Below are 112,048 nucleotides of genomic sequence, written 5' to 3' on the forward strand. Positions count from 1 at the left end.
AGGCGCTACAAAGTGTAGGACAGTCATGTAGAAGGGAGGCCATTCCAGAGTAAAAGCTGAAAACACTCATATAAACTCATGATTCTTAGTCACGCTCAAGAGGACGTTCTGGAATTCCTCAGACAGAAGGATGAAATGATGTAGGACATGCCCTGGGAAAAGGAGGACAAACCGGTCATGCTGCCCTCATCTCATGCCCTCCTTGGTGGGGCATCCACTGGGTGACTTTGGGCAAGAAGTCACACTCTCTCAGCCTCCTCAGGGGAAGGCAATGGCAAACCTCCTCTGAACAAATCTTGCCAAGGAAACCCCATGATAGGGTTGCCATGAGTCAGAAATGACTTGGCTGAATCCACACTGCAAAATTAATCCCGTTTGACACTCCTGTGCGATGGGAGTTGTAGTTTTGTGAGGCGCCACGACAATACTCCCAAAATCCCAGGAATCCATAGCTTTCAGCCATGGCAGATAAAGTGGTGTGAAACTGGATTGATTTCTGCAGTGTGGACGCAGCCTTGAAGGCACAGAGCAACCAAAACAAAGCAGTGTATTGGTGTGAGTGTTGGCTATTAGACTTTGGGGACCAGAGTTCGAATCCCTGCTCCACTTTGACAACCCACTGGGAGACCTTTGGGCAAGTCACAATTTCTCTGCCTCAGAGGGAGCCACAGAGGAAGAAAAACCTTGCCAAGAAAGCCCAGTGAGAGGTTCCCATTTGACCCTAATTGCGCATGCGCAGAGCTGAGGCAAAAGGGCCCTCAGTAAAGACGGCGGAAGGGGCTTCAGTGCTGGCGGGCGTCGCGAGGCCAGGGAGCCGCTCCCATTGGCCAGGCGACCGCTATAACACCCACCCCTCCCGCCTCATGAATGGACCCAGGGGAAGGGTCCTCCGCCAACCTGGTCCAATCCTCCGCCGCCTGCGTCTCGGGGAGTGACGGCCGCGGGAGCCAATGGCAACGTCGCCGCCTTGCGCGGGTTGGCGGCCAATAGCAGCAGCAGCCGCAGCAGCAGCAGCAGCAGCTCCTCTCGTGTGTCCCCCCTCCCTTGCCCTCCCTTCCCCTCCTTCTTCTTCTTGGGTAACCAGCAGCAGCAGCAGCAGCAGCAGCAGGAGCGGAAGGCGGCAAGTAAGGAAGGGACAGAGGAAAAGGGGTTCGGGGGATTTGGGGAGTTCTGAGCGGGCGGGGCCAGCGCGAGGGGGGTCCGTGCGTCGGTTGGGTTGAAGGGAAGGTCAGCGCGCGCAGGCAGGCAGAGGCAACCGCCGCCAGGAAAGAGAGCGAGCGAGGGAGGGAGGAGGCTGGCGCGCGCAACGGTAGAGGCACCGCTGGCCGTTAAGGGAGGGGGGCTTCCTGGATGGAAAAGGGAGGGAGGGAGGGAGGGACTCAGAGCGGGGCTTTCTCCTCCTGAGGGGAACAGTGTGTGTGTGTGTAGGGGGGGTTATATGTATACACACAGACATATATACTAGCATATACACACACACACCAATACATATGTGTGTCTATATATGTGTGTATATACACACATAGACACTTACGTACAGTATATACATATGTATACGCACATTAATACATATATGTGTGTGCATACACACACACACATATGCATATTTATACACACAGAGAATACGTGTGTGTGTGTGTATTATACACATACACACATCCAAGGTGATTCAGGGAAGATGGTACAAAACCCCCAATAGGAACAGCTGTATTTTGGCACATCCATTGCGTGGCTAGGATTCCTGGTTTTAAAGGCATATAAATCCCCCCAAAGCAAACCTTTGCCACTTTATATAAGGGGCACCATTTTGCTGTGCCCCATTGTGTATAATGGGACTTGAGCATCCAGGGAGTTTGGCATCCATGGCAGGCGGCTGGAACCAAACCCTAGTGGCTGTCAAGGGCCCACTGTGTGTATATATACGTGTGTGTGTGCGTAGATATACAGTATAGATATGTATATATGTGTGTATAGTTTAATGGTGTGTGTATGTAGATAGATGTCTGTGTGTCTATAATAAAATCATGTGTTCATGTGTGTGTGTGTGTGTATACACAGAGAGACATATTCACACACACCATTTTACTATAGACACACACACACACGTATATGTCTGTCCATCTGTCTCTGTCTCTATCTATATATACACACACAAGCATCATCCATATACACAGAAGCACACGTTGTTGGAGTGGGGGGGGGGGATGAGGCCTTGGGTGGGCCTTCCTCTGGCCAGGGCTGAGGAGAAAGCATTGTGGGATGGAGGCACTCAAGGGGGGACATGAGCTGGCGGGTGGGTGGCATATGGTGTGTGTGTGTGTGTGTGTGTCCCAGTTCTGGGGCATCTTTTCCTTCTCTTCCTGCCTCCCCCCCCCTTTTTTTTTGAATGGAGAGATGGGGAGAGAATTGCTGAAGGATGGGAATTGGTTATATATACGTGTGTGTTCCTTCTGAAGAGAGTGTTTCCTCTATGGAAGGTGAGAGATGAAATTGTGGACTGCGCCGAGGACCAGTGAAACACTTCTGTCTGTGGAGCTTGAGTGCATGGTGGGGCAGAGGAGTGGAGTTTAGGGCTGCATCTGCACTGCTGAAATAACCCAGTTTTACACCGCTTTAATTGCCACGGTTCAGTGCTATGGACTTCTCAGAAATGTAGTAGCAAAGCTCCAGTGCCACAGCAAAGCACATTTCCCAGAATGGTATAGCACTGAGCCATGGTAGTAAAAGATGTGTAAACTGGATTGTTTCTGCAGTGTGGATGTGGCCTAGGTGAGAACCCACTCCTCCACCGCTGTCTGAGGTTTGGGGAGGAAGTTTATGTGGCTGCTAAAAGCATCATTTGAGTTTGAAACTGCTCTAATACCATAGAGCTCTCCCCCTTCGGGAATAATGGGGACAACGCTAAACCTCTTCTCAGAGATGACAAAATATCCCTCTCCCTGCTGCTGCCCTTTATGGGAATATAAAACTTGCAGTTGCAAACCAGGGCTGTCTTCAGCACACCTAGGCAGATGCAAGACACTGATTGGGCTCCCCCCCTTTTTTTTTTTTTAGTACAGTACTGTTGCTCAGGCAAATTATATGGCTTTTAGGCAAAACATTTCTGGAGAGGATCTCATTTCCAACACAATTTGTTCTTGGATATGGGCCATTTACCCAAGGATACTGGAGTGCAGTGAAGCTTGCTCCACCCTGGGAGGTTACCTTGCCCTTGTTCTCTGAAGGTGTTGGTTTTGGAGGGTGGGGCTCTGCACTGGGAATTTAAAAAAATGCTGCCATTCTTATGCAGATTAACCTGTCCCCTCCTGTCAGCTTCCCACACTCCCATAACGTTTCATAAATAGTGACTTCTTGTGTGCCTTCAAGTCATTTCCAACTTAGAATGATTAGAGTTGGAAGAGATAACAAGGGTCGTGGAGACCAACTCCTTGCTATGCAGGAATACACAATACTTATGGGGACTCTATTATGGTTTTCGAGACAAGATTTGTTCAGAGGACGTTTTTTCTGAGCCTGAGAGAGTGACTTGTCCAAGGACACTGAGTGGGTTTCCATGGCTGAGTGAGGATTCAAACCCATTCCTCCCCCCCCCCCCCGGCCCCCTTCTGGGCCTTCAGCTGCTTCTGGGACTGTCGGGGAAAAGGATGAACAGGTGTGTGCCTGCTCCTCTTCTTTCCCGTCTTCCATGTGCCAGAAAAAATGACTTAGCGTGCTTTCTCTGGCACACATGCCATAGGTTCGCCACCACGGATATAAGATTATAGGTGGATCTTAGGAACAGTCAGCCACCCAAAACTGTGTTGCTGCAGCAGTTTTAATTTTCTGAAGTACTTTAAGAATGTGTCTCTAATATATCCCAACTTGTGCATTAAGATCTTGTAGGGAGGCCCTGCTGGTATTCCTGATGATGGGCAAATCAGTAATGTTAGGGCCTTCTTGATAGCTCATAGTTTGTGAAACTCTCTCCTGGCTGAGATGGATTGGCCTCGATGCTAGTGAGTTTGCTTTGTGTCATCTTAACATGTTTTGGTTTTGTCCAGTCCTGGGAAGTTAAAATGGCTGATAGAGGATGTGGTGGTCATTTTCTGCTGTGGTCAATATATAGTGTTGAGAGCCTCCTGGCCTCTGGTCAGAATGAAGGACACAATATAAATAAATTGTGAATCACAAGTTGGGCAAATTTGTGGCCAGTTTTCTGCCTCAGGATTCTACCATGGGCCACATGGATGGCCAAAATTGTTCCCAAAAAAGAAAACAAATCTCTGTTTCCCAAAATCCACTTTTTTCTTTGAAAAATTGTGGGTATTTGGGGGAAAGGGTATTTTTAAAATGTTAAAATGAGTGTGTGCTCTTAATCCATGTAGAAGGTGAATTTACTTTCCTGGGCATTTGTGGGAGGCAGTTCAGGCTTTCTTGGGCCCACAAAGAATGATCCCCAGGGAGTCTGGATGGAATGTGGACCACAAAGACTGCCTTGTGGGGAGCACTTTGCTCCCGCCATCTTAGCACCAGTTTTTGGGATCTGTCTTGGAAGGATCAGAAGCAGTAGGTAGTACCTTTACCCCTTTCTGCCAAGTTGACCCAGAAGAAAACCTTGGTTAGTAGCTCTGAAAGTTTTCAAGTGAATCAGTGGCGATTAGCACTCTTGTCCATATTCCAGTAAAGGTTGTCTTCTAGTGTGGTTGAGATAGTGGAGCACAATCTGGATAAAACCAGTTTGGAAAAGATGTATATGTGAGCAGTAAATCGTGTGCTGTGTTTGAAATATAAACAAAGCTCAGACTTTGAAACTTCAGATTGGTTGTATGGAAAGTAAATAATGTCTGCAGCAATGGGAAAGGTATTGCTAACCTAGTTGAATGCAAAAGCCACTTTGTTTTGCAGTGACAGTATCTGAATATTCTACAGTTCTTTTTGGTTTGGCATAATCCTATTGTGTGGGTGTCTTTTTTAAAAACAGATGTGGCATTCTGGCAATTACTATATAAAAGAATTAACATTGCACAAAATATAAATCTATAAAATAGTAGACCACCTTTGAGAACTTTAAAAAGAATGTTTAAACATTTGTTTCTTTCCTGCACATTTTAAATTGCTTTCACTATTATCTGTATCATTCTTCATTCCTCTCAAGAATACAGGATTGCCTATATATGTACTTCATTCTTTTGGAACTGTTGCACTCTTATTTTTCCCCACCAGTATAAAGCCTCTAGCATTTGTCCTCATTGGCACCAGTTGAGTTTGGAGTTACAACAGGAGGGAAGGAGGTGTATGTGTGTATAACCTTTCAGAAACACTTTATATCTATGTGGTTCCATTTCGTTCATAATAAGTTCTACTTGTTATTCATTGCTGAGTGGAGGATGTATCTGTTTCTTGCTTGCAACTTTGGGTCTGTAGGTGTTTCCACCTTACAACTCCCATCAGGTTTAGCCAGCATAGTGAATGGTAAAGGATTATGGACATTGTCACCTGAGCAGATTGTCTTAGGTCTAAGATTCATTCATCAGCTGCCTGTTGGAGAATATTGACATTGCTGTTCTTATAGCTAGTTATGGTGCTCAAAAGTACGTGGTGTCTTTATGAGCATTGTATGTTCTGTTGTAACAAGGATAAGTTGTTTCCTTTATGAAAATATTTTCAGTGGAACACTTACCCTTTCTTTATTTGTCATCATATTCTATCTACATGTGGATAATTCAGGATGCAAAGGTGTGCATGTATTTTATATTCAGTTTTTTCTCTTCATATGAGAGAGCCCATAGATAGTGTACACCACACCCACCTATCGATTGACTGGAAAGGCCTTCAACAGTGTTTTCCACATGGAATCTAGGACTGGTCTACATGTAACTGTGTTATGCAAATTGGCGCACATTTTCACAGATTCACATTGATGGTTTATTGCCTTCCTTTTCCTGCACAGATTTGTATCTATTTGCATCTGTTTACCCTCTCTCTGCTGAAAATGCAAAGCCATTTGAATGTGTACGGTTATCCAAAGAAAGGTGTAAGGGGGGAGGTCCACACTAAATATTACAGGGCTGCTTCATTTGTTAGGCAAATTAGCTTTTGCAAGAGGTTGATAACCTTAGGACCATTTGGACCTGTTTATACCAATTCTAACTGAGGAGAACCCCAAGTTTGGAGTGAATTAAGAGAGTTTTATTTAGAAAAATATCATACACAATTAGCGATTCACAGACATAGCATTCATAACTAACCTAAATAGAACTACAGAAAGGTGATAGCAGAATCTTAGGAGTTTGCTGTGGGGTGATAATCACTTGTCTGATGAGTAGACCATGGGAAGCTGGAGTGAAGTGGCTCAGGCTTGGAGGTCTGAAGGCGGCACAGTTGCATACAAGGAGGACAACCTGGGACAACTGAGTATGCAGAGGCTAGGTTTTTGGAACAAATATTTATACCCGAAATATAGCCCCAAGAGATAGGCTATCTCACCAGGTAGCAATGTCTGGATGTCCTTTCCCAGGAATCAACAGCAGGATTCCAGACTGATTGATGATTTTAACTTTAGTGTGACAAAAACAGTGATTACAGTGATTGTATCAGGATATTCCCATGATGGATGGACAGGGAAGGTTGACTGGGAACACAACATAGTGGCTTACTGCTCTGAGTGCTTTGTTTCAAGTTGCAAGAGCAAATGCAGATGACTTGGCAGGAGGGAAGGAGCACTTAATACACCCATCTGAATTTGATAGTCTTGTTTACCTGGATCTGTACATGTCGCGGGATACACTCTTTTTTGTTCCCCTGAGAACTTAACCTAGTGTTTTTGAAAAGATCATCAGTCTCCCAAAAACATGCTATCTCCAGATAAGAAATATGAAATTATGAGGACCTCAAAAACATGGGGTATGCATGGGAGTGCTAACAGTATGAAGTGGACAAACAGCCACTTGTGCGGTAATGCAGATTTCAGCGGATACTCTGGTAAAAACGGCAACGCCTGTTTCTGCCGAGTTCAAGGAATTCAGTGTGTGTGTGCTTTGACTGGAATGAGGATATTTTAAACATGTAGACTAGCCCCTAGTCATCAAATGGGAAGGATAGATGCAACTGATAGTCTTCTGGCCTTAAGGGAAATACTTCTTAAACTTTTCTTAAACCAAGTCCAAATCCAAGTCTTCTGCTAGTCTGAGTTCATACCAATCCTCACTGATCACTACTAGGGCTGCAGTTTTATTAAACCTTTGCTCAGTATTCCTCCTGGGGCAGGAGAGAGAAGCTGACTTTAAAATGGAAATTTGTGCCATGCTGCCTTTATGAAATCTCAACATATTCTGCTGCTTTAAATTTAGGCCAAAGTGTGCTATTTGAAATATATTTACACAAAGAGCAATCTTTTGCTATTATTAGGATAGATATAGTTTTGTTGTCACAGCATTAAGGACTAACAGCATATTTGGATATCAGATTAAATTTGACAACAATATTGAAAGCATTAAACTCTTCATCATTTTTTATTCTGTGATGATCTGTATTAGCTAAAAATCTTCATATTCCTAAATAAGTTAAACAGTGATAGAAATCAATTGTTAGTCTTAATTAGAATAGACCCATTGAAAGAATAGTAACTTGGTAAGTCATCACTTAAGTTCCATTGATTAAGTGGGTCTATGTAGTTGGGAATAACAACTGGATTTTAATACTTAGCTTAAAAAAAATTTCAGTTTTTCCAAAATATTTAAATGTTTTATGTAAATATTGTCACCATTCCCCCAACATCTTAGATTATTATTCATTGGAAAAAGACCTTTTTGTAAAAAGTTTAATTTATTCTCTGCTTGTAAAACCACCATATTTCAGGATTCCTCTACTTCTTTTTGTGGTGAAGAAGGAAGAATGTGATAATCAAATGGGGATTAAGGGACAGTATTATTCTTGCCTTGTCTTCAACCCCAGACTACCTTCTTCATCGTGATTTGTCAGAATTCAAAGATGTAGCCATGGAGAGAGATCTTGTAGCACCTTTGAGGATAACTGAAAGAAAGAAGTTGGCAACAAGAGCTTCCGTAATGATAATATTTCTTTCTTTAGTTACCTCACCCCATGGATCAGGTAAACTTGAAGTATGAGCTTACCTAAACATGGTGTCAGTAAGTTGCTGAAAGGGACTGACTCCCCCTTGGCATATATCTATAATGCTCAGGTTAGCTCTGCCAAATTGCTTTTGTTGTCTTGCTAGTTACTAGTGCTGAAGGCCAGGGAGGCAATCCTTTCTTTAACAGATGCCTTGTGTTGGATGATACTTTAAAAATAAAAATGAAACATATATTTCAGTTCTATGTGGCTCTGATTCTCTTTTTGCTTGAAGTGTTTCACATCAAGCTAGGAGGACATTTTCAACTTAGTTGACCATGTTCATCTTTTTAGTTAAGGGAAGGAAATAGTAAACAGAGTGTATCATGGCAGTTTGAGATAAATAAAGCCAGTTTCTTAAATGGCTGGAAATGTTATCTGTTTTTGGTGAACATGTGCTGTACTGTTGCTGTAGTGCGGCAGTATGGTTAGTTTCTTGGTCTCAGCTGGAATCTCTAGATTCTTCACATTTTTCATGTTAATCAAGAAAGACCTTGAAACATTTTGAAATCTGATCATTTTCTTAATTTCTCAGTGATTTTAGTTTTCCTGATACAGCCAGTATATCAATGAAGTATATGATAATTGCTGTAGTAATATGCTGTAGTAAGAAGATGAGCCCTCCCTCTCTGCCGTCTAATACCATCCGGCCTCAGAGGGAGAGAAGGCTGGCTGGTTCCATCAGACCTGGCCTAAAAGTAAGAAGAAGAGCCCTCCCTTCAGTCCATCTGCCATGGTTTAGGCCTTGGAGGAAGAGAAGAACTGCTGGACTTAATTCCCCTTCCCACTGCCATTCCCTTCTCCTTTTGTGTCATATCTTTTTTAGATTGTAAGCCTGTGGGCAGGGAAATGTCTAATTAACTATCTGTATGCCGCTGTGAGAGCCTTTCAGGCTGAAAAGTGGGGTATAAATACAATAAATAAATAAACAAATAGTATTATATTTAGTATACTTTTGAAAAACAAAAATAAGATCATGTAATATTCACTGGCATATGCTTATGTTTTCTAGTTCAGAAGAGGAAGCAGTGTCTCATTCCAAACTGATCTTCTCTGGGAAATGGCTAAATTTGTTCCAACTTTTAAGAAAATTTGTAGAAAAGGAGATATACATGTGTAACATGCTTTCTATTAGGTGCAAGCAAGAGGAAAGCTAATATTAAGCACATATGGAACAGGTAGGATAAAAACAAATTAAAAAACCACCTTGTCTAGCTTTAGAATTAAGTTAGTTAAGTTAAATTTGAGAAAGCCATCCTAAATCAATCTTAATTTTCAGCAAAATACTTGGGCGTTGAGACATTTGTGCAAGCTGCCAGGGATGGGATAGCAGGAATATAACCATTACTGTACTTAGATCCTTTAATTACAGTGGTCCTCTACTGCTTGAATTTGGAGACACTGAAGAATTGGGCAGTAGTTCCACTAACCAGAATAAGTGCAAGTATGTGGAATACTACTTAGTCTTTCAAATGTTAAATTGATCATCTATTGGTTTCCCCTGTAGTAATCATGTCTTTGTTAATGTGGGATTTTTGCTGCAAACACAATTTAAAAATTAACTCCATATGTTTAGTGTGTCCTTTGTTATTTCAATATATTTGCACTGCTGCAAAGCTCAAAGTTCTAGCTCCTTTAATATTCTTTAACTAGAAAAGCTTAGTTTAGGTAGAAGTCCACATTTTATCTACAACATTTATCTCTTCCTTATGTTTTCTACCTCTTCCTATTTCCAAAACCTGACTTTTAAAGAAAAGTGAATTGATAAAGCTTGCACTTCAACAAAACAGCGATGTTGTGGTGTGTGTGTGTGTGTGTGTGTGTGTGTGGAGGGGGGGCGGAGAGAAACACAGCAGCTATTGTGTACTCAACAATGGTGCCTATAGCGCTTTAGACACTAGAATCTTTTATTGAGAGAAAATACAGGCCAGAATGCTGGAGCTGTTGGTCCCTGGTTGTTTGTTTTTGTTTTTTAAAAGTGCCTTCCCTTAGATGTTTGGTCATATCTGTCAAAACTACAGTACAGCTCAGTTCATTATTATCCAAATTAAAAGCATTGATCTTAAATATTGAATTTATGCATACATGTTTAATATAACAGTTAATATATTCTCTTCTGCAATAGTATGTGTGTTTTGTACCATCAAGTCATTTCCGACATATGGTGACCCTATCATGGTGTTTTCTTGGTAAGTTTTATTCAGGGGAGGTCTGCCATTGCCATGGTTAAACATATTTTGGTTGTTTTTTCCACTTGTTTTGTGAGTAGGTGAGCAGAAAATTAAGTACGACAGAGATACATCAAGTAAACTCTTGATCTTAAAATTTATCCTTGACTCTGCATAAAGTTTCTTACTATAATAGCACCTGTCCAAATCACTGAAGCAGATGGCATAGATATAGGATTTCTGTTTTTTCTTTGAGTTGAAAAGTTTTCTCTCTAGAATTAAGCAACTAATTGTCATTTTGTAACAACCATCAGTAAATATTGTACACAGTAAGACTATATGAATATGTTTATATACATATTGCCTAGCAGTTTGGAAATCAGTATGTCTTGATTGATAAATCAGAGCACATTCATTTATTGATAGTTTGAATTTGAGGAAGAACAATTCAAAGCCTCCTGCAATGGAGATGGTTGCATGTTGCAGAGAAGAACTGTCCTGTTTCTCCAATTTGATACATGAATGCCATGTCTCTCCCTTTATTATTTTCTGCTACTTAATCATGCTGGCAAATTTAACAAAGTAGTAGTCTTTCTTGTGGCACACTCAAGTACTAAGTAGAGACAGGTGATCTTTACATCTTAAAATGTTTGGTTAGGCTCTATGTCGGAGCTCTCTTCTTGTGACAGTATGTATGCATGAGCAGTGGCCATTAGCTTGAGATACAGAAGTGTCATGCCTTTAAATAGCAAAGGGTGAGCTGTTTGTAACTGCTGAAGTTCTTTTTGGCTGGTTTCAAGTGGAAAGGAGATAGGAGTACAGCCTATAAGCAAGGCATGTGTTACATGCTTTTTATACATGGAGAAAAATCTTATAGGCCAATAGTTATATAGCACCACAGGGTACAGTCTGCTTAAGACTTGCCCATGGATTTCCTAGGGCTACTGTTGCAGACAGAAGCAACAGCTTCAAAGCTCCAGGAAATTGCAAGATAGCAAAGTGACAGATGTTATTGGATTTTTGGTCATTTAGGTATTAGTATCTTCAGTTCGTATCATTAAATAATCTCTCTTTTCTAAAGGGATTCTCATGTCCCACAGATAATTTGTTGTACTTCCATGCTTATAACTGTTGCTATGTTGATTGTTCATAACATAAACTTTAGAGACTATGGGCAGTCTTCAGTCCAATCAACAAGACCAGCAGTTTCCATCATACTGGTGCAGTTTTTGGCATCTCTAAGAATATATTAGGGGCAAAAGAATTTACATTTTTTCCTTTATCATTATAATAGTACCTGGGCCAAGCTATCTGATATTTTAAATAGGTTTTATATTTAAATTCTGGCTTTATTTGGTTTATAAATAGTAGCACTGGAGGTTTAGCCATGGTGTGAACAGAAATGGGTTTACCTCTTTATGTAAGACCTCCTTTACTCCTAAAGCTTATATTTGCCTTGGGAGAGAGAAATTACTCTTATAGTGTCAGCAACTACTTTCTTGCTGGAATAAATGGAAGTTTGTTGGTGGGGGTAATTCATTGGTGGCATAGAAAGACAGGTTTCATTTTGCTCCACTTATCCTGTGACTTTAATTTGGATCAGAGGGACCCATTTGGCATTTTGTTAAAATGTTAAATAAAGTATAAATGCTGAAAGCATTTAACACAATGTGTACTTTGATCCAGGTTGTTTGGACTGGGATGTTTTACAGCATAGTTGGAGAACTAATATCATTCTGAAATAAGACTTGGGCTGAAGTATATTTCCTACAACAACAACAATATTTATTCTATGGATCAATACCGGGGACAACAACAATTAGCAAACAACATCAGTTAAAATACACATCAATTTAAAAATACAAATAAGATATATGCATATTAAAACATTAGTTTTAATGCTCTTTTAAACTCAGGTCCTAAACACCCTGCAGAAATCATCCAGTCTGAGATCACTTTAACTGCCCTGGCTCAATTCTAGGGAATTGCGGGAACTACAGTTTTGTGAGACATTTAGCCTTCTCTGTCAGAGAGCTCTGGTGCTACAATAAACTACATTTCCCAAGATTCCCTAGCACTGAGCCAAGGCAGTTAAAGCAGCTTCAAACTGGATTATTACTGCAGGGTGTTTTGGACCCCATACAGCATATTCAGCTGTTGAATCTCTTCCAGCAGGTTATTCTACAGTGCAGGGGTGGCTGAAGAAAAAGTCCTCTGGCTGACAGTTGCCAATGTATGTATTTTATATTTTACAAACTTTACATTTATATTTAAATTATATTTTATATTTTAAAATCAGGGTCTTTGCTAGCATATTTTAGATCTTTCCCCCCACTTGGCTGCTAGCCATATAATAATAGCATTTTGCCCTCAAGAACTGATACATAAAATAAGATATGATACATCTCTGTAAGTACAATCAGCCCTCCTCATAGGCGGACTTGCCTTCCATGGCTTTGAGCTTACACGGAAGGCAAGCCCCATTAGAAGTAATGAGGTGCATACCCATGCCATGTGCCCATGTGTCGTCACGTGCACGTGCCTAATTTTTTCCTATGAGGCTTGAGCATACACTATTTTTCCCATACGCGGTGGAGTCGCATATAGAGAGGGCGGACTGTAACTGGTTTTAGAAGACTGGGTTCATTTTAAAGTGGCGAGAAAGTAGTGATTTAATCAATAAGTAGTAAATGACTTAGGGAGTTGGGTATATTTCGCCTGGAGAAGAGACGGTTAAGAGGTGATATGGTAGCCTGGTTTAAGTATTTGAGGGGATGTCATATTGAGGGTGAGGCAAGCTTGTTTTCTGCTGCTCCAAAGAATAGGACCTGGAACAGTGGATGCAAACTACAGGAAAAGAGTTCCTCAACATTAGGAGGCACTTCCTGACAGCGAGAGCTGTTGGGCAGTGGAACGCACTGCCTTGGAGAGTGGTAGAGCCTCTTTCTTGGGAGATATTTTAAACAGAGGCTGGATGGCCATCTGTCGGGGATGCTTTGAACATGAGTTCCTGCATGTGGTTGGGCTTGATGGCCTTGTGGTCTCTTCAAACTCTATGATTCTATGTGTTGGCTGGCAGTAACTTTTTTTTAAAAGCAAAACTAGATTTACTGTATGCATTCTGGAGACCAGGGCTTGAATTCTTGCTTGGCCATGAAAACCCACTTTCCATATGGATGACCTTGGGCAAGTCACACTTTCAACCTCAGAGGGTGGCAGCAGTAAACCCCTTCTGAAGAAATGTGCCAAGAAAACCCCATGGTAGGTTTGCCTTAGGGTCACCATAAGTTGGAAATGACTTTAGGACACACAACAGCAACTACAAATGAAAAATCTTCTCAGTTGCATTATCTTTCTGGTTATATTGATTTGATAGCCATTAATAACTGTACAGGTTGGGGTGATATTTTACAACTGTAGGTACTGTTGTAGTATACATGAGCTATGTTGAGGAGCCCTGGTAGTGCAGTGGTTAAATGCCAGTACTGCAGCCACTCACTCACAAACCACAAGGTTGTGAGTTCAGTCCCAGCCAGGGGCTCATGGTCGACTCAGCCTGGCATCATTCTGAGGTCACTAAAATGAGTACCCAGCTTCTTGGGGGCAATTAGATTACAGTTCTAAACCACTTAGAGACTGCTTTGTGTGGTATGAAATGGTATATAAAGGAAGCTGCTATTGCTATGTTTTATAGCTCCTGCAAACATGAGAGTTAGTTTTAATATGAGAAACAAATGGCTAATTTTAAAAATCTTTTCATATATAGAACACATATCTAGAATCACAATCTTCAGGGTAATCTTTAGAAGAAAAATATTCCCAAATCACCCTTTTGTCAACTGAAAACATGTCAACTGTCTGTTGGGCATCCTGTAAGCGATACAATACTAGTTCTTCCCCACCACAGTCTTTACCTTACCTGTGAAGCAGGATTGGCAAAACAATAGAGAATTTTCCGCATTTAAAAACATTTCTATTTATAATCAGTAATTTGAATTAATGAGTTTTTTTAATTTCTGGACAGTTGGTTTTATTTTGAAATATATGTGTGTTCCCTATTTGAAATGACACCAGTATATAGAATACTTTGTAGGTCTTTGATTGCAGTGTGATAGGTAAAATGTGATGCCATCTGTTGATTAATACATTCATACCCTTTGTAATGGTGGGTTAAATGTGGTTGCATAAGGGTCACTGGTACTTTGTTAGTTCAGTTTGTGACAGAGATCAGTACAATTGGAATCAGTTAACTCTAGACTTACTCATTGTACAGCTTTTTAAGTTGCTTGGAGATTGTGTATTCTCTTGTCAGGTTTCCTGATGCAATTTCAATATTTTATGTAGTCCCTTGTACAGATATTAGATGTGCTTCTAATTCTAAATTATTTAGAGTGTTAATGTATACTTCCAAATTCCCAGTTTAGTATTCTTCTCTGAGTAGCTGTGTAGAATACATGCAGAACTTCATTTAGGCTCAATACTTTGTACATTTGCACTTGTGTACAGTATTTGTGCTTTAGGGGAACAAAGCAAAAACTGGAGAGGAGTCAAGGAAATTCATGATGAAATTGGAGACATGTGTCATGATATGAAAAAGATAGTCTTTATTTGCTACGTTTTTGTTTGCTATAGCTTGCTGTGTTTCAACTTGTAGATGCTTTTAAGGCCTTTTTCAGAGGGATGTATAAAAATATCACAATAGAAGAATACATAAATGAATGATAAAAGTGGATTCTGCACCATCATTATCCAAAGATGGGGAAGAACTCAAACGACCAAGTAGATCTTTACAGTAGATCATTTCCCTGCTTCACCCATTCCATCTTGTTGCTTCTGCCTCCTGGTTTCTCTGCTATACTGGTTTTGGGTTTGCTATATATTTCATGATCTTTATTATAGCAGTCTTTATTCTATTCTACACTTTTTTCTGGTTACTTTTTTAAAAACCCTTTTTTGTTTCTCCTGATCTCTTCTCTATATTTGTGATTAATATGGAACAGGGAAAGAGTTTAATCTGCAGTCGAACTTGAAGAAAAATAAAATTTCGTCTGATCAAACTTCATCAAAACCTCCTGATTTGCCACAATTACTTGATTAGCCAGGTCAGACTGCGGTGTGCAAAGAGCCTCTCCAATGTTCAGTAAAGACAATAACTATTTTGCTAACTTGGGAATTGCAGCTCCAGTCTATGTAGGAAGTAGTTTAACCCTCCTGAACTGTAACAGATACTTGGCTCTTACTAGGCCAGGCCAGTGATGAAGGGGGCAAATGAAGAAGAAAATTGAAGCAAGTTTGGCTTTTGATGGGGAAGGGTACAGACCTGCTATTTTCTGATCTTTTTTACCCACTAGCATTGCCCTTGCCTTTTGTTTATTATAAGAACAGAGGTACAACAACAGGAGCAATTTGTTCTCCTTAGAGAACTACCTTTTCCTCTACAAGTCCTGATAGGCTTACTGGTGTTTCCAAGCTCAACAGCAAGAGTATCTGCTGCCTCCTTCAAGTGGCTATAATTCTTAAGTAAATAATTTAAACAAGAATTACTTCACAACAGGTTTCCTGAATGGTTGGGTTGTATTGTGGTTCCAGAATTGTGAATTAAACTCAAGCTTGGCCTATTAAAATGATATTGTCATCCAATCTACAGTTGCCTCTCCATTTGCACGGACATCATATTTGCACCCCTTGCTTACTCATGAGGAGCAGAGGGGATTAAAATGGGGTGCGTGCTTGTAGCAGCTTGCAGGCATGCACCCCCATTGAAACCTATGGAGCTTGAATATGTGTGAGTTTCTCTTTTTGCGGGGGGGGGGGGGCGGGGCAGGGCGGAACGGATCCCCTGTAAAAATGGAGAGCTGACTGTATTACTTTTTTCAGGCACATGGCTAAAAACAGCAACACCCCCACCCCCGAAACCTTCACCTCCTTTAAGATATGGGCAGGTTAACTGCTATCTGTCCTCTAATTATGGGTATGGTGTATTTTTCTGTCTGCTTTCTGGCAGCAGATACCATCAAATTAATGTTGCACTTGTAATATAGTGGGTGGGCTTTCTAAATAAGAGGAAGAAGAGACTTTCAGGTCCTTTCTTATAGAACAGTTTTTAAACAGCAAGAAGCAATTTATGGTGTGCTTCCTGAAAAAACGGAGGTGCCACTAGTAACTGCTGTTAATGCAAAGTTTTCCATGCTTCACATTTGACTCACTGGTATCTATAGGTAATGCTCGTTAATCTAACCATTGCATTAGTTTTAGTACAGGCTGTGTTTATCATTCTTGTTAAAATATGTGTTGGATCCATATTGATTTTAATGGTTTTAATGTTTAATATATTTTAATGGAGTATTAATATGTAACAAACTATTAACACATGCAAGAGTAGATCTTACATAATTTAACTTGAAAATGTGTCGGTTTGCAAAGCCACTGTCATCATTTGGATCAGTATACATTTGTGAATCTAAGTTGTTCAGACAACCTGATGTGTTGTTTCTTTTCATTTAGTATTGTGCTGATACATGTCTAAAGGGCCCAAACAAACTTTAAGTAATGTATCAACATGGCTTTAGGGCCCGAACAGACAGGCCAAAATAAAGCTGGTTTGGTTCACTTTGGAGGTATGCTGTTTAAATGATGCATGAGTCCTAAGAGGCTGGAAGCCGTGCTAAAGTCGTGCTCCAGTCCCAAGAACTGGAGCACGGCTTTGGTGCAGCTTCTGGCCGCTTAAGATGCGTGTGTCATTTAAACAGCATACCTCCAAAGTGAGCCAAAGCAGCTTTATTTTGGCCTGTCTGTTTGGGCCCTAAAGCCATGTTGATACATTACTTAAAGTTTGCATCATCATGGCATAGTCCAAAGTTCCAAGGTTACACATACTACAACACATTCTATTTGCATCATGGCCACATCCGTAACTTTTTCCACTAGTGCCTGTTTGCAGGAAATCTGCAGAAATGCAGTGAGAAACAATATTGTCCTACATTCAGCACTACGAATTGGATACATTTTAGTCTGCCAAGGCTGCCTGCCTGCCTGCCTTCAGTAGTGAGACATTTCAAAGTGTACTCTTTTGTTAGAGACCAATCACACCCACCTTTAAGATCTGCTTGACTTCAGTATTTCCCATATTGTGTTGATTCCTCCTCTCCACCAGCCAGAAAATTGAATGTTGGTTGCTTATGTTCATTCTAGGAAGATGTTGTGGCTGCTTCCCTTTATTTTCTGTTGGAGCCTCTGGAAGATGGCCAAATGGATCTTCAAAATCACTCTTGAGTCATTTGTGTGTGTATGTAGGAATCAAAAAGAATAATCGTATGATTTTCAGCCATTCTGGTATGAGGATAGACACAGATTTGATTATGAATTTGGATATCCAGAGGAAGTCATTTACATCCCATTTTCTCCTTGACAGCCCATGGCTAGAATATGTGAATTACCTGGAAAGCCTTCACTGGATGGTGTATATTCCATTCTGAACTACTTGAATAACACAATACTAGATACAGTTTTATTTCTACAAAGCAGACTAGTTATGGGCTTCAAGCCAGCACCTTAAAAAATCCTGTCTCCACTCTTTCTTCAGTGCCCACAGGACAAATTTTCACTCCTTTGTTTTCATGTTTACACCTGAAGTGTTTCCTGAAGGGCTGCACTCCATTGTCCCATGACAACTCACAGATTTCAAACATGGAATTTGAACTTCAATTTTCTGCACCTTATTGAGAGCAAACTTTGAAGTGATCTAGAAGATCTCTCTTCAGCCATTCTCCATAAAAGTCATATTCTTGGTTGAACATGAAGAGTCTCTCAGCTGCCAGCACTCTCAGTGAGGGATCATATGGGTGCCTTCAATTATGAGCAAGTTACATTTGTACTACCTACAATTCTGCCTAACTTTCATGTGTCTCAACATTTTGTTACCATTTTTATGTGTGAGACTTTCTCATTGCTCCAAAAGATTATGGCATTCTTTGCACTTGTATATGCCCCTTAAAGTGCAGATCCATTAGACAGTTGGATGTGTTGCTTCATTTCTCTGCCTCTATCACCTACAGTATGTCCAAGTTCACTGAATAAAGATTTGTGGTGTCCAAGTGTATAGTGTCTCAAGTCCCTACTCCTGATGTCAGTACATGCCGTTTAATCTATGGCCGTATCTGTGACTTTTTTCCATGGATATATCACTGTAAGAGTTCTTTACAGCTGTGGCCTGGAGTATTTCTTCATTTTCATTCAGTATTCAAAATAAATTTCAATCTACTGGAGCTGTATTTGGCAGGGAAGTGCTTCAGAGTGTGTTTTTCTACATAAGCAATAGCCTCTCCCACCCTTAAAGATGGGTCCTATTTGGCATGAGTACCTCTTCTGTACCTGTTAAGAGAATGGAACTTTAGTTACTGTGGAGATTCATTTTGGGAACTTGCAGAGGAAGAATCGACATCCTGTCAGGCTGTGGGTGCCTCTCCTCATCCTGATTATTTTGTTCAGGTGTTTCCTGAGCAGATCCAGAAGATCTGGCCTCTTTAATGTTGTTTTTGTATTTCTTCCTGCCAGCTTTTTTGTTTCTCTCACATTAGGTAGTGGATGTTATCTCTGTCTCTTGGTTCTTTGTGTAGCTTCTTTCTGCTGTACAAAGAAATGAAGGGGGGCAGGAGGAGTCAGCTGTAAAAGGGTATGCTTGGTCACCTGATTCCTTGCCTGTGTCTGGCCAGTGATAGTACAAGAGCCACTTTATGTGGATTCCCCTCTGCATCTTCCCAGGATGGACTTTTTCAGTAAGTAATTGATGCTCTATTTTATTTATGCTAGATCAAATGTTGCATTTTTTAAATAAATGTAATTTGGAATATATTCCTATGAGCAGATATTTATGTTTAAGTGATGCTGAGAATCAGAGACTTAATACACTTTTAAATTCTCTTTAAGATCACAATGGTATCCATCCCAGAATATTACGAAGGCAAGAATGTCCTCCTCACTGGAGCTACTGGCTTCATGGGAAAAGTTCTACTGGAAAAGCTGCTACGGTCCTGTCCAAAGGTGAAAGCGGTTTATGTGTTGGTGAGGCACAAAGCAGGGAAGGCACCTCAAGAACGAGTGGAAGAAATGATCAACTGCAAGGTATGATTAAAAATAAATAAATCTTACTGTTGTTTTTGATAGAAGAGCCAGTTGAAAATTCTTATCAAAGATGTTTTTGTCTAACAGTGTGATAATACATGTGGAAGTAGTGCCTTCCTATTACAGAGCCATGTGATTATCATAGATCACAGCTAAATTAATCTGATAGAAGGAAATCACAAAGACTTGATTTGGTGAAATTAGAGTTACCAAATTGGACACACTGAATAAATTGTGAATAACCAGCCATTTGATTGCATTCTGCTACTTGTGAATTATAGGGTAATACTGATTGTAATCCAATATAATGCATTGTAGTTTGGAGGATGAAAGGTAAAATCATTCTTTGTCCCAAACTTGAATTTTGACTGAGTGACAGTGCTGTATTACACTTAATTGACATTTTGATTTCCCTACCCCGGCTACAGCCTTGTAGCCCAAGGGTGGGGAAGTGTGGACTGCATGCATCCCCACTCTCTTTTTTGTGACTCCCCAAAGCCCCTAGACCACTTCCATTCATTTTTTTTCCCCAGGCAACCCCCCAATCAAAGTAGGAAAAGGCGGTTACTCTCTAGATGTTCCTTCCTGTCCCCTTCCCCACAGTGATTGAAAATCAGCTGCAAACTCTGATGTTTGAAACCAGAAAAAGACCCGCAGTCATTTTCTGGTGCTGTTCATGCTGACTTAGAGCAAAAAATGTAGCAGTATGACATGCCACATGTCTGCAAGGGCAAAAATTGACCTTGGCAGTTGCCACAGTTGTCTACCCATGAAGCACAGGGACAAACCATTTGTATAACAGAACCCTCTAAAACTCTAGCAGTGAGCGCAGTCTGAGGAGCACACGCAGTTGATGACCCGGGTCTTAAAATTGCTTTGGTTGATATATTTTCACAATTGGCTTGTGCAGCATAGTTTAGCAATTATGACTATTTCTTCAGAAGAAACTAAATTTCTTTAGACAACATATTAAATGGTCATTATGCTTTGCTTGTTCTATTTTGTTCTCTGAGGCAAATTATATTCAATTTTCAACACTTCCCTTTAACACTAACTGTGTTTTTACAGTGAATAGAGTAGTAGAGTTCCTTGTGTTTATCAGGTAGTTCTTTGTTAACTGGTTGAATATGTTTTGGGAAACATTGAAAAGTCTTCTGCTTAATCAGTGTAACACTGGTAATCAGAGGTTAAAGGATGGTGGAGAGTGAATAAGGGCACTCATTGTGAAAGTGGTAGGATTCTGTAGTGTAGGATTCAAATATCAGGTGTTTTTATTACTTGATCTTGTGAAGAGGATGAGTTTGAGCCATTCTGCATAGAATAATACTGCATAGAATAATATAGTCAGACCGCCGCGGTATCGGCAGACTTTTCATCCATGGATTTGAGCATCTGCGGATAGCAAGCCCCCTTTCCCCAGTAGGGGCAACCACCTGAAGGGCAAGAGCCAGGAAGGGCACTCCTGCCACTGCTGGCAGGTAACCCTTCCTTCCCACCCTGGAATGGACAGGCAGGTGGGTGAGAGGCTCCACTAACTCTCACTGCTGCCGCCACTGCCAACAGCTCCTACTAGCACCCAGGAAGGAGGCTGAATCTTTCCTGTCACCCAGGTCTCCTCAGTCTCCTTGGGTGGGGCACCACCACCTCAGAGGAGCCTCTTTTTCGGGGGGGGGGCACCCTAACTCCAATGCGGTAAGAGGGAAGTAAGAGGGAGGCTTCAGCTCTCACCTGGGAAAGAGCCATTCCCGGCAGAAGCTGCCAGTGGCCGCTCCCAACAGCACCACAAGACACACACACACAGAGCTCAGGATCCCTCCACACCTCAGTGTGCCTCTGAGAGCACAGGGTCCCTACCTGTCCCTCTGGCTCCCCACTCAGGGAGCATGGCTGGGGCCTCCTGTCCCCAGTCAGGAAGGTAACGGGCTAGGCTGGTGGGAGAGGCTGCCTCTCCCTGCCCCTCCCCAGCTGAGGCAGCTGCTTCCCTGCCCCTGAGGTGCACCTGGCAGAGCCAACAGGAGTTATCTCTACTGAGAACCATCTTGCCCCAATCTGGTGCCCCCCAGACTTTGTAAGCCCAACCGATCTCGGTGCGGTGCTGGCAGTCAGGGCCATGGAGAGACCTTGGCTGAGTACTGCGCGGAGCCGGTGGCGGAACTGGCAGGCAGGGAACTTGAGCATCCATGGATTTTGGGATCTGCGGTGGGGGGATGTCCAGAACAGATTCCCTTGTGGATACCTAGGGCCCACTATGCCCTTTGTGGATGTTTGAATGGAATGTATTCTGGGAGATTAGAGCTAATACTTCAATATATCCCACCATTTACAGAGTCTTAAGCCTATGGGCCTCGTGTCAGAACTGATAGGAACTTGATTCCCCACTGCACATCATTATGTATCCTATCAATGAAATTCAAGCTTCCATGTCTACCACATATTGAACATCCATCCCAAATCCAAAATGCCCCAAAAAATGAACCTTTGAGTGCTGATATGATGCCTCAAGTGGAAGATTCCACACTTGACCTCAGGTGATGCGTTGTGGGAAATAACATAGGGCAGCAGTGGGGGCAGTAGTAAGCCCTGGCTACCTGGCATGCATTGCTTGCCCCGCTCTCACCTCTAGGAGCCTACCAGCTGCCTGCTTCCACCTTCAAGGCTGCAGCAGTGAAACTTTTTTTCATTTGTTCACAAGGCAGAAGCAGATGGCTGGCAGGCTAGGGGAGGCAGGGAAGTTTGAAGAATATGCGCCTGGTGGCACATGTTTACCACAGCCCCCACTGATGTCCTGGAACTATTGTCCTGGTCACACTAAATCTCCTGGGATTTTTTTTGGGGGGAGGGGTAGGGGGTGGGGTGGGGAGGTGAGTGTTATTTTAATACTGTCAGCCCTCGGTATCTATTAATCTTTTACCCATGGATTCAAGCATCCACAACTTTAAAAAATTATATATACACACACGCGCACACACACACACACACACACATTCTAAAAGCAAACCTTGTTTTTGCCATTTCGTATAAGGGACACCATTGCTTTATGCCGTTGTATTTAATGGAAACTCAGCGGCTAGCAAGGGCCCACTGTATTACTGCATTTTCAGTTCCTGCTTGGTTTAATCCAATATTTAATGTTGATGAAAATGTGGTGGTAAGATATTGTTGAAAATGTCAAAAAGGCTTGTAGATACATTTATGTCACTTTATCTTTTCACTATTAATGGTATGTCATATTGCTTACTGCTCAGTAGTTATGTGTGAATAAATGTAAGAACATGATTTCTTATCAGGAACAATGGCAAACAACCATAGATTGTCCACATGTGTGGCTGACATAATGGCACCTTAGCTGTCTCATGGTACAGTGTACACAAACTTTGTTTCATACACATTATTAAAAATATTATATAAAATTACATTCAGGCTATTTGTATAAGGAGTATATGAAAAATAAAATGTATTTTTCATATACTCCTTATACAAATAGCCTGAATGTAATTTTGTATAATTGGGTCCCATCTCCAAGTTTTCTCATTATGTATATGCAAATATTCCAAAACCTGAAAAAAATTCAAAACACTTCCAGTCCCAAGCATTTTGGATAAGGGAGAGTCAACCTTTATTTTATACCCAAAATGGCATCTTCCACACACAAGAGGGAAGATAGAGTCAGTGTTAGGGGAGACTCCAGTATTCTTAAACCCCCACCGCCAAAGAACAGTTGTGTAAAAAAATTAATGCAGAACACTGAGAGTTTAAGTGGAAATGAATAGGAGAGGAGATGGAATAAAATAGAATCATAGAGTTGGAAGAGACCACAAGGGCCATCCAGTCCAATCCACTGCTGTGCAGGAAATCACAATCAAAGCATCCTCGACAGATGGCCATCCAGACTCCGTTTTAAAACCTCCAAAGAAGGAGATTCTACCATACTCCGAGGGAGTGTGTTCCACTGTCGAACAGCTGTTACTGTCAGGAAGTTCCTCCTAATAGCGAGGTGGATTCTCTTTTTCTGACAGCTTTGTGTATCCGTAGATTCTGTATCCACAGATTCAATCATCCATGGCTTGGAAATATTTCTTTAAAGCTCCAAAAGCAAATTCTCATTTTGCCATTTTATATCAGGGACCACATTTTATTATACCACTGTATATAATGGGACTCAAGCATCCATAGATGTTAGTATCCACATAGGCTCTTGGAACCAAATCCCAGTGGATACCAAGGGCCCACTGTAGTTAGAAAGAGCGAATATAGGAAAGAGATACAGAGATACAATCTTAACTTGGATAGACCACTTCTTGTATAATTTAGTTCCCAAATAGTTAATTTTCTAGTTCATATTTAAAATAGCTATAGAGGTGCAAGTCAGATTTGCTCATTAAAATAATTGTATCACTTTACTGATTTTTATATAGCACAGAGCAAGCACCAGTATGTTCACCTCCCACAGCTTTGAAAAAGCTAAAGTAAAGAGACTCATTTTCACTCGTTCTAATTCATTTCTTTGATAAACTGAAACATTTTTAATAATATAATAATAATAGCGATTTATTTGTAGCCTGCCCAATCACGTAGAATCAGGGCGGGTTACAACAGTGAAAGAATACAACACAAGTCAAATAAATATAAAAATTAAATACAAAGTATACTCCTATAATAATTATACAAAATAAATATAAAAATACTAGAATAAATAAAATACAAACATAGCAATGCAAAATACAAAATCCAAGATATATAACTTAATAATAATTAGGCATAACATAACATATTCATCTAACTGACAATATCCAACACTTCCCTGGCAGCAAAAAATTACAGTGCAATACGAGTAATAAAACAGCAATAATACAATAGCAACATGAGATTAGTCCCTTATACTCCCACAAGCATTAACTAATAATAACATTCCTCTCAATTTTAAAATAAAGAAAACAATTGCAATAGTTCAAAACCCAATCAGATTCCACAACCTGTCTCTGCATCAGCCTCCCTCTCAGTAAATGTTGCAGCTGAACATTTCTATAGAAATGCATTTTTTGTTGTTTTGTATTTCAGCTTGGAAAGGTCTGTTACAATTGGTCCTCAACCTTTTGCTGGTTACAGTGCAACCCCCACCCACCCCACGCCGAAAGTGGAAAAACCACAAATATAGGCTCACCAATTTTTTTTAACCTGAAAGAACACTTTTTTAGGCATGTGTAGGTCATCCAGCATGACTCTGTGGTCAGTGTCTTGCAGACATTAGCCAAAGAATCATGCTGGAGGACCTATAGATGCCCAGAGAGAACACTTTTTTTTTTTGGTGACAGGCAAATACAGTAATGATTGTGGGTAGAATTGAGTGTGTTGTGACAGCCCTGTGGAGTCTTAGATCTGAAAGTTAGGCTCTAGTTTATTTAGAAACATCCCTTCAGTGTTGTCTATGTATACAATGGGCCTCTGGTATCTGCTGGGGTTTGGTTCCAGGACTCCCTGTGGTTACCAAAATCCATGGATGCTCAAGTCCATTAAATACAATGGAATAGTAAAACTGTGTCTATAAAATGGTAAGATCAATGTTTGCTTTTGGGGCATCTGTGTGAAATACACACACACACACGTCATGGATGGTTGAATCTCTGGATAAAGAATTTGTGGATACAAATAATCAATTGTATTAGGATTCCTATTGTAGATTGGATTGAAGCTGAGAGAATACAGCTTATCTGCAACAGCGTAAACTCTTTCATCTTCATTTATAGGTTAGACTAAGGCCTAAAACAGACAGGCCAAATAAAGCGGCTTCCAGACACTTGGGGGCATGGCGCGCAGATGACGCACACCCCCTGTGTGGCTGGAAGCTGTTCTGAGGCCAACTAATGGGGACCAAAGCCTCTGGATAAAGGAGTGGTGAAAGTCCACTCCTTCCCAGCGACTTGTTTGAGACCTCAGCGGTGGCCCACTATTATAACAGTGTGTGAGGTCACTGCAGTCCCCGGCTGATTGCGGGGCGATCGCAGGCAGAAAAGTCAGAGGCCGCTTTATCATGCCTGTCTGCTTCGCTCATAAGAGAGAATAGTGTGTAACCACTTTACAGTGTGGTATATTGCTGTACTCCTAAGAGAAGTTGGAAAGCTGTGCTGGGAATAGCTTACAGCAGTCCTGCAAGGTAGACCATCGTTAATATTACTTTTGAGTGATACCAATGACTATGTAACACATACAGTGGCTCTTTTTGCCATGGCTGCAAAAAAGATTAGAAAGAGAGTTAAACAAAATTGCCATAAATTGCCATGGAGACGCCAAATATTAATTAGAATTTATGATTTTATTGTATATGTTTACTATTATTCAGGAAAGATGTCTCTTTTTCCTTTTGTCCTTTTAAACAGATAACTATTTTAACTGCACACATTTTTATCCTCTGTATTTGGTGCCTTTTGTTTTAAATGTTTTATGCTTTTTGATAAGCTCTTTTTGTCATGGCCTTTGGCTAGTACAATAAGTGTTAACTTGAAAAAAAAATATTGGAGGCCTAAGATGAGGCTGAGGCTGGTTTGGATTCCCAGTCAAAAGTACTTCTTGGGTTGTAGGAAATAACCAGTGCTCAGTACTTAAATTGTCCCTTTAGTTCTTCTGAGGCCAAATAGAGGACTCTGTTGCATATAGAAGCCTTGTGCTCTATTGATTTCATGCAGACTGATTAAACTTTCATATGTTCAAACCAACATATACACAGTTGGCATATAAAGTAAGCTCACTTAGGTACTCTTATGTTTCAGGCTAAATTTTGCTGCTTCTTTGTGGTCTCTGTGACTCATGTAAATTAGTCTTGTGTCTGGGCATGGCCTCAGATGGAATTTTGTAGAATGGGACAGAGTTTTAGTGGGGAGCTCACTCCCATCCCTGACAAAACATGCCTCAGGCCCTATACATACCGGCACTTTGGGCCGGCTTGGGAGCGGAGTCAGAGCGTGTTTGGGGTGTTTTATTTAAACTATGCAATATTTGCAGATGGAAAACCACCATCTCAGACACTCTTGAATGATTTTAAGGGAGTTGTCTGGGTGAAGGCCACAATTGCAAGGCTTTCATCTATAAAGGTATAAATAGAAAAGGCCTTGTAACCAACAGTTACAACTATCTTATTTGACTATGTGCATAAAGTCTTTGGGTATGGCAGAGAAATTGCCAATAAGGTATGGCCACTTTATACTGTCAGATACACTCACCAGCAGAGTCTTCACAGATCCATACTCTGTTCTTCAAGTGACCACCCATGAACTCATATAACTGATCTTTTATATTTTCCTGTTCATTATTCTGAGAACTGGGAACTTTCCCACTTTTGAGGGGGATGCCCCCAAAATATTCCATGCAGACAAGATATGTTCAGTGTCCATGAAATAGTAATTATTTATGGGAAGAAATGTGGATGGGAAATGGAATGGAATACCTGGAATCCTCAACAGAGAGCATTGCATTTGGCAATATTTATTTTAGGTCCCACTTGTATAGTCCATGTGTTTAATGGGATATACAGATCTTGGATTACACACACCTTTCAGGTGTCAGCATACTTGTAATCAATGATGCAGGTTGAAGATAAAGTTAACAAGTATGAGGTAATGATTTCTGTTGCTCTTCAATGGGTTGTTTGCATTAATGCACAAGTAGCATGTTGTCAAAAGCATGAATAGAAATTGGTATGGAAAATAATTTATTAATTTTTCTTATATATTTAAAATTATTGCTGTTTACAACCAAACAATAAATTTGAGGAGATTCCAGTTATGATTTTTCAGTGTTAAAATCAGTTGTCTATTCTATTTTAAAAACTAAGTCTAAAGAGATAAAGTGCCAGTGATGGGCTGCTTAAAAATTTGGATTATCTGTAGTTATCTCATGGGTTGTAAACAGTATACTTTTTAGGAGCATAAATTTTCATATATAAGCAAAATGCTGCTCCCGGATGTAGTAACAATAGGTGTCAGGGAATTTCTGCCTTGAATATGGGATGTGTTTCATATATTCAAGGAGTTTGCAAATTGCAAACTTGCACTAGAAAGTTTTATGCTGGATTATAATTTTTTGTAACAGATGTGAGGTGAAAACATGATAAAAACATGAAATCATGAGGATATTGTATAAGATACCTTCAAACTGTTTTGACTCCTTAATTTTTAAAACGTATTGTTTACAGCTCTTTGACAGACTGAGAGATGAACAGCCAGAATTTAAAGAAAAAATTATAGCAGTTGCCAGTGACCTTACAGAACTAGAAATGGCACTCAGTGAGGAAGATAAGGAGAACCTCCTAAACTGCATTAACATTATATTCCACTGTGCTGCTACTATAAGATTCAATGAAATTCTGAGGTGAGTATACATTGCATTTTTTGCTTTTGTATTTTTATGTGTGAAAATCCTGGGGGGGGGGGGGGGGGGTTGTACAAAAAAGAGCATTGTTTCCAGATAGCTATGTGGATTTGTGTGTATGTATTGCTTGTATCTGTGTGTGTGGGGGGGGGGGTGTATTTATGTGAGTAAAACATGTTTTTCATGAAAAAATTTCCAGAAACCCTGATGATGTTCGTTGCAAAATTAATGCTATGTGGGAAACACTAAGAGCTGTTTTATATTCTGAGTAGTTTTGATGAGCTTCTTGCACACAAATTTTAAACTCTGATTCCTCTCCCTCTCCCCCATTGGCCTCCATTGATCCATACACAACCTGGGTAGAGGAGGCTGCAGAATAGTGGTGGAAGGCACTAGAAATATAATATACTGTACTACAGTGGTTCTCAAACCATGGTATGGGACCCCCAGGCAGGGTGCAACACTTGCTCAAAGGGAGTGCAAGACTTGAAGGCCCCGACCCCCCCCCCCCTTCCTTTTTCTCTGCTTCCCAAACCTTTTCTGTCCTGGAGTGGAAGAGAAAGAAGGGTGCTTGGAGCCTCTGCCTGGGGGAGGAGAGATATATTCCTTATAAGATGTTAAGATATCGATATACATGAATATGTGAATGAAAATATGCACAGTAAACAAATTATTTTTATTCCTATACTGTGTCAAGTGGTGGTGGGTGCAGCATCTGGATGTAGATGTAAAGAGGGTCACAAGGCTAAAAAGTTTGAGAATCACTGCTGTATTATATTAGAGGCTATATTAAGGTGTTGCAAGCATGTAGTTTAAAAAGAATGAGAGATTCCAGATAGTTACCAACCTTCCCAAATCCCAACCAATCTAAAATATTTTTGCTGTTGGCTCTGCCACTCTTATTATTTCTATACCTGCCTTCAGTTCTGGCAGAAGTCCTGGCTCAATCCTGATATTTTCTTTGCCAGAAGAAAATAAATAGAGCTAGGAGATAGAGAAGTAGAAGAAGGAAGAAGAGGGTTGGATCCCAGCTTGAAGATGAGATAATTTTATTCTTTAATAATATAGCTATAAAGGTTCTTTATTTTTGGGACTATAAGAAGAATACCCGAAAAACTAACTTATATTAGTGACTTTTAATCTAACTCCAGATTTCATGTCTCATGAAATCCTTTCTACTAAATACAGTGTTGTCAAGTTGGTAGGGAAAAATAGAATTGTGTCTAATCTGAATAAGCTACTGAAAGAATCTACTCAAAGAGAAGTACTGCATATTAACATTGGAATCACTTGCACTGATTAATGGTTCTTTTCCTGTTGCTGCTGAATTCCAGTCGGGCAAATATCGGCGCAGGATCAGAAGTGTTTCAGAACATTATTATTGACTCTACTATTTAAATAGGAATCTATTATGAACCCCATAGGCCAGCTATTCCCGACTGCCACATAGTGTCTTAATATTCTAATACCTAAATTCCTACTGAGCTTACATTTCAGGAGGCTAAAATTAGAATTATAAATACTGTATAAAGAATTTTGACTTGGCTCTGCAGTAAATAAGATCACTTTAATCTTTCATCCAGGCAAAATTCTGTTACAGTATTATTGATACTTGTCTAGTAGATATTATGTCCAGTTTTCAGGAAAAGGTCCCCCAAATGCCTGAAAATTGGTTGGTTGACATCTATCCCTTTAATTGTCCCAGGAACCAGGGGTTTTCTGTGATGATATTCCTGTTCAGAAACTTTTAAAAAGATACGGTGCATTTAGGTTCCCTGATAGACTAGTTTGTTCTAGATGCTCCTCTTAATCCGTTTTAACTCCTGGCTTCACAATCAAATGCAGATGTATTTAAGGCATAATTTTACAAGAGGATACTGATATTATCCTACAAGACACATTCTGTGGGATTTCTTAAAGCTTGGTTCAGCAAATGCTTTGCTGAGTGGGATCCTCTGCATAAGGCAAATTCCGCCTATGCTCAAGCCCCATTGGAAACAATGGGGCTCATGCACAGTGGCGCGCAGGCGCCACAGGCGCACATGCCCATTCAATTGAATGGGACGCGCCGCCCCTTCTGCCTCCGCGGCTTGAGCGTGTAAGCTCAAGTCCACATAAGGTGCGCCCACGTATGACGCGGGCGTGCTGCACTAAATAAATAATAATAAAACTTTTATTTATATCCCGCTTTTCTGTGACAGGACAATCAAAGCGGCTTACAACACGTTAAAATCCACATTTACAAATTTATATCCCAAATCCCCCCCCCCCCCCCGCTTAAAACAGGATTAAACAAGTTACAATTAAAATATCTGTTAAAAACACAATAAAAATACAGCGAGGACAGAGCGGTGGGCTGATACATGATGTGAGGGGCAGTCATTCTGTGGCCGGGCACTTTTATTCAGGAAAGGCCTGCCAGAAGAGATCCGTCTTGACAGCTTTTTTAAAGCTGTCTAAGCTGACAATTTGATGGATCTCGTCTGGCAGACCGTTCCATAGTTTGGGAGCAATTGCAGAGAAGGCCCTCTGGGAGGTAGCAGTTAGTCTGGTTTTTAAAGGCTGCAATAGATTCCTCCCAGAGGACCTGAGGGTGCGGGGCGGATTATATGGAAGCAGGCGATCCCTCAAATAGGTTGGACCCAAGCCATGTAGGGTTTTAAAGGTTATAACCAACACCTTGTACTGTGCCCGGAAACTAATAGGCAGCCAGTGAAGAGATTTTAAGATAGGTGTGTTATTCGGTCACTCCTAATTTTTCCGGCGACCAGCCTGGCTGCCATATTTTGCACTAGTTGAAGTTTCCGGACTAGGCACAAGGGTAGCCCCATGTAGAGCGCATTACAGAAATCAAGTCGTGAAGTTACCAGTGAATGTACAACAGTTTCTAGGGCCTTTACTTCCAGGAAAGGGCGCAGCTGGCGTATTAGCTGAAGCTGATAACAGGTGCTCCTGATTTACTGTAATAAATATGCTCTTGTTTCATAGATGGTCTGTCTTTTGGTAATGAAAGAATTGTGTTTGGTTTAGTCTGTTTACCCAGTAATGGACAAATTGACTACTTACAAAATGCTGTCTTTTTTTAAAAGAGGCGGTGCTCCCAGGAAGAAACTTTAATTAGTATGCTTCAGACTTTAGTTAATAAGCCTCATAACCATTTCTCATCCTTTTCTAAAAAAGTGCAAGTTAACTGATCCTTGGCACGAGAGAGACCACACACTATTCAGAAATATTTGATACCTGTAGCCCATATTTCAGCCATCAGTAAATAAATTCAATAAACAAATAAAATAAAAAATAAGTAGTTTGAACTGGCTGGAAAGATTGCGTGAAGAACACTGAACTTGTAACCATCACTACACTTGACCATGCCCCAATTCAGATTGTTCTTCTGTTATGTGACCCCTCTCCTAGACCGTTTATATAATGATGGACCTCTCAGGTTTTCTATTCCATTAACCAAGGTATCCATCTGGGGTGCATATCTGAAATGGGACTTGGAGACACTGTTATGTAGTGGTACTGGTCTTTCTTGGAGGGACAAACTCAGAAGGGGGTGTTGGGAAACCCTGTTTGACTCTGGCCACTGGTCTGTGTAGTCCCACATGGTTCTGTTTTGTTCCCCTATGCTATTTAACATCTATGAGAAACTGCTGGGAGAGCTTATTCAGAGTTTTGGGATGCAATGTAACCAGTATGGGGATGACACACATCTCTCTCTCTCCTTTCTACCCAACTCCAAGGAAACTGTCTCTGTACTGAACCAATGTCTGCTGTCAGTAATGGACTGGATTTGTTCTAGATGTCAGTCTGCATCAAAAATCAGTGAATTTTTTGTAAATGCAATTCTACAAAAATGCTTCTTTTAAATCCATTGAGCCCAGTGAGCTTTTAACTGATAACTTGTAGACAATATTCTGTTACCTCAATTAGCTAATAGAGGTAAAATTTTCCTTAATAGAGCAATAACTCTGGGAAAATGGCTATTAAGAAGCATCAGTCACTTAAGATCCCAGGTCTGGACAAATTCAGTGATAAATCTTGTAAAGAAACAAGACCCGACCAACAGAATCAACAGGAAAATGAATACCTTGATCAAGAACTCCTCAGTTGAGCCAACCACATCCCAAAGTTTATGCAATTCCGAGGCTTTTCCACCAAGACTGTATGGACTTCCCAAGATCCACAAGGATTCCATTCCACTCCGACCCCAGAGTGAGCGCCGTTGGATCCCCTACATATGACTTGGCCAAATTTTTGGCCACAGAGTTACAAACCCATATAGGGCAAACCCTCCACTACATCAAGAACTCATCAAGCTCACTTCATAGAAAAAATCAACAACCTCAAACTCAAACATTGAGACATACTAATCAGCTTTGTTGTGGTCTGCCTGTTCTCCAGAGTCCCCATAATGGACACTATGGCACTCATCTGACAAATTTTTCCGTAAGACATCACAGTCCTGTTTGAACATTGCCTAACCACAAGCTACTTCCAGGGGGGCAATGGATTCTACAAGCAGAGAGATGGGGTAGCCATGGGATGCCCTGTGAGCCCTGTGATAGTAAACATTTACATGGAACACCTTGAAAGGCAAGCCCTGGAAACAGCACCAAAAAACCCACAGCATGATTCTGATATGTGGATGACTCACCATTTGGAGCCATGGAGAAGAAGATCTGACCGGGTTTCTGACTATCCAATTCAGGATGGAAAAAGAAAAGAAAGGAGCATTGCCATTTTTGGATGTCCTGATCATCCGTAAACCAAACAAACATTTGGGCCACACAGTGCAGTGTGCCCTCCCCTTACGTGGGGATCCGTTCTGGATCCCTCAGCGTAAGGGGAAATCAGCGTATGCTAAAGCCCTATAGGAACTAATGGGGCACACAACAGACTCTTCCGGCGCAGCTTTCAGCGTATGCGTTGTATACAGAAAACCAACACACACAGACAGATACCTACACAAGAACTACAACCATCATCACACCACAAAAAATAAGCACAATAAAAACACTGGTAGACCAGGCAAAAAGGATCTGTGAACCTCACTTCCTGGAAGGTGAATTGAAGCACCTAGACTGGGCTCTACAGGCTAATGGTTACTCCAGCTCAGACACCAGAAGGGTTGCCAGACCCAGAAAAACCCATAAGAGTGAAGGCAAAAAACCTCCCAAAGGGAAGATATTTTTACCATTCATCAAATGAGTCACAGACCGAGTAGGGAAATTGGTGAGGAAACACAACCTCCAGATGATCTACAAACCAACCAAGAAAAACCAGCAAATGCTGCACTCAGCAAAAGACAGGAGAGACTCTGTCACGGCCACAGGTGTTTACAGCATACCATGCTGGTGTGGGCAAGTGTACACCAAACACAGTGTTCAAACACGAATCAAGGATCAAGGAACATGAGACACTGCAGACTGGGTCAGCCAGAAAAAAATCAGCAGTAGCAGAACATGTTATAAACCACCCTAGGCATAAAATGGTATTTGAAAACACTGAAATTCTGGACCATTCCAACAATTATCAGGTTAGAATGCATGGGGAAGCCATTGAAATCCTCAAACATCTAGACATCATTTAAACAGTATACCTGCAAAGTGACCCTCTCTCAAAAATCTACAGTAGGTTTTTCTGGTTGTCAGTGTTCAGAATCCTATTGGTGTACCACTCTAGTAGTTGCACTATTTCCAGCTTCACACAGCAGTGGTAAGGGAAGTTGGGGAAAAAATTGCCAGTGCCAAACAGCCCGTTTGTGCATTGTACTCATGGTCTTACTCCTCCTGCCACCACTAGCATTACACTGGTGTAGTGCATCAACAGGATTCTGGCCAGAGTTAAATGCTGAAATGTAACCACTCTGTCCCCAGCTCCCCACCTCCACCCCATATGGGTCCAAGACACTATTGCTCAAAGATGAAGGACTTTCCTGCCTTTTCCCTGTTACAAGTAGGTTTGTTAGAGTTAACACATGGTGGTCATGTAGATGGCGGAAAAGTGGTAAGCTCTATTCTAAAGTCCTTGAAGACACTTATTTATTTATTTATTTATTTATTTATTTATTTATTTATTCTTTCAACAGAGATGCTGTTCAGCTCAATGTAATTGCAACTCAGCAGCTTCTCTTCTTGGCCCAGAAAATGAAGAATCTAGATGTATTTATCCATGTTTCAACAGCATATGCATACTGCAATCAGAAGCACATTGAGGAAGTTGTCTATCCGCCACCTGTCGATCCTAAGAAGTTGATAGATTCTTTATCGTATGTACCAAATTCTCATTTCTTCATTCTTTCAAAATAAAAATATTGGAAAATGTTTTGATAAAAAAGAAACAAATGGACATCTTAGGGTTTTTTCTGAATGTGTTCATATATGCTAAAAAATTGAAATGATTATCATTTATTTTGTTTATTTCTTCTTCCTTGATTTAGACAGATGGGTTATCTCGCCAGTGCAGGACATTGTTCAGAACCTTCTAGAGCTCTTACACAAGTGTTCTCAACAGCAGCCCTGCCCACTTTTCGCACACCATACCAGCATGCTGTCCACCTAAACTATCAGTTGTTTTTTGTTCTCTGCAGCAGTAGTAGACTTTGGATAGTGTTTTTAGTGGTGTTGAACTTTGGACTCCTTTGTGGCTCGGAAGATTATGGCCTCCTCGGGGACTTTTAAAAAGTGTACTGTATTTACTGATAAGCTTCTGGAGAAAGATGGCCAACTTTCCAGTATTCCTGACATTGAATCTATGCAGAAACATAACAGAATGAAAGCGTTGTTTACTCTTGAGTTCTGAATGTTTAAGTTGCAGTCCTTGTGAATGAAAAATAAAGAATACTACTATACTGATTGAACGTAATGATCTGAAGAACATCTATCAGATCGAAATGTCCATTTCAAGATCTTAGGAACAGATGTCATCATCACCTTGTTTAAGTCATTATATTGTTATTATCTTTTGAGAAACCCAAGTGGTCATTTTGAAATTTTATAAATAGTCTTGATTATTGCACAAATGCACTTTTGTATCTTTATATTTTCATAGTACTTTCTTTGATCCATTTGGAGATTATTGTGTTCTTACTGTAGAGCTGTGAGTGCTGGTGCTTCTCCCTGATTATTGTATTTCACTGTGACTTGTGGCAGCCAGGAGCTGCATTTCCTAATAAAAACCACAAGCAAATTAGAAGGGCAACAAACAGCTACTTTGTGCTTTGACGAGGTACTCTTTGCTGTTTCTGCCAAAAATGTCCAACTGTGTTAGGATTCATGGCCTCAACTGTGTCTGTCACTCCCCTTGCCAGGCTTCTGCTGAGGCCTCTTCAGGCTTGGTTCCTGACCTGCTTTGACCCGTTGACAGATTCTCCATGAAAAAGATTCATGATATCTTGTGTAGTGGCACATTCCTCCCCCCACCCCCATATTTAAAAAGGGATGCTGTTTTTCTTCCCCAGCATACTGTGACAGTCACTACTGACGCATCCCTAGAAGGGCAGGGAGGCCATTCTGTAAGTCTTATTGTCAGAAGTCGTTGGAGGAGCAGGTTCTCCATATCAATGCACTTGAATTTAACAGGGCAAGATACACGATCAGACATCCTTCTCCATTTCTTGGTGGAGTGATGAGATTGGTCTCATTTACCTGTCAGGAAGAATACTCTCACGCATGCCTTGAGCTGAGCACTAGTGTTCTGTAATGAACAGAACCTACACATGGGCACCTTTCAGGCTGTCTTCTGGAGTTGGGGAGTGCCAGCTGTTGATGTTTGTGCATCACTTCAGAACAGGCATTGCAACATCTGTTCAAGCAGTCCAGGGCAGAGGGGCTCTGTCAGAGACACGTTCCTGTTCAGTTGCATTTTCCTACCATTCTCTCTAGTCACCAGGGTAATAATGAAAATTTGACAGGCTAGACATATTGAGCCACCCCATGGTGGCCTAGACAACCATGGTTTACTTCTCTACTGCCCCTCTCCAAGAATCAGAATCTCAGGCTTTCACTACATCCAGACCTGTTGACTCTCCATGGTGGCAAGGTGAGGTACTCAAACGTTCAAACGACAAAATCCACAGTTTAGAGAATCCTAGTCTGATTACTTGGACAGGCCCAATGCCATTGGGCCTGAAGAGGAAGAGCCCTCCCCTTTCTCCTTCCAACTGTCATCTTCTGGCCTTAGAGGGAGCGAAAGGACAGGCCCAATGCCATTGGGCCTGAAGAGGAAGAGCCCTCTCCTCCCTCTTTCCAACAGTCATCTTCTGGCCTAGAGGCAGCAAAAGGACAAGCTCAACGCCATCAGGCCTGGAGAGGAAGAGCCCTCCCTCCTTCCAACTGTCATCTTCTGGCCTGGGAAGGAGTGAAAGGAGAGGCCCAACACCATTGGGCCGGGCCTCGATTAAGAAAAAGAGCCCTCCCTCCAGTCCATCTGCCTTGGTCCAGTCCTCAGAGGGAGAGAAGAATGCTGGACCTGATCCCCTCCCCCCCATTCCCTTCTCCTTTTGTGTCGTGTCTTTTTAGATTGTAAGCCTGAGGGCAGGGAACTGTCTATTATCCCCTCTGTTGTAAGCCGCCTGGATTCCCAGTGATTGGGTGGCATATAAATAGATCCTATTATTATTATTATTGTTGTTGTTGTTGTTATTATTATTATTATTATTATTATTATTATTATTACTTTGCCTGGCTCACACACATTATGATGCAGGCTGTCTACTCAGAGCTTATACACTATGAGTGGGCTAAGTTTTCTGAATTTCTTCATCTGCAGGGGGTCTCTTTTTTTTTGGTTGCCTGTTTTATTGAACCATTTCCTGTATTGCTATGTATTTTATATGTATTATCCTACTATTTCTTAGATTGTACACCATAGGCAGGTTTACTCTTATATATTTATTGTTTTTATGTACAGCGCTGTGCAAATCTACAGCACTATATAAATAAATAAATAAATAAATAAATAAATAAATAATAAGTGGGCGTATCTGGGCAAACAGCTTCCTATGCAACTGACAAGTCATTCCACAATAGCGATGGCAGCCTCTATTGCTTTCCAGAAAGGAGTCCCTCTAAATAACAACTGTAGAACTGCTGCCTGCTCCAGACTGCTCACTTTCATATCCCACTATAGATTGGGCTCGAGGTCCCAAATGAAGATTGTGTTTGGGAGAGCTGAGTAAAAGCCCTCTTCTGTGGCATAATATTCTCTCCTCCTGTGGTTATTTGCTTGCTAGTCTTTCATTTGTGTGAGCTGTGGAAACTACGAAGGAGGAGGTTAGATTGCTTACCTGTAACAGTGGTTCTTTGAATGGTCATCTCTTTTTAAAGTTTTAATCTTTATTGAATTATATTAATACATTCAAATTAAACACATACAGTAATAATAATAATAATAATAATAATAATAATAATAATAATAATAATAATTTATTTCTAGCCTGCCCAATCACGAAGAATCCGGGCGGGTTACAACAATAAAATACATCAGATTACAATAGAGTTAAAAAATCAGACCCTAGACCTACCCCCCCCCCCATTCCCAGTACTAAAACAGAATTAAACAGTAATAGTATAAAAACATTAAAAAACAACAAAAAATAGGCAGAAACATAGGCAGGGAAAAATAGACAGGTGAGGGGACAAATATCTCTATATCTGGGGAGGGTAACTAAGTTGGAAAGGCCTGCTGGAAGAGATCCGTCTTGAGTGTTTTCTTAAAAGCTGTCAGAATGGGAATGTGACGGATCTCCTCCGGCAGGTTGTTCCATAGTTTTGGAGTAGTAGTTAATTTCTGTATCATCCTTCATTGGGTTATCTTTTATCATATCTATCACTTCTATTATTTCCATAATATCATATAGTTTAAACATCCATTCCTTTAACACAGGCGTATTTTCCAATCTCCATTTTTGTACAAAAAGTAATCCAGCTGTTGTGGTCAAATAAAATATGATTTTACCATATTTTTTCTCTATCTCATCTTCAGATATTCCCAGCAACATATATTCTGGTTTCATTACCAAACTTATGTTTAATACAGTTGGCCCTTCCCCTATGCAGGGGATCTGTTCCGGACCCCGCTGCATAAGGGAAATACCATGTAAACCCAAGCCCCATTAGAAACAATGGGGCTCGTTCCCGCAGCGCACACCTGGCGCGCCCCATTGTTTCTTCCAGGGCGCGGGAGAAGCCTTTCCGGCACGGCTTCCATTGTATGCTGGAAGCCGTGTATGACGCGGGCGCACTGTATTTTGTTAATTGTTTGGGTCATTATATTCTAACATTTGGCCCTTTTGCACATTCACCAGCAGTGGAAATAAGTACCTGGTGTACCTCTTATAAATATCAAAAAGCACAAATTTGTATTAATGAGAACAAAACTCAATTCATAAATATAGGTAGGGGAATGAGGCAACGATGCCCGCTATCACCACTTCTATTTTGAACGGCGATTGAAACATTGATAATAAGAATAAAAAGAGATGAGTTTTTGAAAGGTATTAAGATTTTAAAATTTAATTACACAATAAGGGCATCTTTAGTAACTCAGTCATTTAACCTTTTCTCTGAAGATGCCAGCCACAGATGCTGGTGAAACGTCAGGAAGAAACTTTTCTGGAACATAGCCACATACCCCGAAAAACCCACAAAAAACCATCTAACCTTTTCTTTTGGGCTTTGTCTAATTTAATAATTCCATCTTCTTTTATCCATTATTCAAAACTCCCACCATATATATGTTTTATAGCATATAGCTCTTCATAATAAATTTGAAAAAGCTCTCTTAATGTCCTCATTTTTCATCACAACTTGTTCTCCATCCTTAATGTTTAAAATTTGTTTTTTCTCACTTTCTTTTCTGAGTCCATATGCTAGCCATTTATCTTCCTTATTTTAGTGTCCAAATTCATTTTGCTTAAATCTTTTTTAACTTCCCTCCTATTTCATGAACCAATTCTACTGAAATCTGTTTTTGCACTATTTTAATCCTTTCCTTTGCCTCATTGTTCTTGAGATTTAATACCAATTTCTCTTCCTGTTCTTTTAGTAATTTATTTAACTGTACTATTCTTTGTTTCCTACATTTTATGCTATTTCGTTGGATAAAAAGTCCTCTTAACACAATTTTAGCGGTATCCCATACAATATCCATATCTACACCCTTATTCATATTTTCTTTTAAAAAGCTACTTATTTCTAATCTCGCTTTTTAAAAAAACTATTACTGGATCTCTTAACTCATCATTTAACTTCCAATTATATTTTCTTTTTCATTTAAGTCCAGAATTTGCATACTATGATTTGATAAAGATCTGGGTAGTACCTCCATTTCCTTAATGTCCCCTGCTGTTATTGAAATGAACACCAAATAATTCTGGCCGTTGAGTCATGACTGTCAAATCTAAAAGTGTATTCTTTTGTTGAATCGTATACAGTGGGCCCTTGCTTTACGCAGGGGAATCTGTTCTGTACCCCCTCCCATAAAGCAAAGTGCGACTATGTTCGAGCCCCCGTTTGCATCATTCGTGAGCCCCATTGGATATATTGGGGCTTGTTCTTGCCGCATGGTCATGCACGCATGCTGCACATTCTCCCATTTTCCAGGTGGCTTCAGCCTATAACAAGCCCACGTATGGCGCGAGATTACTGCATATACCTCCATGCATCCACTAAATTCAGTGATACCCTATCTATTTTTTGTTCACATACTCCACTGAAATCTCCAATTATTATTAAATGTTCATAATCACCTTCCGATACTTTGTTCTGTAGATTCGAGTAGAATTTTCCTTTATTTAGCAAAGGGCCATAAACACCCACAATCAAAATTTTGCGTATTATTTCAACCCTGATAAAATACCCCTCTTTATCATTAAAGATTTCTTTGGATTCCAAATTATTATTCACATAAATAATACACCCCTTTTCCTCTTAGATGTAGATGAGATATTTTCCTTCTCCAAACCCTTCCTGAAAATTAATCTCCTATCCCTCGTATTTATGTGTGATTGCTGAATACATGCTAAATCTGGTTTATATTTATTAATATATGCAAATACTTTTTTCCCTTTTCCATGGTGAATTCACTCCCCTAACATTCCAAGAAATGATTTTCATGTTTAGATCCTTTTTTGATTAGATGTCCAATTACTGATTAAATATCCAATTACTTTTAAAAAATTTTATTAATTAAAACAAGTAGCACACATATAGTCCATAATATTTTTCAGTCATACAAGACATGCAATCAAGTTATATAAATAAAGCATATGAGTTCAATAGATATTAGATATGTTTACATAAGGGTAAGGATATTCTTCTTTTATCAACAATGTTGCATTTCTTTCTTCTAGGACAGGAGTAGGCAACCTTTTTCAGCCGGGGGCCAGGTTGTTGTCCCTCAGACAACTGGAGGGCCAAAGCGGGGGGGGGGGGGGAGCTTCCTCCCACCTCCTCCTCCTCTTCCCCTGCGGACCCCCGCCTCCTTCTCCCCAGGCCCGCGGCTGTGGAGCAACCGCGGGCTTGGGGAGAAGGACGAGGGGGACCCTGCCTCCTCCTCCCCAGGCCCACGGCCCCACTGCCTCTCCCCGCCCTGTGGGAGGGCCAAGGCTTCCCCACAGGGCGGGGGGAAGGAGCGCGCCACCGGCCCCAGCGCTTTCCCCCGCCCCTCTGGGAGGGCAGAGGCTGTCCCAGAGGCCAGGGGAAGGGGAGCGCCGCCAGCCCCAGGGCTTTCCCCTGCCCCTCTGGGAGGGCAGAGGCCGTCCCAGAGGCCGGGGGAAGGGGAGTGCTGCCGGCCCCAGCGCTTTCCCCCGCCCCTCTGGGAGGGCAGAGGCTGTCCCAGAGGGCGGGGGGAAGGAGCACGCCGCCGGCCCCAGCGCTTTCCCCCACCCCTCTGGGAGGGCCAAGGCTTCCCCACAGGGCGGGGGGAAGGAGCGCACCGCCGGCCCCAGTGCTTTCCCCCACCTCTCTGGGAGGGCAGAGGCCGTCCCAGAGGGCAGGGGAAGGAGCGCACCGCCGGCCCCAGCGCTTCCCCCGCCCCTCTGGGAGGGCAGATGCCGTCCCAGAGGGTGGGGGAAGGAGCGCGCCGGCGGCAGCAATCGGCAGCAGGGCCGGCCTGTTCTAGGAGGTCCCTTCTCTTCTCTCCTTCCCCATACCTTCTCTTTACATAACTCAACCTTCCTTAATCTTTCTCCTGTCCACTCAGTTCAACTTTCTTTCCATTCCTTATCTATCAATCAACCTTCTCTTCTATCCCACCTTCTACATAACTTACTTACACCTTCAATCACCTCTCCTCACATACTGGCTTCTTCCTCAACTCTTAGCAGTTTTTTCTCACCCTGCTCTCTTGGATTTCCCATAATATCCTTTCTTGTATAACTTGCTTTTATGAGTTCATATTTGTTGTTTCGATAATCTCTTTGCTACTATTTCTTCCGATTATACTTCTTACAAGATCTTCAAAGCTTCTGGGGTATTAGTCATTCTTAAATCTTTTCCAACAATTAGCATAGATAACATAATTAACCTTTATAGTACAACCAGTTTTAAGACTCATACAGTCCATCCTCACCTTACGTTCCGGATCTCTCCGCGTCAGGCGAATTCCACCTATGCTCGAGCCCCATTGGAAACAATGGGGCTCGTGTGTGGCGGCGCGGGTGCGCGCGGGGCGCAACAGGCACGCGCGCCCATTCAATTGAGTGAGACGCGCCGCCCCACGCACGCGCCGCGGCTTGAGCACATACACTCAAGTCCGCGTATGGTGCGCCCGCGTATGGCGCGGGCGCACTGTAAAAGTAATTGTTTCTATCCATAACCTCCAATATAACTATATGGTTAGTGATCTTAATTGTCACATCGTATCTCTTCCTATCTGACTTGTTTTTTCCTTTGTAATTTTCCTCTCATCTAAGTAGGTTAACACCGGTTTCCATTCTGTTTGCACGTCTTCCAGGGGGTTTGATGACAATTTCTGGGATAAAATATCCATTTCTAATGCTTCATGCAGTTTAATCAACCAGTCTCTTTCTAAATATCCAATTACGGATTAGATGGCCAAACAGCCACCCCATTTGGAATAACTCGAATTAGACAATTCCCGTACTAAATGGTCAACTGATTACCCCACAAAAATGTCTTTATTCTATTCCTTCTCCTCCTGTTGCATCCTCTTCTTCTTCCCTGTCTTTCTCTTTCATTCTTTAATACTTTCTCCTTGTTTTCATTCTAGGCAGAGGTCTTCTTCCAAATCTTACTCCCTCCAGGCTGTTTTCTCTATTTTTTCAGTTTCTTTTCTATGGATCATTTGCTCCAATTGCTTGTTCAAAGAAGCGAGATATAAATAAAAGTTTTATTACATTTTGTTTATTTATTATATTTCTGCCAAAAGTCCACTGCTTTTTCTATAGAGTTCAGTCTGTAATTTTTTTGACACCTAGTCACTGACACTCTTTCGATTTCCTCCCATTGGAATGGTACTCCATACGTTTTAAATTGGTCTGTGAGAAAAAAATTGTCCCTTCTAGCTTGAAGAATTTTTGCCGGCACATCTTTAAAGATCTGGATTCTTTTTTCATCAATTATCAATATTTTTTATGACTATATTGGATAATCAAATCATGAATCTGTTTCCTCACACAATACACAATCATGTCCTAATTCCTACTTCTTGCCACCTTTGAATTGAGGTGATATAATCTACCTATTTCTCATGGGAAATCTTGTTCTGATTCCTTGATGTAGTCAGCTAGAATAGTTATCAGTGATTAATACAAATTCTCATCATCCTTTTCTGGAATTCCTCTCAGTTTAAAACATTTCTTGCAGATCTTGATTAAATTTTCCCAACCCTCGTTTCTCTCTAATTACATTCTCCAATTTCACTTCTGAATTTTTAATGTCACATTCTAATTTCTCCACTTTTTCAGTGACTTTCTCCATCTCTTTAGTAACTGACTTCAAGTTTTATTTTATGTCCCTTAGTTCTGATCTCAATTTAAGTTTTATCTCTTCTTTCATTTCATTTTTTATCCTTTCCTTTTCCTCCCTATTTCCTTCACATATATATTTTTTATTTTCTCCATTAGGAATTCATTTTGATCTGGATTTTTAGCAGTTGTTTTCATTGGCTCAGGTTTGTCAGATTTGTGATGAACCACAGCCTTTTTTCCTGAAACCATATTTCACTTCTGTTGAAGAAAGTGGCAGCGACACTAAAGCGACAATAGTCACGACTTCCTGTGGATGTGGCTAGCCCGTCACTCCCTCTGACTCCTTCCAAACGACTCTCAAGCCTTCATTTCTTTATCTTATATTTGTTGTATCTCATAACTCTGGAGTCTATAGGATGCAGTTTGTGGGCCCCTCTGCTTCCCCTTTATTGGAGGGACACAATCACCTCCTCTGACATCACTATCACCAGAGGAAGACTAATCCTCGTGGTAAACTGCCCCCCATCCGAGAGCTTCTCTAGACAGTGACCTCTGTGCTGACCATTCACTGGCAATTGAATGGTAATCTGTGAAGTCACACAACTCTGCCCAACCTCCCCTCATCGTGTCCTGCCTGTCTTTAGAACCTTTGACACCCATGGAACTGGGGGTTTAGATGAAAAGTGCACTGGTATGACACAGGGAGCAAAGTGGGGCTATCTAAAAAAAAACATCTCAAGAGCTCTAGAAGGTTATGAATGATGCACTGTGCAGGAAAAGATAAGTATGTTTTCAAATCTTCAGTGAATAAAAAAAAAATATCACTTTAAATCTTCCAAATAAGAATAGCTGCAGTAATAAAGTAATAGACTTGGCTGAAAGATTGCTAAAGACAAAGCAAAGGAACTTCCATTTTTTTTTGTGGAATCTTTTAATGGTCTTACAGTATACAACTGAGTAGTTGTTGGTACTGGTATATTCTTTTATTTATTTATTTTAATTTTATTTTATTGCCTTGTGTAGTTAAAAGGTCAACATAATATTTGAGCCTTGGACGTTCCTGCCTTCAAAGTTTCAGCTAACTTGAGTTAGCTTGGTTTAAGCTAACTTAAGTTAGCATAAAATAGTATTTCCACTTGTCTTTTGAAAATGACCTGAAAGTGTATATTGGATCTAAGTTACATAAGCAAAAGATACCACTTCCCTTATTTTTAGTAATACATCTCACCCTTTATGACTTAGTCCACATGGTTTGTGAGGATTGTCTAATTTGCCAGAGCCTCTCTAGGGAGATGCACGTGCTAGCAGTGCTAGCAAGGGGATGGGAAACTCAGATTTTAAAAAAACCCAAACAACTTGTCATTTATACAAACTATGGGGCATCTTTCAAGTGTCAATTTTTTAAACTGGTTACATTTTTTAAAAAAAAATCTGTGACATTATCATGCAGTACAGACATTGTGAGATATTGCGTAATTTGGACTAGTATTATAGGGCATGTATTAATAAATATTTTATTTCTTTAGGTGGATGGATGACAGCCTTGTGAATGATATTACACCAAAATTATTAGGGGACAGGCCTAATACTTACACATATACAAAAGCTTTGGCAGAATACATTGTACAACAGGAAGGTGCAAAACTAAATGTAGCCATCATAAGGCCATCAATTGTGGGTGCCAGCTGGAAGGAACCTTTCCCAGTAAGTCAATTTTTTTTTCCTTTTTAAATCAGTCTTCCCTTGTTAGCAGGTATTGCTGGATTTCAAAGTGCCCATATTCCAAGGATATAGGTGAAATATATCTGAAAAACAGTGTAGCATGACATGATTAGCCTATTCTTTCTCCTTTAAAATCTATGTACTAAATGAATTTTAAGTCCACACAAACTATCATAAATAATTTAAAAAGACCAAAACTAGAATTGGCTGGAAGTCCATTCCTAGATTTGGAAAAAAAATTTTTTTTAAATATCAAATAGTACAGCATCATCCAAAAAACTTATTTAAAAAATCAAATTGCTGTTCTTGAAAGCTTCCAAGAAAGACATTTCACCATTCCCCCCCCCCAAAAAAAAAGGAGATCTGGGGAGATTGGGGGTACTAACCAGGATATAAATAAAATAAAATAAAATAAAATAAAATAAAATAAAATAAAATAAAATGGGGAGCCACATGCAAGCCCAGGACTGCAGTTGGATAATGCTAAACAACCTCTTTTTGGTTTAGCCCCTCTTGCTAATGGAAGGAATCAGGAGGAAGAAAACCAGCTTGCTCATGTGAGTAAGCATGGCCTATAGCACCTTAATTTTAATAAATATTTAATTTTTATGTTTTGTTTTCAAATAGGGGTGGATTGATAACTTTAATGGACCCAGTGGCCTTTTTATTGCTGTAAGTAATATGCATTTAAATACTTTTTGTTTTGTTTTTGTCAAACTCAGAAGTGGTCTGAAATGTTATTCTTATTGTATGCCTTATGTTTCAAGGCAGGAAAAGGAATTCTTCGAACGATGCGAGCCTCCAACAGTGCAGTTGCAGATCTTATTCCAGTAGATGTAGTGATCAACACAACAATAGCTGCTGCTTGGTATTCAGGTGTTAATAGGTATAACAGGTGACAATGCAGTTTCTAAATGGATTAAGCAGTGCTTATATGATGTTATACTGTTATACTGTATATTACTAAATTATATTGAAAATTATATTTGACAATTGTGTTTGCTCTCACAACCATAAGAAGTATAAAACCTATTCCTACTGTTCCAGGCTATATTATTATCATAGCTACTGTGCACTGATGCTTAAACAGGTAGTCACACCTTAACCTACCATTCTGAGCCCAAAATTTAGGATAACACTTTGGCATATATAACTTCCAAGAAGAGTGTCCAAAGACTAAGTAGTTTGTTGCCTTTCGTAGAAGGCCCTGCATTGTTAATGAGCCTTGTGAGGTGCAGTGTCATTTCAGACAAGGACAGAGTATTAGATGGATTTACAGGACTGTTAACTGGTCACAACTTTATCCTACTTCATATTTGACATGGAGCACCCCAAAGGCCTAGGGAGCAGCTCCTCTGCCCCATTTCATCCATTTGAGAGCACATGAGTCGAGAAAGGAAAACAAAGCAGGAAAATGTGACAAGCAGAAAGGACAGAATTCTGAAACTAAAACCCGGAACAATTAGGTTAGGGTTCAGGAGAACGGAGCAACCGCACGCACCCGAACCCTAGCATGCTCCAGCAGCGCCATCATGTTGGCCTCTGGTGCACACAGGATCGCCATGATGACGGAAGTGTGGAGCCATGTCCGCACGTCACGACGCCGACCCTGCATTATCAATGCACGACAGTGCTCCAATGGTGCACTCATGGCGACAGTTGCACTCACCAAGAAGAACCTGCTATTACCGGGTTCTTTTTAATGCGGAGGGAGCCTGTGTGGTTTGGTTGCTGCGAGCTCCCTCAGGAGCAAAAATGGGCAGCTCCAGCCCGCCCTTTCAGGGCAGTCTAGCAAACCCCTAAATTGAAATAAATAATAAATAATAAATAAAACTTTTATTTATATACCGCCCTTCCATTGATCAGGGCGGTGAACAACATAATACAAATAATACATACAGTAAAACATTTTAAAAACAATCATAAAACCCCCGGTCAGCTCTCCAAATTGCCGTCAGCAAGAAAGAGAGGCCATCTAGGACTTCATTCGGGGAATGCAGTTCGAAATAGGAGGGTCTTTAACTCCTTCCTAAACTGAGCCAGGGAGGTGGCCGAGCGGAGCTCTGTGGGCAGCGTGTTCCAAAGGGTCGGGGCAACGATGGAATACGTCCTCCTCGATGTCGAGGAGAGTTTAGCCCCAGGTACCCTAAGTAATTGCTGCCCAGAAGTTCTGAGGGTGCGGGGCGGAATGTATGGGGAGAGGCGGTCCTTCAGGTATCCTGGGCCCAAGCCATGTAGGGCTTTATAGGTAATCACCAACACCTTGTACTGTGCCCGGAAGCGAATAGGCAGCCAGTGCAGGTCTTTGAGCACCGGTGTTATGTGGAATGTGCAATGTACTGGATGATTATGAGGAATGGAGAACTAGTAAAGAATGTTGCAATAATCTGTATAAGATATAATTAAAATAAGAATTGTTTTAGATAGAGAAATGTCAATTTGAGAAATACTGCCAAAATGAAAATTCCAGATTTGGGCAGTTTGTTGGAGTGAGAAAAGAAAGTAATTTGTGCTATATCCAGTGCTCTGCAAGTAGAACTGCTTTTCCTCTCCCCTTTCCACTTCAGCTTTCCATGCCATTAAAAACTGCACCTGGGGGTTTCCCAGCTCTGCACAGTTGAACTTTGGAGCACACAGGAGGTTGCAATGGAAAGAAGGAATCACCTTCTTATGGTTTTGCTGGATTCAACTATTCTGCCAACAGTAGTCCATCCTTGGATTCTTTCTTTTAAGAGATAATCCCAGATATTCTAAACTAGCATTAATCATAGAATCATAGAATCATAGAATCGTAGAGTTGGAAGAGACCACTAGGGCCATCCAGTCCAACCCCCTGCCATGCAGGAAATCCAATTCAAAGCATCCCTGACAGATGGCCATCCAGCCTCTGTTTAAAGACCTCCAAGGAAGGAGACTCTATCACCCTCCGAGGGAGTGCATTCCACTGTCGAACAGCCCTTACTGTCAGGAAGTTCCTCCTAATGTTCAGGTGGAATCTCTTTTCCTGTAGCTTGCATCCATTGTTCCGGGTCCTGTTCTCTGGAGCAGCAGAAAACAAGCTTGCTCCCTCTTCAATATGACATCCTTTCAAATATTTAAACAGGGCTATCATATCACCTCTTAACCTTCTTTTCTCCAGGCTAAACATCCCCAGCTCCCTAAGTCGTTCCTCATAGGGCATGGTTTCCAGACCCTTCACCATTTTTGTCGCCCTCCTTTGGACACGCTCCAGTTTCTCAATGTCCTTTCTGAATTGTGGCTCCCAGAACTGGACACAATATTCTAGGTGGGGCCTGACCAGAGCAGAATACAGTGGCACTATACAGTGGCACTATTACATTGACCGAAGAGAAACCACAAGTGACACAGACTTCTTTGACATGAGTGTTCAAGCATTTTCTAAAAAGGGAATAGGAGAATACCCTCTGTATTTCCCCCCTTTCCACTTATTTTGAAATGTCCAAAGCCACTTTTGGATATTTAGGCAAATTATTTCTGTTTTGCCTATCACTTGAGTACTAGAATCATTTTTAAACAGTGCTACTTTATCATTGCTATTTGTACTGTAATTGTTGTCTTGCCTCTTTATTTTGAATATTTTTTAATGCTTGGAGAAAGGGTAATATGGAAAAACATTTATTTTCCAGACCAAGAAATCTTATGGTATACAACTGTACAACAGGTGGCACCAATCCCTTTCATTGGGGTGAAGTTGGTAGGTCTTTTTTTTTTCTTACATGACATAATTATTACAGTTTTTAAAAATATCTCAGTTTACTAAGGTTCAAAACTATGTATCATGTTAGATTCACTTAGAATTAAAAACTGCTTTAAAATAGAACACCAGTTCTTCTCAACTTTGCTGTGTCTTATTGCTTCCTAAAATAATTTTTGAAGCTTTATTTCCATAGACAATTGTCATTATTCTTGAGACCTTTAACGAAGTTACAGAATAGTTGTGCAAGGCAGAAAAATAGTTTACTAAATAAATATTTAACATTTACTGGGGAATTCTAGTATAGCACACTTGAGATGGAGAACAACCTTTAATTATTTAAAGCTATTTATTGTAAATCTTTTAAAGATATATTTTTAACTGCATAAGTAATAAGAAGTACATGATAATACAAAATAGCTTTTAGCTGTGATTATGGGAATTCCACAACAGTGGACAAGACGTACAGGGGCTTTCATTTAAATAATACCACTTTAAAGATGTTCTTCAGTATGAGGCTGATGCAAAACTGATTCTAAGCATTACTAGTGGTCTGAGGCAGACAAGTGTAGGAGAAGGTTCTGTGTAAGGTGCTGAGAGTAGGGATGGGCAAGTTCATCAACCTCTGTTTCCGTTCTTCATATTTTTAATTTTTTATTTATTTTGTCCTGTTTCCACATCAGTTGATTATTTGTTTAATATTGCATGAAAATTTGTATGCATTTGTGTGTGCATTTCTTTGTTACATATGTCTTTTTGCATTCATTTTGCCTAATATACACAGTTTTGCCTCATATAATGTACATTTGTACACATTTTTCTAATTAGAGAACTGAACTGCAGAATTGTGATTGCTCAAGAATAACCATTTCATTTCCCATATTAATTTGGGAAGTGAGAATTAGATAGATTTGCATTAAAATGTAAGACGGATGAATTTCATGCCCATCCATAACCAGTGATCACATTTCTGAGCCAGAAGATTTGCATGCATCACTTATTAGTGAGGAAGCTTTGCAAGATTGGCTTTTTGTAAGCTACCTATTATTGGCAGCATGTGAGTTTATGTTTTTTTCTGAGATTCCAAGGTATCACCAGCATATAAACCCCTAAAATATTTGGGATTGTTTTTTATTTCTAAATATTTTGAAGCACATACTTTTTCCATGTTTATTTTTCCATAAAAAAAATTATGTTACAATGTTCTATATTCATCTTTCCTCTTTTTGCCCCATGAAAATTTAAAAATAATTGCAGACTGTTTGTTGTCAAGTTAATTTTGACTTATGGCAACCCTATGAAGAAGACACCAGAAAGAGCCCTGGTCATCAGTAGCCCTGCTCAGACCTTTCAAGGTTAGGGCTGTGGGTTCATTTATTGAATCAATGTATCATGCACACTGTGTCTATTCAGAATAAGGTTGTTGTTTTTTAACCTTTGTAACTATAAAATGAGTTTATCTTATTTCATTTTAATTATTAGGTCAAGGTTACATTGTCACTAAGTATGGAACTGTGTGTCAGCTAGCTTGGTTTAGGCTATATTACTTTTACAGTAAAAAAAAGTTTATTTTGGCTGATTTGGGAGGGTTTGGGGATAAGGAAGTAGAAGGCCAGTGGTGAAAAGGTTCAAATTGATAATCTAAAATACATTTTAATGAGGAAATTTAACTTGAATGTATGTGATACTAAAAGCTGTAATTCACCATACTGGGTTTTTAATACATTGGTTTGAATGGGTATCTATCTATGGAGATCTGTTTACAGAGTTTTAATAATAAAGCAGAACAAGAAACAAGGAAGAGTAGCTACAGGCACTTTGGAGAACATAAGCTGAAAAAATGTTCACAAATTGACAGTCAGACAGTTCAACAAAATGCATATTTAGAATTAGTTGTTAATGAAAAATATGTCAGAAATACGGGCTGTAATTCAGTGAGTGTTGTAATGTTTGTTGTGATGTCCATGGAAGTCCAATACATGAACATGGTTATTATCAAAGCTGTTCCGCAACTTTTCTTTCTTAGAATACCATGTAATATCCACTTTCAAGAGGAATCCTCTCGAACAGGCCTTCAGACGGCCCAATGTAAATCTAACCTCCAATCACCTTTTATATCACTACTGGATTGCTGTAAGCCATAAGGCCCCAGCATTCCTGTATGATACCTACCTCAGGATTACAGGAAGAAGTCCAAGGTAATGGTGACTAGCTCTGTCTTGTGTCCCTTTGGCTTTTTGCAAACCCATGTTTACACAATTAATACATTGACTAAGGTTTTTGTTTGTTTGTTTGTTTGCAATTGTGGTTGAGTGAACCATTCAATCAAAGGACATGTCTGAATCAAGTATTCTGTGGCAACAGTAAAAATGGTATTGTGCTAAGTCACTAAATTGTCAAGATATCTAAGGCTGACTGAATTTGCTACCTAACTGTGAATTCATTCTTTAAACAAGAGCTACTCAAAACATTTTGACCCTTATTTTTCTGCAGAATGTTACCTAAATTTGATTTTCAAGAAGAATCCTTTAGAACAAGCAGTAAGGCGTCCCAATATTAAATTGCAGTCCAGCCCACTTATACATCATTATTGGACTACAGTCGGTCACATACTTCCTGCGTTGTTGTACGATGTTGTTCTCAGGTTGACAGGTCAGAAACCGTGGTAAGAAAGAAAGGGCTAATTTTTTGCTAGAAAGGTGATGGAAGCTTCTTGGTGATATAGATCAACAGCATGAGCTTTTACTAATAGAAGAATCAACAATAACAGTAAAAGAGCTGGATATTTCTTGGACCTTAGAGGCTGATTAAGCTTCACTTTGTTAAAGTGAATCTAGCAAGTGCAACAAATGACTAAGCTCTCTGAATAATTCTACTCTAGCACTGTTATTGAAATTATAAGCTGAAATGGATGGAGAAGGGAAGGGAATAGAAGAGGTACAATGTTTTTAAATGAATAACACTGGTTACTTACAATGCATTGGATCCCACCGTCATTTGGCTTATAATTCTTCCGGCTAAATTCCTAAGCAGGCAAAAAGTTATATTTAACTGGTCTAAATTGCATAATTATTTTACCCTCCTATATTAAAGCTTTTTATTTTTTAATGCCACAGTTTTTAAGCTTTCTTTTACAGAACTGATGTTCAAACACCCTCCACTACTGACATCCAAGGAGATGGAAGCGATCTCAAGTTCTGTTCTTTCCATAGTTAACATAGCATTGGGGGAGAAGGAGAAGGAAACATTATTCCTCGCTTTTTGATTTTTAAACTATGTTTTTAGAATGTCTTTTGATTTAGGAACTCTTAATCAGACTTGTCCACTGTCGTTGTAGTATCATCATTTATCTTAATAAGTACAGTCGGCTCTCCTTGTCCATGGATTCTTTATCCGTGGATTCAAGCATCGACAGTTTGAAAATAACAAATATATATATATATATATATATATATATATATATAAATTCTAAAAAGCAAATTTTGCTTTGCCATTTTATATAAGGGACACCATTTTACTATCCCTTGTATTTAATGAGACTTAAGCATCCATGGATTTTGGTATCCACTGAAGGTCATGGAACCAAATCCTAGTGGATACCAAGGACCTGCTGTAATACAAGTTAAGTCATTCAGCATGCACAAAAATTACTCAAATGTCAAGCTTGATTTGGTCCGTTTCCTTCATTTCTATGGCATAGATTGGAAGCAAGGACAAATATTTATACTTTTATCTATAATAAAGCTACATCATTCCCAGCTGCTCATACTAGACTTCCCATACTTGTGACCCTCAAAGCAACCATGATATGTATACAGACATGGGGAAACCTGCACTACTTGCTGTTCTGTAGAGAAATTTCTTTATAACCTGTTAACAAAGTTCATACTAACCACCATTCAAATTTAGAAATTTTAACTTCAGTTAGTGTATGCCTGCTGTTTACTGCTGCTACTAAAGCTTCAGTCAATATTGCTATACAGGTAACATTTAAGTTGGTCCAGTCCTAGTGCTACCATTGTTCCTGCTGAACCAAAATAATATGATTGGCCAATAGATTTACCGGGAAGTAAATAGCCAAAGTGGTTGAGGGAAAGGATGTCCAAAACATATGTTTATCTTTATGAGTATAGGAATCATTTTATTGATTTGTCCATGTTGAATCATTATAATTTTTACTAATGCTGAATGTATTCCTGTGATTGACAACAAAGTGGTCCAGTCCAAAATAACCCAGTAGACGTAGGGGATTACCTAGGTATGAAGGATAAAATATCAGCCATCCATTCAAACAGGTGGTAGAATCTAAGTCTTTTTTAAAAGATGTAACGTAGTGTTGATAGGAAGGTCATGATTAGAATTGCAAGTTGAATTATGCAGCTCTGTTCAAGGCCAGTCAAGTTCAAGATGCTTGAAGTGAAACCCAGATTCCTCCTGCCCCCCACTTGGCCATGTTTGCAAAATATGTTTGCAAGTGCCTTTCAGACACTGATTCTTGACAATCTATTTCCATATCCTAATACCTGAAGTAGTTCATTTCAGCTTGTTTTGTGGCATGGCAAATTCTAGAACTAATTTGTTGTTGTGTACCTTCCAGTAGTTTCCAACTTATGGTGACCCTATAATAGGATTTTCTGGCAAGATTTGTTCAGGGGGGTTTGCCATTGTCTTCCCCTGAGGCTGAGAACATGTGACTTGCCCAAGGTCACCTAGTGGGTTTCATGGCTGAGCTGAGAATTGAACCCTGATCTCCAGAGTTATAATCCATCACTCAAACCACTACACCAAACTGGTTCCTCTAGAATTAGTACTTGTTCACATATCTAGAGCAGTGAAGAAAATTTAACTAAGAAAAGGGCAGAGATATCCTTTAGCAAGATATCCAACTGAATCATGTACTGATCCCATGGTATCCAGAAATGTGACACTACATGGGTGCAAGAGTAGTAAGGATAGCATAACAGCTTTGTTTGCAAAGTTCTGGATTGAGTTGCTATAGGAATGCAGTATGTCTGTGTAATGTACAGGTACAGCAGCTGTACCTCTTAGTTCTTCACTAATACTGGGAAGTCTGGAGTGTGTGAGCATAAAACAACTATCTACGACAGATCTGGCTTGCTGAATTCAGTGGCACATATATTGTAGCAGAAATACTCTAACTTAAGTGTTAGTCTTCACTTACTTCCTTTCATATGCTTTTTGGAAAATATAGATATGTTAAACTAAAAATTGCTTATTTAGAAAGGGAGTGACTTTTATTATATGTGCTCCACATTCAGTTGTATTTCAAAAATTTAGTGCCTTCCTCTACTATTAAAAATACCCACATTCAGTATTTTCTTTTTGTGTTCGGCTGAATTTTTGTGCTTTTGAATGTTTGGGAAAAAGAGCTTTGGCTAAGCTCTTCATAATATGGGGAAGTTGTGTGTTTTCCCTTGATGTAGCTCACACGTTGCTCAGTTTCCTCTATAGGTAATGAGTTAAACATCCTCATAGAACAAGTGTTAAAACAGTTTCATTTACCTTGTACTGGCTTTCTGGTGGCTAGTTGTTTTCAGAATGTGTGTCTTCCTTTGAGTATTACTATGCCAACTGTACTTAATTTTCTAAAACTTTTATAAACACACATGCATGTACACATAATAGAATTTGGTCTTGTTAGTATAGTGAAATGGCCATAATCTGTATTTTAAAATTTAACTTTCCAAAACTGTTTTGGGTTGTTGCTGGCTTTGTTTTCCATTCCCCACTTCTCATTTTCCCTGCTCTTTATTATCTGTGCCTTACATCATAAGGATCAGGCTGGAAATGAATGTTTAGCTTAGCTGCTTACTCTGGTCTGTGACAGTATAATCAGATTCTGTTTTGACTGTTTGCAGCAAGACAAATATCTAACAGAACACATTTTCCTGACAAGCTGAACATGTTTGGATATTCAAATTTATGGGATTCAAATTTATACACTGTATTAATATATATTGCTTTCCAGTTTGATCCTAATAATAGACTCCAATGTATTTTGGCAGGTTACTTGTTATTGCCCCAGTTAGGCAATGAACATTTATAGAATATTTCTGCATATTGAATAGTAGGCATCTGTATTCATACAGTGCATTTTATTATTCAGTATAACCAATTATGAACTTGGAAAGAGATAATTGTTTTGTAATGAATGTCCATATATCACTTCCCTTCTTTGTCTGTAGAATAATAAAGGGACATATCTCATTATGTGAGTCTCCTATATATAAACCATGTGAATTACAGTACTGAGCACCCGCCTTTGTAGGGGAATTTCCATTTGATAAAACTGTACCCAGATATGTGTTTTCAGGAGTCGAGTGAAAGAGAGAAGGCATGATGCTTATCACTTTAACAGTTGGTTGTGCTTTGATCTAAACAGTTATGTTAATGGATGGAGGCTCTTAATTCATTTTTTCCATATTTGCATTGAAAAATAAGATGTATCACTCCTCATATTAAATCTCTTTAAATACATATGTAAAATGTAATTTTTATAATGCTGTATAAGCATGTAGTTGAATTTTTCTCAGAATATGGAAATGGTATGCAGAAATATTCTAATTTTGTAGAATCTGTTGGAATCTAGTAGACAAATTAGTGGGACATGCATTGATATAATGTGTCTAGGCAGTTTATTTGAACCTTTTTTCAGTGTGATCTTCCTGAATAACTTCTTTCCCTGGACTATAGGATGATGAAAACAATAACACGTCTTCACAAGGTTATGATGTTACTAGAATATTTCACCAGTAATTCTTGGGACTGGAATACAGACAATGTCAATATGCTTATGAACCAGCTGGGTCCTGAAGACAAAAAGGCAAGTAATGATTGTTACTTTAATTTGTCTTTCATTGTAGTACTTAAATATTAATAAGTAAAAGTTTCAAAGAAAGGAGTAGAATGAAAGCCAGAAAAAAATTGAGAAGGTAAAGCTATAATGCGATCATGCCTTTATTGTTGTAACTCTTAGTTTTTCTCAAGCTGATGTGAAACATGCAAGTGTTGTCTGCACTGGTGATCTTTATATGTGAAATCACATAGGTTTAAGTGGAATTTGGTAAGTCAAGACCCAGGTAAATTCCATTGACTAAAGTGGATATACTGTAATTGGAAAGAAACAGTGAAATTTAGCACCTTATACTAATTCTACATCGTTCTGATTAATCCAGGAAACATATTCAGGTATAGCTGTATTAACCATATAAAAAAATACAATACATCCAGTATCCACAAAACAGTGATACCTTTATTTAGACAAGCAAAATGCACAAAATACATGATGCAAGCTTTTGAAGCTCCACTGGCTTCATCAGGCAAAGGTGTTTAAAAAATCATATAAAAGTAAAAGTAATCAATTGACATGAATGTCTAGTTGTAGCTGACTGTAGGGGGTGGTGCTCATCTCAGTTTCTAAGCCAAAGAGCCAACATTGTCTGAGGACTGCTCTGGTGATCCATGTGGTCAGTATGACTGCACTGAACACTGTTACCTTCCTACTGAGAAGTGTTACCTATTTATCTACATGTATTTGCATACTTTCAAACTGCTAGGTTGGCAGAAGCTGGGACTAGTGATAGGAGCTCACCCCCATCATACAGCACTCGGGCCTTAAACTACCAACCATCGAATTGCCAAATCATCAGAATTAGCGTCTTAACCACTAAGACACTGTTCTTTTAAATTCTGCATATTGTCAGTCCCAAAGGTCTGAGCAGCTTGTCTCTAAAGTGGTACAACTAATTATTAATACTGCTGAGCTGTGAAGGTTAAGTAACTTGTAAACCTGAGTAAGTGATTAACATCTTTGCTAAATAATATACAAATAAAAATGTTCTCAGAGTCCTTTTGTCTGTGTTCTTCTTGAATCCTTTTTAATGAAATCAAACAAAAAAATTCATTATATTTATTATTTTAGGGGACCCTTAGCCATTGTGGAATATTTAATATTATTCTAATTAATTCTTTCTAAAAGTGGGAATTCTTAAGTTGCCTATAACTTTAAATTAGATACCATCAAAGGTCTTATTACTTTAATTCCTTAACTTTCTTTGCAGTTGGTGATTGGGTAAGGAGGTCAAGCCCCATTGTTGCTAGCCTTCTAATGTGTCACAGTTTCTGCTGATATCAGGCCTAGTTGGAGCTGACTGGCATTTCCCTAAGGAAATGGGTTGGGCCTAGGAATTTCCTAAAACTGACTTACAACTACAGTCAGACCTCTGTATCCAGAGGTGATCCATTCTAGATTCCCCCCCCCCCCCCCGCAAATACAAAATATGTGGGACCTCAAGTCGCTTTCTCCCTAACAGCACATGTGGCCATTGGGGACAATGGAGCTTGTCATCTGCAGATGCTCATATCCGCTGATGGCAAGTGCACGGATAGGGAGGTCTGACTATATATATTATAGATCAGTTGTGTTGATTAATGAGATTCTTGTGTGTTAATCATGAAGCAGCCTCCATCCATTAAAATTAAAAGCAACATTTGATTATTTAAATTTATTTTAATATGAACTTTTTTTTAATAACAGGCATTTAATTTTGATGTTCGACAGTTACACTGGGCAGAATATATGGAAAATTACTGCATGGGAACAAAGAAATATGTATTAAATGAGGAAATGTCTGGTCTCCCAGCAGCTCGAAAACACTTGAACAAGTATGTTTATTTAATATTTTTATAGACTAGTACGTATTTAGCTTGACCAGTGCGAAAAACATGTTGGTGTAAATTACACATGCCCCATCAGCAATGAAAAGACACATTCTTGAAACAAGCCAGTATAAAGCTTCCATTAGTAAATCTTTCAGAGAGAAAAAATCTAGTGAACATTCAGATTTGTAATTGATACTCTTATTGTGATCAAATAACTGGGAAAATAAATAGCTTTCATGATACATAGACTAAATTAATGAAGTTCACAAGTAATTTACACAGTAAATTTGAGTGAGGATCCCACACTTTCTTCTGTTTGTTCCTACCTTACTAGGCTAGAAGATTACAAATGAGAGCCAGACCTCATTACGTTTTTCCTTCCTTCCTTCCTTCCTTCCTTCCTTCCTTCCTTCCTTCCTTCCCTTTTTTCCTTACTTGTTTTATACTTTCCAAGGCCTGTGAACTAGAAATTAGGGAGACAATAATGCAGTATGACTATAGCATTTGTGAGCAAATTAACCATCCATTATGAAGCCAAGCCCTCTCTCCAGTCCATCTGCTTTGGTCCAGGCCTCGGAGGTAGAGAGGAACTGCTGGACCTCATCCCCTTTCCCTCCACCACTCCCTTCTCCTTTTGTGTCGTGTCTTTTTAGATTGTAAGCCCGAGGGCAGGGAACCATCTAATTAAAAAGATTATATATACAGCGCTATGTAAATTTACAGCGCTTCATAAATAAAGGTTAATAATAATAATAACTTCACAGTCATCAATGAAGGCCAGAAATCACTGCACAAGTATGTCCACTTATTTGAAGAACCAAGAAACATCCCTCCCCCACACACTTTTTACACTCTTGGTGTTAAGGCAACCCATTCCTTGAGCTACCTTTACTGCCAGTTCAAGTTTGCCCTGGGAAATTTGACTGGGAATCTGGCACTCATCCAAATTATTACTCCTTGAAGCAGTGCAAGAGCTCTGTAGAGATAGCATGCTCTGATACAGGCAGGCTGCTCCTGGCAGCCCTATGAGGTTCACTAGGCAGCAAATGTTTGTCTGCCTCCAGATTACATTACAATTTGTCTGTAACCCCATACTTCGAAAGGAAAAATATACGTTCTTTGTGGTTTCTGTGCCTTGCACATTAGGGTTTTGCACCTGTGCAGAGACTCCATTCAGAAGTTTAAAAGCTAAGCAATTTGGTGGGTAGCCCCGCCCACTCCTGTGTACTGAGCATGCCCAATCCCGCCAATCTCGCTCCACCTTCAATTCTTTTGTCTGCAGCAAGAGTAACATCTACTTTGTAGTTCACTAACTGAAAACACTCTGTGTGCAGTTTGCTCACTGTTTTTCTTCTTTATTCTTGTTCTTCATTTTTTTAAAAAAAGAACAAGAAGTTTTTTTCTTAGCTGTTCCCACCCAGCTGGCCCTTTTCCCCCTACCTCTTATGGCCTCAGCTTCTGCATTTCTTGCTATTGTAAAGTAACACTTATTGACAGCCACTCTCAGTGGTTCTTCTGCTTGGGGGAGAGCCACGTACAATGCTGCTCAGTTTGCCACTCTTATGCTTCTCAGATGCCCTGCAACAGGTCTCAGCCTTAAAAAAATTTGTTGGGTGAAGTCTCTCATTAGTGGTAGAGCATGTATCTGCTTCTAAAGACCCTTTGAATTTGGTTCCCACCTCAAAGCTGCTAAGGATACCAAAGATTTCAAAGGCGTCTCAACCATTGTCATTGACAGTGTCGACACCGATAGCCTCCATACCATCAGCTTCAGTATCACCTACAGTCACTATAGAGCCTACCCCTGCATGGCCTCCGCTTCCGGTCTCCTTACCATCCCAGATCTTGGCTTCACCAGTAAGGGCTTATAGACTTTTGTTTTCTTCACCATGTCCCCCATCTTGACATTCTTCACCAGCCAGATCTCACCATTCTTTGGCTCCATATAGAGATCGCCCTGACCTCTCCCATTCTTCTTCTTAGACCTGAAAGGAGTCAACCATTCCATGCAAGTTCAAAATGGTGACTCTACAGTACATTCTGCCTTTCCTCCATCGAGGACACTGGTTTGCTTCTGTCAGCCTGAAAGATACCTATTTCCACATTGCAATTCGGCCTCAACATCAAAAATACCTCCATTTCACCATCGAAAGAGATCACTATCAATATACTGTCTTGCCCTTCGGCCTTTTCACCACCCTTCATAAAGTTCTTGGCGGTGGCAGTCTCACACTTTTCGTTTTCAGGGGATAAAGATTTTTCCCATACTTAGATGATTATCTTTTAGTGTTGCCCTCTCTCAGTCAACTGTTCAGAGATGTTCATTATACCGTCTCTCCTCATGGACCTTTGTTTTACCATCAACCCTTTGAAGTCCAGATATCTCTTTCCTCCCTAATGTGTTTTTTACCTTCTACCTGTCTCAAGACATTATTATGCCTACTTTTTATCCAGAGCCATCCACTCCTTTGGAAAACACTATGCACACTCTGGATGCTTACCATGCTTTGGCCTTTTATATTCAACGTTCTGCGGAGTTCAGGTTGACCAAGAAGTTGTTTATTTGTTATGGTGGACCCAAAGAGGGCCACCCTGTTTCCTTGCAAAGGTTTGCGAAATGGATTGCACAGACTATTCTCCTGGCCTATGAACTCGCTAAACATCCTCCTCCTGTTGGTGTGTGCCCACACTCAACCAAGGCTATTTCATCATCTGCTGCCTTCCTCTGAGATGTCTCTCTCCCTGACCTCTGCAAGGCTGCTACATGGTCACAACCTTCCACGTTGTCTGATACTACAGGCTTGACTCCTAGTCACTTTGGGATGCCAGCTTTGGTAGTGCTGTTCTTTCATCTACTCTACAGTGACCTGCCCATCATCCATAAATAAGCTTTTTAGTTACCCTAACGTATGAGGCACAGAGATCACAAAGAAGAACTGGTAGCTTACCTGTAACTGTGGTTCTTTGAGTGGTCATCTGTGCCCTCACACATACCCGCCCTACCTCCCCTCTTTCAGGTCCCTATGTTTTTTATGGTAGACTTGAACTGAAGGTGGAGCTAGATTGGCAGGATTGGGCATGCTCAGTACATGGGAATGGGTGGGGCTACCCACCAATCTGCTCGGTTTTTGAACCTCCAAATTGAGTATCTGCGCAGGTGCAAAACTACTATGTGAGGGCACAGATGACCATTTGAAGAACCACAGTTACAGGTAAACAACCTGTTCTTTCCATGCTGGCATCTCTAAAAGCTTTGGATGTTGTATGGTTCTCTATCCTAAAAAGGATAGCCACTTCAGGTCACAGATACTATTTTAGCAGAACTATTCTGAGCAGTGAGGACCCTGTTGGGATCAGTGTTAGATTAGGATTTTATAGGCACTTATAGGAGAAAGTTGCTCATGTTCTCTTAGAAATAGATGTGGCAGTTATTGCAGAGTCTAGGGAGGTGCCCAGTATATCACCTGATCAATTTTCTTGAGATGTGTTCTTGTAGTTTATGATATGGGTATGACACTTGAATAAGTCTGTCCCACCACATGCAAGCTTGACCATTGTCCATGTGGGCTGTTGATTGGGTGATGATAAGTGCTTCACTGTGTCAGGGAAGGGTGCCTGGTGCCTTGAAGGAGGTTGTATTGCACTGTCTGCTGAAGAAGACCCCTTGGACCAATTTGATTCCCGTTTCAGGATACAGTGCCCTGTAACTGATTTGGTAACTTGGTTACCCTGTAACTGAGTTACTCCTTGGGAAAGACCTGCTGATTTTCCTGGATCTCTCAGCAGTTTTTTTTTTAAATAAATTGACCACAGTATCCTACTAGACTAGCTCCATCAGATGGGAATAGGAGGCACTGTGTTACAGTGGTTTAACTCCTATCTATGAAGCTAGTTCCAGAGAATTACACTGGGGAATTCTGTTCATCCCATTGTGCTGTGGAGTGTTTATCTTGTTCCCCATGCTGTTTTATGAAGCTGTTGGGGAAGGTCATTAAGTACCATCAATATGCTGATGACACTCAGCACTACACCTTCATCGGAGTCAACTAAAGCAGTACCTGCAAGCTGTCATGGGCTGGATGAGAGCCGATAAACTGAAGATGAATCCTAGTAAGAAAAACACTATGTGAGTTACTGGTTCTTGGGCCTGGAATTGGGTAAGCTACTTGGCCTTAGTGGGGTTGCACTCTCTCTGAAGGAGCAGGCAAATGATAAGGTCATGCAGCAATTTAAAGTTCTGCTTCATCTTGTTGTAATATTGCCTTATTTGCTGATCAGCATATGTTTTCTATAATTTTTCTCCTCTTTTTGCATTTGATTCCTTTCTAGGCTAAGGAACATACGTTACGGCTTCAATACAGTGCTTGTGATCCTCATCTGGCGTATTTTTATTGCAAGGTCTCAAATGGCAAGGAATATCTGGTATTTTGTTGTGAGCCTTTGTTACAAGTTCCTCTCTTACTTCAGAGCATCCAGCACTATGAGATACTGAAGATGACAAATCTAGCATTAGGACATCTATGCATATGGTGGTCTAATGGCACAAAGCCGTATAATGTACTTACACATCTCGTCTTTTGTAAAAACATGAAATATTAGATCTGGATTGTGAAATACAGTACACGTGATGCTTAATTGTGTATTTCTGTGAAGATTATATGGCTGGTATTGGATCAATCTGTCATAGGCAAATATGTAGGTTTAATATCCAAACAGATGTAATATCTCTGCAAGAAAACACGTTAGGCCACTGACCAGTGTAACTGTGCAATTCTGGAATGCTTTGAATTAAAATCTGCCTTAACATAGTAAACTTTAATTTTTATTTCAAATAAGCGCATTTAGTTAAAGTGAACAAATTATTGGCTTAAATGGTAGATCTATTTATTTGAGACTTTTAAATTGCAATGGGTTTGGTTAATCCTACGAGATACGTCTCTATAAATGATTGCAAGTTGGGCATTCTGCTAGTCTTGTTCTTCATATCTCCTCTGCATTGATGTGAAGGATATGATGAAGATTACTAACAGAAATTAATCTTAATAATTGAAAGCCTTATTGCATCTAATCTTGATAGTGCACCTACTGATTGAGTTTGACTCACAGGAAATGGAAATAATTGTTCACAGTCTAGATGTGCATGCAGGATCAACATATGCACTTGTTCCCCTTTACTGAAATTGAAAAGATAGGGCTCTTCAAGGGGAAAAATTGTAGCTGGTACATAGTATTTTTCTTAACAAGTTTTTTGAATTATGGTTAAAAAAACTATTTGGCCTAGTAAATAAGTGATCTTAATCCCTTAAAAGAAATGGTGAGGCCCTATGAGAGATCTAACTATTCAAGAGTGTTCATGGAAATCAGGTAATTTGAAATTTGTAATTCAGAGCATAAAACTGTTTAAGAAATTTGACACTCTTCCTATATTGCCTGCAATTTTGAAAATCTAAAATGCTTTCTTTTAAAGCAGTGAAGTCAACATATTGATGCTAAATAAGGCTTAGCACAATTTTGGTAAATGGTAGACACAAGAATGGTAGAAAGTGAAAACACTGAATGGCTGTTTGTTGGATAAACATATTTTTCTGCAAGTTTCACTTGTTTTAGCAGGGGGGGAAATACATTTACAGGACTCCTTACAGAAAAGTTTTATTTAAAGCACCCTTTAAACCCCACTTCCATAAAATGTGCTCCCTTCAACACTTTTAAAAAAAGAATCCACCATATCTATCCAATGTGGTGGAAAACTGATCACCATCTGCTGTACCTTTTTTAGCACCATGCCTATGTAAATTGTGAACGAATATCCAATGACTTATACAGGTGTTGCGATGCACATGTGTCCTATACTTAAAATTCCACATATGACTTTTGTTTTGCCACTGTGGGAATCTCCCATGCAAGTTACATCTAATTTTAGAGGGGAAATTTCCTTGTTGACACTTAAATGGTTCTCTTAAGTGCTTAAGTATATGGTTTGTTTGTTTTTTTAAAGAAATTTGTATATAATCTCTCCAGAGATAAAAAAAATGTTACATAGTCAAGGACCACACCATTAAGAAGTGTGTGAGACTGCTGTGACAGTGATGGAAATACAATAAATTGTGGGCTGTGTGATTTAAGGTTTTACAGTTGACTGCAATATTCCTGCTACATCTTGTTACAGCTGCTCCCCTAACTCTCCTCCATCGTTGAACCTGAAAGTTTGCTTAGCATTTTGGCACATTGTGGAGTTACTTGGGTTTTGGACAAGATACTTGGAACCCAACAAACCACCATGGTGTGTGTGTGAGTGAGTGAGTGTGTATGCATGCGTGCATGCATGCATATGTGGTTGAACTTGAATGAAGCAGTTATAAGATGCTTAGGTATTTTAATTGTTCATTTGTATCCACATAACTTGTTTTTAATGGGACAAACTATAGCTAACCTTTTAAACTAATACAACTGAGAAAATGCCACTGACCATAATACTAAAGGAAATCCTATGTTTAACTGATGAAATTGTTGAGGTTTCTGTGTTAGACTTTAATATCCAATAAGACTGCCACTTTGGATCCTAAAGTTTCTATTTAATTTGGGTGGTTATGAAACACTGTCATACAAAGAACACCATGCTATGCAAAAGTAATTTTTACATTCCACTTAAATCTGGATTGTTACAACATTTTCCCATTATCTACATAGTGTTGCCATCCATGCTAATATTGCTCTTTCATTTTTTTTCAATCTCATTAATTTTTTAAAAAATCTAGGTTCCATAATTTTGGGTATTAGTCTGAAAAGAGTCATTTGTTTTTAAGAACAGTAAAATCTTATGTGCGAGAACAGCATTCAGAAACAAATCACTCAGCAGGTATGCCACAATTTAAAATTGGGACCAGATGAAGAATGTTACCCTTTGGTGGAATTTTCTGCTGTAAGAACAGATTCTGAAAGCAAAACTTTAAATCATACAGTTTTATAAAACAGAAATATTGGGTGCCTTTGTTTGTAAACCAAAAATAAACAAATTCCTGAATATGATGTTTGCTTAATTTATCAACTTCTTTTAAGCTGTTTGAAAACTAACTGAAAATATTATGTGCGTTGAAATAGACATTGGAAGGTACTTGAAATGAGATTAGCAGCAAACCACTTTTCTAAATGTTTATAATGTTTATTCCATATAAACAAAAGATGAATTGCTTTCTGCAACACTGTCAAATAGACTTAAAAATATTCTTCCAATCCTCATATAAATGCTCAATATAGCAGGTAAAATTCTGAATTAATACAGGAAATGAAGCATGCTGCATTATTTCTCCACTCAGTAAAGGAAAACATAAACGATGTTTACTCAGAGCAAGTCAGGGCAGCAGAAATCTGAGTGTGGGGATTTATTCATCCCACCGCCACTCTGCCCCCAAACCTGCTCCAGAGGACTAGGAAAGTTTTCAGAGCTCATTTGGGGCTGACAGAAGGGGAAAAACATGTGTCGCCTTAGATTTTGCATAGTGGAACATACTTCCAGGTAAGCATGCATAATATTGATGTCCCTGTTCCCTGTTGAGGGTGTTTAACACATGTTTGAGTTTCTGCCATTTTAAAAAAACGAGTAAAGAACATTTCTGTTCAACAACTTAGTTAACTTTCTGTAAAGAAGGTTAAATAAGTTGTTAAACAGAAATGTGCTTTATTCAACTTTTTAAAAACTGCAGAAACTTTTGTGATAAGATATGTAGGCCTGCATACCTGAAAAGCACCAGATCCTATCTGACGTGGGAAGCTAAGTATGGTCAGCCCTGGTTAGCACTTGAATAGAACACCACCAACAAATACCAGCGGCTGTAGGGCAAGGAACTGGCAAAACCACAACTGAGTATTCCTTGTCTAAGAAAACCCTATGAAATTCATAAGGTTGCAATAAAACGATAGGCAACTTGAAAACACATGCATGATGAAGTCTACATACATAGTCTAGTGTGGAAACAGCTAGTGTTGCCTCCCTTAATTCCTGTGCCACAAGGTGTACAAAAATACAAATATCTCATATATATTTTGCATTTAAGTATTAAAATCATTTTTTAAAACTCGATATCTAACTTGCTTTAGAAATGCAAGTAATTGTTTTGAACACACACTTTGTTTTTCATTAATTGATTTTAAAATATTTTTAAACTTTTACTTATTATTCAGTTACCATACCCCAACCTAGTCTTCTTTTAAAACACTACAGTGGTTTTAGATCTACTAAGGCTGCATATACACTGCAGAAATAAAGTACTCTGACACTGCTTTAACTACCATGGTGCTATCCTCTGGATTCCTGCTATTTGTAGTTTGTTGCAGCACCAGAGCAAGCTCACCATGAAGGCTAAATATTTCACAAAATTACAATTCCCAGAATTCCGTAGCATTGAGCCATGGCAGTTAAAGTGGTGTCAAACTGCATTATTTCTGCAGTGCAGATGCAGCCTTAATGATCTTTTAAGTATGTTGAAAAGGTTATATTAAGGCCTGTGTCTCATCACTCTTAATTGTGAGAACCTATCAACTCATCTGTAGTAAATGAACATGGCAATGTGTAAAATTGAATCTTCAGGTGAGAGCAGAGGAAATCATTTTTTCCCATACTTGTCATTCAAATAACTGTCAGTCAAGATTTTTTTAAAAAAATAGATGGAACCAAAGTATTTTTTTTTTAATCTTAAGAAAATTTGGCATCCTGTAACTCAGTTATTCCTCTTAAACATAGTGCAAAATTACCCAATAATCCTCATTTGAATTGTTAGCTTTTCTTGTAGACCACAAGTTGAATATGAATCAACAGTGTGATGCGGCAGCTAAAAAGGCCGATGCAATTTTAGGCTGCATCAATAGAAGTATAGTGTCTAGATCAAGGGAAGTAGTACTACCACTCTAATTCTAGGTCAGGCCTTTTTCTGAACACCTCAATTCAAGAAGGATGTTAACAAATTGGAGCGTGTCCAGAGGAGGGCCATCAAAATGGTGAAGGGCCTGGAAACCGTGCCTTATGAGGAAAGACTTAGGATGCTGTGGATGTTTAGCCTGGAAAAGAGATGGTTAAGAGGTGATATGATAGTCCTGTTTAAGTATTTGATGGGATGTCACATTGAGGATGGAGCAAGCTTGTGTTTTGCTGCTGCTGAGACTAGAATACCGAACAATGGATGCAAGCTACAGAAAAAGAATCCACCTTAAAATTAGGAGGAACTTCCTGACAGTAAGAGTTGTTCAACAGTGGAACACACTTCCTTGGAGTATGGTGGAATTGCCTTCTTTGGACGTCTTTAAACAGGCTGGATGTCCATCTTTGTTTGTGAGTTCCTGCAAGGCAGTGGTTGGATTGGATGGCCCTTGTGGTCTCTCCCCCAGTGTTGCCAACAAGCCTTAAGCATATATTCCCGGAATGTTTTTCCAAAATCCCCAGAATTCCCCAATATTTACCAGAATATTCAGTCAAAATCCCCGTAAAGAAATTAATTAAATTCCCCAGATTTCAGGGAATTCCCCCAAAATTGGTAATGCTGCTTTTCCCACTCTGATTCACCTGTGTGCTTGATTTAATGCTTCACATTTACTTGAAAATAATTTCCACTCAACTCTATAATATTTAAATCTCAGCAAATGTTTAAAATGCAGTGCTGTTACAGTTATGGGAGTTTCTGAATTTTCATTTTCATTTACTTTTTCTTGGATACTAATTTAGGATGATGTAAACAATTACATCATAGTGCAAGTTGCAGTGCAGCTGGACTCTTCGTCATGGTCTCTATGCATCAGACGTACTGGTCTGCACCTTTGCAGAGATCAGTTCTGTTCTCCATTATGTGCATGCTCATGCTGCCATCTCAGTTGTACTTCATCCATCACATCAGTAGCACTGAAAGAAAGTCATCCTGCTGGGGACAGTTTTTGACAATTTCTTTGTATTTTTTATTTCTGCTGTTCATTGCTCTGTGACCATTGGAGGTATTTCCTCTCCCTGTGAATGTTGTGTTGAACTAATCGTCAGTAATCTTTTTGTCTGACAGCCTGGGACCTCTCGGGCTTTCTGTCATGCTGTGACTCCCTTTTAAGGGCTAAAACAAGCCACAGATTCCTACCAAATTTGCCATGGTTTCATTAGACAGAACCACATGATCCAGTTGAGACTGGCTCTGGTAAAGTACAGGAGATTTTGTTGACCACCCCACCGCTGACTGTAATTGGCAAGTGGCCCAATGTACTAAAGCAGACACCACACTCCTCTGACATCCGCACTGAGGTGATCAGTAGCAAAGATCCTATCCAAGTCTGCTTTTGGAGTCTGACAGGGCCCACCAGCACCCCCACCCTCCCACACATGCTTTTTTTTTTTGCCTAATATGTCCCTCATACCCCCCCCCCTGCAATTCCTCTAAATAGGGTTCTTCTCAGCACTGTGGCTGGCATCAAGGAGACACTGGGTTCAGTAATTTGCTGTTAAGTTGGAGAGAGCAATGTGCAACCCAAGGGTCTGTATCAGGTGTTTTTGTTTGTTTTATTTTGCATTTTGTTTGTTTTTGCACTAAGAGTGGCAATACAAGGGTGTACATAAGGTAGGCAGGCTGGGGCTACAGCCAAAACTTCTCAAGGTTCTGATGTAATCTTTCTAGAGGCACAGATACACATGTGTAAATGCTCAGGTGACCACTTGAAGAACCACTGCTTCAGGGAAACACACTGTCCTTTTTCAGTGAGTCACAATTTTAAAGCAATAATGTCCCCCCCCCCCCCCAAATTTATTGAAATATTTGAATTCTTAAAAGTTTATTTAGTGGTGGTGGTTTTAATACAATTGGCATATTTGGATTCTTAAAAATTATTTATATAGTTGAATTATTTATGAAATAGTTGCTTGTCTCTGAGAACAATTGCTATTACCCTTTCTTCATTGCTTTCCTCAAGTGAAAGTTGTATAGACCTTTTTAGTATGTAAATTATTTAAAAGTAAGTAGAAATATGATAGTTATCAGGGTTCTATTGTGATGGCCCCCTGAGGTCCAGGGGATGGTCAGTAAAATCCCAACACCTGGCAGTCTCCCATTTGTAAAGTGCGGGTCAAATTGGATTGTAGGTGATGTAAGCAAACACAAGAAAAATATTACACATTAATGGGATGGGTTGTATTGCTAGGAGAAGGGGGAAGTGTGAGCAAGTCACTTTTCTCCACATGTGGTTTCCCTTGAGTTGGATAAGATGCATGATTTTTGTTTTACACCAGAACTGGGAAAGAAAAAGAATTGTTAACCTTTCATGGACACCTGAAATCACAGAATGGTTCTAAAATAACACACACTCAATTGACTTACTGGATATTACAGGGGGTTAACAGTGATATAAATGTATAACTGACATTCATGCAGAATGATGTGAAAGTGGCCAATAGAACACAAATTATTTTTTTAAAGGACATCTAATGTCTGGCCCAGCAAAAATTCAAAGAATCATTGACAAGATGGATAAACATATAAAAAACTATAGTGAAGCTTGTATTGTTTAGATGGAGAGAAATCAAGGGATGCACACAGAGATGCAGAACACCTGCATTTTATCTAAATATATAGCTCTCCTTTTTAGTAACCAACACAAAATAGGACATGTTGATTTTGGGGTAGTTGCAATTCTGAACCATGTTAATTGCTGGACAGATATCAGGACATTCTGACTTGGAACCTTTTACCTAATCCCAAGTGTAAAGGGTGCATGGCTGTGGCTTAGTCTTGGGGGCGGAAAGCCCACTGCACAAACTTATGTGAGAACTAGCTTTGGTCTAACTCTGCAGGTGTGTGCATTAGTTACTGGTTATTTTTGGCCAAATGAGTTCTCAGTACAAGGGAAGAGATGATGGGGCACAAGGAGCAGCTATCATATAGGGTAAAGGGAAATGTTTGGAAAGGGTTCAAGACAAACTTTGTTGTTTCCAAACTGTGCTCCTGGACGCCACTCTGAGCCTGGATGCCCAGGTTTCAGCAGTGGCCAGGAGTGCATTTGCATAATTAAAACTTGTGAGCCAGCTGCGCCCATTCCTTGAGACATCAGATCTGGCTACAGTGACACATGCTTTGGTTACTTCCCATTTGGACTACTGTAACATGCTTTACGTGGGACTGCCTTTGGAAACTGTTTGGAAACTTCAGCAAGTCCAAAATGCCACAGCTAGAATGCTGACCGGAGCCAGTTACAGGGAACTTATAACTCCTGTATTGAAACAGCTTCACTGGCTACTGGTTTGTTTCCAAGCGCAATTCAAAGTGCTGGTCATGACCTATAAGGGCGGCCCTATATGGTTAGGTCCAGACTATTTGAGAGACTGTGGCGCGTTACAGAGCGCCAAAAAGCGGCCCTCTCCCTGCGCTGTCATTAGTTGCGCCGAGAAGCCCCAGCAGCCAGACCGCGAGGCTTCCCAGCGCAGCTAAAAAGAAGCACCGAAATGGTGCTTCTTCTTGTGCCCCGGACGTGACACTGCGAGGCGCGAGGCGCGCACTCACAGCGTCATATCTGGGGCGCGACATGCGGACGCTATGCGTCCGGCACGTAATAATAGCGGTGCCCGTGTATATAGGGCGCCGCCATTATTACACCCCGTCACGTGCTAGGGGTGAGGCCAGTGTGGACGCTAGGTCCCCGGCCAACCCCTAGCACGTGACGGGGGCGCCGGAAGGGCCTGCCTGTAACATGCCTGTATCTCCCCATATGAACCACCAAGAGCCCTAAGATCCTCAGGAGAAGGCTTTCTCTCGGTTTCACCACCATCCCAGACTCATTTGGCGAGGAGACGAGAGAGAGTCTTCTCAGTGGCTGCTCCCACCCTCTGGAACGCCCTTCCACGTGAGACTAGGCTGGCCCCCTCTCTGCTGGCCTTTCGCTGGCAAGTGGAGAGGTTTTTATTCCAGAAAGCTTTTTAAAATCATGCAGGCTTGGTTTTAATGGGAAATTAGGGAGTTGGTTTTCGATTATTGTTTTTAACTTTGTATGTTTTAAATTTTATATTTATAATTTTTATAGTTTTTATGATTTTAATTGTACCATTTTAATTGTTGTTTTAATGTGTTTTATATATGTTGTTAGCTGCTTTTGGTCCCACTTTGGGGAAAAGGTGAGATAAAAATCAAATAAAATAAATTGTGTCTTCTAACACCTCATGAAGTTAGGTTGGTAGATGTATCAGGGCTTTCTCTGTAGCAGTGCCTCAACTGTGGAACTCCTTACCCAAGGACGCTAGGCTGGGCCATGAGGAGCCAAAACAGTGCTGTTCCACATGACATTTTTGAAATTGCCATATTAACTATTCAAAACTGCATTCTATGAGTGTTTTTAGACTGCTTTTAGGAGATTTTAAAGAGTATAGTAATGTATTTTTTCTTTGTATTTTAATTTTGTTTAATTTGTTCATCGCTTTGGGCATCCTTGTGGGCTGGGGGATATACTTTAAATAATACTTATCTGAAACGCTCATGACTACTCCTTGGAAGTACAAGGCTGTGGTTTCCAAATACAACAGATCTTTGTGACATTAACACCTGTGGTTTTCCTTCACTTAATATTTCATTTGGAAAGAGAAGCCTGCACAGTTATTTTCATCTTTGTGACTCTCACTTAAAGCCTTGTTCATCAATTTTTAATAGAAACGTACTGCACTTAGCTTATTAAGCTGGTTTCCGGGCACATGCATCTCTCTTTTTTCATGCTGGCCTGAACTTTCTAAAGCAGAAGCGCAATCTGAAGCAACCTTTTCTGGAGGTGAGGGGTGGGGGCAGAGTGCCAGTGACTACAGATTAGAATTGTCAGTTATTTTAAACTGTTTTCATGTTAAAATGTGTGTAATCCAGCACTGTTCCATAGAAGCCTTCCTGGTAAATATCCAATTTTGTGTTTGTTCTGTAAACTGTAGGGGAAAAAACCCTCTGCACTAAAGCTTATCTGCCTTTTAAAAGCAGAGATTTTAGTATTAAGTGTGAGGAATATGTGAAAGGGGAAGCAGTTTCAGCCACCAGCCAGCAAACCTATGTGATCTGCCTCTAAGAAATGTTACCAAGATAAAAATAACCTTTAAGTGGGAGAAAATATAGCCCTTTTTTCTGGGACAAATAGGAATAGGAATAGCTGACATCACTTTTTTCCCTAAAGCTCATGACAACTCCATCAAATAACTATGTCTAATTATATCCTCGCTTTTAACCTTTACCAAAGACGTATTGGGATTCCAGAGTGTATGTGACTTAAAGCCAGTGTAGTGGTTTGAGTGTTAGACTACAACTCTGGAAACTAGGGTTTGAATCCCAAACACCCTTGGAAATCCACTGGGTGACCTTGAGAGCAAGTCACACTCTCTCAGCTTCAGAGAAAGGCAGTGGCAAATCCCTTCTGACAAATCTTGTGAAGAAAACCCTGTGGTAGGGTCGCCATAAGTCAGGAACAACTTGAAGGCATGCAACAACAACAATGCTGGAACAAAAGGTTACTACAGAATTGATATTACTACAAATTAAGCCTTTTAAGTTGGAAGGCAGATAAATCCTGTTGGCTACCCTGCTGCTTCCTAAATCTTATAATAATTTCTGAGAGGTGATACTAGCAGCAATCCTTACATTTTGTCAAAACAGTCTGATTATGGAAGACTTGAATGGTTCAGGATAGCCTCAGGGGTGTTTGGTATCTGCCTTACTTTAGCTGTTCCATGACTATTGCTTAATAAATGGAAACATTACTTCTTCTTCGTGGTCTCTGCAAATCACACAAATGGGTTTATTCTGCGCCTGCGCAGCAATCCTTGGAAACTTCTGGAATCTCCAGGCAGAAAGCAATGTATCTTTCTGCAACTTTTTGGCGGTAGCCCCGCCCACCCATATATAAGGCCCCTGGTGGCCCACTCCTCTTCAGTTCCTTCATTCTGCCGCGCTAAGCAGCTCGAGGAACTTCGCTAGCATTTCGCTTGCTCTTACATTGGAATCTCTTTGTCCATTCGTTTGGACTCTCCTTCGGCTTGACCACTTCTCTGACCTAATGGAGTTCTCTTGCCATGGCCTCCTTTAGGAGGAGCACAAAGTGCGGGGTTAAAATCCCCATGGCCAACGGCAATGTCCACCGGACCCTGAAGCGGGGCCGGACATTGAAGGCTGCACTGTACGAAAAAGCTTTAAGCCAGCCTGGCGGTTCTGGAGCCTCCGGAGAGACAGGTGATACCACCTCTATGTCCTCAAAAGGAAAAGGGACAACTGCTCCGACCGCAACAAGCAGCGGGCTTGCTCATCCTCGCCGCTGCCAAAACCCTGCGTAAAGGGTCTCCGAGCACGGTCTCAGTGCCTCTGCTATAGTCAAGGCCAGTACCTGCTCCGCCTCCTGACATCGGGTCAATCAAGACCCCGATGCCGACGCCAGAACCCGGCGTAAAGGGCCTCCGAGCACGGTCTCAGTGCCTCCGCCACAGTTGAGGCCAGTATCTGCTCCGTCTCCTGACACTGGGTCAATCAAGACCCCGACGCCGACGCCAGAACCCGGCGTAAAGGGCCTCCGAGCACGGTCTCAATGCCTCCGCCATAGTCGAGGCCAGTACCTGCTCCGTCTCCTGACACTGGGTCGATCAAGACCCCGACGCCGACGCCAGAACCCGGCGTAACGGGCCTCTGAGCACGATGTCAGTGCCTCCACCATACTCAAGGCCAGGACCTGCTCCGTCTCCTGATATGGGGTTGATCAAGACCTGGCCTAAAGGGCCTCCAAGCATGGTCTCAGTGCCTCCGCCATAGTCGAGGCCAGTACCTGCTCCGTCTCATGACATTGGGTCAATCAAGACCCCTACGCCGACGCCAAAATCCGGCGTAAAGGACCTCCGACCATGGTCTCAGTGCCTCCGCCAGGATCGAGGCCAGTACCTGCTCCGTCTTCTGACATTACGTCAATTAAGACCCCGACGCTGCCTGTGCCGGCATCTTCCCGGACAGTGCTCTTGGAGCCCAGGGTCCTCCTTGTGAGCCACCTTTCTGTACTGGCAGACAGCCTGCAGATAGTCAGCATGGATTCTGAATCGGAGGGAGAACCCTGAGACTCCGATGCGCCTCTATCCCCACAGAGGTCAAGATCAAAGCCACGCTCTCCCTCTCGGGACAAATGGCACATACAGGGGCGCCCTTGGTACAGAGGCTGATGAGGCTTTGGCCTATGAACGACCAACACGGTCGAGCCAGATCAGGACCCACTCGAGTCGTTCCCAGACCTTGTCTATGACCAGCCCACGGGACAGTACCTACTCCCAGTGGCACCTTCCCATCTGTGTCGTAGCATTCGTGGCCCCACACGGACACGCCTCCCCGCTCAGGCCATGGACATCACCTAGGGGCCCGACGATTTTGACAGAGACAAAGGATCATAGTTCGTTCCTGAGGGCCCTACACTGCCATCGCCCACCGATGATGTCAGGGCCTTTGCTGACAGGGTCATATGGATGGATGGCGCCCTCAAGTTAGAGGTGGCCCACCCTGATGATGACGCCCTCGACCCAGTAGAAAAGACTATCTACAGATCGACAACTTCTACCGGGTCACTCTGTCCACTTCGTCCTGGCTCTCCAACCACCCTCAGCTGAATTCTGATATAGGGGAAGGAGCCCAGGCTACTTTCGCTCCTAGGACGTCTCTTCGCCAGTAGGCAGAGACATCAAGAAGCTGGATAGACTGAAAAAAAAAACCTTTTCTTTTATTTTTTTGCCTCAGCTGCTCTTGACTTTAAGATAGCCAACTATGCAGCCTGTATGGGGCCTATATACAGTTTCTGGTCGAGGGGATGGGCCCTACCATCGCTGATCTCCCAGACGATAGGAGACACATGATGGTCACTCTGCGAAATTAGATCCATCTGATAGCAGGCCAACAGATCATTTCTGTCAAGCACACCATGGACTGTGCATCCAAGTGCTATATGGCCCATAGCCCTTCGCCGTTACGCGTGGCTCCGGGCCTCTGAACTCAACCCCCAGGCAAAGGCGGCGATTGAAGATATGCCCTTTGACAACTCGGGCCTCTTCAGTTAAGACACGTCAAAATTATTCTGGCCGACACCCCTGGTACCCCGGCTCCCAGCAGGAAGAGGTTCTAATGTGCTCCTGCACACCTCTTCGCCTCTTCTCGACGGAGTGCACACTCTTTTAGTCAAGGGCGCTACTAAACCTGTTCCCCCTTGGAGGGTTCAACGGTATTTTTTCTCCAGGTACTTCACTGTACCGAAGAGAAACTCGGGCCTCCGGCCCATAATGGACCTTCAGCCCATGAATGCCTTTATTCTGTGCAAGAAGTTCAGGATGGTGAATCTTGCCTCGATTTTACCACTCCTACAGGAAGATTCCTGGTTTGTGACACTGGATTTAAAGGACGCCTGTTTTTACATTTCAGTATTGAAGGACCACTGGAGGTTCTTCCCCTTGCTGTTACCATAGAGGCTTACCAGTACAAGGCCCTTCCCTTCGGCCTCTCTAAAACTCCACAGGTCTTCACCAAGGGCATGGCGCCCGTGGTGGCCTACCTGCTCAAAAAGGGGGATCACAGTCTTCCCGTACCTGGACGACTGACTCTTCAGGGCGTCCTCCAAAGAGACTCTCCTCGAGGACCTCCATTTGCCCCCTTGCTCCTTCTTGCCCTGGGCCTGCAGGTCAACTTTGACGAGTCTAACCTGCTCCCTACCAAGCTCATCGACTTCACAATCAAGACGTTCCTTCCAAGGTGCTCACCATCCCACGGACCGTACAGAGATCCTAGTGGCTCCAACATGACACTGTCTGCATAGGGATGCCATTCCTGCCTCCACAACTGGTCCTCTCCTTGACCACGGACGCCTCCCTGCAAGGTTGGGGCGCCCACACTCGGACCTTGCTATAAGGGACAAGTGGTCGTCTGCAGAGGCCGCTCTCCACATCAACATCTTGGAGATCCTGGCCGTGGAAAAGTCACTCAGAGCTTTTTGGATGGTTCTTTCCGATAAAGTCGTGCTTCTGCTCACGGACAACACCACCGCCGTACACTACCTCAACAAACAAGGTGGTACGAGATCAGAGACGCTACTAGCTGTCACCATCCTCATTTGGGAAGGTGCATACAGCACGGGACGCTGTTGCAGTGCATTCACCTGCCGGTGATCAAAACAACCTCGCGGACTAACTGAGCACGTCGTTCTCCGCTTGCCACGTATGGCGGCTACACCCAGATGTGGTGAACCAACTTTTCGCCCACTGGGTAACCCCTCGGCTGGACCTGTTTGCTTCCCTGTCAAACGCTCACACACCGAGGTTCTGCTCTCCCACCGGAGAGCCGAGATCAGAAGGAAACGCCTTCCAGCTCAAGTGGACTCAAGGCCTACCGTATGCCCCTCCTCCGTTTCCTCTGATCACAAGAGTGTTCTCGAAGATGTTGGCCGACCGGACGGACTCAATTTTAATAACTTCGTGGTGGCCCACACAACCTTGGTTCACTCGCCCCTTTACTACGACGAGCCCAAGAGTATCTCCGCTTGGAATACCGGCTCAACCTACTCTCGCTTCACGACGAGCAAGTCCACCATCCCGAGATGCAAGCTCTCCCATTGGTGGCATGGAGGATTCAGTACTGAGGGCTCTTCCACCCAGTGTACAACAAATAATTAGGGCAGCGTAGAGACCGTCTACCCAGACGGCCCATGCTTACAATGGATCAAATTCCTTGCCTTCCTACAGACCAAGGACGTTCCACCAACCCGTGTCTCCATCCCAGTGGTTCTGGACTTCTGATGACACTGACTGGAACAGGTTTCTCTTTAAGTTTTATAAAGTGTTACCTGTCTGCCATCTCCTCTCACTATTTGTTTAAGAACAAAGCCCCTTTGCTTAAAGACCCTCACATAGTAAGGTTCTTAAAGGATTCAATAACCTGCATCCACCGGCTGCGGTTCCTCCTCCGCAGTGGAGACTAGACGCCGTCCTGGCGCATCTGGTGTCTAAACCCTTTCAACCCTTAGCTACTACGGATCTGAGACTCCCTACTTTGAAGGCAGCTTTCCTAGTAGCCATTGTCAGGGATGATGGGAGTTGTTGCTCTTCACCTCTGGCTCGAACTCACCACCTTGTTACGCACCGGCGCTGACCAGTTTTGGCCAGTGGTTAAAGCTTTGCTCTAAAGCAGCAGAGTTACAGAGAATAGGCTGAAGACCCTGACAAACTCTCCAAGCCTTCTGACTCTTGCTTCCACAGAAGTCTTCCCACTTCTTCAGGATCCAGCTGGCTCTTGTATCTTCACTCAAGACACCAGACAACTCAGTAGTCTTATATAAAAGATCTACTTTATTCTACTATATACAGCTCCAAAACTATCCAATACAACTCCTCCACTACTACTCAACTACTACTCAACTACTACCCACAAAATACATTGGGATTCATAGCCATTATTATAGTCATTGGAAAATACCACCCACTGTTGTCTGTTTCCACCCAGTGGGCGTGTACATCCACTCTCATTGGTTCTCTTGGTTCAACCCACAATTAATGATTTCATCATTTCACCTTGACCACTTAACAATTCTCAGGGGTGTTCAATTATCCACTTTACATTTCTGTCCTTGGCATTTAGGACTTGCTAATTACATTACCTTATACACCTGTGTGGCTTCTAATTGCTTCTGCTGAGTCATCCTGACTCTCACATACATGTTTTATTTCATTCACTGTATATCCCATGTTGCATTTTCCTTAACAGCCATCACATCAGCCTGCCGGGCTGGTGAACTGTGTCCCCTCAGGGTGGATCAACCCTTTCTCCATTTCACAAGGGCAGGGTTGTTCTCCGTACAGACATCCCCCTCTTACCTAGAGTGTTGTCTGCCTTTCACATCAATCAGGACATTGTTTTGCCGACTCTGGCTCCTAATCCGACCACAGACTCTGAACGTCAGTTTCATGTCCTGGATGTCCAGAGGGTGCTGGTGTCCAACCTGGACAGAACATCTGCTTACAGGCGCTCGGGGAAATTCTTGTTTGCTACTCCGAAGCCAAAAAAGGGCTGCCGGTTTCACCGCAGAGGTTCTTCAAATGGGTCGGCGACACCATCTGCCTCTGCTACGAACTGGCTGGGAAGCCCTTGCCAGGTCGGGTTAGAGCCCATGCAACTAGGGCGGTAGCCGCATCCTCAGCCTTCTTGATGGGTGATTCCCCTTGAGGATGTGTACAAGGCTGCTGTCTGGTCCCAGCCTTTGACATTCTTCAGACGTTAAGGCTGGACGCCAGGGCCAGACAAGACGCAGGCTTTGGGAGGGCAGTGTTACTTTCTGCCATTCACTGAACCCACGGCACTGTTAATAGATACAAGGTGCTGGGTTACACTGTTTACTGATTGTTGATTTCATTGATTATGTTTGACACTCCCTCCTCCACTGACTACAGCTCGCTAGTCTAAACCCATTTGTGTGATTCGCAGAGACCACGAAGAAGAAGAACAGGTTGCTCACCTGTAACTGTGTTTCTTCAAGTGGTCATCTGCGAATTCACACAAACCCGCCCATCCATCCCCTCAGTGTCTGTTCATTTGACAATGCTTGTTGCCGCGCTGTTTGCGGCTCATTCGGAACTGAAGAGGAGCGGGCCACCAGGGGCCTTATATATGGGTGGGCGGGGCTACCGCCAAAAAGTTGCAGAAAGATACATTGCTTTCTGCCTGGAGATTCCAGAAGTTTCCGAGGATTGCTGCGCAGGCGCAGAATAAACCCATTTGTGTGAATTCGCAGATGACCACTCGAAGAAACACAGTTACAGGTGAGCAACCTGTTCTTATCTGAAATGTTTCATAGATCAAGCCTTTCCCAGATTTTAATTACCTGAAGCACATTTCATAAAATTAAAGGTAGGTAAGCAATTGGCTTATACAGTCAAAAGAGTTTTGGCATTTAATACAATCTTATTTGCAGCAAAATGGATGTAGGTTTCCTCTTTTACAGACATTGAATTTTCAGCCCTATCAATAAGGTTCTTAACATATTCAGATCATTAATGTGGATGCTTGAAGGTTTCCTAAGCTCCAGTTTCAAACTTACAGCCATCTAATGCTCCAAAAATTCCTTAACTTTGGGCTAAGTGTATATAAGAAGATCTGTTTAAAACAATAATGTCACTCCAAAAATACTCAGAAAAGAACTGCAAAAGGGATCACAGTTCATAGATTTTATAGGGTGTTTTAATAGTGTGAACTAAAAATGGCTACTGATTGCTAGACTCAAGGGCCATTCAGACTACAATTTAACCCGGTTCCGGATTCGAATTTTGCACGTGAAGTTCATATTGGGCCCGATTCTGTCACAATCCATGTCAAGGCTTGCACAAGGAAATGCCTCTTACCCCGGGGTATCCAGATTCGAGCTAAAATCCGTCTTTTCCCAAAAGATCTGGGTTCCACGAAATATGAACTTGCCCTCGATCATGTTCGGGGCAAATTCAGGAAGGGATTAGGGTTGGGGGGTGGGCTGAGGGCAGAGCATTTCCTCCCCTCATCCGAGGGGAGGGGGAGGAAGAGGAGGAGGAGGAGGAAAGAGCCAAAGGACTGGAGGCTGAGAGGAGGCAAAAGGGGAAATCAGGGTGACTGACAGGGGCTGCAAAGGGCTGTAAGAGGGAAGGGGGAGTGGAGAAAGTGATGGAGGAGGAGGAGGAGGAAGGAGCCCCGGGAATAAGGGAGCCATGGAGGGCATCCTATAATGGAGCAGGAGGAGGATGAAGGAGCCAGGGCAGCTTGGGAGGGGAAGGTCGGAAGAAAAGAGGAGGAGGAGGATCGCCCAGGGAAATAGGGCTGTGGGGCTAAGCTGGGGGATGTAGGGAAATGGATGCAGCAGAAGCAGCCTCTTTTGACAATTTATGCGCATGATTTTTTGGGTGACATGTCTGTGTGCTTGCTTGTGCTTTATTTCCTCTTGCTCCTGGATTATTATTATTATTATTATTATTATTAGTGTTATATATGGATGCTACAGTCAGAATGCCTGCGCTGCATTTCCCTTTAATTCCCAATTGATTCCATGGGTTAGAGCATTCCCTCTGCTCATCGGAGGGGAGGGAGAGGAGGAAAGAGCCCAAGGAAAAAGGGGAATCTGGATGCAAAGGGTGACAGGAGGCAAAAGGGGACTGGGCTGCAAAGGGCTGGCGGGGGGGGGGGGGAGGTGGAGAAAGTGATGATGATGGAGGAGGAGGAGGAGGAGGAGGAGGAGGAGGAGGAGGAGGAGGAGGAGGAGGAGGAGGAGGAGGAGGATTGCCCAGGCTGGGGGATGTAGGGAAATTGATGCAGCAGAAGCAGCCTCTTGACAATTTATGCACATGATTTTTTGGGTGCTTGCTTTCCTCTTGTTCATGTAACTTAAGAGCCATTATTATTATTATTATTATTATTATTATTATTATTAGTGTTATATGCAGATGCTACAGTCAGAATGCCTGTGCTGCATTTCCCTTTTATTCCCAATTGATTCCATGGGTCAGTTGGAACTGACAGGTCACTCTCTCTCAGCCTCAGTGGAAGGCAATGGCAAAGTGTAAGCAGGAGGAAAGGGGTCAGGTCAGGTCAGGTCAAAGGCAGGGCATAAACGGAGCTCCCATCAGGCACTTTCCTCCCTTTTTTATTTTTTTAAAATTAATTTTGACAAAATATGTGCATGTTTTGTTTTGTTTTTTCTTGTGGCAGATATATATATAGATAGAGCATGGCTGGCAGCGGGTTCCCTTTCCCTTTCATTTGCTGGCTTCCAGCAAAGGGGAAATGTTGCAAATGCACTAGCCTTTTTTTTCCTTTGCGAATCAATCCAAAAATGCAAATGTTACATTTGTTGCTCTTGTCAATTAGGCAACTGGCAAAACAATACATGCTTTTGCAAGGAATTCAGGGACAGCCCTGAATTACTTTTAAAAGCAAAAAAGAAGGCAAGGCAATTGCATCTTTTTCTGGCATTTCCAAGGTCAGGAAATTATTATTATTATTATTATTATTACATGTGTAAGAGGCAATCTGGGGTGGCAAGGAATGGGGGATACAGGATGCATTAACTTGCATTTTGGGGTTGAAAATGGGGCCAAGGGCAGATCATACCCTGCACTGACCCAAATGCCCCCCCCCCCACACACACACACAAAAGAGATTTTAAATTGACAAAAGGTGCGCACTTTGGGGCATTGTGCATGGCTCTTTAAAAAAAGGAGGGGGGAGGACATGTCCGATGTCCCTGCAAACGTCACCTATGACGATTGCTTGATTGACAGCAGGCGTCCTCAAGTTAAACCCGATAAGGCATTCGGGTTAAAATGCCCCTCAATTGTAGTGGGCACTCGCTCATGGAGAAATTCGGGTGAGGGGCATCCGGATCTACCCAGTTCCACCCACGTTAACTGGGCCAGTGGGAATGGGGCCGTAGTATACAGTCAAAACCAAGAGGCCAGGAATATCCAGATTGTGTTGGAGAACAGCTTATTTATCCTTTCATAGCTTGCTGTGACCAAGGACTGTCCATCCACATGACACAATTGTAGTGCCATTTTCCACTTTAAATGCCATGGCAACATCCTATGGAATGATAGGATATATGGTTTAGGCAGAGACACTTAGGCCTGTTACAGACTGTCAAAATAAAGCTGCTTCGGGTCTCTTTGGAGGTATGCTGTTTAAATGATGCATGCATCCTAAGAATCCAGAAGCTGCACCAAAGCTGCACTCCAGTGTTTAGGAATGGAGTGTGGCTTTGGCGCGACCTCCGGACTCTTAGGACCCATGCATCATTTAAATAGCATACTTCCAAAGAGACTCGAAGCAGCTTTATTTTGGCAGTCTGTAACAGGCCTTAGAAACCTCAGCCAAAGAACTCCTATAGTGACTCACCAATCCCAGGATTCCATAGGATGTTGCCAGGGCAGTTAAAGTGGAGTTTATCACTATAATTGTGTAGTGTGAATGGCCCTTAGGATGCAATATACCAAGAGCCTTGGGGCCCTCAACATCACTGTTAAGACCACCTCATCAGCTCAGGCAGGGAAACTGTTAAGTACCAGTGTGAAAATTAGAAGAAGGTTTTAGGTGATCCTGTAATAATAATAATAATAATAATAATAATAATAATAATAATAATAATAATAATAATAATTTATTTATTTATAGCCCGCCCAATCACAAGGAATCCAGGCGGGTTACAACAGTAAAAATAAAGATAATAAAATAAAATACAATAAATAAATAAAATACAATAAAATTACAGAGAGCGAAGTGAGTACATTCACAGTTAGGCCTGATGGAAGTTGGGCCTCTCTTTTTCACTCCCTCCCAGGCCTGATGATGATGTCATGGAGGGAGGGCTCTTCTTCTTGAGGCAAGGATTTTATTTTAATTAATTTTAATTTAATTCTTCTCATTAAATTTAAGAGAAGAATTGGTGGACAGAGTGACATAAGTCACAGTAAATGGGGAGTAGAACTAGGTAGGGAAGGCCTGCTGGAAGAGATCCGTCTTAAGAGCCTTCTTAAAGGCTGTAAGAGTAGAAATGTCATGGATCTCCTTCGGCAGGTCATTCCATAGCTTCGGAGCTGCGATGGAAAAGGCCCTCTGGGTGACTGAAGTTAGCCTAGATTTTATTGGCTGAAGTAGATTCTTCCCCGAGGACCTTAGAGTGCGGGACGGACAGTATGGAAGTAGGCGGTCTCTTAAGTATTCTGGACCCAAGCCATGTAGGGCTTTGAAGGTAATCACCAACACCTTGTACCTTGTATCTCTGTGTGTTTACATACAACAGGCAAGGTAAATAGCTGCCTCCAGAATCACTTACTGAGCATGTGTGAAGAACAAAACAAGGGAAAAGGAAACATAGTCTATCCCACCAATTACTCTGGCATGTTGAAAAAGTGCTCAGAGGATGCATATACTACTGCTGAACAGCTTTTGCCATCAGGAAACTCTTCCCATTGTTAAGATGAAATCTCTCTTCCTGTAGTTTGAATCTGTTGCTCTGGCTCCTATTCTCTGGAGCAGTGGAAATCAAGCTTGTTCTAGCTTCAGTATTAACATGTAAACATGGCTGTCATGTCACCTTTTCACCCTCTCTTCTCCAGCCAAAACATACCCAGCCCCCTAAGCCGCTCCTCATAAGGCATACTTCTGTGTTGTTGTTATCATCCTCAGATTGATCTCGACCTATGGCAAGTCTGTAGATGAGACATCTCCAAGACTCCCTCTGCCCCACTACTCTGCTCAGGTCCTGCAAATTCATACCCATGACCACCTCAATAGAATCCATCCATCTAGCATGTGGCCTTTCTCTCTTTCTGCTTCCCTCCACCTTTCCTAGCATTATTGTTTTTTCCAGTGAGTCGTGCCTCCTCATGATGTGGCTAAAGTATGACAGCCTCATTCTAGTCATCTTGGCTTCCAGAGAGATTTCTGGCTTGATCTGCTCTAGGACCCATTTGTTGGTCCTTTTGGCTGTCCATAGGATCCTCAATCAGCACTTTTCTCCAGCACCACATCTCAAATGAACTGATCTTCCTCCTATCCTCTTTCTTAACTGTCCAGCTCTCACATCCATACATGGTAATAGGGAATACAATGGCTTGTATGCTTCTAATTTTCATGCTCAGTTTTATGACTTTACATTTTAGGATATTTTCTAGTTGTCTCATAGCTGCCCTCCCCATTCTTAGTCTTTTTATAATTTCTTGACTGCTGTCCCCACTCTGATCAATATTTGACCCCAGACATGAAAATTCTTTTACTGTTTCTATTTCCTCATTGCCTAGGTTGTATCTGTGTATTATTATTATTATTATTATTATTATTATTATTATTATTAACCTTTATTTATGAAGCGCTGTAAATTTACACAGTGCTGTACATGCAATACATTTTCTATGGTCATTATTTTTGTTTTCTGTATGTTCAGCTAAATGGTGAAAGGTATTTCCATACCTTTCACTATTTTGGTTGCCCTACTCTGTTCCTCATCAAAAGGCACTAATTGCTTAACACTTGACACTTGCACAATTGTAAACTAGTTAAATTAATCATATTATAATACTGTGGTATCTCCAAGTATAATTATGATACAAGCTTTTGTAGCCTGGAGCCATTTAAAGAATATAAAATCTTAAATGAAAAGACATTTTATTGTTTCTTCTGAAATCAAGTAACACTTTGGAACAGGGAAGATAAAATCTGCTAATTGTTGCTTTCTGCATGACCACTCATGCCCAAGATCTAGATACAGTTAATGGAAAGGGAGTTCAATGGAACTTAAATGTGATTGGTTAGATCCACAGCTTGGAAGTGCTCCTGTATTTTAAACAGTTCCCCAAAACCCCAGGTAGCAGGGCATTGGCTAGGGATTCTGGAATTTGTTCAAAAAAGTAACTTTTCCAAGCTCTGTGTGAACCATATTTCCGGTGCTTCAAGTTCAAAGTAAGACAGAGCATGTAGGTTTGGGAAAGGCAGAATGTTTAGAATAAATTGAGCAACTGACCAGTTTTGTTTCCTTAAATGACTCAAGCTCATAGAAAGTGTTTTGTCTATTTACTCCTCCACCCTATGGCCTGATTTCATACTCAGCATTCTTTCTGTTAAGAATACTGTCAAGAATCATTTATGGAAGCTGTTATGTACTTATGCTTTCAACAATACACATAATACTCTGGCAAGGAGCTTGGGCAAATAGGTGAAGGAGAAAAAGAGGGGAGATGTCCTGCAGATACTGGACAGAGAATACTGGAAAGCTCAGAAGAATAATTTCACCTGGCACTGGGGAAAAATTAAGCATTGGTGAAGAAAAGTTCATCCCCCTCCCCCTTGCTCACAAATGCCTTCTCCTCATGCATACTCATGTGTGGCAGGTGCACATCCACAACCACTTCTTTAAAAGAAATGATTGCAGTTGTAGAAAAGCTGTTGATCAGAATGCAATTTCGTATTTCCGCCACATCTGTTCTCTAGCAGAGGGGGAAAGGAGATAATCTCTTCTGTATCCACACAGGATCCAAGGCATATTATGCTACAGATTCTTCTGTACATACAACAAATACATACAAATATGATTTGCTCCAACCTTGTCCCTAGTTACATACACACAAAAAGACTTTGTTGCAATCAAAAGCCACGGACCCTGTGGTTGCATGTGGCTACATTTTGTGGTATGTATTTATAACCAGCCCTTTGTGAGGGCTGAATATAGGAATGTTGAGAGAAGTAAGTAAGTAAGTAAATGAGAAAATAAACAAAAAAGGAGAGCTTGGATCCAGAAAGATTGGTCTGAAAGATGGAGTTTTAAGATCTTCAGTAAAAAGCTTTCTCTTATTTATTTATTTTACTGAATTTATATCCTGATTTTCTCCTGAGATGAAAGAAAGTACAGGCACATTTGGGGAGGACACTAGAGAGAGAGCCTTCCTGGTGGCTGCTCCCAGGCTGTGAAACGTCCCTTCATGGGAGGCTTAATTGGCCCCCTCTCAGCTCTCTTTTCACAATATTGAGACATGTCTTGGAGTGTGAATTAGTTGTGGCCAACATCTTTTAACAGAGTGTGCTATATTCTCTTCTGTGTATTCAATGTGTTTTAAATTATTTTTGTATATGACTGTTTGCTTAATGGCTCTCAAGCCTACTGTTCAATACTCCTTTTCAATTCTTGTCTATTCACCCTGTGCAGGAAGCCCGCAGTCTTGGTTTCATTTTATTATTCCTCCCTGTGATGTATCCCCCAGATTCAAGCTATAGCTAAGACATGTAGATTTTTTCTTTATAACATCACTAAAATTCAACCGTTTCTTTTGGCCTCCACTCCCAAGATTCTAGTCCATGCCTTAGTAGTCTCGCAACTGGATTTCTACAACCTTCTTCTGGTGAGGATTCCTCTTTCTCATCTCCATCCTTTGATTTCTGTCCAGCATTCAGCATTCTGTCCAGCACATATCATTATGTTGGCTCACCATTACGATCATGAGACCTCTTCTCTGAACATGAGACCGCTTCCACAAGGTCTGCAACATCAAAAGGAAATTCAAACCAAGGGTAAAGTTACTACAGTATATGACCACAAAGGGAAAACACTACATGATCAAGAGGAAATAAATAAATAATGAAACAATATACTGAATAACTATACAAAAGAGATGACATATTCATCCTTGGAAGAACCTTTTCATAGAATCATAGAATCAGAGTTGGAAGAGACCACAAGGGCCATCCAGTCCAACCCCCTGCCATGCAGGAAATCCAAATCAAAGCATCCCTGACAGATGGCCATCCAGCCTCCATTTGAAGACCTCCAAGGAGGGAGACCACCACACTCCGAGGGAGTGTGTTCCACTGTCGAACAGTCCTTACTGTCAGGAAGTTCCTCCTAATGTTGAGGTGGAATCTCTTTTCCTGCAGCTTGCATCCATTGCTCCGGGTCCTAGTCTCTGGAGCAGCAGAAAACAAGCTTTCTCCCTCCTCAGTATGATATCCCTTCAAATATTTAAACAGAGCTATCATATCATCTCTTAACTTTCTTTTCTCCAGGCTAAACATCCCCAGCTCCCTAATGCGTTCCTCATAGGGCAAGGTTTCCAGACCCTTCACCATTTTAGTCGCCCTCCTTTGGACACGCTCCAGTTTCTCAATGTCCTTTCTGAATTGTGGTGCCCAGAACTGGACACAGTATTCCAGGTGGGGCCTGACCAGAGCAGAATATAGTGGCACTATTACTTCCCTTGATCTAGACACTATACTTCTATTGATGCAGCCTAAAATCGCATTGGCCTTGTTAGCTGCTGCATCGCACTGTTGACTCATGTTCAACTTGTGGTCTACTTGGACTCCTAGATCCCTTTCACATGTTGTCTCCTTAAGCCAGGTGTCCCCCATCCTATATCTGTGCATTTCATTTTTTCGCCCTAAGTGCAGTACCTTACATTTCTCCGTGTTGAAGTTCATTTTGTTAGCTGTGGCCCAGCTTTCTAGTCTATTCAGGTCATTTTGAATTTTGATCCTGTCCTCTGGAGTATTAGCTATTCCTCCTAATTTGGTGTCATCTGCAAATCTGATAAGTATTTCCCCCAATTTTGTCCTACAGGTAATTGATAAAGATGTTGAACAGTACTGGGCCCAGGACAGAGCCCTGTGGAACACCACTGGTTACTTCTCTCCAGGATGAAAAGGTGCCATTGTTGAGCACCCTTTGGGTTCGGCCGGTCAACCAATTACAAATCCACTTAACAGTTGCCTTGTCTAGCCCACATTTTACAAGCTTGTTTGCAAGAATGTCATGGGGAACCCTGTCAAAGGCCTTACTGAAATCAAGATATACTATATCCATAGCATTCCCTTCATCTACCAAGCTAGTAATTTTATCAAAGAAAGAGATCAGATTTGTCTGGCATGACTTGTTTCTCTGAAACCCATGTTGACCTTTTGTGATTATGGAATTGCTTTCTAGATGTTCACAGACTCTCTGTTTAATTATCTGCTCAAGAATCTTTCCTGGTATTGATGTCAGACTAACTGGCCGATAATTGTTTGGATTCTCTTTCTTCCCCTTTTTGAAGATGGGGACAACGTTTGCCCTCCTCCAGTCTGCTGGGACTTCTCCTGTTCTCCAGGAGTTTTCAAAGATTATTGCCAATGGCTCCGAAATTACATTTGCCAGTTCTTTTAATACCCTTGGATGTAATTCATCTGGTCCTGGAGACTTAAATTCATTTAGATCTCTTTACTATCTCTTTACTTATTTTGTGCTGAAATTCCCCTATTCTGTCCTCTGCTCCTTTATCCTCAAGTTGAGCTCCCTTTGCCTTTTCTGAGAAGACTGAGGCAAAGAAAGTGTTGAGTAATTCTGCCTTTTCTCTGTCTTCTGTTAGCATTTTGCCATCTTCTCCACGCAGTGGTCCTACCGTTTCCTTCTTCTTCCTTTTGCTGCAGACATATCCATAAAAGCCCTTTTTGTTGTTCTTAACCTCTCTAGGAAGTCTGAGTTCATTCTGTGCTTTAGCTTTTCTGACCTTATCTCTACACTTGCTAGCTATTTGTTTGAATTCCTCTTTGGTGATTTCCCCATTTTTCCATTTCTTATACATGTTCCGTTTAAAATTTAGCTGAGCTGAAATAACCTCAGGATCATTGCATTAATCTCCCATGCAAGCAAAATAATGCTCAAATTTTTACAAGAAAGAGGTTTACTATGTACGAAACAGGAAATGCTAGATTTCCAAGCAGCATTCAGAAAAAGGAAGAGGCACTAGGGAATCATATTGCAAACATATATGGGTAATGGAGTACACAAAAGAATTTCAAAAGAAAATCAGTCTGTGCTTTAAAGATTATAGCAAAATCTTTGATTGTCTAGATTGTGAAAAAGCTCTTGAAGAAATGGGTGTGCCCATTATCCTGATTATCCTGATGCATAACCTGTACTCAGGACAAGAGCGTATAATGAGAACAGACTACAAAGAAACAGAATTATTTCCAGTTGGCAAGGGAGTCAAGGAAGGGCTGCATTTTATCATCCTATCTGTTTTACTCAATAATAAATAAAAATAAAATAAAAGCTTTATTTTTACCCCACCTCTCTGTCAGGAACAATCGAGGCGGCTTACAATTAAAATGAGAACATACATATCCCATATCCCAATCATTCTCTTCCTCCCCTGAAACATCAATTAAACAGAATTAAATGTTAAAAACAATACCATTAAAATAATCAGGGATGGGTAGAGGGGTACAAGTACTTATTGGGAGGATGGATTCGGTTGGTGGCTGGGTTTGCTATTCAGGGAAGGCCTGCTGGAAGAGATCCATCTTGACAGCCTTTTTAAAGCTGTCCAAGCGCTGAATGAATTAATTAATGAATTAATAAGAAAAGTTCCCTGGGAGGCCAAAGGCTCCACAGTCTCACAAATAAAGCAGTTTTAAACCAGGGAGCACATAGGTGAGGGAGAAAAAGAAGGCTTGCCAAGGAAGTCAATTCTCTTATCCCAGTCACAGCACTGAGGGGGAAATGGTAGGGTGATGCCAAAGGTACAGGGCATCTTCCTCCTGTATCCTCACCCCATACCACCCATTCCACTCTGCCTTCCTTCTCCCTGCCTCCCTCTCTCTCTGTGTCACTCTCACAAACACACCTTAGTCCTAATTGTCATGTAGACATCCCCATCTCCGGTATATATGCAATCTTCCACCTGTATAGGCTCTCTTTTTCCTCAACAACTTTCTACTTTCTTCAACTCAGGTTCTTTCTTTGATTGCATTACTGGCCTGTCTTTCCCTAGTTGACAGTTACTTGGCAATTCCTGATGGGTAAAGAACCAATGAGACTTTTAGACCAATAAAATAACTTGGCTTTCCATAAGTGGTTTTTAGGGCCATGTTTCACTTCCCAAGTAGAAAGAGTTTTCCTCTGTCAGGTGCTTAACTATTTGGAAGTACACTCCCTAAATATTGCGACAGGATCTACAATTGTATCTTGTAACGTAGTAAAGTACAGGTGCCAAATGGAAACACCCTAGAACATAATCATCATTGTACTCCTGTTTTCCATATAGCATGGCTCAGAGAGGATGAATAATATGAATGAAGAGAATAATTATGCATTCAAGATAAGCATGAAGAAAAACTTAAGGAAACCCTTCCAAATAATGTGTGTAGTCATATTTCTCAGCGAAAGTCTATAATATCTACTTCTAAAATCTTGTGTTCTTAAAACGTTTGAATGTTTATAATTTGAAAGGCCGAAGTGTACTCAGTGTTCTATCACATCTAATTTCTTTCTGACTGGTACAGACACACAAAATGTAGGAATCCAAAGAGACAATCTTAACCAGGAGAGTAACTTTTTAATCCTTTCTTTTCAGTGTTTTTCATTCCTAAGGCCTGGTACAGACTGGCAGAAAGTGCGGGTCTCAGGCCAAAATTAGGGTTCAGGACTGCGCAGCATTTGCACACTCCTGAACCCTAGCGAGTGGTGGTGGCACCATCATGGCAGCCTCTCGTCCATATGGGGGCTGACATAATGAGGTAAGCACAGATCAGCGTCTACACATCATGGCACCGCACTTGCATCATTTATGCACCACAGTGCACCAATGGTGTACTCATGGTGGCGGCCACACACACCAAGAAGAACCTTATTTTAGCAGGTTCTTTTTGGTGTGGAGGGAGCCCACGCGGTTTGGTTTCTGCGGGCTCCCTCAGGAGCAAAAATGGGCAGCTCCAGCCCACCCTTTTGGGGCAGTCTATCGAGCCCCTAAAAGACCCTGTGCTAGGATTGCCAGAGTGAAAACTAGAGAAAGATCCCCTACATCTGATGGTTGTGTAGCCCTGAGAATTTTAGTAGGTGTTGTTTGTTACCTGGTTGCCTGAGGAAAAGCACTTGCTGAAATTCCCTCATGTATTCAACCATTAAAGGGATAGGAGCTGTCTCCATTTTTTAATCTGGCAATTCTGTCCTCTTCCTCCTCCTCCCAGGCAACCCTTTCTTCCAGTGAGAGAGAAAATGGAGGCAATTCTCCATGTGTGTGGCTTTAGTTTTGGTGTGAAGGTTCATAACAGAGATTGTTGCACAGCAAACTGGTTTTGCAAAGGCAAGGTGCTGATGCAACAACTTCTGTATTGTTTTTATTGGAAAAATGGAAAGGAAAATTTAATCCGGAGAGCTGGGTGTAGATAGTAGAAATCAGCATATTTGATAAAGCATTGTTTATTCACTTTAGCAGTTTCAGGAAGGATGAAATTATTTATCTTAAATACTTGCCCCTTTTAGAACAAAGGGTCTTCTTTTCTGCAGAATGCCCTCTGTTCTGCAGCTGCACCAGAACACTTCACTGGCATTACATAATTGTGACTCACACTTCTATTCATGTTCTTAAAGTTTAAGATTTAAACTTCAAGTCTTAAATCAACACTTGTAACCTAATCTTATGTTCAGCCTAAGACTGCATATCTCTGTGTAGTGCAGTTCCTAGCATTGGTACAATATTCCTCTGAATTCAGTGTGTGTGTGTTAATGATAGGTATATTTAATGGTATCCTCTGTCTTTTTCCCGTTAGTGTTTCTGTAGCCACGTCACAAACTCTTCAAAGTTCAAGACACTGATCACTTTTAGTTTGTTTGATTTTTAAGATTTATATACTATCTTTCAGTATAAAAACTGCCCAAGTGGATACAGTCAATCTGTGAATGCAGCAAGGGTCATCGAGCAGGAAAAAACTTCAGGACTGAATATGCGTATGTGACCTTGGGCAGATTGGGTAGCAGGAACTTGTTTGATCAGGAGACTAATTAGCTTGTTTCATTTTTCCTTTCTAAAATTTCTTAGTTCTCAGTGTGGTTTGTAGTAAGTACAAGTTATGTTCATATAACTCATATATGTACCCTTGCTAGCCTAAAGAAGGGAGGGAACCATCTCATGGAAAAATGTTGGCAAGGATCATTTTCCTTTGACAAAATCAGATCTGTGGTTGTAGAAATAAGGCTGATGACAAATGGAAGGAATCTTCACAGGACATCTCAAAAGCTGTGTGATGTGCTTTCAGGGTAGCTTGCTTTTATACTAGAAATGTTAACAAACTGGGCATTCCATATTGTCTGGACATTTAAAATTTCTTATTAAAGATTGTTTTATTTTGTTTTGTTTTTAAGCTTTTGTGAACCACCTTGGGTCCAAGTTGGGGAAAAGGCAGCATACAAACAAACAAGCATACATACATACAAATATCTTATTACAGACAATGTAAATACAGCTAATGTAAAAAACAGATTTGCACTATTAAGCTTAATTGACTAGGAACCAGCTGAACCATGAGTTGAATCCAGGGACATTATCATGGCGGAATTCAGAAAGTTGCTGATTGTAGCAAAAAAGAAAGAATCATAGAATCATAGAGTTGGAAGAGACCACAAGGGCCATCCAGTCCAACCCTCTGCCATGCAGGAACTCTCATTCAAAGCATCCCCAACAGATGGCCATCCAGCCTCTGTTTAAAAACCTCCAGGGAAGGAGACTCCACTACACTCCAAGGGAGTGGGTTCCACTGTTCAACAGCTCTTACTGTCAGGAAGTTCCTCCTCATGTTGAGGTGGAATCTCTTTTCCTGTAGCTTGCACCCACTGTTCCAGGTCCTAGTCTCTAGAGCAGCAGAAAACAAGCTTGCTCCCTCCTCAAGATGACATCCCTTCAAATATTTAAACAGGGCTATCATATCACCTCTTAACCTTCTCTTCTCCAGGCTAAACATCCCCAGCTTCCTAAGACGTTCCTCATAGGGAATGGTTTCCAGGCCCTTCACCATTTTAGTCACCCTCCTTTGGACACGCTTTAGTTTCTCAACATCCTTTTTTAATTGTGGTGCCCAGAACTGAATATTCCAGGTGGAGCTTGACCAAAGCAGAATAGAGTGGCACTATTACATCCCTTGATCTAGACACTATACCTCTGTTGATGCAACCTAAAATTGTATTGGCCTTTTTAGCTGCCACGGTAATGGATGACAGACAAAACTCTCCAAGCAGTAAAGGATAGATAAGAGGCAAATGTTAAAGGTGACAGAAATAGAACTAGAATCATGAATGCAACTGTTCAAAGACTAGTATGCAGGGATAAATAGAACTACTATAATAATCAACTGAGAGAGAGAGAAGTTGAGAACAAAAAAGTAAGAATAAGGGACCTCTTCCACAAGATCAGAAAAATCAAAGGGAAAAGAAAACCAACCTGTGCTTTATAGACTACAGCAAAACCTTTGACTGTATAGATCATGAAAAACTCTTAAATAAATGTGTGTGCCACAACATTTGATGCTCCTGATGTGTAACTTGTACTCAGGACAAGAGGCTACCATCAGGAGAGAATACAGAGAAAAAGAATGGTTTCCAATTGGCAGGGGGATCAGGCAAGGCTGCATTCTGTCACCCTCTCTAGTGAACTTCTGTGCCAAAAGCATCATAAGAAAAGCAGGTTTAGACTCAGAAAAAGGAAGTTTGAAAATCGGAGGAAGGAACATCAACAATTTAAGATATGCAGATGATATCATAGTTCCCCACGAAGAACAAAGCTTGGTGGAGTGGTGGCCTCAATGGTTGGTTTGCAGTGGGGTTGTTGTGCGGCAGCCTATTTTCTTTTCAGCCAGCAGTCCCACCAAAACTCTCAGCAGCATCCCACTCCCAGTAGCAGCTGCCACCAATGAATGACAAAGGGGCTCTGGCTGGCGGAGGGAGGTGGGGGGATGGGATGGACAGGGGTGACCACCTCACTCAATGTTGGCCCTGAGGTGTCACCCACTGCAGTCCACCACCACCCCCGCATGCCCCCAATGACACCCCTACAAACAGCTCCTTCTCCTGTATAGTTTGCCTCCACTCTCCTTCCTTTGCCTCTCTCTTGCTTTTTTAGTTTGCAAGATTTGAGGGCAGATTGGCCATTTTCCTTTATAGGCTTTCAAAGGGATAGCCATATAAATCTGTGGCATCAGAAATGACAATGAATCTGTATACACAAAAGACTGACCAGTTTTATTTTACATCAGCTTTTGTTGACCGCAGTCCACACAGTCAGATGCATGCAAAGAGGATGAGTGGCATATCCACTTTGTGAAGTAGGAAAAGTCTAAAGCAGCTGCTTCTTTACCTCCTACAGAAATTGTGCTTGTTATGTCTTGTAACTGTCATGTTGGTACTATTATAATAATTTAGAATCTGATTCCCACCCACCTGCTCTGCTATCCTAATAGTCATTGAAATTAAAACCTTTGTCCTGCATTGATTTTTTTATTCATGAGTCCTCCCACAAGTAATTGCAGTTCACTAAAAATGTAATTCCTTAGAGAGGTACGTTTGTTACTACTTGCAAGGCAGATCAACAGATCTTCTGCACTCAGTGCCTTTGTCTATCATGACCCGGTTCATGCAGAAGCACACCCACATAATTCCAGCCTCCGCTAAGCTTCATAATAGGAATGGCCTTCATGAACACCTCTATGAATGAAACTCTTAGTAATTTTTGTTTTGTAACTAGGCTGTCATGGGTTTGATACAATTTCACAGCCCCTTTGGAATGCAGTCTGGCTGCCTTCCCTTCCCTTCCCTGGTTGGAATGCAATCTGCTGAAGAGTCCTATACAAAGGATAATGGTTTGATGAGAAGAGGATTTATATCAGATGCTTACCTCACGTATCTGCATCAGGGGAGGGCAACAACGGTGGGGCCAATTTTTGTCCCCACAGCATGTCCCATAGTCACATTAAGGCCAAGTGCAACCTAAAAGTGACTGAAAGTTGGAATTATCAGATCAGACATGCTCCGAGGATTCCATGCTCTGAGGATTCAAGCCAAAACCTGAGACCTGGGAAAGGACCCCATGTGATATCAAAAGTACAGGCATGGGATATGCTAACAGGTTGATATAACATGGGGCAATCCTGGTGAGCATTAACCATAGCTACAGAATACACCATTCACATAAAAAACAACAAACCAATTAGGAAAATATATACATATGCACACACTTTTAAAAACAGCACTTTCACCTTGAGATTCCTCCCCTTAGTCCAGAGGAGTGAAGAAGAAGGCCTGGCAACCCTCCTGGAAGTCTTATCTCTAATTTGCACACACTGGTTTTTCACACATTTTGGAAGGACACTGTTGATTAGAGACTAAGAAGCAGAGAGTTACCATTTGGAAGGACTTTCATCCCATCCATTTCTCCTCTAGAATTTTGGAGATATCTGGAAGATAGGGAGATATTATGGGGTTTCAAAAATGGATTAGGAGTGGTATGAAGTCCACAGGCCAAACTTAACCCTTTTCTGCTCTGTTTCAATAACATAAAATAGAGAACATATATAGAATCTGAGGTAGCAGTTAGTACGTTTGTATGTCACCTCTCGTCTAAGAAGTTGGAAATCTCTTACATCATACTTTCTCTCCCATGCTTGCGCCAATATTTTATCCTCATAACAGCCCTGTGAGGTGTGGTAAGTAAAAGCTGTGACTAGTTTTAATTCATTGAGAAAGCCTCATAAGTAAGTTCACATTATCAGTTAAAGTGGGAAACTTGAGATGACAGGGAAGCTCAGTTGACCAGATGCCACCAGTGGTTGTAGTCATGTCCAGCTACCACCACTGGATCCTTGGCTAAAGTGGCTGGTGGGATTTTGTACATGGCATTTAGGCTTGAGACTGGCTTCTTGCTTCTTTCCCTTTCTATAAAAGGGAGAATGGATAAAGTGTTCTCAGCTGGTGCTGGCAAATGCCAGCTTTATTCCCCTCCCCACCACGCCCCATATGGCAAAGAATAAAGAAGAACAAAGAGCTCTCCTGGCCTAATTGAGGGCTCTCTCTTTGAGAGGACAGTACCAGCTTCAATTCCTCCTCCTCTTCCCCTCTGCAAGGAACAGGGAGGGGACAATGGGAATGTCCTGATATTTTTGTTCAATGATTGAAGCTAGCCAGGTTGGGAAACAGTAATGGGTCAGACTAAGCCAGGAGTGGGCCAGGTGTGCCCCTTAGGATGCTTTTGTGGCCCTCGGCAAGAATATCCAGACTGATCTCTCTTTTTTTCTGGCTAAAAAAGGGGATGGATTACTGTTTCTAGAAGCCTCCATGTGCAACAACTTGCTTTTTAAAATAAGGCCTGCCTGTACTTGAGAATCAGACATTGACTTTCAGTCACCTTAGGCTTTTTTATTTTTCAGTTGCCCATATGGCCCCTAACGGGTCCCAAAATATGAAAATGGGCCCCTGACCTGCTGCAATTGCCATCCCTAGACTAAGCTCTCCTGCTAGCTATGGTGAGGACTTCCACATAACCCCACCTCTGCCATTAATGTGTGGATGTTCTCCTGTCCTATCACTGTGACCACCATCTGTGGGGACTTCTTAGATGCACTTGTGGTTCCTATGTAAGACTTCATTCATCTTATATCCCCCCTAGATACCACGACCCTTGATTAATTTCTACCACCACAGACACCATGTGTCTGGATTTAACCTTTCCAATATCCTTTATGTAGCTTTCTTGAAGGTTCAAATGTATACAGTGAGCCCTTGGTATCTACTGGGATTTGGTTCTAGGATCTCCTGTGGATACCAAAATCCATGGATGCTCAAGTCCCATTATATACAGTGGAGTAGTGAAACGGTGTCCCTTATATAAAATGGTAAAATCAAGGCTTTTGAGATTTGTTGTTGTTATTGAGTATTTTCAAGCCATGGATGGTTCAATCCATGGATATAGAGAGCCACCTGTCTCAGCACTGGAAGGATGGTGAAGGTAGGCAGGAGTAACACAGACTTTTGGCTGCAGCATTGTGTCTTCAGTAAACAATGCAATCATGTTTGAGTGGGGAAAGAATGGGATTCTACTGTAGCCACTCCTATGGCAGTTGTGTGGCCAGCCTACTACAGGCAAGATAAGCAACAGCTGCCTCCAGAATCCCTTACTGAACATGTGAGAACTGTAAAACAGAGAGATCCTTAAAAAAGCAGTGATCTTTAAGTATGGCTATGAAAAAGAAAAATGGAGGTTGGTGGAAGGAAAAAATATCCTTGGCTACATGTTGGAAGAAACTTTCAGGTGATCTCTGGGATGTTCAAAGTGCTTCTGTTTATTGTGCAAGATTCACAAGTGCATTCTGCTAATTGTAAATAAAAATTTGTTGTGAAATATGTTGAACTGCTCTACTTTGTGTTGCATAGAAACCTCTCCCTATTTTTTCCATGTTATTTCTCACTCTGGTACCAAATTTTCTGTTAAAGAAGCAATATTTAGGTATGCATCTACTTCATTATACCTGTAGTGAGGTAAGTAAATAAACTTTAACCTACAGTATTCTTTCTATTTTACTGTGATGCCTCTTTGTCTGGTAATCATCCCTGCCATGGTTGATTTAATCTTTTAACTTGATATCTGAGGATCAGTATTTCCTAAATGTGAAAAATATTTGTTTCACATATAACACACCCTGTACTTAATTACTGCACAGAAATGTATTTAACTAATATCTTGTTGTACACGACATTATCAAGGCACTTTGCTATCATCACTAGGGGGACAAATATCTTCTGTTCCTGTCTGTCATGTTTCCATCTTCTTGAGAAGGAATTGTAAACCTTACTGCTGTGGTGAGTCACACTTTTCATGTAATGTGTGGTAACTGCAATGCACAGACATGCATTTCTTGTGTCAATTTTCATCTGGTTCTGATTCTTCTTGTTTCTTACTTCACCTGCAGCTTCTATGACCTGTGTGTGCAAAATAATAGCATACATATCTGTTCGTATGTAGATCAATACATATTTTATACTGAAATGAAAATAATGGCATATGGTATAAAGGAAGAAAAATAAGATGAAATTAATCCTTTTATGGAGATACATCAATGGTTCAGTGCATTTGAGGAAGTAGATTGTACTGCATGAAATGTCAGGCTGAAGTAAAACTATTAGCTTTGGATGGGTCACAGAAGAAACCGGAGACATGTGTCAAGGTGCTCAACTGATTGATGTTTTTATTGATAAAAGAGCCCAACATCTTAAAGGTCTTCTTCAGAAATTTCTAGAGCTGAAACTTTCATACCAGAACTTGCGTATGAGAGAGTTTAAGTTTCAGAAATTTAAAGGTTTAACTACAACTAGCCTTTGAGAGCATATACATCTGGCCCTTCATATCCACAGATTCTTTATCCATAGATTTAGCTATCCACAGCTTGAAAATACTCCAAACATATATAAATTCCCAAAAGCAAACCTTGATTTTGCTATTTATATAAGAGATGTTTTACTATGGCTTTTTTTTTTTTACTATGACACATAATGAGACTTGAGCATCCATTAATTTTGGTATCCCTGGAGGGTTCTGGAACCAAATCCCAGTACATACCAAGGGCTCACTGTACAGGCCAAAACATCCTGGTTTTTTTAAAATCAATAAAAGCATCCATCAAGTGACCATTTTGAGGCAAATTGTTGGTTTCTTCTACAGAGTTTATTGACAGAGTCCAAGTTTTTGCTTCCTTAGTTTTGGAAGGGACCAGGCAATAATCTCCCTTTATTTTTCACCACTTCTCTTTTTATACTTCAGTTATACAGTGCTTTAAAAGTCAGTGTGGCAGCAATAAATGTTATGAAGCACAAGGAGTATACAATACATCACAAGTAAGCAAAACCCAGTATTAAAGTACCGTGCATGTCTATAAAAATAGTGAACTGAAGCATTAAATTTGATTCAGCTCTCATGCTCACTTATTGACTTTATCAAATTAAATGTATGTCATCTTTTCTCTATTTAAACCATGGTAATGATGGGGACATGTTTAAAAATACTGTTACTTTTTTGTCCCGTTACTTTTCTTCAGGTCAGAATCAATTGTGGAAGAAAGAATTGGGAATATTCTTTTATAGAAGAAAAAAGTAGGATAGAAAGTTTAGCAATGGGGTTGCAGTGCAACAATATCTGGGCAAATAAAGAAGACAGCAAACAAACAATTTGGAAACAAGAGATTTATTCCAAGAAACAAAAAAACCTCCTCCTCCTGATGGGGCTTTTGTTTCTTCTGATAACTACGTACCTTCTGTATTGAAAAGACAAAATAAAAAAAAAATTGTTTCAAGAGCTACATCTTATGCATATATACTTACATGCATACATACACATATGCATATGTATCTTGCATATAATATGCACAGTTACATTATATGTTACAAGGGTGTGTGTGCATTATACACACATACTGCATTTACAATATACCACAATGTGATCGTACATGTATACTTCAGAGACTTTTATGTTACAATCCATCAAGGCACTTCTGAGGAAATGGTCTGTATGTTCCACCAAAGTCTGTGCGAATGAATACATTTGAAAAGCTAGGCTTGAGAGTGCCACGAGACACTAGTTGGCCCCTTTCTTCCTGACTGTGTTTCTCTTTTTGTGTTTTGGACAGAGAATGAGTAGTTTTCAGAAAAACTGTTCTGGGCACTCTGGCTTTTCTTTTTGCTACAAAAAGAAAACATTGCTTGTTGGACCAGCTAGATGAACTGTAATATCCCTCCCCCAACACTCATCATTCCTGTGCTACCTTTGGCACTGCATGTGTACTTCATGTAAGTGTCTCATTGGGCTGAGACAGATGGCCCAAAAGTGGTGTGCTGCCATTGATACTAGGGTTCGAGAGTGTGCAATAACTACATGCTCCCGAATCCTAGTGCGTGTGGGTGCCACCATGATTGCGCAGCCCTGCCCACCCGGGGCGCACATCCATGACATGTCCTGTGTGGTGCGTACAAATGGCGCATCACACAGGACACATCACTGCACCACTAGAGGGCTCTTATCGCACCTTACCAACAGCATGAAAAGGAACTCCATTTTGGAGCTCCTTTTGGGTGCGCGTATGATTGGCACGGCAACCAAATGGCCACACCAACGATGCAGAGCCAACGATGCAACTAAACAGCCGTGCCAACAATGCAGAGGAGAAAGGGACAGCCCCTTTCTCTTCTTTAGCACCGGGGTGTCTGGAAGCATGAAAATTATTTAAAAACATCATATTGTACCAAATTTTTACTTTAACCACACAAAAGTAGGTACATGTAAATATATTTAAGCTGTGCATATGATATTGTAATTTAAATATATAATTTTAATTTTGTTAGTTGTTTATGTCACAACTAATACATTACATCAGTGATATACGGGAATTATGATTTATCAGTAACGTTAGTACAAAAATATTACTAAGGATTCTGCATGGTGTGGTATGAAAGAAGGTCAATGGGGAGGATGACACCATGAGTTACTGCACAAGGTGATGTTAATTCTAGGGATGCCACAGGCACAGACATCTGTTTAAGGAATACCTGGTGATACTGGATAGGCATGCAATGTCAGAAAAGCCACAAGTGGATAAATGCATACACAAAGGTTTCCTTTTGCAAACCAAGAGACAAACTTCTGCACCATTGCATCTGGAAAAAATCATGCAGCGAACAATCACAAATGTACTATTCATTCCACTCTATGAAAAGTGGGTACTCCCAGAAGCTACCAAGATGCACTTTACTCTCCAGTAAAAGGGAAGAAAGACTCAGAAAGGGCTAAGTCTTCCTCTGTTGCAGGCCACCTGTATCTGAAGAAGTTCCTTTTCAAATGCTTCCAATGAGAACATCTAATGAGGTGGATATGCTCCAAATGAGCCATCCTACTCAACTTATCTTCCCAATACCTTTCGTTTTTGGTAGAGTCAATACCTATGCAGGAACTCTAGTAAAAAGAATACAAGCAGGGCTTTTAATTCCTTGCCACTCCACCTTTGTCATAGTACATCAGCAGCCTCCACACATGTTGCCTGGAGTGATCACAACACATTCTGTTGCAATCTCCTGAATGCACAACCAGTCACTCAAGGAGGCCAAGATCTCCTTGCGAACACCTAGTGCTCAGGATAGTCCATAATTATACATCTAAATATATGTTTGTATAACTGTTCATCATCTCAGCCACAAAGTGGGGCAATTACTTCTCTTTTCCCTCTCCTGAGTTAACTGAGTGCAAACTACATTTATAATCTGAATTTAGTTTACAGCAATTGAACTAAGCTGAAAACAAAGGGGGCATATAGAAGGAGAAGAGTGTTAATATGTTGTACTGAAATGTTTCTTTTCATAAAAACTATGAAAAGTGGCGTTGTGGTGCTGTTATTTATTTAGGTAAGAGGAGATTTGGGGCCTTTTTCTAGTTACCCAGCATGCTGGTTGTGCTATGTATTTTTTTAAAACAGATTTGTAAAAAAGTGGAAGCTCTTCTGCTGGGCATGGGCATCCAAATTTATGATCTGATGTACAATCCTATTCCATCCCAGGCAAAGGACATGTTACTGTCCCTGGATTAAAGCCTGGAAATGTTTCTGTTTTGGATCATATCTCCTAGAATTCCCCAGCCAACACAAGATTTTAGGATTTGTAGTCCAAAAATAACTTTCTCCAGCTCTGTCCTGTATAAAGTGGAATTTAGGCTAAAGTTGAAAAATATTCCAATGATCATTTATATAAGGTTTTATGGATCCTTCTGAAATAAAGCCGAGATTCACTGGAACGCCTTGAAGGAGCTACAATATGCCAAGGTGGCTGTTTTAAAATGGAAGAGGCTTGTTTCATATAAGCATTTGGTGCTGTACTCTGTAAATGTTATTTAAAACTCCATAGCAATTTCTTTTTTAAAAAAAGATTTAGAAACATCTGAAAGATGAACAAACTGACCGTATTTTAGATATTTCCCACATTCAACACCAGGGCATATCCAGGGCTGCTTACAATACTGTAGCTCCAGCTCGAAATACAGTCCTCCCTCTATTCTTGAAGTCTTCAGACTTGCTTATGTGCGAGGGATGAATGAATGAATGGGCATGTGCCTGCGGTGCACCCCTGCACATCCATGCCTATATTCAAGCCAATGGGGAAAACTCCATTTTCATGAGTGGGTCCAGAACGAATCCCCTGCGAAAACTGTATATCCATGTTTCATACAGAAATAGTATTGCCTAATGGCAAATCCAACCTCTATGTAGTTTGGCCACTGGTTTCCTCTCTTGTTGTTCTGGCTAAGGAGGCATATCTTGTTAAAGAGTAGGCAGAGGTATGAATTGTGTAGATGAATTTCAAGACTACAAAGATTAGAGGGGGTTTGGGTTTGAGTTTAGTGCTTGTCGTTGCTTTTGGCCTACACTCATTGTTTAAATGTTAGTCTAAACTTTGGTAAATCATGGTGGTTGAGTGAATGGGTTACATCAAATAATTCTGCTAGCAAAATATTAGTAATATCTTTCCCCTTCCCTCAACCCTCCATGCTGCCTGAAAACATTCTGGCTTTCCATAGCTGGTTTTTGGGGATTGCAGTAGAAAGAGGCAATTGTTACTTCCCAGATCCACAGAAGTCCACCACTGGCTGTGCCTTCTCTGTGTATGTAAGTTCTTTTTATATGTCTTGCTATACCATAAAAGTCAATGAGATGTGTGAACTTTTTGGAAAGCCCATCAAAAGGAAAGTCATTGCAAGAGATTGTCTTCTACTGCCCTCTCATGGCAGTATCACATGTCTAAGAAGCCTTTAAAGAAATAGTTCCTCCCTGATCACTTAACAGGTGGAAAGATGATAATATTTACTGGCAATATGAAAAAGGCTTCTCTTTCTGTTGAAAGAAAATGATTTTTTTCTAATGAAGAATTGTACGTAATTCTACAGCATGAATATTGAAGTCTGTTCAACTTAATCAACCGTCCACTTCATATTTCTTAACTTTACAATTATTTGTTTTCCTCCACTGAATTCTTTGCTTTCACTGCCCACGTCTTTTAAAATAGGGTGTGGCAATGCAAATTCTTCTGGGACCCATTCCTGAGGTGCAGAGGGGGTGGGGACCTGTTTGAAATTTTTTAAAATTAAAAGTGACCGTAAAATAAAACTTACTCAGCTGGTTTAAGCAGCACTGTTCTTGGTGCAGCAATGTTACTGCATGAACAAGACTTTTGGTTGCAAACTATTTTTTCCTCTTTCAGCTATCAATATGTTCACTAGCAACATAAAAAGTTTTAAGTAAATTCACCCACAAGGAGAAAATATCTAGGCTTACCTGTCAAGTGAAAGAGATAAATTGTTGTTTGCTGTCAACTTGGTTTTGACTTACAGCAACCGTATGAATGAAAGATCTCTGTGGAGAAGGAGGGTTATTACCAGTGCTGTTTCATGTTTTGCAAGCTGACAGTGCAATGACCAGTATCACCCTCAAATCCCCCTTTTTCATCTTCTGTTGTACCCCAAACTATCTTGTTTCATAGTTGGTGGAAAACAGGGAGAGCAGCAAACAAACATCCAATTATTTTCTATAGCTGAATGCAGATCAGTTAAATTGCCCAGGGGCCCTTTGTACATCCAGCTACTGTATAAGAAAATAGCCAAACACTTGTCTGCTGCTCACACTGATTTCCACTGACCAAAGAATGGCCAGATTCAAGTGACTGTAGCTGAGAAAGATGGGGCGGAGGACCAGATGAGATGCTATCATAGTTACATTTTGTAGCTGTGTCTCCTGATGCAGTCTCATGGCTGAGGTTTCACATATCTCAAGCTCAATCTTGCTACGTGTGATCTTGCTGATTTGTTGTAATTTGCCACTCAGGAGTGTCATTAGGAGGGTGTGGGCTGCTGCTGTCCAGCCATCAAGCTTTGGATAGAAATGGGCTGTGGAGTTTGCCTGCATCCTTTTAAAATGCTGAAGAGATGGTGTGAGTGGGCCAAGGCTTGGTGGGAAGAAAAAGGTGATGCCCCAGTTGTTCTTTTTTTAAAAAAATTTTTTACATTTTAATTTGTTTTTTAAAAATAAAAATTTAATAATTAATTTTAAAAATTATTTTAAAACATCACATCTTAACAAAATTTTCACTTTAACCACATGAAAAAATGTACATGAAAATACATTTAGGCTGTGTATATGATACTGTAATTTAAAGGTATAATTTTAACTTTTCTGGTTTATGTCACAGCTATTGCCATTACACTCAGTGATGTAGGAAATTATGATTGTATTATTAAACTGTCCCCAATTACTAATTCATGCTGAATGGTGGAGGACACCTTTTCTTTTTACCTATTAGGTGGTCATGTCCTGTGATAATCAACTTTATAGAATCATATCATACAATCACAGAGTTGAAAGAGGCCCTATATGCCATCAGATGCAAACCCCTGCTCAGGGTAGAGCATCCCTAGCAGTTAGCTGTCCAGATTCTTTTTGAAAACATCCAGAGAAGGAGACCCCACCATCTCTCTAGGTAATTGGTTCCATTTTTGAAACATTCTCCTTCTCAAGAAGTTCCTTCTAATGTTTAATAGAAATCAAAGCCCTGATGTAACTTAAAGCCATTAGAGCTTGCCCTACCCTCTAAGGCAGCAGAGAACAAGCCAGCAACATCATGGTGGAGGCTTGCAAGCATCACTTTCTGTTGAAATGTAAAGAAGGATAGTTGCAAACTAGTTAACATTATCTTGGGTCTTGACCTGGTATTGATAATCTTTTTTTTTTTTTTTTTACTGGCAATTTAAAAGACAGCCGTCACAAAGATTCAGAGATTCCTGTTAATGACACCTAAGCTAGAAACTGTCAAAAGAAGGAAGGATCCAGGATCTACATATGTCAGGAGAGGCCAGGTTCAAAAGGATCTGGGACGTGCCTTCAAATTGCCTGTTGGCTTATAGCAACCCTATGAATTTTGTCTTGGTTGAACTATTTACTTGGCATATCCAAACTGTATAGAACCATTTAGACACAGGACTGTATCACACGTGGCAGCAAAGCCCAGGAGCACACGCACCTCTGCCTGGAACCTCTTCCCCTCACGTGTGCTCTCAAGTCATCCTTTGCTTTGCTTCTTTCTCATCCCCATGCATTCCCTCCTCCTCCTCCTCTCCCTTCTCTCTCTCTCTCTCTCTCTCTCCCTCTCCCTCCCATTCAGGCTTCTCTTCTTCCTGCATGGGCGCCTTTGCCAGGAGGAGAGGCAGACAGAGCAAGAGAGAGACAGCAGCTGTGGAGGCTCTGAGTGTGTGAGGGAGTGTAGTACTGCAGACTTTTCCCCTGGCAAATGAGGACATTGGAGCGGACTGGCCTTTTTTCCACACAAACATGAAGCACGCATGCACAAACATGCTAATTCGAAATCAAGAAGCCAATGGATATATGTTCACATGATAAGTTCATTCACATTCAGACTACTTTCTCTTTCGGATGGACGCTGTGTTCGTCCATGCATGTGATAAGCTACTACGTAATTTCTTGTATTTTTGGATTGTCCCTCCTCCTTCTTCTTTCGGGACGATGGTACATGCCACAGACACATTTAGTAACACTCAGTGTGGGTAGTATTGTGTATTCCTTGAGTGGTTGCACAACCTCCAGCAACATGTAAATCACTGGCTAGAATCCTGTTGGGGCAAACTTTGCGGACAATACACAGTGGTTATGTCCACCTGATGGTGGCAGAAGTAGAGTTGCACATGTAAAACTGGGGCTCATGCAGTAGCATGTATCAACACAAAGCAGTTGCCCTTGAGCACTGCCTCTGTGTGATGGGCTGTCTGCCATGCATAGTGATCACATATCCAAATAGGTTGCTGCACTACCTTGGTGTCAGGTTTAAGGCTGAGTAGTGTCAGTGTAACATAAGTTTGCAAGGAAATATTTATAATACACTGAAGTGATGTAGGATCTCAGCCACTGTGTCTTAATCCTCCTTAAAAAGACGGGTAATTTTATTTTATGGATTGTTAATATTCTTGTAGTATGAGAAACTATTTTTATTATTTGTTATACTTGTGCGGTCTTTCCAATCATTACTTTAGCTTTCTTGTTATTCTTGTTGGTTTTTTTCTTGTTAAAATCAAGCCATACAATTTTTTTTTAAAAAAAAATGAACAATAGAGAAGACTAAAAGATCACATTTACTTTTAAACTCAGAAATACCCCAACAAATTTTTGCTAAAGCAAGTTTGTACTCGGATGGGATGCCATCAACAAATATCACGTACCGTAGGCTATATTTCAGAGGAAGGAACTGGCAAAACCTCCTTTGAATATTCCTTCCCAAAAATAACCCTATGAAATTCATGGAGTGGCCATAAATCAACAGATGACTTGAAGGTACCTACACACACACACACACACACACACACACACACCAGCATGCTTGCTTTACAGGAGAAATGCATTTCAGAGAGGCTTCCAAAAGCAAAATTGTGACTGACATTTCAACATAAAATCCAATAACTATTTCAAGGGAGGTGGGAAAGGCATGAACATACTAGCCACCTTAATAACTAACAAATTTAATCATTTGGAAGACTGTGCTGTGCCCATCTCTAACATAGGGCCTGTGAGAAGGATGTGTTGTGGTCAAGGAAAGGTTATGAATCACTGATTATATCTTGATGCATTTTCAGAAATCTTAGCTGGGAATTGTAGGTGAAAACAAATGGCGTTCTGTTTTCTCTTTCATCGTTTGAGTCTGTCATTGTGCTTGGTAATAGTTTATCTAGACAATCCATTCCCCCCCCCCCACTTCATTGTGTGGGGGTATATGCCTTCAAGTCACCTACTGACATATAACAATCCCATGAATTTCATAGGGCATTCTTAGAGAAGAAATATCCAGAAGTGGTTTTGTCAGTTCTTTTCTCTGAAATATAGCCAACAGCACTTGACAATATCCATTGGCAGCTTCCCATCCAAGTACTAAGCAGGGCTGACCCTGGTTTGCTTCCAAGATGAGACTGAACTCATGCCTTTAGGATATTTAGGTGTGGGGAAAATAATAGAGAATGGAATAAAAAAACAGTTTTGAGGAGTTGTATGTCATCACAGGTCTACATGCTGTTTAACTGTGCCTATCTCTGCTGTAATAACTGTTATTGTGGCATAGATGAGAAAGGGGACAATAACTTTACCATTCCTTTTATGCCCTTCCCAAAGACAACTTGTCTGAGCAGAGCTCCAGGCCTTTGTTGTAATCTAGTAAGGTTTGTCTTACATTCTTATTTTAGGAGATTATCACACATGGCTTTTAAACTGCAATTATAACTGTAAATAGCACCTTTGGCAATACTTATCACGTGATGTCACCTCCAACCTGTAGCTGCAATGTCTCCCAACCATAGTTAGGACCAATCATGTCACAAGGGAGCTGTGCAGGGTGCAGACCACATTGGGTGACACCCCAGAGGGGAGTGACACCTGGTCAGCCCCCATGCCACTGCCCATCCTTGCCGCTGACCTATTCTCCTTAGGGGTATCATCCCCTGAAATCTTAGCTCAAGATGCTTCAATTAGTATGTTGTACTATATTATACATATCCAAAGCTGTCCACAGAATTAAATGAAATTTATGTGCCTGAAATCTTAGCTCAAGATGCTTTATGCCACCTGTCAACTTATGGTGACCCCATTAATTTCAAAGGATTTTTTTTAGAAGAGGCATATTCAGAGAAAAGTATTATTGCCCAATATTGTAATAGACTTCAAGAAGTTTTCTCAGTCACCATAATCTCAAGAGGCTTCTCAGAAAGTAGCCAGAAGTGCTTCTTACTCCTCCAGCCTTAGTGAGATAAACAAAGCAGATGCATGACTAATTTTTCAGTTGGAAATGTCTGAATAACAACCTTGAATTACTTCTGAGAGTGTGAAACTTTCAAAAAGCAAGAGCTATTTAGTAAGAAGCTTATTGCACCGTCTCTGGTGCCCAACTTACCTCTTCTGAATTTGGTTCAAATACAGAAGTTAGGAAGTTCTGATTTGGAAAAAAAATGCCACCAGAGTGACTTACTGGGCCCAAATTCAGCACTGGAGGCAATGGGAAGCCATTTTGAGAGAAAAGTCTATGCAATAAAATCAGCCTAACTTCTGAATTTGAGCCAAATTCGGAAGAGGTAAGTCGGGCACCAGAGGTGGTGTGACAAATTTCTAAGTCAGGACAGTTTAAAACCCTCTGTAGAGTTAGACTGAATCAGCCAGAGACAGTATAGTCAGTGGTATGGAATTATGGTTATGGGGACTGCATTTGTGTGGCAGATTGCTATTCTGATTAAAGTGCAAAGATACCAATGGCCAAAGAAACAAGCTAAGGTTTTATTGTAAGAATTTTGTTAAAGAAAAAAAATCTCTAAGCGTGCTAAAATACGCTACTGTACTAAGCTAGTTTCACTTTTACTAGAAGTGAGAGATTAAAGATGGGAAGTTCACTAAAGGTTCATTTGGACTATTCAAAAAGTCTCAGATTTTGTTCCTGGTTTTTTTTTCCAGTTTTACACTGGATGAAAATAAACTGACCTGGAGTGCTGGTATAAAAACTCTCAGTATTTGGAGCTGACAGAAGATATTCTGAGATAAACAAAACATCAGAAAGAACAAGAACAAAATCTGGGACTTTTGACCTTTTTAATCAGTCTGGATGTGCTGTAAGAATATCAGTTTATGTCTCAGAGAAGTTTGGCTAGGTGGATAAGGGAGGAGACTTTGGATCATTGGACAACTACTTAACCCTGTCATTGCTGGAAACATATTTAGAGTAGTCATGTTGGCCATTTCACAAAGTAAACAAAATCCAGCATCTTCAAATGAATGATACTTGGGCCCAAAATAGACTGGCAGATCTGGGTGGCTTCTGGCCACTCCAGGGGCATGGTGTTTACACGACACATGGCCCCAGAGCACATGGAAGCTGCCCTGGGGCTGTGGCATGGGCCTAAGGTGGACCAAAACCATCCCCAAAAGGAGCATATATTTCCCCCTCCTATTTGGAGCTACAGGAGGAGGCACCCTTGGAGACATGATGTGTGTTTGCCACAGCTCTGAGGCAATTGGGCTTTTGGCCACTCCTTCCTGTCTGTTTGCTTTGCCCCTAAATTGATACTTTCATTGGCCAACCAAAATGTAGAAAATACATCATGCAAGTTCTCTCTCTAAGACATCTTTTAAGTTGTTAAAGGCTGAGCATTGTTACATTTCCAACAAATGGGAATTACAATCCAAAGACATCTGGAGAGTCACAGGTTTTTCCAACCATAAATTAAAATAAACCTTCTGAATGGATTACTGTCTATCTCTGTACTCTGTTCAAATAGGATCAGGTGCTTCTAAGGTCTTTAGGCAGTCCACACTGGCTGTGTATCATAAAAACTGTAGTCAAAACACAGAGTTTCCTTATTATGGAGGACAGCTCTCTCTAATGAGACCAACATTCTATATAAGCCTCTTTTGCAAAGTGTGTAAATGCCCTAATATTTCCATGCTCCAGCTATATTTTGATTTCACATTGCTGGAAGCCAGCATGGGTTGTAGAGGCTGTGATGAAACGATAGTACCGGTATTTTGAATATGGCACATAGACCCGAGACATGTGGATAGCTGAAAACAAAGTGAAATCATCTTAGCCTGAGGTATTTTAAAGCATAAATAAGACTAGGAAATCCTAGTTTCTGTGCCACAGTTGCCGCCCCCCTACTATACCTTGTGGCTGTCACCCTTAAACTCCTAGTCTGAGCCGCTCTTGCTTCCCATGGACCATTCTCCAAGACAGGTAGATACTACCCCTCAATCCAATCCTCAAACTCCACTATCTCCTTTACCTTCCTATTTCAGTTAGCTCTATATGCTGGGTGTTAGAGTGAGTTATTCTTATATGTGTGTTCTTTCATATTCTTTCCAAATAAAAGTTCACTTAGTTCCCTCACACTTGGAGTCTCCATCAGCAAGTACTGGTATAGTTGGTGCTTCTGGGCCTGACATTGTTCATCTCTTGCAAGCCAATCTAGACAATTCCCCCAATGTGCCAAACATACTAGTACTGTTCTACTAGTACTGGAGGTTCTCTGAACCTTTCACCTTCGTGAATAACAAGTGACCCACCCAAAATCTCCAGGAAGCCCACAGGGTGGCCAGGGAATGAGGACAATTCCCTTCTTCCTTTCCTGATACTGAGAAGTATATTCCGCTGGATGTGGGAAATGACTACCTCCTCCATGAATGAGCCCTCCCTTCAGCCACCATCTTGAGGGGGGGGGGGGGAGAGAGGCAGGCTAGCTCCACCAGGCCTGCCTGGAAGAAGAAGAGCCCTCCCTTCAGCCACCATCTTGGGGGGGGGGGGAGAGAGGCAGGCTAGCTCCACCAGGCCTGCTTGGAAGAAGAAGAGCCCTCCCTCCGGTCCATCTGCCTTGGTCCAGGCCTCAGAGGGAAAAAAGAATGCTGGACCTGATTCCCTCCCCCCTCACCATTCCCTTCTCCTTTTGTGTCGTGTCTTTTAGATTGTGAGCCTGAGGGCAGGGAACCATCTATTATCCCCTCTGTTGTAAACCGCTCGGATTCCCAGTGATTGGGCGGTATATAAATAAATCCTATTATTATTATTATTATTATTATTATTATTATTAAAGCTTTTAGAGCTATTTGGGGTTTGTTTATTTGATTGTTTCTTCATTTTACATTCCACCATTTTCCCAATGTGTGACCCATGGTGGCTTACAGAATAGATTAAAACAAAGTTGAGCTAAGAACATGACAATAAGAAATTAAATGTAAATTAAACATAAATAAGATATCCTGTTAAAACACCTCTAATTTAAAACAATATAAAATCATTTAAAAACATAATAATAAGAACAAAAGTACAACACACACGTGCGCACACACCATTAAAAGACTCTTCTGCACAAAACAAAACAAACCATTAAAAGACTCTTCTGCACAAAATTCTGCACATGAATTGTCAAAACACTGTTTAAATAAAAAGGTCATTATCTGACAGCAGAAGGAGAGCAGAGGGGCTTAGCCTACCCTCCCATGGGACAGGATTCCACAGTGTTGCTGGCCCTGTCACTAGCCACAATGTGGTAGAAGAATTGGCTGGTAGTGGATGGGCAGTAAAATGTTGCAGGACAGAGCTTTGCATGCAGTGTGGCTTGCTCTGCACCTTCAATGCTAGCCCAGTACTCCCTAGGGCAGTGGAAGATGCTGGCCCATGTACAGTGTCAAAGGAAGATTTAACTTCCAGTCCAGTCATTTTCTGTCCATGCAATGGTGAAAGTGTGTGGGTTGTCATCTTGTCCTTTTGGCTCAGGCAGCCAAATATTTTGGGATGGTCACGGTCAAAGAGATAATAACTGGGACACATTTTAATGAAAGAAAATACATTGTGGATCAAGTGAAAGCAAGGTAAAGATAATTAAGTCTGCATCCGCACTTCAGAAATAATCCAGTTTGATACCACTTGATCTGCCAAGGCTCAATTCTATGGAATTCTGGGGATGGTAGTTTGTTGTGGGACCAGAGCCCATTCCCAGAATTCCATAGCATTGAGCTGTGGCAGTTCAGGTTGAGTCAAATCATCTGCAGTGTGCAGTGTGGATGCACTGTAGGTTACAGTGACAGAAAGAAGAAGAAAGCAGGCCTCAAAAGAGGGCAGCCTGGTTCTGCATTTACCCACAAAGGCAATGTCCATTTATTGATGTTGGCAAGGGCTTGCAAGTTCCTGGATGTTGTCCTGTTGTGTTTGTTAGCCAAAGCACTTCATTGTTGACTGACCAAAAGAAAATGCATTAATGAACTGGCTCAAATGTTTATTCCCCTTTGGAAACACTGAAACAATTTGGCTTGGCTTGCCACTCTGTTGTGGGCTACTTGGATACAGTCCTGGACACACGTCTGTTTTATGAGGCTCCCAAGGGGAGCATACTTTGTGAAGGAGGTACTGTGTAAAGATATCAAACAATGTGATCTCTTTGAAGCCAAGCCTTTGGTATGCACAAGGAACATGGTGGCTGCTCCCAGGCTGTGAAATACCCTTCCCTGGAGGCAAGGAGAGGCCCCTTTTTTTATTTACACAGAACCCCAGCTTTTAATTGGTTGTGGAAGTTTTAAAGGACCCTGTGTATACCAAAATCCATGGCTGCTCAAGTCCCACTATATACAATGGCATGGTAAAATGGTGTCTCTTATATAAAATGGCAAAATCAAGGTTTGCTTTTGGGATTTTTTAAAAAATATATATTTTCAAGCCACGGGTGGTTGAATCCATGGATGCAGAATCCATGGATATGGAGACCTGCCTGCCTGCCTCTGTGTGTGTGTGTGTGTGTGTGTGTGAGAGAGAGAGAGAGAGAGAGAGAGAGAGAGAGAGAGAGATTTTTTGCTTTAATTTATGCTATAGCCTACCTTGGACCCGATATTTGGAGAAAATAATATCAGTCAGTTAAAGAAATAATTAAATAACTTGCATCTTCTTGCTAATGTATGTTTGTCCCATCAAGGCAAAGATGGGATAAAACCCTGCGCTATACAGTGGACCCTTGAAATCTGCTGGGATTTGGTTTCAGGAACCCCTGTGAATAACAAAATCTGTGTATGCTCAAGTCCCATTAAATACAATGACATAGCAAAATGGTGTCCCTTATATAAAATGGAAAAATCAAGGGTTGATACTTGAAATTTATACTTTTAAAAATATTTTCAAGCCATGGATGCTTGAATCCATGTATAAAAATTCCATGTATAAGGAGGGCCAACTGTAACTGTAATTAGCTTACTTGCTAATTAGCTTACTTGCTGTTCACCGCTATGATCTTTGGAATAGCGGTATATAAATAAAACAAATTATTATTATTATTATTAATCTCCCAAGTTTTACTTGATCTTAGGGCAGAATTAACAGGAAACTTATATATGGGCTGCTCTTGACAACTGTCATAACTCTGTAATTCAAAACCTCTAAGCCTGTTTTTTTGTTGTTATATCACCTCAAGTCAACTCTGATTTGGCAATCCTGACTTGGTTTCCTAGGCAAGATCAGAAGAGGCTTGGCATTGCCTTCCTCTGAGGCTGAGAGAGTAGAACTTGCTGATGGTCATCAAATGAGCTTCTGGGACCAAGCAGAGATTCAAACCCTGTCCTCCCAGTGCCCTAATCAAATACTCAAACCACTACAACCATGTTGGCTTTCATGTTACCCTGATGTATATATATGAAGAGTGCTTTTTGTATTTCAGAAGAGAGCAGAACAATGGGAAGAATGGGAAAGGAACAAAAACATTTCTAGCCATTCCTGAGTTATTCAGATTGCACCTGTGTTTCTTTCTCTCCCACTCACTACAGTGTGGGTACCTATTCTGAATGTGAATAGAAACATTGAAAAGATAAAAATGAACTATATTAAAGGTTTAAGATAAATAGGAAAATAAGCAGGAAGGAGAATAAGTAAGTGAAGGGAGGAAGGATGATTAACCTTTCTGTATTGTGCAGCTCTCTCCCTCCAATGTGTTCACCAAGCTGCAATTACATTAGTTTTTAATCTACCTGGGAAATATTAATTAAAAATGACCCAGGCCTCTCCTGTTGTTGTTGTTGTTGGGTTTTTGTTTTTGGTGAAGTAATGGGTAGGTAATAGATTAAGTATCTCCTCTCTTCAGTCTTCTCCATCCCTAAATAAGCATAATCAAGGAAATATACAGGAAATCATTTCCCACTCTTTTTCTGTTTTTGTATATAAAATGTTAATTTGTCCTGTATGGCCCATTATGCTTGTGATGTCCAAACGGAAGAGCTTCTCGTGTCCCTGTAGTCAACTAGGTCCCAATCTGCATTATTTATTAAAACATTCTATATCATAACAATAAACAATAAAATCTTTTAAAAC

The 112,048-nt window shown here is 40.9% G+C and overlaps 1 protein-coding gene across 9 annotated transcripts; it reads left to right on the top strand.

Moving 5' to 3' along the window:
- The first annotated feature begins 1,026 nt into the window (after positions 1-1,026).
- Positions 1,027-63,838, top strand: LOC149314489 (fatty acyl-CoA reductase 1). Of its 9 annotated transcripts, XM_089521228.1 has the most exons (14): positions 7,621-8,088; positions 9,122-9,287; positions 12,450-12,510; positions 19,203-19,397; positions 27,583-27,758; positions 33,850-34,029; positions 44,220-44,397; positions 45,043-45,087; positions 45,183-45,310; positions 48,063-48,130; positions 50,624-50,795; positions 54,845-54,974; positions 56,688-56,815; positions 61,142-63,838. In XM_089521228.1, exons 4-14 carry the CDS (start codon positions 19,209-19,211, stop codon positions 61,302-61,304), a joined length of 1,557 nt encoding a protein of 518 aa, XP_089377354.1. In that variant the 5' UTR covers positions 7,621-8,088; positions 9,122-9,287; positions 12,450-12,510; positions 19,203-19,208; the 3' UTR covers positions 61,305-63,838. The 9 variants fall into 9 exon arrangements, with proteins under 9 accessions (XP_089377353.1, XP_089377355.1, XP_089377354.1 ...); XM_089521227.1 differs by lacking the exons at positions 7,621-8,088; positions 12,450-12,510 and adding an exon at positions 1,027-1,124; XM_089521226.1 differs by lacking the exon at positions 12,450-12,510 and having other exon boundaries at positions 7,623-8,088.
- The last annotated feature ends 48,210 nt before the right edge of the window (positions 63,839-112,048 follow it).

Source organism: Sceloporus occidentalis, unplaced genomic scaffold (genome assembly GCF_023333645.1).
Source record: "Sceloporus occidentalis isolate IW3139 unplaced genomic scaffold, rSceOcc1.0.p SCAF_4, whole genome shotgun sequence".
NCBI lineage: Eukaryota > Metazoa > Chordata > Lepidosauria > Squamata > Phrynosomatidae > Sceloporus > Sceloporus occidentalis.

What these genes read in the sequence shown, in the direction of transcription:
- LOC149314489 (XM_089521221.1), top strand. Translation starts at nt 19,010, where the DNA reads ATGTGGATTCCCCTCTGCATCTTCCCAGGATGGACTTTTTCA. An exon ending in CCAGTGGCCTTTTTATTGCT is followed by an intron (nt 45,088 to 45,182) that starts GTAAGTAATATG and finishes TTATGTTTCAAG; the next exon opens with GCAGGAAAAGGAATTCTTCG. An exon ending in GGTGTTAATAGGTATAACAG is followed by an intron (nt 45,311 to 48,062) that starts GTGACAATGCAG and finishes TTTATTTTCCAG; the next exon opens with ACCAAGAAATCTTATGGTAT.